The sequence below is a fragment of the Oryzias latipes genome, chromosome 18, assembly GCF_053564925.1.
Source record: "Oryzias latipes strain Hd-rR chromosome 18, Olatipes_Hd-rR_3.1".
Classification (NCBI taxonomy): Eukaryota; Metazoa; Chordata; class Actinopteri; order Beloniformes; family Adrianichthyidae; genus Oryzias; species Oryzias latipes.
This window is the reverse complement of record NC_136254.1, coordinates 1507334-1651512: the sequence shown is the minus strand read 5'-3', so window position 1 is coordinate 1651512 and position 144179 is coordinate 1507334. Positions and strand designations below refer to the sequence as shown.

General features: G+C 42.1%; 5 protein-coding genes across 10 annotated transcripts; 1 reads left to right on the top strand and 4 right to left on the bottom strand.

The window, feature by feature from the left end:
* Positions 1-26799: 26799 nt before the first annotated feature.
* LOC110016811 (NACHT, LRR and PYD domains-containing protein 12-like) lies at positions 26800-63309 on the bottom strand. 3 transcript variants are annotated; one of them, XM_078936587.1, is made up of 15 exons: positions 63187-63309; positions 59921-60051; positions 59758-59844; positions 54789-54872; positions 54086-54190; positions 45049-45127; positions 44689-44887; positions 42770-44561; positions 42501-42674; positions 41359-41526; positions 40086-40259; positions 37811-37984; positions 35535-35711; positions 28745-28918; positions 26800-28428 (listed from the first exon to the last, which is right to left on the bottom strand). In XM_078936587.1, exons 2-15 carry the CDS (start codon positions 60004-60006, stop codon positions 28404-28406), a joined length of 3498 nt encoding a protein of 1165 aa, XP_078792713.1. In that variant the 5' UTR covers positions 60007-60051; positions 63187-63309; the 3' UTR covers positions 26800-28403. The 3 variants fall into 3 exon arrangements, with proteins under 3 accessions (XP_078792713.1, XP_078792715.1, XP_078792716.1); XM_078936589.1 differs by having other exon boundaries at positions 54789-54915; positions 63187-63209; XM_078936590.1 differs by lacking the exon at positions 37811-37984.
* A 15644-nt stretch (positions 63310-78953) lies between these two features.
* On the top strand, positions 78954-102076 carry slc1a1 (solute carrier family 1 member 1). Its single transcript, XM_004080071.5, has 12 exons — positions 78954-79184; positions 86273-86413; positions 89226-89318; positions 89544-89658; positions 91350-91392; positions 91496-91591; positions 92011-92195; positions 93588-93695; positions 96154-96276; positions 96353-96547; positions 99345-99479; positions 99632-102076. Exons 1-12 carry the CDS (start codon positions 79082-79084, stop codon positions 99870-99872), a joined length of 1578 nt encoding a protein of 525 aa, XP_004080119.2. The 5' UTR covers positions 78954-79081; the 3' UTR covers positions 99873-102076.
* A 4249-nt stretch (positions 102077-106325) lies between these two features.
* spata6l (spermatogenesis associated 6-like) lies at positions 106326-112503 on the bottom strand. Of its 3 annotated transcripts, XM_078936585.1 has the most exons (12): positions 112299-112503; positions 111941-112078; positions 111673-111721; positions 111128-111169; positions 110865-110962; positions 110730-110805; positions 110559-110629; positions 110282-110374; positions 109999-110184; positions 107365-107477; positions 107195-107288; positions 106326-106553 (listed from the first exon to the last, which is right to left on the bottom strand). In XM_078936585.1, exons 1-12 carry the CDS (start codon positions 112353-112355, stop codon positions 106488-106490), a joined length of 1083 nt encoding a protein of 360 aa, XP_078792711.1. In that variant the 5' UTR covers positions 112356-112503; the 3' UTR covers positions 106326-106487. The 3 variants fall into 3 exon arrangements, with proteins under 3 accessions (XP_078792711.1, XP_004080145.1, XP_020567503.1); XM_004080097.4 differs by lacking the exons at positions 110730-110805; positions 110865-110962 and having other exon boundaries at positions 110559-110683; XM_020711844.2 differs by lacking the exons at positions 110730-110805; positions 110865-110962.
* Positions 112504-114272: 1769 nt separating this feature from the next.
* On the bottom strand, positions 114273-120128 carry trmt10a (tRNA methyltransferase 10A). The gene is made up of 7 exons (XM_011487797.4): positions 119554-120128; positions 117084-117252; positions 116938-117009; positions 116794-116868; positions 114967-115116; positions 114794-114899; positions 114273-114726 (listed from the first exon to the last, which is right to left on the bottom strand). The coding sequence occupies exons 1-7, from the start codon at positions 119694-119696 to the stop codon at positions 114533-114535; spliced, it is 909 nt and encodes a 302-aa protein (XP_011486099.1). The 5' UTR covers positions 119697-120128; the 3' UTR covers positions 114273-114532.
* A 3245-nt stretch (positions 120129-123373) lies between these two features.
* Positions 123374-142475, bottom strand: c18h4orf54 (chromosome 18 C4orf54 homolog). Of its 2 annotated transcripts, none has more exons than XM_004080099.5 (2): positions 136172-142475; positions 123374-125139 (listed from the first exon to the last, which is right to left on the bottom strand). In XM_004080099.5, exon 1 carries the CDS (start codon positions 140530-140532, stop codon positions 136192-136194), a length of 4341 nt encoding a protein of 1446 aa, XP_004080147.2. In that variant the 5' UTR covers positions 140533-142475; the 3' UTR covers positions 123374-125139; positions 136172-136191. The 2 variants fall into 2 exon arrangements, with proteins under 2 accessions (XP_004080147.2, XP_020567501.1); XM_020711842.3 differs by lacking the exon at positions 123374-125139 and adding an exon at positions 134648-135244.
* Positions 142476-144179: the final 1704 nt, after the last annotated feature.

The window sequence follows — 144179 nt, the reverse complement described above, 5'->3', positions numbered from 1 at the left end:
CACACCAAACCTGCCCATCACCTCCTCATCACCTCTGTTGCCCTCACCAACATGCCCATTAAAGTCTGCTCCAATAACAACTCTCTCTCCTCTGGGAAAACTCTCTATGACCTCATCCAACTCACTCCAGAATCTCTCCTTCACTTCTAACTCACAGCCAACCTGTGGCGCATACCCACTGACTACATTCACCATCACCCCTTCAATTTCTAACTTTAGGCTCATCATCCTGTCTGAGACTCTTTTCACCTCTAGAACACTGTTCACAAACTCCCCCTTCAGAATCACTCCTACCCCGTTTCTCTTCCTATCAACACCATGATAGAACAGTTTGTATCCTCCTCCAATACTACGTGCCTTGCTGCCCTTCCACCTTGTCTCCTGCACACACAGTACATCTACCTTCCTTCTCTCCATCATGTCTGCCAGCTCTCTGCCTTTCCCTGTCATTGTGCCAACGTTAAGAGTCCCTATTCTCAAACCTATGTTCCTGCCTTTCCCCTTCTCTCTCTGGCCACGGACCCTTCTGCCTCCCCTCTTTCTTCCACCAACAGTAGTCAAATTTCCACCGACACCCTGTAGGTTAACAGCATCGGTGGCGGTCGTTGTTAACCCGGGCCTCGACCGATCCGGTATGTCTAAAGTGTTGTGGATGATTCGCATGGTTATTTTGGCAATTTTTACGCCGGATGCCCTTCCTGACGCAACCCTCTCTATTTATCCGGGCTTGGGACCGGCACAGAAGTTACTGGCTTGCAACCCCTGTGGCTAGATTACACATTTTGTCTTATAACAATCATATTTATGCACCTAGACCGTGACCATGTAAACAAAAATTGTAAAAAACTGTAAAACCTGAACACAAACGTAAATTGTGACTTCCACATGGAGAAAAGATGATCCATCTCTCCTCTCTCGTCCCCGTTGGTGGGTGGGCAGGATGTCCTCATTCCAGATGGGGGCCTGCCTCTAGACATAAGTCTAGCTTTGTCCAACGTTCCTTCCTCCTCAGTCTGTGAGCTCCGTCTCGGCCTTTTTTGTTTAATTCGGCTCCATTTACGGATTCCCTGTGGTTATTTCCTCTGGTATTCCTGGAGCCTCTCTTGTGCACGCCGCGCTGTCCCTCCGACGCGCTGCCATCCCTCTGCTGCTTGGGTCCGGTCCGGTCCCCTGCTGCTTTCGCTGCTTGGAGTGTTGACATTAATCCCTCTCTTCTTAATGTCTTCTGCCGCTTCCATCGCGCTGTTGTAGCTTTGTACGCCTTCCTTCCAATGAATCCTCAGCCTTGTGTATGGGGTTTGAAAACGGATTCCCCGCTCCTTCAGAACTTTTTTAATGTCCGAGTATGAGCGCCTTTGTTGTACAATTTCTGCTGGATAGTCGTGGTCAAACTGGATGAGCTGATCTTTCACTTTTATTTTCTTTTGCCATGCTTTCTTCAGGATCGTGTCTTTCGTTGCAAAACTTAAGAAATTGACCACGACATGCCTCGGGCGCTGGCCTGCTTTGGGTTTCATCAGGGGGGTTCTGTGTGCATGTTGCATCTGAAGATCAAAGTCCGTCGGAATGAGAAGCTCTTTTTTAAACAAATCGTTTAGATAAGTTATAACTGAGCCCCCTTCAACTTCTTCTGGTAGCCCGAAGATTCTGATGTTATTTCTCCGGGCTCTGGCTTCAGATTCCGTAACCTTGTCCCGCAGAAGTCGCATCTGTTTTTGCATTGTTTTCAGCTCACCGTTCGCCTCCATGTTGCTCTCCTCCAAAGTTGCGATGCGAGTCTGGGCTTCGGCTAGGTCTGCTTTTTGAATTTCCAGCGAGTTGTGGTGCTCCTTGAACTGTCTGTCCATATCTTGCCTGAGGGAAGATATTTCCTGTTTCAGTTCGTTTTTTGTCCCTCGCAGCTCTGTGTCCAAGTCATGGATCTGAGCGCTAATTTTTGCTAGCCCGTCTAGCATTAGCTTTGTGTCGCTGGGGCTTCGCTGGTTTTCGTTGTCCGAGTTAGCTTCGCTGGCCGCTTCTTCCATCTCGTGCTCGATATTTTCTGGTTCGGTCAGCTCGTTCACTTCTTTTTTTTTTCTTTGGCTTTTCCGCAGCGTGTTTCCTCCACTCATATCTTCTTTTCTGTTGTTTTTTTTTCGAGTTTGTGGAGTTTTTAGTGAACCGAGTGTGGGAGCCTCAGACTGAGCGTGTCTCCTCTATGCCGGCATTCCGGAAGTCCGATCTGAAGTTCAGCTTTAACAACTTTCAGAAAGTTTGTTAGTCCTTTCTTCACTCATTCTGTCACGGTGCCTCTGTCAGCTACCTTCCCCCTCCCCTCTCTGCCCTGATCGCGACCAGCTGGTTCCACTCACCTCATCAACCTGCAGCATTCTTAAGGAGCCCTCGGATCATCATTCGACGCCAGTTCGTTGTTCCTCTGCGGTGCTTAGTCTGGTCGACTCATGTTCTTGCTCTTGTCTGCCTTCGCCTCGCTAATTGCTTCTGTGCTGCTCACCCACAGGAAAAAAAACTCCACGGGTGCTCCTCTGCTCGCAGTCCGCTGTTCATGCTCCTCGTCTGTTCCTGGGATCCAGCTTCATCCAAGCTCACTGGTTTCTGCCTCAAGACCCTCCAGCCTGCTGCGCCTACTCATCAAGATCCTTCTTACCTCAAGTCTGCTCATTCACTGGCTGTGAATTAAATTCCTCATACTTACCTGACGATTCTTTGAGTTTTCTTCCGGGTTTTCAGCATTTGGGTCTGCCAAGTCTCACGAGATCATGACACATTCACTTCATCTAGACTCCTTAACTCCACATGGGTCAAAGTTGAGGCCCGCGGGCCACATCCGACCCGTCATGTAATTATATCCGGCCCCAAGATAATATACTCTTGGTATTAGTTGCCTGGAGACTGGAGAAGGCGAGTCAAAGCCCAGACCAAAATCCTATAGATAGATAGACTTTGAAACGGGTGTTCATGCCCAGAATCCACACAATCTGACTGAACTTTAGCAGTTTAGCAAAAACGAATGGAGCAAAATTCAAGTGTGCACATGTACAAGACTGAGAATTATCCACAGACTCTGTGCTGTGATTGCAGCCAAAGGTGCATCTACTAAACACTGACAAAAGGGGGAAAAATTCTGCAAACAATTATGTTTCATGTCATGTTTTTGTTTCATTGACATTACTTTGTAGAAATCTGGTATTACATTAAAGTTTTTTTTTCTAGTTCATCTTGGTGAGGAAAGACACATTTTATTGACCATGATGGTTTATGAAAGCAACACTGTAACAACACTGGTACTGTAACTAGCAGATTATCCATAGTTACATTAAAACCATTATATTTTAACCCTTTCATGCTGCGTGTCACTAATTCACTAACTACCCTGAAATCCAGGACTCCACTTCATTTAGCATTACCTTGAGCGGAAAAAAACACTAACGATATTTTCATATAATTAAAAATAATGTCAGGCATGAAATGATTAACTGTTGAATTCACTTTCAGAAATGTTATTTTATAATTTGTTTAGTTAACCATAAGAATGAGGTTTTTCCAAAGCAGACTAAATCTAGATTTCAGAAATGTTAGAGTGTGAAGCATATTAACTGTCATGGTGCCTCTGCCAGTTACTCTCCCCCTCCCCTGCCTGCTCTGTTTTGGATGCGACCAGCTGGCCTCACTTACCTCATTATCGCCGCCGCCTTCTTAAGGAGTGCATGGATCATCATTCAACGCCAGTTCGTTGTTCTTCCCACGGAAGAATCTCCTCTGGTACTCACCTGGTCGCTGTCCTCTTGTCTCCCGAGTCTCCCTCCTGGATTTCCTCTGCCGTCCTCCTCCAGCCAGCTGCCGCGCCTCCTCTTAGAAGAAACCATTACTCACCTTCTGTAATATCAAACCATCTAAACTTACCTCGCTCTCCGAGTCTCCTTCCAGGTTCCAGCATTTGGGTCACTCTGAACTTACGTAATATCATTTCACTAACACTTGATCTAATTCATGGAGATCAACACAGTTTAGCTCAGGGGCGTCAAACATGCGGCCCGCGGGCCGTATCTTGCTCGCCAGGTGGTTAAGTCCGGCCCACGCATGAAGAGTAAAAATCATAAAAATGTTTAAAAAGGAAAGCACGTTTCTAGTCCATTCCTGTGGCGAGTTATGATTTTTTAAAGAAACAACCGAAATGCGCAATTCCGCCAATAGGGGGAGCAAAGGAAAAGCAAAACAGGTGAAACAGCATATCTCTGCACCTGTCAAAAGCGAAACCTAACAGCTCTGTGTCTGGGTAAGATTCACTTTGGTGTCCTATGGGCCTTACCACTGTTATCTTGCTATAAGGATGATCAGTAGCGACACCCTAAAGACCAAAATGTTGTCAAAAAGTGAAGTGGAGGGAAGAGCTTTCCAGGGAAAATGGACAGAGTTTTTTTCTTCACAAAGCTGAATGCAAAACCTGCATGTTTGGTATGTCATCAACAGGTTGCAGTGTTCAAAGAATACAACATTCAGCACCACTATGAGACTCACCATAAAGAAAAGTTTAACCATTTGCAGTTAAGAAAAGAGAAGAATTACCAACAATTAAGAGAACTGAAAAAATAACCGTCTGCATTTACTGCAGCCGTGACGTCAGTGATGGAGCAGTGACAGACACCTGATTGTAAACAAGTTGGTGCAAACATCCAAACCATTTTCAGAGGTGAACTTGTGCCCCAAAAAGCAGTTAGCCTTTGCCAACATGAGTTTGTCAAGGATTACGATTACAGATACAACATCTCTGAGGAGACTTGGATGCCAAACGAAGGAATCCAGTCATTTACTGCATTTTCGGTTGCTATTTATGAAAACACCATGTGGTGGACCGAGCAGTAGAAGGCAAGGACAGCAAACAATTTAATCAAAAATCTTCTTTCTCTTTCGGCTTTTCCCATCAGGGGTCGCCACAGCGAATCATCCTTTTCCACCTCACTCTATCATGATAATAAATAATACATAATAATAAATAATTAAATAAAAAATAAATAATAAATAATAATAATAAATAAACAATTTAATCAAAAATATTGAAATGTATTTTTCAAAAAGTGTAAATGGGCAAAAATGGGCCCTTAAAAGAGGTCAAACCAACAAAGTTAACTCAAGCTTTTAAATGTAACAGAGGACAACCGAACAGACAAACCAACATGATTAAACTGATCTCCTTAATTGCAAACACAAGGGAACTTATATAGTGGCTGATCACCAACTAGACACACAAGGGGGAACTTAAAAAGACTAAGACAAAATACAGAGAACAAACTAAACTAATGTCCAACATGTGATAAATTAACATACACTATGAATGAAACTAAGGGCCATCAAAATGGAAACGAAAGTAAAGAAACACAAAAAGAGTTCCTTGTCCACTGGGTGATGGTTCAGTCCAATTAGTTGCCTGCTGAATATAAGGCCTCTGCTGACTGACATGCATTCTTGTGTCAGGCCTGACTTGATTGTTCCAGCAGCAGATGGCAGCAGCAGCAACAATGGTTCCTTTTAGCACTGGTAACTCAAAGCATAACAAAAAATTATAATAAAGTAAACTGAAACATGTTAATAAATTTTATGATAAAATGTGTGTTATTTTTGAAAAAGAAATCTAAAAGTATATACAAACGGACTTCCGGAAATGGCTGGTAACTAGAAAGTCACGCTCGACTCTGCTCTCTAACAAACACTGAACTATCCGTCAAACAGACAATTTGAATTGCTCCAAACAGCAAGATAGATCTGTGAAAATGCCCACCACAGGCAAAGGAGGTAAAGACAAGCCAAAGTCATCCGCACAATCTAAATTGACGGACTTCGGGTCGCCAATGACGGAAAAGCTAACCGCTAATGCTAGCACAACAGCTAACGCTGTTAGAAAAGAGGAAATACTTATGGAAATCCGGGGATTAAGGTCCGAATTTTCCGGAAGGTTTGACGGTGTTATGAAAGCCATTGAAGACACACAAAGGCAAGTGACTGAATGCACGGGGCGGATGGATGAAGCAGAGGTGCGTCTCTCTTCTGTGGAGGATATACAAACAGGCATGAATGCTGAAGTTGTGAAGCTGGTGAAAAACAACAAGTATTTGGAGGAGAAAATAATTGATTTGGAAACAAGATCGCGGATGAATAATCTCCGTCTTGTTAATCTGCCTGAAGGTGCAGAAGGCTCCAACATATGTGGATTTTTGGAAAGCTGGCTGCCTGAAGCCCTGGATATTGCTCAACTGCGACAGCCTCTAACCATAGAAAGAGCACATCGGGTTGGGCCGAAAAGGAGTTCAGATGCACCCCCAAGAACGCTGATTATGAGGTTTCTAAACTTCAGTCATAAGGAATTGGTGTCCAAAGTTCCAAATTCACCAACGCAGAGGAGGCCCAGAGCTTCATATCCAAGATCCAAGAAGACAAAGGGGTAAAATAAAGAACTACTAAATGGAAATTTTGCCTCACAAAGTAAATATATGGTAACGGTTTAATACATAGGATAAGTTCATTTTTACTACTACCACTCTTAACTAAAGTGTAAAGGAGACAGCTGGTTGCAGTAATAATAAATACAGTTTGACCTTAAGTATTAAGAGCGTGGACTTGGGTTTGAGGTTTATTTTACCATGTTTGCAAGTACAGGGAAAGATATTACTATGCAGGAAAAGTTATTTTATGTCAAAACATTTGTCAACACTATCCTAAAAACATTTACAAAACTATAATATATATGTATGTATATACAATAATACTAACAATATACTTCACACAAAATTGTTAAAGGAGCAGTTGATTGCGTTTCTAAAGGATAGAATTTGCTCATAAAACTAGCAGAGGAGGGTGGGGTTAGGGGTTTGTTTCTACAAACAAATAAGTTTGTAATGGACTGTGGCTGGAAGCAGAATGTATCGGGGGGGTGCCCAGTTAGCTGGGAAAAAAGGGGTTTTGTTCTTTATGTTGTTCATCTCCTAGGAGATATTGTCCATGTGTTTTTTTTACCTCTCAGACCTGTTAATAAATGCAGCAAAGTTTATCTAACAGCGCTTAAGTGACACACAACTTTGAAATTAAATGCACATCTTGGAACTGCAGAGGCTTGGACAAAACAAAAAAAAATAAACAGGTTATGAATAGGATAAAAGATATTGGGTCCAAAATTGTTTTCCTCCAGGAGACTCACACTCTGGAAGAGGATAATGTCAAAATAAGCAGAAGATGGCAGGGGTCTTTATATTCAGCGTCTCGTATCTGAAGAGCACGTGGTGTTATCACACTAATTCATAAATCTGTTCCTTTTCAAGTCCTAAATGTTATTAAGGACACACTTGGCAGATATCTGATTCTTCAGGGTTCCATCCTAAAAGAGACTATCAATCTGGTGAATGTGTATGGGCCTAACACAGATGATGACAAATTTTTTACAAACCTTTTTTTAAACATTTCTTCACTCCCAGGAAATAATATCATAGGAGGAGATTGGAATTGTGTCTTGGATCCCTCTTTGGATAGATCATCTGGATGTGACCAAACTCACCAAAGAAGTAGGAATATTATCCAGAATTTTATGAAGGAATTAAAAATTGTAGACATCTGGCGCCACACAAGACCCAAAGATATTGAGTATTCCTGTTATTCTAAAACTCACAACACATACTCTCGCATAGATTACTTTCTAATCTCAGCAGAATTATTATCCAATATAAAACAATGTTTTTTTGATAGTATAACAATATCAGACCATGCCCCATGTAACATTTTATACTCTCATAATAACCTTAAAATGGATCCACCCAGGTGGTGTCTGCACATAAAATGGCTTAAAGATGAAACTTTTGTTGAATTTATAGGTAATAAAATCGATGAATATTTTACTATAAACACTACTCAAACTTCAGCCAGTGTAAGATGGGAGGCATTTAAAGCTTTTCTAAGAGGGCATATAATTTCCTTTACTTCATCAAAATCAAGAGAATTGCGCAAAAAAAGAATACAATTGGAAGAAAAAATAAAAGCAACTGAGGAGAAAGTTTATAAAGAAAAAGATCAGCAAGCTGAAAAAGAATTAGAAATTTTGAGAGCTGAGTACAATAAAGAATCAATAGATCGTGCAGCCTCAGATATCTTGAGGTTAAACCAAACTTTCTATGAACAGGGAGACAAACCTGGAAAGATCTTAGCCTGGCAAATTAAACAATTGGAGGCCCAAAAAAACATAACGTCAATAATTAACAAAAGTGGCATGACCATAGTGGACCCAAAGGAAATAAATACAGAATTTAAAAACTTTTTCTGCAATCTTTATAACTCTTCTGATAAAGTAAACCATGAAGCTCAAAATGCATTTCTTGATAGACTACCTATTCCGGTAATTCCAGGGGATTTCAAACAGCAGCTAGAAGATAATATAACTGTAGAGGAAATTAAAAAGGCCATAGAAAAAACGTGCTCTGGAAAGAAGGCTGGACCGGACGGGTTTCCAATAGACTTTTATAAAACATTTCAACATAAAATCCTAAAGCCAATGTTAGACATGCTTCAAGAATCATTTAATAACGGAGCCCTTCCTAAATCTATGACCTGTGCTCTAATCATCCTACTACCTAAGCCAGGAAAGCCAAGTAATAAATGTGAAAACATGAGACCTATAAGTTTACTAAACTCTGATTTAAAAATAATCTGTAAAATTTTGGCTATGCGTCTGCAGAATACTCTCCCTCATGTTGTTCATAGGGATCAGAATGGTTTCATTTTAGGACGCCAGGGCTTGCACAATGTTCGTAGAGTGTTAAATATCATCCATGGGTTGGAAGACACTGCAGACCAGGCCCTGCTCTCTTTTGATGCAGAGAAGGCCTTTGATAAGGTAGAATGGCCTTTTCTTTTTAATGTGTTGGCAAAACTCGGCTTCGGTGAAACATTCCGCAAATGGATTCAACTACTTTATACAAATCCAACTGCTGAAATTTTAACAAATAAAAATATCTCTGCTCCTATTGAAATTAAACGTGGGTGTCGGCAGGGATGCCCTTTGTCACCTTTGCTGTTTACCCTCGCAATAGAGCCACTCGCCATAGCAGTGCGTGCTCATCCAATCATCTCTGGTATTAAGATTAATCACGTGGAACATAAATTGTCACTGTACGCAGATGATATAATTCTATATCTCTCAAACTTAGACTCATCTATGCCTGCTCTACTGCAATTAATTGAAGAGTATGGTCACATATCTGGCTACACCATAAATAAAACTAAATCGTCCATTTTACTGCTGAACGAGAATCAAAGAGAAGGGCCACCAACAGTAATAACGCATTTCAACTCAGTCCAATCGTTTACATATTTAGGTATAAACATTTTTCCAAATATAGCACAAATAGTTCAAAATAATTATGATTCCATAACAAAAGAAATAAACGACAGTATTAATAGATGGATGCAACTTCCTACGTCACTAATCGGTCGAATTAATGTCTACAAAATGAACATTTTACCAAAACTACTGTATGTTTTCCAAAATATCCCTCTGCCACCTCCTGACAGTTGGTTCAAAATTACAAAACAAATGATTCTGTGTTTTATATGGAAAAACAAAAAACCTAGGATACGGTTATCACTCCTCCATCTGCCTTACAGTGAAGGAGGACTACAATGCCCTAATATAATGTGGTATTACTGGGCAGCACAGCTTAGGTCAATAAGATACTATTTTACAAAAAAATATGCCCCACAATGGACAGAAATGGAAAACCAAACTTTAACCCCACCTTTGCCTCTTTTTATATTTTCAGACTTGGAAGCTAACTTGAACAAGAAAACTAATAATCCAATGGTTAAAAACATGATCAATGTTTGGTATAGTGTAAAAAAAGCAATAAAAGAACAAAATACGCTATCACAGCTTAGTCCTATTTGGGCAAACCAGCAATTTGCAGCGGGCAAAACAGATGCGGTGTTCAAACAATGGGCAATGAAGGGTTTGGAAAAAATACAAGGTCTGTATCCAGATAGCTCCTCAGACATGATGTCATTTGAAATGCTACAATCAAAATATTACATTAATAGAAAACACTTTTACAAATACCTACAATTAAGAAACTTTATTAGAACAGAACAAAGAACCCTTTTAAAACCACAAAAATCTCAACTAGAAGAATTGGTTACCAAGGACAATAAGAGAGGAGCTATTTCAGAATTTTATAATTTAATACTTACAAACTCAAAAGAAAATGCAAAAATGAAACTTGATGCATGGAGAAAAGACCTAGGAACAGATGTATCAGAAGAACAATGGCAAATAGCCTGCACAAAGGCACAAAAGCAAACATTTAACTCAAGATTGAGGCTATTACAGTACAAGTGGCTGATGTGAGTTTATATTACGCCTGTTAAATTAAATAAATTCAATGCCAACATACCAGACTCCTGTTCAAGATGCAATGAGGAAAAAGGTACACTTTTTCACTGTATATGGGACTGTAGAATAATAAAGAAGTTTTGGTCTGTAATCAGAGAAACCATTAAACAAATAATCTCAAAAGAAATATCATTGGAACCAGCCTTTTATATTTTGGGAATCTATCCCAAAGACAATAGATATTCCAGATCAGAAAAATCACTTATAGACATGTGTTTACTGCAGGCTAAAAGATCAATAGCAATTAACTGGAAAAACTGCTCAGGACCAACACTAAAACAATGGATTAAACTGATGTTAACCGTACTGCCGATGGAACGCATAACATTTTTCATAAAAGGAAAAAAGAACTCGTTTGAAGCAGTTTGGAGACCATTTATTACATTTGTTGAGGGGACTGATCTGTCAGACAGTGATGTTTGAAACTTTAGCATGTACCCTGTACTGTGAACTATAAGCTGAATTACTGTTTTATTACTGTTTTACTCTTTTTTTTCTGGGAAAGTCTCTGCAGGAAACATATCAAGGTTTCGTGTTTAAGTATTCAAACTCATATTGAATATGTGATAAGACAAACAGCCTACGGTGTCTGAGAGGAAAATATTTATTTCTTTTGTCTTTATATATTTTTATTTTTGTCTTTAATTTTGTGCTAGTTTGTGTTTGTGTGTGTTGGAATGTAAAAAAAAAAAATAAAAAAGTATATACAAACAAATAAAGTGAACAGATATATGTAGGGTGTGGTGCAGGAGGTTACTGCCCTGATGGTGTGGCAGCGTAGGCAGCCATCACACACCAACATCACAGATATATACAGCTGTGCATATTTATTAGAGATGTTAAAGAGACGTCACAACTGAGTTTCTTGAGTTGATGGACACAACAACAGCTGATTACAATCATCTCTCTAGGTACTGTGCTGGACGATGTTGAAGGGAACTGGTCACGTGAAGTCAGTTTGGTCACGGATGACGCGCCATCAAATGTCAGGAAGAAGGCAGGTGTTGCCACAAAATTCAGGCAGAAACCAGGAAAAGATTCTTGGACAATTCATTGTGTTTTGCACATTTGAATAACAATAAATGTGTTGCTGCACAGGATTTGAATCCTGATATTGACGGTCGGGTGACGTTTAAGGAGAGAAGGGGAGTTAAATGTTTATTTTCACAAATGTTAGCAGGTTTAATTTTGTTTAATTTTTAATGGTTTGGACATTTACATTTTAGGCACGGTGTTTCGTTTTTTTCTGGACCCTCTTTTGAGTTTATTATCAGGATTGCTTCAGTGTCAGATGTCAAATATTCAGTCTGTATAAATTAAATAGGCCAACTTTTTTTTAAGTTAAATTCATTTTATTTCAGATCCATTGGCCCCAAGTGATTAGGCTACTATGTTGGTTGAGGCATTTTTTCCAACTGAGTAAAAAAACCAAAACAAAGCTTTTATTTTGGTTTTATGTTTCTGGTCCAGCCCACTTGAGATCAGACGGGCTGAATGTGGCCCCAGAGCCAAAATTAGTTTGACACCCCTGGTTTAGCTGATGGAGCACAGCAGCTTCATTTCATGATGATGTTTTTCACAGAGAGGATGTCAGTTTATAGAAAAAAGAGAAAATCTAATCTTCAAGCATTTCTGGAATGAGAATCTGTTCATCTGAATCTTCTCCAGAAAAAGACCATCCTGATTGACTGGAGAAGAAACAAGTGGATTTGTCAGACTTGGAGAAATCGCCGCAATATAAAAGCAAAGTCAGACATTTTCAACAAGAAAATCTAGCGAATCCAAAGAAAACTGGAACTTTTGTCCTGATTTGGTTGGAATCAGACTGGAGCTGCCGTCAGTCAGAGTCAGCAGTCAACATGTTTTCTTCTCCAACATCTCTGCTCTCAGAGACTCTCAGAAGACTCAACTGAAAAGATCTCATCACACACATGATGCTCCAAGTGAGTCTGACCAGAGAGATCCAGAACTGAACCAGACCTCAAGTCCTTCATCTGAAAACTACAGATCATCTGGACTAGAATCCAACCTCCTTTAACTCTGACAAACACTCACTGTTCCAGTCCTGAATGGATGTCTTTGAAGTCTGGATCAAAAATCTTTGACACGCCACTCCTAAAAGACGCAGCTGGATCCAGATGAAGTTTGCTGTAGATTCCTGATGGAAAAAACTTAGATCATGAACAGAGCAAACGTTTTTTATTATATACATACATTGTATTTGTGATATTTCTAAGTTGTTACAGTTTGTTTTATTTGCAGATGATATTAACATTTTCTGTTCTGGGGATTATCTGAAAACTTTAGCTAAAACAGAGCAAAATGTTGGGGAAGTATTCAATATTGACCAGTAAGAACCGTTTATGTTATTGGTGACTCAATCCAGACGACAATATTGGAAACAAAGCAGCAAAGTCTGTGGGTGACCTACTGGACGCTCATGTTGTGGGCGTGGTCAAGTTTGTAAGTCTTTGTTTTCATTTATTTTTATAATTTTCTATAATCTTTTTTTATTTTTGTTATATTTTTTTGCTAAACTTTTCCAGATTTTCACTCTTATTTCTCGGAATTATCTATAAAATTATATTATAACAAAATTCCAGCATTTAAAGTTAATAAAGCCAATTTTTTGTCATATTTTGATCTTTTCTTGTGCCACAATATCACAAATGTAAATAAAAATACCTTTTTACAACAATTAAAAACTTAAACTCTGACAAACACTTACTGTTCCTCTCCTGAACTGATGTCTTTGACGTCAGGATTATCACCCTCTGACTCATCAGGTCCAGGTCCAGGTCCAGGTCCAGGTCCAGGTTGGTTCCTGTGAAGAATGAAGGTTGCTGGTGTGAGTCCTGAGCTCTGACATGGAGATCATGAACAGACTGAAACACAGCTAAATGTTGGGGAAGTATTCAATAGTGACCAGTAAGAAGTGTTTATTTTGTCTCTATTAACTTTAGGACAAAGACGGCTGCCACTGCTTTTCTCAGTCTAAAGGACTGATTCAATCCATCAAAAATCGCTAAAATATGGTGACATCCATCAAAAGTCAAGATATTGGTGTTTGTGTTTCATGTATCCACTTTATTCTACTGGATGTTGCTTTCTGACTCTCGCCGAGGACAGACGTGTTTTCCTCTCGCTCCTCCTGTGTCAGCCCTTCCCCAAGGCTTTTTTGTCCTGTCTGCCCGAGAGGTGCATTTCTCACCCTTCTGAAGCCGCTGCTTTTCTGCACTCTGAAAATGGATCTGATCAGCTGGTCTCTAAATTCGATCGACAACGTTTTTTCCACACTAAGGAACGGGAAAGCGGACCCTTTCTGCCTGGACGGTACCCACGCGGCTGGATACACCATCGATCCATGGGGCAAGTGGAGGCTGGTGTGCCTGGCCCAGCTGTCTGTGAAGGATGTCGTACCTATTCGGATTTCTGATAATTGGATTCCTCCTAATTGGGATCAGAGGATTTCTAATTTATCAGGCGGTCTGGGAGCAGAAGATGGAGAGAGGCAATCAATCAAAGCTCCTGGGAAAGATTTTTCGGGGAGGAGAGACTCAGAATGAGAAACTTTCACAAGCGGATCAAAAGCTCTGTGCTTGTCTTGCCCACTTGAGCAGATTGCTTGAGACCCCTGAACTTGTGTGGAAGATGGAAGCCACCTTGGAGCAAGTTTCTGCCTGGATTTGAGGGAAGACTGGGCTAAATTCACCCACTTCTCATTCGGATTAAACTCTGCCTCACACAAAGCGAAGAGCCAGGCAAGAACTTTGTCAGCAGAACAAACAATCCTGCTGGCGCCCAAAAGTGTTTTATCTAATCAGACTCCCCGAAGGAGCTGTGGACAACTGTCCTTGGCTCCACCAAAACAAAGCCGCTTCTACAGAGTGGACTACAGCAGGTGTTCTTGGGGTTGATAACTGCAACTCACCCCCTCTCTGCTTGTCCTTGGCTTCCCAACCCCCTCCCTCCCTCCTCTGTGTGCTGCCCGGAAGATGTGCCTGGCTCACGGAGCTGCACCTGATGGACAGACTCATGCCTGTGGTAGCAGTGAGACAGTGAAAGATCTGGATCAGAACAAATGAAAAACTCTAAAGTTCTATTTTTGTTTAGACTCTGTTGACAGAACCAGACTGTGGACTGTTCAACAAAATGGCAAAACAAAATGGCTGGAGAGATAAATACCATCTGGTGATTCTAGCATTAGTGTCTTTCATCCTATGAATCCACTGCAAAGCACGATGGTCAGTCTCAAGAAAAAACTGTTTACCGATGAGGTAATATTTTAAAGAGTCAAGAGCCCATTTAATGGCTAATGCTTCTTTCTCAATGGTTGAATACCTCATCTCTCTCGGAAATAGCTTCCTGCTGATATACTGCACCGGAAATCGACGCCCCTCTGGCCCTTGCAGCAACACAGCACCCAATCCTACTCCAGATGCATCTGTCTGAACTGTAAATGGAAGAGTGAAATCCGCACATTGCAAAACGGGATCTTGACATAGACAGGTCTTTAAGTCATTGAATGCTTTCTCAGACTCAGGGTTCCATCTGACTTTCACTGGGCTGGATTTGCGAGTCATGTCAGTGAGAATGGCTGATCTAGATGAAAAGTCTGGAATAAGTCGGCGGTACTGTAGGAAATAATCTGTCGCTTTGAGATTACTTTCCTTGTTGCATGTTCAAAAAAGTCGAGAAGAAGAAAACCACGGGATTCGGCCGGATTAAGTTTAACAAATTTATTCCCTAACAATATTTCTAAAAAGTAAAAGATAATAAAACAGAATAAAACAGATCGATCTGGGTGTCCAAAACCAAGGCCTGCAATATGCAAGAGGTTGCATTCCGAAATCACATGCAGCTTGTCTGGAGACACAGGAAAGTTCCTTGAGTTCAGACTTTTAAGCATGTGGTCAGAACATCCTCCCCCGGGAGCAAGATGGCCGCTGAATCTCCGCCTCTGGTCGCTAGAGTTTGGCTGACAGAGGAGCCCGCCTACTTCCTTCAGCCCATCCTTAGAATCACAGCATCTGGTCTCTGGGGGGAAACCTCACAGATGGACACGGTACGGAATCCCCATGGGTGGCAGGAACTGTCACCGCAGGAAGTCGATCCTAGAGCTTTGTTCTTCACACCTGAAAGGACGCCTGGAGTGGTTCCCACAGCTACAGTACCAGAGATAGTTAATTTATGGCCCATGTCAGACCTACAACCAAATGGCCTTAGAAGATCAAAGACTGTTTTCTCCTGAAGGGGGGGTTGAGATTGGAGCTGCATTCCTGAAACCTCTCACATATGCAACTTTAGGAAGCAACTTCAGAGTTGAAAGGATGTTAAAGCACACACTTCAGCAAATGACTTATCTTCAATGTAATAAAAATTTAAGACTGACAACCCTAATGAAATTACCAACAAAATATAAATTCCTTCAGTACCAACCCACTAATCCCAAAAACGATCTAAGCCTCCTCTTTCTGTTAGGTAGAGGTGCAGCTAAAACTGCATCTACTTTACCCATCTGAGGGCGAATCTTACCCCCTCCTATTACATAGCCCAAGTACTCAACCTGAGTTTTTGCCATTTGACATTTTCTTGCATTTATTACCAGCCCTGCATTCTGAATCCGTTGGAATATGTCTGATAAGTGCTGGACGTGTTCATCCCAAGACCGGCTGAAGACAACAATGTCATCAATGTAGGCCGCTGCATAGTCCTTTGCTCCTCTCAACACTTCATCCACCAACCTCTGGAATGTTGCAGGCTCTCCGTGCAGACCAAATGGCATTACTCTGAACCTGAAGAGACCAGTAGGAACTCTGAATGTGGTCAGATCTTTTGAGTCTTCTGTTAGTGGGACTTGCCAGTACCCTTTACAAAGGTCCAAGGTTGTGAGAAATGTGGCATTTCCCAGGCGCTCAATCAGTTCATCCACCCTAGGCATAGGATAGGAGTCAAAAGCAGAAACAGCGTTCAACTTTGAGAAGTTAACACAAAACCTGAGGTTTGGATCATCCTTCTTGGGTACCAGGACCGCAGGACTGCACCATTCACTGCGAGAGGGTTCAATTATGCCATTTGCGAGCATCTCTTGTACATCTTCCTTTAGCTGGGGAACCAGACGAGCAGGGATGCGACAGGAAGTGTCTCTCACTGGCTTTTGAACAGTTGTTTTAAGGTGAATATGATGTTCAATCAGATGCGTACAGCCTGGTTTTGAACTGAAAACCCCTCTTGGAATGCACTTTTCAAGTTGCTGGCGTTTCTCCGCTGGAAGATGACTTAAATCAGGAAACAGAATCTCATTTGATGTTGGGAGGTACTGCTCCACAACCTCTTCTTCATCTTGCACAGCACGTGCCCACAAAGCTGTAGAATGTTCCTCTTCAGACCACTTTTTCAGCAGGTTCACATGAAACACTTGATGTTGTTTCCGACGTTCTGGAAGGAAGAGTTCATAGGTTACAGGGCACGTTTTCTTTGTTACCGTGTAGGGACCTTGCCACTTTGCCAGAAGGCTGCTTTAAGATGTCGGCAACAGCAACAGAACCTTTTGGCCTTCCTGGAAAACTCTCCTCCTGGAAACTTTGTCATAGTGATGTTTCTGCTTTTGTTGAACTTGGGTCATATGGGCAGTTGCTAATACTTGAAAGTTTTCAAGTTTGTCTCTCATTTTCAGAACATAAGACAGCTCACCACACTTTTGCTGTGGGGCAGGACCCTCCCAGGTTTCCTTCAGAACATCCAAGGGTTTCGCACCGGGTTTCCATACATCAGTTGGAAGGGCGAAAAACCTGTGGAAGCCTGAAGAACCTCTCTGTAGGCAAATATCAAAAATGGAAGCCATTGATCCCAGTCCGAGCCAGGGTCATTGACAAACTTTCTCAACATAGACTTCAAAGTCTTATTGAACCGCTCCACAAGGCCGTCCGTCTGGGGATGGTAAGGACTGGTCTTCACTCCTTGAATTCCAAGCAGCCTGTAGACATCCTTTAACAGATTTGAGGTGAAGTTGGTGCCCTGATCTGTAATGATCTCATGTGGAATTCCAACTCTGGAAAACAGCTGGATGAGGCAGTTGACTATTTGGCAGGCTTTGATCCTTTTCAAAGGGAAAGCTTCTGGGTACCTTGTGGTATAGTCACACACTACTAGGATGTATTTATGACCTGCACTACTTCGTTCTAGTGGGCCTACAATGTCCATAGCAATGCGAGAAAAAGGTACATCTATGATGGGCATAGGAACAAGTAGAGCTCTTTCTCCCTTTCCAACAGGTGCTGTCAACGTGCATTCAGGACAAGACTGACACATCTTCACTGTATCTGCATACTGATTTGGCCAGTAAAAACGTGGAACCATACGTGAGAACATTTTCATTTGTCCCAAATGTCCTGCCCAGGGAATCGAATGACTTAGTTTAAGGATTGTAGGCCTCAAACTCTGCGGAACAACCAACTGGTCTCCGATTCGACTACGGCGATAGAGCAGATCACCTTTAACAACAAATACCTCCTGTCGAGGGCCAGATACTTGAGTTGAGTCAGGGACGCACGCAGCAAACAAATGCTTAAGTGAAGGGTCTTCTTTCTGCATCTTTGAGACATTACTTGGAAGAGTAAGAGTGTCAATTTCTGCTGGACCAGGAAGTGCATTAGTGAGTGTGGTACCCCTAACCTTGTCCTGTCTTCGCTGTGATCTAGTTTTTCGTTCCTTAGACTTAGAACAAGTCTCGAACCCGGATGCATCTTCATGAGCAAATGGCAACTCTCTCCATGCACTTGATGACATATCCTGTTCTTTCTTAGTTCTAGATCTAGTAACTGCCAGAAAACCTTTTTCACAGTTCAGAGCTTCCTGTGATTGCTTAGCTATCAGTTCAGCGAGAATACAGAGATCACCACCTAATACCACCGGGTAAGGCAGTTTGTCCAACACACCAACTCTTAAAGAAAATGGCTTCCCTTCCACCTGAAGTTCTATTTCAGCAATAGGGTATTGAACTCTGTCACCATGAATACAATAAATGTCAATTGTACCCCCAGAAAACATAACACCTCCTGGAAGACTATCTTGTCGAACCAGGGTGCGGTTACTTCCTGAATCAAGAAGGGCGCCATAGTGTTTGTCTTCAATTTTTACACCAACTGTAAGTTTTTCCAACCCAGTGTTTGTAACATGGTTCTCTAATTTATTTACAGATAACATTGAAGCACAACACATATAGTTTTTAGCATGTAAAGTTGGACATTCATTTTTAAAATGACCCAGCTGACCACAAACATGACATGCTAATTTAGCCTCGTCTTTTGCTTCCCATTTATACATTCTCGGTGGAACAGACATAGGTTTCATAAGTCTGGTTGTGAAGTCTTTCTGACCCGCAGGCTTACCCCAAGAAGTGTGTGGGTGAGGGGGAGTTTGGCTAGTCTCTTTCAACTGACGACGAGCAGCCAGGAAGGATTCAGCCAGGTCCGGTGCTTCCTTTGATGTCTTTGGGTTCCGCTCCTTTATCCACATACGCAGTTCTGGGCTCACCACCTTCAGAAACTGCTCCATGATGGTGTCTCCAATTTGCTCCTTCGTCTTTCCACTAGGACTCACCCATTTCACATACAGGTCTTTTAGACGAACCTGTAGCTCTCTTGGAGTTTCTCCTACACCCAGGGCACTGGAACGAAACCTCATCCGATATGTCTCTGAATTGATCTCAAACTTCTTTAACAGAGCATACTTGACACAAGCATAGTCCATTGTGTCATCAGCATCCATTGCAACATATGCTGAGAGTGCTTTACCAGTCAATAATAGAGCAAGGTGTAAGGCCCACTCATCTTGAGACCACCGGCAGGCCTGAGCGATTCTTTCAAAGGTGATCAAATAATGTTCAATGTCCTCACCATCATTGTAGGGCTGCATTGTGGGGCTTTTCCAACCTGGATACCTCTCAAAACTGGAGTGCCGATGTCCCGCTGACCTGTCTTGAGACGGTGAACCACTCTCCGCTGCTTGAAGAATGGGGGATGTGGAGCCAGCCTGTACCTCTGTCCGCTCCTGACGGTCCTTCTGAACCTCCTGCTGGAGTTGAACAAACTGGTGCTGGATTCTTCTCCACCGGTCCTCCTGACGCCTGATCTCCTGCTCAGCCTGGGCATCTGGCTCTGCTTGCTGTTGCAGCAGGCCACGAAGGAGACTATTAAGTTCAGCCACACTGCCGGCATCTTCAGATTGGCCACCTGCTGCACCCGGCTGGTCACCAACATCCGGGGAGACTTCTGGGCGGCTCTCATTTGGAGGTTTCTTTTGCCTGGTTGTCATCTTTGTGCTGCCTCCTACAGGCTTTCAATCCCACTTCTGACACCAAAATGTCACAATGTGACGTGACAAGAGTGGCCTGGTGTACATAGGAGGCAGATGACTCTTAAGTTCAGGAACAGGTTTTATTCTCCAGTCTCACACTTTGGCTGCACAGCTCACACATGCTCTCTCCCTTCACTTCTTCTTCTTCTTCTTCTTCTTGTGATTTTATTGGCGGGAGGCACTAACGTGAAGGTGCATTACCGCCACCTACTGTGTTGGAGTGTGGGTCAGAGTGGGGATTACCTAACCAAATGTAACTTTAAAAAAAAAAACTAAATTCTCCTCAATAACCTAGTTCTTTTCAAAAAAACTATAATTGCACCATTTAAATTCTCCTCCCCTCCCAAAAGCTTCTTTAAAGTCATTTGCTCACCCTCTATCATCCGTACCCTACTTTCCAGTTGTCGTCTTTCCTCCCTATACAGTTCACACTGACATAGAACATGCTCCACCGACTCTTCCCCTCTCCCGCACTCACACAAACCAGTTGGATGTTTCCCTATCAGATGCAATGTATTATTTAAACCAGTGTGTCCCATCCTCAACCGTGATGTAATGCAGCTATCTCTGGTGTTTACTCTGACATTCATACCTCTCCCTACTCTGTCCTGAATACTAAATAGATGTCTTCCTTTCCTCTCCCTTTCCCATTGTGTCTGCCATTCTTCCATAATACGCCTCCTAATAATTGCCCTAAATTCTGTCCTACCTAATGGAATTTCCATCTCTATTCCCCGTTTCAATGCCCTTTTTGCCAGGAAGTCAGCCATTTCATTTCCCTCCACCCCCCTATGTGCTGGTACCCACATGAATCTAATGTTTACTTTCAAGTTTGCCAACCTGATCAAACTCTCATAAATTTCATATAATATATCTGATCTGCTCTCAGAATAGTATGACTTCAGAGACATCAAAGTTGACAATGAGTCTGAACAAATTATACCATCCCCAATTCTGTTCTGTTCTAGCCAGTGTAAACTATATGATATTGCCAACATTTAAACTGTAAAAACTGAAAGATCCTTTGACGTCTTAACTCCAACAGATTTGTCCAATGTAGGGATACAGAAAGAAAAACCAGTTCGCATTGTTGCTGGGTCCTTAGATCCATCTGTATATATGGGTATAAATGAAGCATGGACTGTGTCTAATCTGTCTGCTGTTATCTCATCCCAGTTTCCCTTCCCTTTTCTATCCTCCATTGTTCTATGGAGATACAAATCCACTTGTGCAGTTAGAAAAATCCAGAAAGGAGTGGTCGGGTACAGAAACGTCTTAACTAGGGTTTTGCCATGAATATTTGCTTTTCTCGCTAACCTAGCTAATTTCCAAGCGGCACTTTCATTTGTCCCATTATCACTTTCCCAACAAGGATCAATAGCCCTCCTAACCATGTTCTCTACACCTACACAACCCTGTATTTTCACCCAATAGTTAAGCATCAGCTGTTTAATTCTTAGTTTCAATGGTAGCTCCCCCATTTCAACTTGTAATGACACAGCAGGAGTTGACCTCATAGCCCCAGTGCAAATTTTCAATGCCTGATTTTGGATGACTTCTATTTTATGTAATAATGTTTTGCACGCTGTATTGTAAACAATAATTCCATAATCTGTGACTGACCTAATCATTGTAATATATATTTGTTTTAAAGCCTGTGAACTAGCTCCCCACCCAGTACCTTTCAAACATCTCATTATATTAATGACTTTCTTACATCTCCCTACTATACTATCAATGTTCTCTCTCCATTTCAATTTTGTATCCAATATAACACCCAGGTACCTAAAACTATGTACTTGCTCAATTGCTTCTCCATATAACCTTAAGTTCAAAACAGTTCCACGTTTCCTAGTAAAAACCATGCATTTTGTTTTAGTTACTGAAAATTTGAATCCCCCGTCATAAGACCAGTTTTCCACCTCCGTAATCGCATCTTGTATTTTTCTCTCCACATAATGAATATTTCTTCCCCTCTTCCACAAGGCTCCATCATCTGCAAATAATGCTTTCCCAAATTCACATCCAATTGAATTAAATATATCATTAATCATAATTGAAAACAGCACAGGGCTAATCACACTACCTTGTGGGGTTCCATTATCCACTACGTACCTATTAGAAAAGGACTTTCCTATCCTAACTTGAACATATCTATCAAACAAAAACCCCTTAATCCAATTATAGATTCTTCCATTAAGTCCTAACGTACCTAATTTTATCAATAAACCCTCTTTCCAGACCATATCATAAGCCCTTTCAATATCAAAGAATACCGCCACCAACTATTCCTTATTTACTTGGGCTTTCCTAACGTCTGCTTCTAGACAGATTACAGGATCCATTGTCCCTCGACCTTTCCTAAAGCCATTCTGATATGGGGACAGCAGATTTTTACTTTCCAGGTAATACTGCAATCTCTCATTTATCATTCTTTCCATCACTTTACCAACATGTGATGTGAGTGCTATGGGCCTGTAATTTTCTGGGCTGCTCGGATCTTTCCCAGGTTTTAATATAGGAATAACCACAGCCTCTTTCCAATTGGTCGGCAATTTACCTTCACACCAGACCCTATTATACATGTCCAATAATTTCAATTTCATTTTCCTACCTAAATGTTTTAACATAACATAACTTATACCATCCCTACCGGGTAATGTAATTTTAGATTTATGTTGTGCTAAATCCAATTCAAAGCAGGTAAACGGAGCATCCATAGTTGTCAAATAAGTGTTATCATCAAATTCCTTGTAGTGCCGTTCCCTAATTTCATCTCTCCTCCCTTTCCTATACCCTGACAAATTCTCATTACTTTGACTTCTCACAAAAGTTTTAGCCAACATTTCTGCTTTATCCGTATCCGATATCGCCAGGTCATCACCTATTTTCAATACTGGATATTGTAACTCCCTCCTTATACCCTTCATTTTTCTAATCATTCCCCAAACCGTATTAAATGGAGTTTTTCGACCAATTTCATCACAAAAAGCCCTCCAGTACTCCCTTTTCTCCTTTTTAATAATCCTTCTTGCCTGTGCACAAAGTCTCTTATAATTCAACAGATTTTCATATGTGTGAGTCTGTTTTAAGTGTTTCAAACCCTTATTCCTATTCTTAACTGCTATCTTGCAGTCTTCAGTACAGCATGGAACATTTTTCCTCGTCATAGTTGCTTTACTACTCGGAATTGTTTTTTGCGCCGCTGAAATTATTAAATTTCGAATTTTCTTTTCCGTTTCTTCAGCCGTACTCTCCATACTAATGTTTGAACATTCCTCCTCACACATAAAAGTAAATTCATCCCATTTTGCTTTATGAAAAAGCCATCTTCCTTCCTTTCTATTACTTGGCGGTTCTCTATCACCACCAACCCTAGAGAACACAGGATAATGGTCACTCCCCATTGTGCTGTTGTGTACATTCCACTTACTACCCCCTGCCAAAACATTTGAAACAAAAGTAAGATCTAGTGCTGACATATTCCCTGTTCGAACATCAATTCTTGTTCCTCTCCCATCATTGAGACACACCAAGTGTAATTCATCCATCAAATCCTCCAATACCTCACCATTAACATCTGTCACCTCCCCCCCCCATAATGTGCTATGTGCATTAAAATCCCCACAAACAATGACATGCCCATTGTCTAGATGAATAATTAATTTAAGAAGACTGAGATCTAACTTTTTGCATAGATTATAGTAATTAACAACGTTTATTCTCCCCAGACCAATATAAATTTCAATGCCAATAAATTCTTCTTGTGTTCCTATTTTAATCACCCTGTAATTGAAATTATTTTTTATAAAGGTGGCACAACCACCCCCACCTCCCTCTGCTCTATCACACCGGATTCCCGTATATTGGGAAATTCTAAAATCCAAATTTGGCCTTAACCACGTCTCTTGAATACATATAATATCCGGTTTTTGATCCAAGTCATCTATACACTTTTTCAATTCCTGTCCATTTGCCAATAAGCTCCTTGCATTCCATTGAAGTATAAGAACCATTTACTATCCCACACTTCCCACCTCCTGACTAGACTGGGCACTAAGGTTGTTCCGAACCTCTTCCCATGTCAACTCATTGATGTCCAAATGGTTTGCTGCTGCTTTTACAATGATTTGTATTCTTTCTGTTTTTGATTTAGTTTCCATCGTTGCATTTATAACTCCAGCTACAAACGTGACCTGTTTCTTCAAATCTATCAAAACTCTCCCCTCAACATTCCTGTCCTGTATACTGTTTGGCACCTCGTGTATGACTCCTGCCTGTCTATCAGAACTTTTACCAACCATTTTAACTGCATCTGCATATGAGATTCTATGTAGTACTCTGGTTTTTTGAATATGGACTTCTCTTTTCATGACCTGACAGCCTGCATACGCAGCACTATGATCCCCCCCACAGTTACAACACTTTGGTTTCATCTTGTTTCTACAGGACTCATAGCCATGATCTTCTCCACACCTGGGACACCTCTGCTTGCCTTTATATACAGCAGCAGTGTGTCCAAATCTCTGGCAGTGAAAACATCTAATGGGTTTAGGAACATATTCCCTCACAGTATAAAACATGTATCCCGGCATCTCCCCACTCCTTCCCAGTCACAACACAGCTGTGCCTACCCGCCACCGCCTTAGCGTCCATCCTCGATTTAGCCATGTTTTCCGTCAAACCACCAACCGAACCAGCCAAACCCCGTCCAACTCGGGATCTTCAGGATGCGCTTTTTCGATCCCCCCTTTCAAACGTCTCTCTCCCTTCACACTGAGCTCCTTCTCTTTTATGGGCTCCAGTTAATTGACTGGCCACGCCCAGGAAGGAAGCCACATTTAAACAAACATTTCAAATAATTACAACAAAAGATAGAAATGTATTGTAAATAATACAGTTAAAGTCCTGCAAATAAAGACATACATAAATAAACAAACACTGAAATCATTACAACAAAATGTATATACAAAGAAATCCAAATTCTTTCCACTTCCTGTGCCCAACTATTAAACAGGAAGTAAAGGCCTTGGCCACCATTTTGTTCCTTGGGCAACAGGAAGAGAAGGTGATAAAACATTACAAAAATCAAAGAAGTCTTAAACATTTGGTGATGAGTTATGACAGACCGGTGACAAGTAGATAAACTACTTTGTCACAACACGGATGAAAGAAACAAGCTGCTGTAGTTCTTCTTCCAACGTTCAATAAAAGAAAAAAATTCAGTCTCTCTCTCCAAGTGCCGTGATTCTCTGACCGGAATCCTAGTCCATAATCTGCCGCCTCAACCAGAAATCCTTCCACGAGGCTCGACCCCCTTGCACACTTCCATTTGTAAGTTAATGATTGACAGAGGTTTCAGACAGCATGTCACTTCTCCCACAACAGAGAGGGGGAAACAATTATAGATCATGTTTAGGTCAAGAGTAGAAAACACTTTGAAGTGTTCTCTCACCTGATGGCAAACTTCACATACATGTGAATTTGGGGAGCACTATTTTAAGACATGCTTGGTTAAAATTCCCACCAATAATCAAGAGTCCATCAGGGTGGGCGAGCTGTTGCTTGTTGATGATAGTTAGCAGGAGGTTGAGAGCTGTGATAGTGTCAGCATCTGGTGGTATGTAAACAGTGTTGGAAATAATAATCTGTCGCTTTGAGATTACTTTCCTTGTTGCATGTTCAAAAAAGTCGAGAAGGAGAAACCACGGGACTCGGCCGGATTAAGTTTAACAAATTTATTCCCTAACAATATTTCTAAAAACAGAGTAAAACAAAATAAAACAGATCATCTGGGTTCCCAAAGTTTCAGAGCTTGCACAGCGCCAAATTACAAACGTCTTAACGTGTCAGCCTGTTGGGAACAGCGAAAGTTCCTCCGTCCAGCTGTTTTAACATCTCGGTTTCAGCCTCCTCCTTCGTAACACAGCATGGTGTCCAGACTCCTCCTCTGGACGCTCGGATTGGCTGGCAGGGAGCCTGCCTACTTCTGTCAGTCCATGTTAGGAGTCAGCATCTGTTTCCCGCGTCTGAAGTCACCTCCCATACTGACATGGTCCCGCAACCAAATGGCTCCCTAGGTGGTCCCCCACATGTGGCCGGATTTACCTAGCATCCAGTAGACAATACACCTTTGTTCCCCACACGGGAGCAGATGCCTGTGGTGATTCCCAGGGATGGAAGCAGTCTCAGAGATGATTGATTTATGATCCAAGTCAGACCTACAACCAAATGGCCTCAGAAGATCAAAGACCGTTTTCTCCTGAAGGGGATGAGTTCGAAGCTCAAGCATCACAACCTCTTTACATATGCAATGTTCAGGAAGCCCCTTTGAAATTCAAAGTATGGGAACCTCACACAGTAAACCTGTAAGAAAACCTTCAATGAAATAAAGATAAGATAAAAACCTAGGAGAAATGAGGACCACAAAAAAATAAATTCCTTCAACAGCTAACACTAGAACATCTGCCATCAAGTTACGATGTTTCTAGTGTTCTCACTGGTCTGATGTGTCAGCAGATCCAGTTTGTGTAAATGTGATTTTAGGCCCAGCAGCAGTGTCCCATTGTCTGCTGTCTGTTGGTCACTTTTCTTGGTTTTGTTCATTTATGGACATTTTTTGTGTTCTGGTTCTGCTTAGCATTTATTCTTGTTGTTCCTTTTTAGCTCACAGTCTCAGTCACTAAGTTTTAGTGGCCACTCACCACACAGCTGTTGGGGTTGGTTGTGACACAGAGGTAGAGCGGTCACCCTGTGATTGTAAAACTGAGGGTTTGATTCCCATGTGTCAAAGCTCCCTTTGGTTAGACTCTAAACCTCTTGATGCTCCTGGTGTTCTAGCTTGCACCATTGTGTGAATGGGACTTGTGTCTCTGTATTAGTGTACATAAACTGTCATTATTCCTTCAGTGTATTTCTGTTCAGCAGTGTTTCCAGTGGGGGTGTGCATCTCTGCTATGCCCACACTAGGCTCTGTCATGCAGTCGATAACGATTTTTAGAGAAAAAACAACAAATAACTGGAGATAAAGAATAACTTGAATTTATTACTTGAGCATCTGAAATTCAGGGAGAGTAAAAGGCTAACACAACAAACAGAACACACCTCTAGTAAATGTAGAAAACAAACTTCCCTCAGATCCTACAAAATAAAAGTCACAAACCTACATGCTGACTGTCTGGCTACTAAAAGCAAAAAGCAAAAAATATATATATAAGAAAATGGCAGCTCTTCCCTCCAATAAAGATGACAGTTTCACTCTCACATGAGTCCAGCCTGACTGGGCTGATAGCTGCAGACTGGGGCAGATATGCTGGTCCAAGTCTTCTTTTATCTGATCCCCTCTCATCAATACAACCACTGACACGCTGTCAGGGGGGGGGGGGGGGGGGGGTGTTCAACCTCAGAGGTAACAATACATGACAATCCCCTTCATGTTGTAGCAGTGTTTACAGCTAGAGCCCACATCCACATCAGTTAAGAGAAACCAGTTCAGGTTTACTTTGAACCAAGAGGAAACTGGCTTTAAACAAATTCATATCAGTGTTTATTTGAATAAAATTTCCAAAGTTCACAACAGAGATAAAAACTGAATTGAAAAATGGTATATTGTATTTAAAACATAAATCAAGTGGTCCAGAGTTCTGGTTCTAATGTCTTTCTCTGTTCCAGAGACAGAACGAGGATCCAACCCTGACTGTGTTTTTCCCTGATCCACATGTAGATCTATGTCATTCAGAAAGGTTCTGTCTGATCAATAATCCCTCAATTCTTGATTGGTTCATCACAAACTCTTATCTATTCATCAAATGTAAATCAAAGAAGAAAGTGATGATCTAGAACAGAATTTGTTTGTCTGCAGGTCTTTTTTTTCTCCAGATCCTGGAGCTGCTGAACATCTGAATCCAACTGATCTACATGGTCAAATTAGGATTATCATAAAGTGAATGAAAAAAACAGATTATAAATTTGAAAACTGGTTGTGGTAAGTTAAGGACTTTTCTGCTCTGGAACAATGTCTATAGATGTCCCAGACTTTGGGGGAGCATTATCACCAATGTAAAGTGTGAAAATGTTTATGTCTGAGAAAAGTGTAGAAAATCTGTAGTAAGACATCTCCTCTTTCACCAGATAGAAATCTGTCCTGGTAGCCAATGAGCTCAAATCTCCACCTCCACATGAAAAAACAAAGAGAGAGAACTTAAAAAAGTTGTAAATTCATAAATATGATTTTTATTATTTCGTGAAAGTCTATGGTTTAAATGCTTCTTTTTATATTTTACTTTTTTTAATGCTCTCAAGTTTAATATTTTTATTTCAACATTTCCATAATTCTTTTCAAGCTGATCCTAACTTGACCCCATAGTGACGTTTTAGATCAACACCAAGTTCAAATGAGAGGAAGTGCAGTTCTCCATCAGTCCACTGGGGGAGCTGCAGCACAATAACTGTCCACTTGATGCTGAGAGAGACAGTGGAACTGATCTCAGATCAGTTCCTGCTGCAGCTCTGACACTCATCTCCACTTCCTCTGATTCCTCCATCACTCTGCTCTCCACCTCCCAGGAACACCGTCCAGTCACCACATCTCTGCAGACCAGCTGCTGCTCCTCCAGGAGGAACATCAGTCTGACTTATTAGTCTCCCACCTGCAGAGAGAAAGTGTAGAGACAGAGATGAAGGAGTGTCTCCTGATCCTGGTCTGTCAGTCAGTGATGCAGTACAGCAGCAGAAAGAGCAGCAGGAGCTTCAGTCCTGTTCAGAGCAGCAGCTTCCTGTCATCTTCACCTGTTGGAGCTTCTGCTGCTCTGATTGGCTGACTGTTGTCCTGAAGCCTGTCATCATTCTCCTCAGAGCTTCACTGAGAAGCTGCAGCTTCACAGGAAACTCTGCATCTTTGCTCTCAGACTAACTTCAGGACCAAACATCTGGAAGCAGCTGGAATGACTCCAACCCTCTACTGACCTCAGAGTCTGCAGTTTGGAGTTTGGACTCTTCACCAGATTCTGGAGTTGCTGAACATCTGAAGAACGAAGGCTGTTGTCTCTCAGGTCCAGTTCTGTCAGGTGGGACGGGTTGGACTTCAGAGCTGAGACCAGAGCAGCACAGCTGGTCTTTGACAACCTGCAGCTCTTTAACCTGAATCCAGAAGAAAGAGTTGAGTTTAAAGACAAAGTTCATGTTCTTCATCCTTTACAAGAAGATCAGAATGTATAGAAAAAGTGAAGCATCAGCAGCAGATCAGAAGAGTCCAGCAGAGGCAGCATGATGCTGGAAAGTCTTCCTCCCAGTTTTCAGGAGATGATCTTCCAGTCCTTCTCTGCTGCAGCCATTCAAGCAGAGACTTTGAGCTCCAACAGATCAAAGCAGAGAGAAGAAGGAAGTGATGAGGAAGAGTCAGCAGCAAATGCTGGACATTGATCCCTGATCCATGACTTCAGAGTCAGAAGCTGCTGGGAGCTTTGATGGATGATGTGATGTTGTTTGTGGATGAAAAGGTGAGGATGTTTGTGGAGGATGTGTCTGTCAGAGCAGCATCCAGCTGCAGCAGGACTCTGTCACCCTAACCCAGTGCTTCTCAAATAGTGGGGGGCGCGCCCCCCAGGGGGGGTGCGGTGCGATGCCAGGGGGCGCGCACAGTAGCAGCGGTCTTAGGCACAGTTGCGCAAATTTAACGGGGGTCTGCGGTGACAGCGGCTCAATGCTTGGTAAAAATCTGCGCCACTGTTTTCTTATTATCTCTTATATCACAGAGTTTGTAACAGGCTGAAACAGTGAACTTCCGTCCCTGCAGCTGCTCCCGCCTCCTGTCACACGCGGCTCGCGTGTGTGAGAGAGAATGAAAGGGGGGGGGGGGGGGGGGCTCTGTTTGAGAGTAGGAACGCGCACGCGGAGAGCTATGAGGTGCCGTGTAGGACATTATTCAGAATTAGCATTCATAAACACATATGAAATCTCTCACACACACTAGTGAAATGCTTGTATACATACAACTGAAAATATATTCATTCACACACACTACCAAAATCCTCTCACACATACTACTGAAAATTTCGATAGAAACGGAAGGCATTTCAGTAGAAACGGAAGTTGGCTGATTATCGCGAGATTTAACGGCAGTCAAAAGCGTTGCTATGGTGATGTGTATCGGCAGCCTGCACTAGAAATTTCCCAGAAGTCTCTACGAAAAACCAGTGTGGATCGATGTAGAGGGATGCATACCTCAGGGAACGTCTCACAGATTTAACATCAACAAAGGTATAAAACAAGGTTGCCCAATTTCACCCCTTCTTTTTATTGCAGCAGCAGAAATGCTGTCTTTGCTCATCAAACATACTGACTTTGGTAAGCTGACAGTTGCAAATGCTGAATTTTCAATAAGCCAACTAGCCGATGATACAACAATTTTCCTTAATAATCTTCATGACATCCCCAAGATTCTTAAAACTATTGACATCTTTTCAAAAGCTTCAGGCCTCAAATTGAACCTAAACAAATGTGAGATCTTACCCATTAAACCATGTACATTATTGAATGCTTATAATATCCCTATTAAATCCACAGTTAAATACCTCGGAATGCATATAACTAAAAACAAAACAGACTTGGAAAAACTGAATGTTTGGGACAAACTAGAGAAATGTTCGACTCTGCTGAATAACTGGGCACAGAGAGATCTTTCTATTTTTGGTAGAATTCTCCTCACCAAAATTGAAAGCATATCAAGATTCATATATCCCACCTATTCTATAGGTGTCCCTAAACAAGCCATCAAATCTATTAATCAAGTCAATTTTAACTTCATATGGAAAAGGAAAACACACTATGTTAAACAAGGTACGCTGACTAAAAAATATGAAGATGGAGGTCTTCAAGCCATAGACTTTAACAGCCTTAATGGCACCTTAAAAATAAACTGGTTAAAATCATTTATTAGGAATCAAAATAGTATTTGGTTCATTGTTCCTAATAAAATATTTTCCCGCCTAGGAGGGATCCAATTTTTACTCAGTTGTGATTTTGACAATAAGAAACTTCCCATTCAACTTTCGTCTTTTCATCAGCAGGTTCTCATGTATTGGAAGCTCATTTATAAACACAATTACAGTCCACACAACACTCCCATATGGAACTGCAGATACATCACTATCAGAAACAAGTCTATCTTTGTTCCAACATGGTTTGAAAATGGAATTTGGTCTTTAATGCATCTTCTTAATGACAATGCCACTCTCATGTCTTTTGATGATTTCACAGCTAAATATGGTTCACTAACGAATAGAAAAGATTTTGAAAAAATTATTAAGGCCATTCCTCAAAATGTTGTGAGCTCAGTTTCTGATTTGTTTCATAATGACATCTACAGACATCCTACTGTCCCCAAGCTTCTGATTAATGGACACAACATAGCAACTGCCAAACTCCCAAACCTTCAAATCAGAGAATATTTTAATGTAACGTCCTTTCCCTACGTCTCAAATCCAAATTATATAACCCAATATTTTAATAATTCAAAAAAGAAACAAATACGAACTAAATATTTAAAACTCCCCATTCCTCCTAAAGCCAAGGAAGTTCACTTTAACACCTTTTCAGGTATTTACCCTTCCAAGGAATTATTAAGAAAACGGTTTGGAATTCCTGAAAATTGTTGTTCTTTTTGTCATGTGGAGATTGAAACAACTGAGCATCTTTTCTTTGAATGTTTTTATTCTGATGTCTTTTGGAATAGCTTACATTATTGGCTTTTCCCCAAGATTCCACTTTTAGCAGACTTTTCTATTAAGGATATCATTTTTGGGTTTATTTTAGAAAACAAGAACACAGAACTTATTCTGAATGTTGTTATTATTTTGGGTAAATTCTATATACATAAATGCCGTTTCCTTAAAATCAAACCATTTTTTTCTACATTTCATAAAGAACTCTGCTCTTTTTTTTCATCTGTAAACTTCATGGAAAACAAACTTGCTATGGAACTTCAAAGTATCATATGTAAATTACAGCTTCTTGATAGCCCCCTAAGTTAAGATTAATTGCAATGTCTATGTAAACCCCCCCCCCCCTTTTTTTATTTATTTTTTATTTTATTTTAATGTCTTGTATTTATTTTATTTTATTTTTCTGTATTATTGGTAAAAAAAAAAAAAATTATATTGTCTTTATTCTGCATTGGCTGTTTGTACATGTCCAGTACCTTTTTTCGATGTTTTTGCACTTTGCATAATTGTATACAATTGTCTCAAACTGTTAACCTCAACTGTCTTTTTCAATTAAAAAAAAAAAAAAAAAAAAAAAAAAATGTAGAGGGATGCATTGGGATTGCCAAAATCTCGCGTGATTGGGCGGTTTGAATTGTGCTGCGGGCGGGAGTGGGTGGCAGAAAAAAAAACCCGCGGGAATCATCATGAATCATGAATATATATTAGCGGACTACGTTAGGCTGTGCGGCTGTTGGAGTCTTATGTACCGAACTCCGTGAAGGCACCAGGTAGAGACGCCTAATGGCCACTGTCATCTAACCTGTTGTTGGGGGTGTGCAGCGCCCCGCCCTGCCTCTTAGAAATTGTGTTCTTTAAAGCCTGATACCGCGGTCGCGTGTGGGCGGAGCTACCAGCTAGAGGTTATGGTCTGATCGCTGCATGGAGCGATGTGTTTGTCAATGCATGGTAGACACTGAGAATGTGGAGAGATCAGGTTTATTATTTTTGAAGAGTTCTACTTGGTAATCATGTTTCCATGTTTGAGTTCATACAATCATCCCAGGGAAAGTCTCTGCTTCAACTCCCGCAGGGAAAGCTGCGTCTGAATCTGACGCCGTGTTTGCATCTCTCTGACAGAGTTTGAAACCAAAGCCCCTCCCCCGCCTCTTTACCTGCTTCTCCTCTCTACCTGTTCACCTGTTCACATCCTCTGCAGCTGAGAGTTGTTTTCCCCGCGCTCCCAGTGTATTCTACAGAGAGCACGCACGATAGTTGGGGCAGCAGAAGGATGAAAGAGCTGTGACTCTATCTGGCAACACTGCGCTGGATGAGGAAGGAAGGAGCAGGTTTCCTGGCAGGGACATGATGTCAATTGATAAAGCAGAAAAGAAGCTCAAACGAGCTTCATCGTGAGACAAGCATGGTGTTCAGATCTGCGTGCCGATGCCCAACTGAGGCCAGAACAGCAAAAACGGGAAATGGCTGAAGCTAAAAAAAAAAGTATTTTTCCATCAGGAAAAAATTAATTATAGATTTTCAGCTCTGTCGAACCATTACAATGTTTTTTTTTTACTTTGACCTGCATCTTTACCAGCTGGTTTAGCGCGATTCAGGCCGTCTGTCTGCGCGCGGACACACGCACACTTTTAACCGAACAGGATTTGTGAAAATATATTTAATAATGAAGTTGCACATTACACAAAGGAGGAATGCATGAAAAGATGAGGCTGGAGGAGGACATGAATCTCTTTTATAATATTAATACCAATACCTGTTTTTTTTCCTGCGGGGCGGGGGACAATACAAAATGATCTCACGAAAAATGGTTGAATTATTGCCATGAACACGGACAGATTCATATTCAAAGCCATTTTTAGTAAGGTGTGAGAAAACTACAGGAGAAAATGCCTCCTCGCAAGAGCCGGTTAATCGTTCAGCGGCACAAAAACAAAAAATAAATATTGCCATGAATAAATAACTTGGGGGTTTATTTATGAACAAATACATTAAATCAACACCAAAGTGTTTGTAATTTAATTATTTATAAATCAGCCACGTTTTCCATGATCAGAACAGAGCAGTCTTTGTAAAATGTCCATATTTATTGTGTTTTTACTCTGACAAATAGGTGTCATTCTCTGCGTTAAATAGGAGTAGTTCGCCTCCAGACCAGGTGGTGGCGGTAATGCGCCAATTTGTTTTCGTGTCAAGCACCTTATGAACAACACCCGAAAGAAAAAAGTAGTGAGCATGGGTGTCCAAATTGCTTTTAAAATTCAGAGAACTATATGGAGATCTATATAGTGCTGCACTATATAGGGTTTTAGTAATTAGGGATTAGGGCAGGAATTCGGACACAGGTTCGTTTCCACTGAAATGCCTTCCGTCGACCAACTTCGTTTCTAACAAAAAAGTTTAAAAAAAAACTGTCTCTACTGAAATGCCTTCCGTCGTTTCTATTGAAAATTTCAGTAGTATGTGTGTGAGTATTTTGGTAGTGTGTGTGAGAACATTTTCACATGTGTGTGTGAGAGATTTCACACGTTTATGTGAATGACTATATTTTCAGTTGTATGTATACAAGCATTTCACTAGTGTGTGTGAGAGATTTCATATGTGTTTATGAATGCTAATTCTGAATAATGTCCTACACGGCACCTCATAGAGAGCTGCCCAGATCAGGATAATCACGTGCCTTTAGATTCCTCAGCTCATGCTAATAATGTTGTTTTTTATGAACTATTGTAGACATTCTGATGACGTGTCTTTATTTTCCATCCATGTTTTCTTTGTCTGCCTGTTGTTTAGTTGGTAACAGTATTTTACATAAAGACAGCAGTAATGCAGGAAAACAGCTGCACTTTATGAGATCAAAAATAAACAATTGTAACCAACTTCTTGGATCTTTTATTTTGGGAGAGGTGTGTCCCTCCCGGGTTACCCTAAAGACCAGGGGGCGTGGCAAGATCAGAGAGTATTGTGAATTTTGGAGTTGAAGAAGAAGAATAAAGGAGTGGTGAGCAGATTCACTAAATGGCGGACTTGTCCCGTGTTGTTTGTGACTCCAGAGTGACTGATTATTGAACTTCCCCCATCGCTCGGTTACACAATCATCATTTAGAAAATAAATCAGAACAATGTTTTTATCTAGTTCTTCAGACTGAAAAACATTAAATATATTGGTGTTGCTGTGTTATTGTTTCAAATAAAATTTACATTTAATATTATTTATTGATTGAATTGTTTTCTCAGCATCAAATGGTTCGGTTGGTCAAAACGTTTTTTTGTTTAAATAAGGAATGACAGATTTTTTATTTTCAGCTTTTATTCTGTTTTAAACTAGAACAGGGTTTCTGTGTGGCAAAGTAATTTTATATTTGTTGAAAGTGGATTTATATTTCTTTTTTTTATTGTTAAAAGATACAATTTCATGTCTAATTACTCAATTTTTATAGATACTAACCTAATATATAGTAGCGGACTGAGTATGACTGGGTGACTGTTGGTCGTTCCTAAGTTCGAGAGTTACTTGAACGCATCATGCAGAGAGGGGTTGGCTCTGGGTAGTTCGTTCATTCAGCGGGTGTGGGAGAAAGTTCTAGAGATTGAGAGTTGCTGCATGTTCTACGGCGTTGGTTACGGCCTACAGTAGCCGAAATAAAAACCATAAAAAGGATTTTGTCCCCGTGCCTCAGTGACTCGGGAAAAGGGGACGCCACAATATTGTCTCCGTGGCGAGTGTGTGGGTGTGTGTGTGGGGGGGGGGGTAGGGGGCGCAAAACATTTTCTTTTTTCTAGGGTGGGCCTTGCAAAAAATAATTGAGAAGCACTGCCCTAACCCTTTGGACTCTCAGCTCCATCTGCTGAAACACAGCAGGATTCAGAGTGCATGTGAGCGTGCACGGCTGCTGCTTCTGGACTTGCTTTAAAAGAATCTCTGGGACCAAAGGAAAGACAGAAAGCAGAGCTGATATGCCTCATGTCTGCAGTTCAGTCCTAACACAACTTTGTCATCATATTGATGTGAACACAACTGAAACATGGAGTCTGACCTCAGAGTCTGCAGTCTGCAGTCTGGACTCTTCAGAAAACCACACAGAGGAGAAACTCCTGGATCCTGCAGTTTCTGGTTCACGCTCAAGTCCAGTTCTGTCAGATTGGACGGGTTTTCCTTCAGAGCTGAGACCAGAACTTCACAGCTGATCTTTGACAAACTGCAGTTCTCCAACCTGCAATGACACAGACAAGTGTGTTCAGGAGCAGTGATGCAGCTGATGACATTTTCAGGTGAAACTTTGGGCTGAAAGAGCGTAAAGACCCGTAAATAAAATGCATTATTGGGGGGGTCAAAATCCAATTTCTTTTGGATTTTGACCCAAAGACATGAAATTGAATGAAAATGTGATGGATTTGAAATGACTTCAAAATGAAAGGGAACTGACAAAATTGTCAAATGAATTTTCATCTGAATTATGGAACCAAAAACCACATTAGTTTAAAATCTCATAGATTTTTATTTGATTTAAAGCTTTAATTTCAAATATGTTAGATTAAATTGTATTTTTTCATCTTAAATCCCAAATTGTGAAACCTGATGACATCATTACATTGTTAAGTGAATTGTTCAATTATTGACGTTTACTTTGAATTATGGGTAAAAACAATCTTCAATAGGAAAATCTCGTAGTGGATCCATCAAAAACAAATGAACAAAGAATGTTTGTATCCCATGCAGATATTTTACAAAGGATGAAGATTCATGTAAACAAAATTGCTGATTCAGGAAAACAAAGTTGCTGATTCATGAAAATAAAGTTGCTGATTCATGTAAACAAAGTTGCTGATTCATGAAAACAAAGTTGCTGATTCATGTAAACTTGTCAAAGAGACATTGTAGAATTTTCCAACAGCAAAGCTAAATGAACAGAACCCTGTTCAGAACCTTTAGAACAGAAAATCCTCCTCTGTGTTCCAGAGAAACACACAATGAGTCCAGATTTAAAAAAGAACTGGGATTACCAGTTTGTCCCTGAAGTACTCATGACTAGGACTGCTGCTGAACTAGTTCAGATAGTTAACGGCACATTTGATGGAGAGAAATTACAGAGAAACACAATACTGGAGTGTGTCTGAAGGTCACACACACAACAAGCTCTGTTGTTCTGAGTAAAGCCAGCCTGTCCACCTCTCACAATGAGCAGACATGAAAACAACAGCTAGCAAGGAACACAAGAACAAACGATACAAAAATGAATCACTTGGAGGCAGAACTAGGAAAAAAGTGTATTTTCTGTCAGAGCAGAAGATCCAGAAAGCAGAAGAGTTGAAGAAGAATCAGACACTTTAGCAGACGCTTTTCAGCTGTGCAGAATCCTAAAGTGAAGCTGCTGTGAAAGTTTGATGGTTGCAGAGGAGGTGGAGGTGCTTGATGTCTGATGTCCACATAGAAAGCAGATGCTGACAAACAGAAACCTGCAGGAATACGGTTCTGGTGGAGTTTGTGAAATGACGGCTGGTTTAAGAACACAGTAGAGTGAAAGAAGCAAAGACTTTACTGCAGACTCTGTGGCTGTGGATGAAAGTCCTGACATGACTGATACTGCTCAGATGGACGTCTGCATCCAGGGAGTAGACTCAAGTTTTACCCTTATAGAGGAAATTATGGACATTAAATTGATGCATAGGACAAAGATATCTTTGAAAATATAGGCCAATGTGGAATCGCCATGAAACAAACTGGTTGGAGCAGCAGCTATGAGTGGTGAAAAAGGTGGACTAGTAGGAAGGATGTGAGTAAAGATGCAGCAGGAGAAGTGTAGTGGTGAGTTCACAGCAGATCACTGCATCATCCACCAGAGCACTATGTGACAAAGTCCTGAAGATGGACAATGGAATGAGCTCTGGAACACAATCTGTAAACTTGTTCTGAGCTAAAGGTTTGAATCTCCTGCAGTTTCAGTCCTTTATGCAGGAGACAGATTCAGAGTTCACTGACATTCCTGGTCTGACACAGATGAGTTGTAGAAATGTGACGTTCAGGAACTAATCAAATCTTTTGAACGGATCATCAACATGAATGATGGGAATCGAGTGGCCATTGGCTAAGAAACCATTTCTCTGTTTTTTTTACATGCCCCTGAGTTTCACTCATGAATGCTCAGACAAGCTCCTCCTCCTCATTTCCAATTTAAATATCATGAGTTATGCACACCTGATATACGGGAGTAACTCTGTAAAAAAAATTAAAAAAGGAGCCTCAGAGTCTCAGCAAGTCCGTCATCTGTACTCATCATATTGATGTGAACACAACTGAAACATGGAATCTGACCTCAGAGTCTGCAGTCTGCATTCTGGACTCTCCAGAAAACCACACAGATGACGAACTCCTGAATCCTGCAGGTTGTTCTCGCTCAGGTCCAGTTCTGTCAGATTGGACGGGTTTTTCTTCAGAGCTGAGACCAGAACTTTACAGCTGATCTCTGACAATCTGCAGTCCTTCAACCTGCAATCAGACAGAAAAGTGTGTTCAGGAGCAGTGATGCAGCTGGAGGTCCAGGAACTTGGTCCATTCAGTCAGGTGGGACCCGCCCTGATGAGACACTGACAGATGACATTTTCAGGAGAAACTTTGGGATGAAAAAGCGTAAAAACCTGTAAATGACAATGCATTATTTGGGGGGGCTGTTTAGCAATTTCTGTTGGATTTTTACCCAAAAACATGAAATTGAATGAAAATGTGATAGATACGAAATGACTTTAACATGAAATGGAACTGACAATTGTAGAATAAATTACAAGAAACCACATTAGTTTAAAATCTAATAGAATTTTATTTGATTTAAAGCTTTAATTTCAAATATGTCAGATTAAATTGTATTTCTTCATCTTGAATCCTAAAGTGTAAAATGCATTTTCAAATGACATCATCACATTGTAAACTAAATTGTTTGAGAATTCATGATCACTTTGAATCATGGCTAAAATAAATCTTCAATAGGAAAATCTTGTTGTAGTGGATCCAACAAAAACAAATGAACAAAGAAAGTTTGCAGATATTTTACAGAGGAGGAAGATTCAAGAAAACAAAGTTGCTGATTCATGAAAACAAAGTTGCTGATTCATGTAAACTTGTCAAAGAGACATTGTAGAATTTTCCAACAGCAAAGCTAAATGAACAGAACCCTGTTCAGAACCTTTAGAACAGAAAATCCTCCTCTGTGTTCCAGAGAAACACACAATGAGTCCAGATCTAAAGAAGAACTGGGATTACCAGTTTGTCCCTGAAGTACTCATGACCAGGACTGCTGCTGAACTAGTTCAGATAGTTAACGACACATTTGATGAAGAGAAATTACAGAGAAACACAATACTGGAGTGTGTCTGAAGGTCACACACACAACAAGCTCTGAAGAATTCAACTTCTGTTGTTCTGAGTAAAGCCAGCCTGTCCACCTCTCACAATGAGCAGACATGAAAACAACAGCTAGCAAGGAACACAAGAACAAACGATACAAAAATGAATCACTTGGAGGCAGAACTAGGAAAAAAGTGTATTTTCTGTCAGAGCAGAAGATCCAGAAAGCAGAAGAGTTGAAGAAGAATCAGACACTTTAGCAGACGCTTTTCAGCTGTGCAGAATCCTAAAGTGAAGCTGCTGTGAAAGTTTGATGGTTGCAGAGGAGATGGAGGTGCTTGATGTCTGATGTCCACACAGAAAGCAGATGCTGGCAAACAGAAACCTGCAGAAATACGGTTCTGGTGGAGTTTGTGAAATGACGGCTGGTTTAAGAACACAGTTGAGTGAAAGAAGCAAAGACTTTACTGCAGACTCTGTGGCTGTGGATGAAAGTCCTGACATGACTGATACTGCACAGATGGGTATCTGCATCCAGGGAGTGCACTCCAGTTTTCACTTAATATAGGAAAGTAGGGACATTAAATTGATGCATAGGACAAAGATATCTTTGAAAATATAGGCCAATGTGGAATCGCCATGAAACAAACTGGTTGGAGCAGCAGCTATGAGTGGTGAAAAAGGTGGACTAGTAGGAAGGATGTGAGTAAAGATGCAGCAGGATAAATGTACTGATGAGTTCACAGCTGATCACTGCATCATCCACCAGAGCACTATGTGGCAAAGTCCTGAAGATGGACAATGGAATGAGCTCTGGAACACAATCTGTAAACTTGTTCTGAGCTAAAGGTTTGAATCCCCGGAAGTGTCAGTCCTTTATGCAGGAGACAGATTCAGAGTTCACTGACATTCCTGATCTGACACAGATGAGTTGTAGAAATGTGACGTTCAGGAACTAATCAAATCTTTTGAACGGATCATCAACATGAATGATGGGAATCGAGTGGCCATTGGCTAAGAAACCATTTCTCTGTTCTTTTTTCCTTCTCCTGAGTTTCACTCATTCAGACAAATCCTCAGACAAGCTCCCCCTCCTCCTCATTTTCAATTTAAATATCACGAGTTATGCACACTTGATATATGTAAGTGCCTCTGTAAAAAAATTAAAAAAGGAGCCTCAGAGTCTCAGCAAGTCAGTCATCTGTACTCATCATATTAATGTGAACACAACTGAAACATGGAGTCTGACCTCAGAGTCTGCAGTCTGCAGTCTGGACTCTCCAGAAAACCACACAGATCAAGAACTCCTGAATCCCGCAGGTCATTTTCACTCAGGTCCAGTTCTGCCAGATTGGACGGGTTTTTCTTCAGAGCTAAGACCAGAACTTCACTGCTGCTCTGTAACAAACTGCAGTTCTTCAACCTGCAATGAGACAGAAAAGTGTGTTCAGGAGCAGTGATGCAGCTGGAGGTAAAAAATGTTTCACTTGGAGGCAGAACTAGGAAAAAAGTGTATTTTCTGTCAGAGCAGAAGATCCAGAAAGCAGAAGAGTTGAAGAAGAATCAGACACTTTAGCAGACGCTTTTCAGCTGTGCAGAATCCTAAAGTGAAGCTGCTGTGAAAGTTTGATGGTTGCAGAGGGCATCACCGCTTCAGCCGGACCATTTACATCTAAAACTTCTGAAGAGCTTTATTATTTTTGACCAGGATTTATCATTTAAGGCTCACATATCTAAGGCATATAGAACTGCCTTTTTTCACCTGTGCGGAATATTGCTAAGATCAGAAATCTACTTTCTAAGAGTGATGCTGAAAAACTCATCCATGCATTTGTTACGTCGAGGCTGGATTACTGTAACTCCTTGTTAGCAGCGTGTCCTAAGAGTTCCTTAAGAAGTCTCCAGCTTGTTCAGAACGCAGCAGCTAGATTGTTAGCAGGAACTAGCAGAAGAGATCACATCACTCCTGTGTTAGTTTCACTTCACTGGATCCCAGTTGATTCTAGAATTAAGTTCAAGATCCTCCTGTTAACCTATAAGGCCTTACATGGACTGGCCCCGTCCTATATTAAGGACCTCATAGTCCCTTACCAACCAATGAGAACACTTCGCTCACTAAATGCAGGACTGCTTGTGGTTCCTAGAATTAGTAAAAGTACGGTTGGAGGTAGAGCGTTTAGCCACCAAGCCCCTGTTTTATGGAATAAACTCCCAGCTCATGTAAGAGAGGCCGACTCAGTTTCTACATTCAAAGTTAGACTGAAAACTTTCCTATTTGGACAGGCTTATTGTCAGACTAGTTAGTATTCAGAGATTATTTAACTCAATACTCCCCCTACCTCACCTACTGTAATGAAGTTTGTGGGAATTAAGTTCAAAAGAAGAAATATCATGAGGTATGCACAGCTGATATACGTGAGTACCTTTGTTAAAAAAAGAAAAAAAAGGAGCCTCAGAGTGTCAGCAAGTCAGTCATCTGTACTCATCATTGATGTGAACACAACTGAAACATGGAGTCTGACCTCAGAGTCTGCAGTCTGCAGTCTGGACTCTCCAGAAAACCACACAGAGGAGAAACTCCTGGATCCTGCAGGTCATTATCACTCAGGTCCAGTTCTGTCAGGTTGGTTTTCTTCAGAGCTGAGCCCAGATCTTTACAACTGATCTCTGACAAACTGCAGTCCTTCAACCTGCAATCAGACAGAAAAGTGTGTTCAGGAGCAGTGATGCAGCTGGAGGTCCAGGAACTTGGTCCGTTCTTGGTACATGCGGCGGTGGTGTAAGATTGCAGGTTTGATTCCCGCCTTGCACGCCCATGTGTCGCAGTGTCCTTGGGCAAGACACTGAACCCCACCTTGCCTCTGGTGGAAGGTTGGCACCAGTGTTTAGCAGTGGTGCCGCCACCAGTGTGTGAATGTGACTGTAAAGCGCCTTAGGCTTTTGAGGAAGGTAGAAAAGCGTGATATAAGTATACACCATTTACATTCAGTCAGGTAAGACCTGGCTTAATGAGACACTGACAGATGACATTTTCAGGTGAGATTTTGGGCTGAAAATGCATAAAGGTCTGTAAGTGAAAATGGATTATTCATTGAACAAAGTGCTTTACAGTCCCATTCAGACTGATTTCGGCTCCGCTGCCCAACACTGGCACCAACCTTCGACCAGAGGCAAGGTGGGGTTTATTGTCTACAATTAAATATAATACTGTAAATAAAACTCAGAAAAAAAAAAACAAATGTGTGTGTATGTCATGAAGTGGAACTCACAATTCATGCATGAGAGTAAATATTAAATGCAGCTGCATTCATGACTAGGCTTTAGCTACCATTACAGAAACGTTCACGCCCGTATGTGACACATCAGAACGCCGTTTTGGTCGTGCGGTTTGGGATTGATTCATGTTTTCTTTCAAAGAACACAGAACATGAAATTCTCCCAGAAATCAACACCTGGATGGATTTAGGTTCTCCTGATTAGACGGGTGTGTAAAAACATGCAAGAAAAAAAGGTCGTCAGATGAGACCCGCCTGGGGTTTAGAATTGAACTGATGTTCTTATTCTACCTACTGCTGTTTCTCTGTCAGTGACGTTTATCTGACACTTTCTCCTAAATCAGAGAGAACCAGACAGAACTAGAATCAACATTCAAATGAAAGCTGACCTGAGAGTCTCCAGTTTACAGTCTGGACTCTCCAGTCCGGCTGACAGTAGCTTCACTCCTGAATCCTGCAGGTTGTTGAAACTCAGGTCCAGAACTCTGAGTCTGGAGGACTGGGAGCTGAGAACTGAGGACAGAGCTTCAAAGCTTTTCTCTGACAGATTACAGCGTCTCAGCCTGAAGAAAACAAAGACAGACAGCAGTTATTGAATCTTTCATGTTTCCATCAGATTCATTTGTTCACTGAAGGTGATTTTCCTGAGAGTTCTTACAGAGCTTTGTTGGAGGCTTTGACCACTGGCAGCAGCCTCAGAAAACCCTCCTCTGAATGAGAGTATTTCTGCAGGTTAAACTCTTCCAGATCTTCTTCTGATGACAGTAAGATGAAGACCAGAGCAGACCACTGAGCAGGAGACAGTTTATGTGTGGAGAGACGTCCTGACTTCAGGAACTGTTGGATCTCCTTCACTAGAGATCCATCATTCAGTTCATTCAGACAGTGGAACAGGTTGATGCTTTTCTCTGTAGGCAGATCCTCACTGATCTTCTTCTTGATGAACTGAACTGTTTCCTGATTGGTCTGTGAGCTACTTCCTGTCTGAGTCAGCAGACCTCGTAGGAGACTCTGATTGGTCTGCAGTGAAAGACCCAGGAGGAAGCGGAGGAACAAGTCCAGGTGTCCGTTTGGACTCTGTAAGGCCTTCTTCACAGCACTCTGGTAGAACTGGACTGGACTGCTCTGTTCAGGCTGAGAGATCTGGGATTGTTCTTCCTCCATGAGGTTGAGTTTGGAGGTGATGAAGGTCAGGTGGACATGAAGAGCAGCCAGAAACTCCTGAACACTCAGATGGATGAAGCAGAAGACCTTGTCCTGGTACAGGCCTCTCTCCTCTCTAAAGACCTGTGTGAACACTCCTGAGTACACTGAGGCTGCTCTGATATCGATGCCACACTCTGTCAGGTCGGATTCATAGAAGATCAGGTTTCCTTTCTGCAGCTGCTCAAAAGCCAGTTTTCCCAGAGACTCCATCATCGTCCTGCTCTCTGGACTCCAGGGAGGATCTGTCTCAGCTCCTCCATCATACTTGACCTTCTGGACTTTGGCCTGAACCACCAGGAAGTGGATGTACATCTCAGTCAGGCTCTTGGGCAGCTCTCCTCTTCCTCTGCTCTTCAGCAGATCCTCCAGAACTGTAGCAGTGATCCAGCAGAAGACTGGGATGTGGCACATGATGTGGAGGCTTCTGGATCTCTGGATGTGGGAGATGATCCTGCTGGCCTGCTCTTCATCTCTGAACCTCTTCCTGAAGTACTCCTCCTTCTGTGGATCATTGAACCCTCTGACCTCTGTCACCATGTCAACACATCCTGGAGGGATCTGATTGGCTGCTGCAGGTCGTGTGGTTATCCAGAGGAGAGCAGAGGGAAGCAGGTTCCCCCTGATGAGGTTTGTCAACAGATCAGCCACTGAGGTGGACTTTCTAGGGTCCTTCAGGATCCGAGTCTTGTGGAAGTCCAGAGGAAGTCGACTCTCATCCAGACCATCAAAGATGAAGAGGACCTGGAAGTCTTCAAAGCTGCAGATTCCTGCTTGTTTGGTTTCAGGGAAGAAGTAATGAACAAGTTCCACCAAGCTGAACTTCTCCTCTTTCAGCACATTCAGCTCTCTGAAAGTGAATGGAAATGTGAAGTGGAGGTTCTGGTGGGCTTTGCCTTCAGCCCAGTCCAGAGTGAACTTCTGTGTTAAGACTGTTTTCCCGATGCCAGCCACTCCCTTAGTCATCACGGTTCTGATTGGTTCTGGTCTTCCAGCTGGGAGTTGGAAGAGCTCTTCTTGTTTGATGCTTGTTTCTGCTCTGTCTGCTTTCCTGAATGCTGCTTCAATCTGTCTGACCTCATGTTCTTCATTCAGCTCTCCTCTTCCTCCCTCTGTGATGAAGAGCTCTGTGTAGATCTCCTTCAGAAGGGTTGGGCTTCCTGCTTTAGCCATCCCCTCAAACACACACTGGAACTTCTTCTTCAGACCAGATTGGACTTCATGTCGACAAACTGCAGGAGCAGATCCTGAATGAAGACAACAGACAGTAAATCAAGTCTCTGCAGCCCTGAATGATGAGGGTTTGAATCCCTGTTGAGACATCAGGAAATCTTCATTTCTCAGCAGCTGAAACCTTCAGAGAAATCCTCTTACTGCTCTGCAGTCCATCAGCCAGCTCCTCCTGCTTCATTCTCCTCAGGAAGTTCACTGTGATCTTCATCACTGACTGTCTGCTGCTCCTCTGCTCTTCATCTTCAGCCTCCAGCTCCTCCTCTTCCTCCCTGTGACTCAGAAGCTTCTGGATCTTCTTCAGCTCCTTCTTGACAAAAGTGACAATGTTGTCCTCCAGCAGCTGCAACAGAATTCCAGATGAATGAGCCAATCAGAGTGAAGTCATGGAGCCAAACATCAGCTCCATGTTGGACACTCTGACAGTCCACTGGTCTGCAAAGTGCAGCATGGAGACGACTGTGGACAGAATGATGGGAAAGTAGTTGTTGTTCATGTACAGACCAGAAAGATGGAGTCCAGCTGTGTTTGATGCTGCTGGACAGACGGACCACTGGGAGTCTCTGAGCTCTGCTGGTCCAGTCTGTGGAGAATCAGCAGCAATCAGCTCCATTCTGTCTGTACTGGTATGTTTTTTTACCAAACTAACTTGAGTCATGTCACAGCTAGAATGTTCTACTAACAAGTCAGTTTCCATTCACTCCAATGGAAAATGCTCCAATTGAACAACACATATCAGCATATTTACAGTACTTTTTCCTGTGTGGTTACATTTCTCATTCAAAAAGTTACTTTGGGAGTTTAAAAAAAATCTCATTAGTTTATATTTTATATCATCTAAATATATAAAATAATGAAATTCCAAATTGTCATTTGATTCTCATGTCACAGTTCAGATGTAGAACAGCAAACCAATGGATCATGTCAACACACAGTCACAGAGTCACCATGTCTGGATTCTGAGCAGTTTTCCTAAAGAGGCAGTCCATCCACAGAGGACTCTGTGACCACAGCCCTCCATGATGCTCTGTCCCACCTGGAGCTAGAGGAGAGCTAACAGGGATGCTCTTTGTGGACTGTAGCTCAGCGTTTAACACCATCCTCCTTGTGGACTTTTGGTTACTCAAGTCACAGCGAGCTGCCTGAGTATAGAGAATTCTCTTCCAGGAGAACAGAAGAGCAGAGGAGCAGCTGCGGAGGAATCTTTTGAATGTGGAAATAACATTTGGAGCAGTCCTGTGAATCCGTGAAAACAAGTATGTGAATTTGTATTATCACCCTCCTATCCCCCCCTCTCTAACATCCCTCTCTCTTCTTCCCTCCTTAAAATAAAAAAAACAAAACCAAAAAAAACAAAAAAAAGCATGTGAATTCGAAAAAACAATGATGTCCAGAAAAAAAGGCAGCCAAATGATCATTAATGTCTTTGAAGACAATCTTTTATTTAGAAAATTATGTACAAAATATAACGTAAAAAAAACCCAATGAGAATTGTCATAATAAAAGCAAATTCAGAAAATCCTCTCTCTAAATGATACCAGCAGCCTTTTTCATTTAATATTTTATGTTCATTTTAAAATAGACAAAATCAGACAAGCAAAACAAACAGTTCAGGTTCTCTTTTGACCATTATAAAACAGAATGAAAAAATACAAGTAAATAAATAATTCCAGTTACATTCTATTCAATATTTATTTACAGGCCGTCCAAATAGGGCATAAAGAGAAGCAAGAAAAATGAAGTCTCAGTACAGAGCTTAATAATTTTAACTTTCTGAAAGTGATTTATAAATAGTGTTCAGAGTTTATTGTGAACCTTTACTGACATGGTGGAATTTTTCCATGTGGATGAGAGATAGCATGTCAGTGAGCCATAATGTAAAGTAGGGAGAAGTCGTAGATTTCCATTCTCGCAAAACTTGTCTTTTTGCAGTCATGAACTCAAGTTCAGCTGCTGCATTACAGTCGGGATAGTTCTGGTACGTGTGCAGCCAAAAATGGCGAGCTCTGCATCGGGTAGAATTGAGCAATCATAGGCTTTGTAATACCATTCAAATATTCTGTTCCAGACACCAGCCAATGAGGGACAAGACCAAAAAGCATGAGCCAATGTGCCTTCAGATATTTTACATGTATCACACATGGGAGTAACTGAAGGATATATTTTATGCAACCGTACTTTGGAGTAGTGGAGCCGATGGATGATTATAAATTGCATGAGTTTGTGTCTGCTGTTAACAGAACCAGAGGGAATCTTGGATAAACACTTTTCCACATGGATTCTGATATTTCTATGCCCAACTCCTCGCTCCAAGCATCTTTCATTTTTGTCGATTTCACCCTGGTGCTGTCATCAAATAAATGCACTATTCTAGAAACCAAATGTCTAGAGCCAGAGGGACTTTTGAAAATGTCATAAAGATCATGTTCAGCTGGAAGATCTTGAAATTGTTTTATTTTGGACTGCAAGTAATGTCTAATTCGTAAATACCTATAGAAGTGTGAATTCGTAAAGTTAACGTTTTGTTTAAGTTGATCAAATGATACAAATTACCTATCTATGTATACATCTTCAAGCTTTGTCAAACCCCTCTTATTCCACTCCTGATACAATTCATCATCCCAAGGAGGCAGAAAAGAGTGATTATGGCATATTGGTGACTGAACAGAAATGTCCGGCAAAGAGAGAAAGCTTCTAACTTGATTTAGGATGCACACTGATTGTTTTAGGACAAAACCCAGTTTTCAGGGAGACTCCGCCCTCTCCAGTTTGGAGAAGAGCAAAGCCTGTAAACATGAGAAATCTCCCACTCCGCCAGCCTCCATCTTAACCCATAGCGGAGTGGTGGGACCAATGGTGTCTGGTGATCCCTGCTGCCAGAACATCAATGCTCTGATATTAGCAGCCCAGTAATAGTTTTTGAATTCCGGTAGGCCAAGACCTCCTTCCAACTTGGATTTTTGTAAATGTGACTTTGAGATTCGAGCATTTTTGTTAGTCCAGATATAAGAGGTGATTATTGAGTCTAACTCCTTAAAGAAAGAGGCTGTGAGGTAAACAGGGAGATTCTGGCATAGATACAAGAATTTAGGAAGAGAAACCATTTTTATAGAGTTTATTCGGCCGATCATGGATAAGGGAAGAGTCTTCCAAGACTCAATATTCTGCTTTAATTTTGTTAAATTTGTGTCAAATTTTAAGGTAAAGACTAATTTCGGGTCTTTGGTAATAGTCAGGCCCCAGGTAAGTGAAATGGTCATAAGCTATTTTAAAAAGGAACATTTTGAGGAGAATTTGGCGGATGAGTTTTAGATGAAGGCATTAATTCGCTTTTAGTCCAACTTATTGTGTACCTTGAAATTTTGCCGAAAGATGTAATCAAATCAATAAGGAGGGGCACAGACTCCCCAGCATTCCACAAGTAAAGCAATACATCGTCTGCATACAAGCTAATAACAGTTTCTGTTCCTCCAACCAGAAGGCCCTGGATGTGTGGATGTGCTCTTATTTTAACAGCAAGAGGTTCCAAAGCTAAGGCAGGAGAAAGAGGACAGCCCTGCTGGACAGAACGCTGTAACGGAAATGGCGTTGATCTCTCCCCATTAGTCAGAATTGAACACAACGGACCTGAATATATTAGTTTCACCCAAGATATAAATGTTTCACCAAACCCAAACCCTCGCAGCGATTCAAACAGGTAAAGCCATTCAACCTGGTCGAAGGCTTTATGTGCATCAAGACTCAAAACCCCAGATCTATCAGAGCCATTGTGATCAGCATAGACGGTGTTCAGAAGACGCCTAACATTGGAAAAGGAAAGTCTGCCTGGGATGAATCCTGTCTGGTCAGGGTGGATAATAGAAGTCAAATACGTGTTTAATCTGATTGCTAACATTTTGGTTATTGCCTTCCGATCAAAGTTTTGGAGAGCAATGTTTCTGTAATTCGCTGGATCGGCCTCGTCTCTGCCTTTCTTCAAGATTAAGGAGATGTTGGCCTCATACAGAGTTGTGGGTAATTTACCTCTGCGTTTGGAGTCGCATATCATCCTAAGCATGAGAGGAGCAAGATCATCACAGAAATTTTTGTAAAACTCTGAGCCAAAGCCATCAGGGCCTGAAGCCTTGCCTGATGGAAATGACTTGATGGCTGCAATCATTTCTTGCAGTGTGAAGTCGGAGTCAAGATGACACCTTGCAGCATCAGTTAACCTGGGCAAAGGAAGAGAGCCAAAGAAGTTATCTATGTCAGGCTGTGATAAGTTCTGACCAGAAGAGAGAGAGAAGTGATAAAACTCTTTGAAACGATTCTTAATTTCTACTGGGTTTGTTAGAAGAGAGACATTTTTAGTTTTTATTTTATGAATGGCTCTAGAAGCCTGCATTCCTTTAAGTTGCTGTGCTAGGAGCTTATTGGGTTCATGTCCCATCTCAAAATGTTTTTGCCTCAGTTTGAATAAAACATTATTCTGATCACTCGTGATTACATTGTATTCATATTTCTCTGTAGTCAGAGGGGGATTTAGAAGTTCGATATGTCATTTCTAGAATAGAAACGGCAATTTTAATTTCAGAAAGCCTTTTATTTTTTTCCTTTTTGAAAGCTGAGCTATAAGAAATAATTTCCCCATGTAGAACACCTCCCCATTGTCCTTCATTTCAATAAATTCTTTGAGTTTCAAAGCAATGTGTTTAATAAAGTGATCATAGCTGAGAAGAGTGGGGTTGAAGCTCCAGGAATAGTTTGTTTAGGTAGATTTAGGGACAGTGATATAAACACAGAGCTGTGATCTGATATCAAAATGTTTTGGTATTTAGAATTTGTGATTTGTGAAATAAGGTTAGACCTAGTTAAAAAATAATCTATTCGTCTATAAGATTTGTCCACACTGGAAAAAAAAGAGTGATCTTTATCTGTGGGATGTTGAATTCTCCAAATCTCTACTAAATTTCTATTGTTCATGAGATTGTGTAAAACCCGCAGAGATACACTCTCTGGAGGGCATGAGGATAGTCTGTCAAGGAAAGGATCTAAGAAGCAGTTCCAATCTCCTGAGATTATTATGTTTGAGATATTTTCATCTGGCAACATGTCAAATACTTTCCTGAAAAACGTTGAGTCATCTGTGTTCGGGCCGTACACATTTAGGAAAGTTAAAGGAAATGAATCTATAAGGCCTGAGACCACCACAAATCTGCCCTGTGGATCAGTTTTCACAGATGTTAATTGAAAAGGGAAAATATTACTAAATAATATGGCTACCCCCCCCCCCCCCCGGGCATGTGATGTAAAAGATGACTGGTGTACCTGAGACACCCAGTGACACTTCAAAATATGCTGCATTTCACCTTTAATATGGGTTTCCTGAAGAAAAATTACATTCGCATGAAAAGATTTCAAATGTTTGAATACTTTCCCCCTTTTCACTATTGGACCTCTAACATTCCAGGACTCCATCTGTAATTCTATGTTTCCTACGTGTTACTTTGTGATCTATGTGGTCTTTGCGATCTATCTAAATAGTAAGAGAGTTAAACACCCACCACCATGGAATTATATTAAAATAAAATGAGTTACACACCACCAACATAGGATAAATATCAGCATCAATTGTCGATCAATTTTACACCAGCCAGACTACAGAGTCTGACATGTCAGTGCACATTTAGAAAGTAACTCCACAAACTTGTTGGTTCAAACTGTGGAGCAAAGGTGAGACCTCACTCTCTCACTGGAGACTTGCGTTGCTTTACACAGCGCGCTGCCTCCTGTTGAAGATAGAGGGCGCTTGTCCATCATGCCAGTACACATTGAGCTTTGCAGGATAACCCAACACGTGTTTGATCCCATCACTGTGCAGGGCTCGCATCACATCTCCAAAAGTGCAGCGTTGATCCATAACTTTGCTGGTGTAATCAGGATAGATGTGAATCTTGCTCCCTTTGTACTCAAAGCCTCTTTGGATCCTGCACCAACTCAGGATCTTCTCTTTCTCCTGAAAGTGATGAACTCGGGCCAGGATGGTGAGTGGTTTAGCTCCTGCAGAAGGTTTTGGTTGCAAAGAGTGATGTGCGCGGTCCATCCTTACTGGATGTAGGAAAATATCTTTTAGTTCTGGGATGAACCTGGAAAAAACTCTGTAATCTTGCCTTCTTCCGCACCTTCCGGTATGCGGACAATTTTAATGTTGTTCCTGGTTGAACGTGCTTCCAGGGCGTGAAGTTTGGTTTAAAGCTGATGTGAGTCCTCCATTAAACCCGGACACTTGGCTTCAAATGCTTCAGTCTCTCATCCAACGCACTGGTCGCATGCTACTGGTTTTCCAGGCGAGCTTTTATGTCCTCCTGTTCCAAGTGAATGGACTGAAACCTGGACTCCAGAGCATCAAACCGCTCATCAATTTACTACAACTTCTACGACCTTTGAATATGCAGTGATAATTGTGTCACCACATTGAGAACAAAAGTCACAGTTTAGAGATAAAAATGTCCTAAATTCTAATCAAAATTTTCAGTTTTCAAAGCAAAACTTTCTAAGTTGCAAATGGAAATATTAAATATTTGTTTTCAAAATCCTTTTCTTTGTTTTCAAGATACATTTTTGCGTTTGCGACCCAATTTCTTTCTAATACGTTGTCTCACATCCCACTTTCTCCCTATCTTTGATTTTATGTTCACATCTCAGAGTTTAGCGTGATGTTTGTGCCACTAAACGGCCAATCACAGTCAAGAGGGTTCATGCTGATTGTTCTAGACCAGGGGTCGGGAACCTTTTTGGCCAAGAGAGCCATAAATGCCACATATTTTGAAATGTAATTTCGAAAGAGCCATACAATAATGTAGTGTCCCTTCCCCACACTGAGGCACGGAGACTTAACCTCTTTTAAAGTTCTTTATTCCGATTACTGCAGACCGCAACAAACGCCGTTCAATTAATTCAGCAACTCCTGAATCTCTCCCGCCGACAGGAGAGCGCTTCTCCCAACTTTATATTCCCCTGCTCCCGCTGCAGCCCTCCCATTTCCCTTATTCGGCCCATAGCTGAACCCCATTGGTCTAAACTACCTAACAACAGGCTGAGCGACAGAACTGAGAGCCAATCAGATCTCTGCTTGACGCGTTCAATGAACTCCAGAACTTTTAACGCGGCCCAACAGCCACCCAGTCCAAGTCAGTATGCAACGATATGTTTAAAACTAAATATACAAGTGAATGAGTGCATTTGATTTAATTTCAACATTTTTAAAGTACAATAAGTCTGTGGATTCTTTTTAATATTGTTATGCTGTTGCTAATAAATGATGAGTATTTCTCATGGTAGTTTTGCTGATGGTCTAGTCTGGTTGATACGTGGTGAGTTTCTGCTTCGTTCAGGCGTTGAGACTTTAAACGTGATCGTAGCTCTGAATGTTCTGTAGATGTGACAAAGACTGCTCACATGCAGACGGGGAGCCAAACACATACTCACACGCTGCAGTGAGTGACGGGCAGCGGGTTTTACGTTTTTACAATCCCTGCGCGATTCACCTGCTGTCCCCACAACACCTCAGCCCCCCCCCTTGCTTTCTCCCTCACACATCCCGTCTCCGCATCTGCGCGCTCTTTCTCAGAGACGGGAGCGCGTAGTTTTAGGCACGTCAATTCACAGGTTTCCGGCTGGTACAAACTCTGTGAAATAATAGATAATAGTAACTGATAGCGCTGGCGCAGATTTTTCTCTCTAAGCACCGCTACTACTGCGCGCCTCTGGCATCGCATCGCGCCCGAGAAGGACTGGTCTAATGAAAAAAAAGAAGTATAATTAAAGATTTGTCTGCGAGCCACATGTGACCATCAAAAGAGCCATATATGGCTCGCGAACCATAGGTTCCCGACCCCTGCTCTAGACTCTATCCGATCAAGTCGTCACATTTATCAAACATGGAGTTTTCTATCAAGACTCAGAAGGTGAACAGGTTCTGTTATCCTCAATTTTCTTTCTCCGGCTGAAGAAAAAGACAAAGTTTTGTTTTCAAAATTGCACATTTTGATTGTGATTTAGGAAAATCACGGTGGGACATGTGGCTCCTGGGGGCGGGACATTGACTGGATTGATGGATGCAGACAGAAACATTTAGGGCAGGAAACCTGACACCCCTCTCCATTTAACATGGGAGCAGATGGAGGTTACGGTGCATGATGCATTCTGATTGTAGCATACTCTCACATAGATCTGCTCTGATTCAGATTGAATGCACACGTGCATGCGTGCTGAGGTTCAGCCTCAGCCAGACTCTGCCTTCAGGTAAACTGAATTTGAGACTCCTGATCTACAAACCCACACACCAGAACAACACTGTTACATTTACAGATGACATTGCAGTGGTGGGGGCTGATTCCCTCTGGGATGAGATGGTTTACAGCAGGTCTTTAAACCATTAAATGATAGAGGTCCAGTTAGAAAAACTGTCTTGAATTTAAAGTCCAGAAAAAGGATGATGTCTGAAAATTCAGTGTAAAATATTTTTAAGTAGTTGATGATTGGTGGTTCATCTGCATGTCATTAATATCTAACTCTCCTGCCAAACAAATTCTGTACAATTGAAGACTTTTTGACAGTAACATAACGCAAAACACGTGAAACTGTGCACTACACACACACACACAGCATCACAGTCACACACACACACACACACACACACAATGTGATCTGCAGCTCAGCTTTAACAACTTTCAGAAAGTTTGTTAGTCCCTTCTTCACTAATTCACTTCATCAAGACTCCTTTACTCCACATGGGTCAAAGTAGAGGCCCGTGGGCCACATCTGACCCGTCATGTAATCATATCCAGCTCCCAAGACCATTTTATACTCTTGGTATTAGTTGTCTGGAGACTAGAGTGGCCGAATCAAAGCCCAGACCTAAATCCTATAGATAGACTTGGCTGTTCATGGGCGGCATCCACACAACCTGACTGAACTTTAGCAGGAAGACACAGTTTATTGACCATGAGTGGTTTATGAAAGCAACACTGTAACAACACTGGCACTGTAACTAGCAGATCATCAATAATTACATTAAAACCACCATCATTTAACCCTTTCACGCTGCATGTCACTAATTCACTAATAACCCGAAAATCCACCAATCCACAATCACTTTAAATAAAAACAACACTTAAGAAAATGTTAACATAGTTATAAATAATGTCAGGCATGAAAGGATTAAATGTTGAATTCAATTTCAGAAATGTTATTTTATAATTTGTTTAGTTAATCATAAGAATAAGGTTTTTCCAAAGCAGAATAAATCTAGATTCCAGAAACATTAGATTCAGTCTGAAGCATTTTAACACTTGATCTAATTCATGGAGATCAACACAGTTTAGCTGATGGAGCACAGCAGCTACATCTATGATGATGTTTTTCTACAGAGAGGATGGCCTGGTGTTTATGAGTCTGACCACAGAGATCCAGAACTGAACCAGACCTCAAGTCCTTCATCTGAAAACTACAGATCATCTGGACTAGAATCCAGCCTCCTTTAACTCTGACAAACACTTACTGTTCCAGTCCTGAATGGATGTCTTTGAAGTCTGGATTACTACCCTTTGACACGTCACTCCTGAAGGACCCACAGCTGGATCCAGATGCAGTTTTCTGTAGATTCCTGATGGAAAAAACGTAGATCATGAACAGAGAAAACTTTTTATTATATACATAAATGACATTTGTGATATTTCTGAGTTGTTACAGTTTGTTTTATTTGCAGATGATATAACTTTTTCTGTTCAGGGGATTATCTGAAAACTTTAGCTAAAACAGAGCTAAACGTTGGGGAAGTATTCAATATTGATCAGTAAGAACCGTTTATGTTATTGGAGACTCAATCCAGACGACAATATTGAGAACAAAGCAGTAAAGTCTGCAGGTGACCTGCTGGATGCTCATGTTGTGGGTGTGGTCAACTTTGTCAGACTTTGCTTTATTTTTTTCATAATTTTCTATAATCTTTTAAAAAAAATTGTTATAATATTTTTTTCCTATGTTTTTTCTGATTCGCACTATAATTTGTTTGAATTATCTATAAAATTAAATGCTCGAAGTCTGTTATAATAAAAAGTTTAGTCACTTTTTTGTCATATTTTGATCTTTTCTTGTGCCACAATATCACAAATGTAAATGAAAATACCTTTTTACAACAAATCGTAGGTTTGATTAAAAATCTGAACTATAATCAGGCGTCTTTAACTCGGACAAACACTTACTGTTTCTCTCCTGAACTGATGTCTTTGTCGTCAGGATCACCACCCTCTGACTCACCAGATCCAGATTCAGGTCCAGGTCGGTTCCTGTGAAGAATGAAGGTTGCTGGTGTGAGTCCTGAGCTCTGACCTGGAGAAGATCATGAACAGACTGAAACAGAGCTAAATGTTGGGAAAGTATTCAATATTGACCAGTAAGAAGCTTTTTTTTTTCCTAATTAACTTTAGCACAAAGATGGCTGCCACTGCTTTTCTCAGCCTAAAGGTCTGATTAAATCCATCAAAAATCGCTAAAATATGGTGACATCCATCAAAAGACAAGATATTGGTGTCTGTGCTACATGTATACACTTTATTCTACTGGATAATTTTGACAATTAGCAGTTATTGTGTCCAGAAAGAAGAGAACTAGCGTGCAGCGCATGTCATCCAATGCTGGGACTCGGAGCAAGATGTCCAGTAATACCAAGCTAGCTGCTGAAATTGCAGATATGAAGGAATCTCTGAACTTCATGTCAAGGGACGTCAGTGAAGTGGTAAAAAATCAGAAAACACTGACAGGTCTCATGGAAAAAGAGATCCAGGAGCTAAAGGCTGTCATCAAACAAAAGGATCTAAGGACTGAAATCCTGGAGCAAAAGGTGGATGACTTGGAGCAGAATTCCAGAGCAGATGACCTTCAGCTCACAGAGCTAGAGACCAGACATCAGAGTTATTCCCGGGCTGCTTCCCAAGAAGTGATCAAGAAGGTGAAGATGCTCCATCTGAGGAGCAGCACACCCTGGAGCAACAAGTGATCCACTATATGAGAAGTAAAGACATTCATCTGGACAGTCGACACATCTCAGCATGCCACACTCTGCCAAGTAAGGAGAAAAAGAAGAAGAGGTCTGCAATCATTAGAAGATTTTTGAACAGAAAGCACAAGGTGGAAATCCTAAAGGAGGCAAAGAAACTTAAAGCCACTGGAGTTTATTTAAATGAGCACTTGACCAAGAAAAACTCAGAAATAGCTTGGACATGTCGTATCCTGAAACAGCAACATAAAATACAAGAAAATACTGGACCAGGAATGGAAACGTGTTCATAAAACTAAATGGATCACCAGAAGCTAAAGTGGTGGCAGTGAGACAAATGAAAGACCTGGATCAGAACAAATGACAAACTCTAAAGTTCTGTTTTTGTTTAGACTCTACTGACAGAATCAGACTGAGGACTATTCTGTAGAAAGCAGGACTTTATTTTCAGCACAAATGACAAAAAACACATCTAAGTTTGATTATACAGAACATGGACTTTATGATTTTGATAATGATGTGGATCCGGAGACTCATTTGTTTAATAAGTTCAAGGATATCTGCAGATATTACTGTGAGGAACAACTCAGTGAAGTTAAAACTGAGGAATATTTTCTGTTATTCATTTCAGAATTCTGCCAAGAAATTTTAATAAAATTCAATATTTGTTGGACACATTTAAAGGAAAATGTAAAGTAATTGCTCTGTCAGAGACATGGATAAATAAAGGGAAGGAAAACAATTTGAAAGTAGAAGTTTATGATTTGTATTTTAATAGCAGAACAAATAGGAGTGGGGGGGGGGTCACCCTTTATATTGACAACAGTTTAAAGTAGAAACCTGTAAAATGAATGACTTCTGCTATGGATGATTTAATGGAAAGTGTTGCTGTGGAAATAGAGTTACAAAAAACAAAAATATGACTGTTGGACGTGTAGATAGGAAACCAGGATCAAAAAATGGAAACTTTTAAGGACAATTTAGAAGATATGTTAAATAATCTAAACCAACGTAAACAATTAAATCTGTGGAGACTTCAATATAGATCTCATCAAGCTTGATTCACATTTACAAACATCTGATTTTTTTATTTCATTAAAGGACTGTATCCTTTGATTACAAAGCCTAGCAGAATAACTACAACTAGTGCAACTGTAATAGACAATATGTTTACCAATATTATGGAAAGATTGTTGGTTAGTAATTAATGACATAAGTGATCACTTGCCTATATTTGCTATATTTGACTTTAAATTGCCACAAAAGTCAGCAGAAATCCACCAAATCTATCAAAGAATAAGGAATGATGAAACTGTGAACGCTTTCAGAAACGATTTCATGAATCAGGAATGGAATGTACAGTGATCCCTTGCTATAACACGGTTTACTTTTCACGGTTTCGCTACTTCACGGATTTGCATCGTGCATTGTGTTCTGCATTCTGATTGGCTAAAAAGTCACTCTGCTTCTTCTCTACCTGTGCGTCAATAACGTTGCAGTTTAATTATTAAATGTACACGTACGTAAAACAGCTTGTCAAATTTATATTGTGTACGTGCAAATTCTCTTGATGGTGGCATGTCGGTGTATAAGGATGTTTTTTCAAAGAAGAAAAAAGAGCAACAACAACAACTGCCTATCACCATGTTCTTCTCCCTAACAAACACAGCTGCACCGCGGGATTCAAAAGAAGAAAACACTGCAGAGCGGAGTCAGGATGCAGCGGCTCAGTCTGAAGAGCAGTGAAATACACCTGAGTCACTATTTGTCCCACTGTACTTTGTATTTTTTTTATCATTTAAAATTTCGTCCCGTTTAATCCAATTACTCGGGTCGCGGTGGGCGGGGCTAATCTCCGCGATTTGAAGCCTTCTGTTCACATTGATGATTAAAATTAATGTTTGACAGTACAGTACAGAAGTTATTTGTTGAAAAAAAACGTTTTAAAGTACTTTAATTAGTGAAACAAATGCTTGAGCCTGTAAAATGGTTTGTTCTTTCTTTTCAATATGTAATACAGTATTTAATTGTATAATAATTGTAAAAAAAAAAATAAAGGTTTCTACTTCAGGATTTTGGCTATCACGGGCTCTTTTTGGAACGTAACCCCCGCGATAAACAAGGGTTTACTGTATACAGATGATGTAAATTATGCATATGAGGCTTTTCTAAATCATTATTTAGATCTTTACAGTAGACACTGTCCAGAAGTTCTAAGTAAACCTAAATCTAAAAATAACAGAAACAAAAAACAAGTTAACAAATGTATTGAGACAAGCTGAGAAGAAATATTATCATAGGATTCTGTATGAAAATAAACATAACATAAAGGCTACGTGGAATATTCTGAATAAGGTCATAGGAAATAAGTCAGGATCAATGGAACGACCTCACTTCTTTCTTAAAGACAATGTGGTCATTAAAAAGCAAGAAGACATGACAAATGAATTCAATTCATTTGTTGTAAATATAGGACCCAACTCAGCAGAAAATATTACATGCAATATACAATCAAAAGATGGTAGTAAAAATATAAAGTGGATTTCCAAATCTATGTATTTATCTGATGTGACTGAAAATGACATTCTGACTACAGTACAAACTAAAAAACAAGACCTCAAATGACAGTGATGGGATTGACATAAAATTAATAAAAATGACAATAGATTGTATTGTTAAACCACTGCATCATATCTTTAATCTTTCACTGAAATTGAGAGGATGAAAATAGCTAAAGTTATTCCTTTTTTTTTAAATGGAGACAGACATACTTTTAATAATTACAGACCAGTATCATTACTGGTCTGTAATTATTTACTACTTACAAGTTTTAGAAAAGTTGTTTGTTAACAAACTAGACAGCTTTCATAAAAAACATAAATTAAGTGAGATTCAGTTTGGGTTTGGTTCTAACAGGTCTACAGATTTGGCTATAATGAAAATATTGATTCAATGAAGTTCATTGTGTCTGTAAGTTCTATTAAGCACTTAAATTATAATATAATAAAATGTTTTAAAGGGAGCAGACAATTCTAAGAATTGTATTCTTCAATTCTGCTCCCTTCCAATCATGAAAATTATCAATAATGTTCCACAAACATGTAAACTTATTGGACAATCAATAATTTTCATGAAAGGAACAAATACATTCATGAAATTAAATTTCATTTGTGACGACAATATTGAGAACAAAGCAGTAAAGTCTGTGGGTGACCTGCTGGACGCTCATGTTGTGGATGTGATCAACTTTTTCAGACTTGGAGAAATCCCCACACTATGAAACCATTTTCAACAACAACATCTACCAAATCCAGAGAAAACGTTTTTTTTTATTAATTTCTTCTGCTCTGGAGGTTCATCAGATTCTCTTCCATATTAAACTATTGAACTCAGATCATGAACAGACTGATCTGCAGTCAGAAAGTCTGTTCATGATCAAAGACAAATGACCAGTTTCTGTTCATGACAGTCAGTGTCACACAGTCTGATAACTGTGTGACACTGACTGCAGCTATTGTCACTGGAATCATTTATTTGTTTGTGGACAAAAATACATTCATTCATTCATCTTCTTAACCGTTTATTCCTTTTCGGGGTCACGGGGTTGCCGGAGCCTATCCCGGCCACTTGGGCGTATGGCATGGCGTGGACAAAAACACAAATCTGAAAAATCAATTTAGTTTTCAGATGATACTGTTTTATTTTGAAAAACTGGATTGTTTTCAACGGCATCAGGCTAAACCCCTAAACATTTAAAAAATATGACATTTCTACAGGGGTGTGTCTTGGTGAGAGTCTGGCAAGTCTGGTATCCTGATACATGTCCTATGATACGATACACATCGCAATATTGTATGACTTCTACCTGAATATTAATACGCCTTTAATTGTAATAAAATGGTGACATTCATTTTTTTCATTCATATGTTTGTTCTAATTTTTTTCCTACATTTTTTTCTGATTCTCACTATAGTTTGTCTGAATTAGCTATAAAGTAAAATGTTGGAAGTCTGTTATAATAAAAAGTGTATAAAGCCAATTCTTTGTCGTATTTTGATCTTTTCTTGTGTCACAATATCACAAACGTAAATGAAAATACATTTTTACAACAAAAAGCAAGTTCAATTAAAAATCTGAACTATAATCCGGCCATTTTAACTCTGACAAACACTTACTGTTTCTCTCCTGAACAGATGTCTTTGCCATCAGGATTAGCACCCTTTAACTCATCTTCCCCTTTGGATCCACGTCCAGGTTTGTTCCTGTGAAGAATGCAGGTTGCTGGTGTGAGTCCTGAGCTCTGACCTGGAGAAGATCATGAACAGATGTTCATCTCACCTCTGAGCTTTGCTCTTGTTGTCATGGTTACCATCTCTGCTTTTAGAGGGAGGGGCTCCCTTCTGTGGTTTTTCACACTTATCCATGCTGCCGGATTCACTGGATCCACATCAGCTCACACACACCTTCACCTGCAGAGGAAACCCTCATCATCAGAGGAAGCTGCCATCAGCTGCTGCACTTCTGTTCTGGCTCCACCAGGTAGAGACATGGAGCTGCAGCAGCAACATTTCCATTCAGTCACTTTGACACAGAAACAACAAACTTCCTGTTTCTACACGTCAGGAAACATGAAGCATCAAGAAAAACAGACAGAAATCACAGAAGGAGGAGAAAAGAAAAAAGACATGAATTCTTCGTCTCAAAGCTCCAACAGAGACTTTGATTCCACTGTTGAACCTCTGAACTGGAAAGCATTGGTTACTTGTTCAAAAGTAATCTATTACCTTACAGGATTACTCTCTGAAAACTGTAACATGAGTCCTGGGTTACTTTTTAGTTTCTTTAGAACAGCTGCAGAAGAAAAACTTCTGACGAGAAACATGTTCCACAAAGTTTTTCTCATTTCTATGGGAAGATTTGGTTTCATGAAGATTTCTAACAATAAAGTTTATTTATGGGAAAGTGAAAACAATGGAAACACAATCAGAGGATCAAAATTCAGCTTCGGTGAGTTTAGTCCGAACAAACAAAACTTCAGACTGGACACATTTGGTTTAAAGTGAACCAGAGTCCGTTTCCCCGATAATCTGGAATGGATTTTCAGTCTGAATACATCCAAGTGGATCCTGGTCTGGGACCAGGAACCGCTCTCTGACCCGTCTTTGGAGGTGGTCTCGGTTCATTTCTGATTGGACTGAGCTTTGGTTCTGTCTGAGTCTCAGTCTGAAAACTATCCATCCTCAGAGAAAACAACTGGACCAAAACGGCCACCATAGCCGACGCTCACATGATCTAACAGATTAGGAATGAAGGAACCGATGAGGACAAATGTGAAGCAACGATTGTTATTGTATCAGACAGAAAAAAAGACTCCAGCTGTTCATTTGTTACGTTGATTCAACACAACAGAAACATCTTCCAACAGACTTTTCCAGACTGAAAACACCCTGAGAAAAAGAACAAACAGAGAACTCCAGGCCTGTGAGCCTCAGGAAAAACAGCTGCTTCACTAAAACTGGTTCTACCACGGAGTACTAGGACCGCCTTAACAACAAAACATTTTCAAGAATAAAGTTATACATTTTTAAAATAAAGTGGTATAAATATGAGAAAAAGTCATAATTTATCAAAGAGCCATGTTTTTCAAAAATAGAGTTGATGGTGTAACTCTACCTTAACGCCTTTGGACCTCTGCAGCTACAGACGGCATAAACGGTTCTGCCTGAAATCCACTTCCTGTGGGTCAAGAATCTCCTGAAGCAGTCCAGTGTCCTGAAATTCTCTACAATGTCCTTAAACGTATAATAAAACAATGTGGACTCACTATTTCTGAATGAAATACGATGTTCTCTATGTCTCTCACCATCCTGGCTCCTTTTTGTTATCTAGACTTTTCTCAGGAAGTAGATTATTGTTTTATAAATGTAAGACTTTGATTCTCAACTCATTACTTATGAATTTATAACTTTATCATCGTATAATATTGACTCTTTTACACATAATCCTACGAGTTCATTCTCATAAAATTATAACTTTTTCCTCATCATTTTACTACTTTATTCTGGTTGATGTATTTATTTTATTATTTTGATGGTGGCTCCAATACTCTTTTTAACTTTGTCTATTGAACATTCTACATATTAGCAGTCATAAAGAGTGTATAATCAGATGTCAGGGCGAGGACAGTGCTGTGTAGAAGTAAACCACATATTCATTCAGAACTACAAACAACATTTTTCTTTTAATGTAATATTATTTTAATAATGAAATGAATGAGGTAAGCGGGGTAACGGTCTTAACTCTTTGTCACACCGGCGCTCAGTCAGCCTCCAGATTGTGAGGAAATGTCATAGAGTCCATGTATTGCAGAAAAGAGCCCCAGGTCTCATGAAACCTACTAAGTGAACCTTGAAGTGAGTTTCTTAGCTTCTCTAGTTTGAGATTATGAAGCACCTCAAAGACCCAGTGGACATGCGAAGGAGGACGGAGGAGCTTCCAGTCCAGCAGGATCAGCCTGCGTGCTGATAGGGTGGAGAATGCAGTGAACCCTTCAGTTAGCGTGTCAGGAGTTGTGGGAATACCAAATATTTCAGACATGAGATTTGGTTTGATGGAATATCTATACGCTCTTGATAATGTGTCTAATATTTCTGACCAAAGTGATACGAGCACTGGACAGGACCAAAACATATAGGCCTGGTTAGCAGGAGAGAGGTGACATCTGCTGCAAGCATCACTAACAGAAGGATGTATTTTGGCCATTCTGGCATTGATATAGTGGACCCTGGACAAATGGACAAGAGACAATGCTGACTTCCATAGTTTTTCCCTCATGTGGAGGTTAAGACTGTGTTCCCATACAGTTTTGACAGTGTTAGACAACCTTGTGGATGAAAACCAAATAGACTTGGCCTGAAATGCAGCCGTTAAAGAGGCTCTAATAGTCTGTCATAACGTTCAAATGACTGAACTAGAAAAACTAGACAGACAACTCAAGACACACCAAAGAGGAACGCAACAACTAAAGTTTAGGGTCAACAAAGACTAACAGCAGATTGAACACAATCATTAAGATGAGATGAAAGAATAGAATTTATAGTTGGAGAAGAAAAGCAGAAAAATATTTGTTTTCATCCACTAAGGCCTCATGGTCGCTCTGCTACAAACATTTCTATTCTAGGTTGTTGGTCTGATGGAATCTGAGAGTTCATAAACCTGGAATGAGGAAATATGACTGTGTTCCAGCACACAGTTACCTGGAACTGTAATCTATTACTTTAGTAATAAGTTCCTCCCAACACTGTTCTCACACAGACTTGGATGGAGGAGAACAGGAAGGTTTGGAGTCAGAAATAAAACCTTTAAGAGTTTAGTAAAACAACAATCATCAGCTGATTGTTGTTGAGGTGATGAAGAAGAGTCCTCCATTGTTGATCCAACAATGATGAAGGTTTGGAAACAGCAGAAGGATGAGAGTTTGCAGAGAAAGAAGAAGATCTTCTCCAAACATTCAGAATCAAACAGTCAAGTTAGGGAAGAGTTCCAGAAACAAACTCCCTTCAGTTTCTGCAAAGAGATGAAGAGGAAGAAGAGTCTCCACTCACCGTGTCAACGCAGCTGCAGCACTGATCAGTGACTCACAACCAGGAAGAGTCCACCTGTGATGGAGGTGGGGCAGCACAGGTGGGCGGGTCATCAGGTGGAGCAGCCTTCCTGGAATCAAACCCTCAACCTGGCTGCTGTCTACCAAGTGAACACCCACTGCTCCACAGTCAGAAGACCAGGATCTGATCAGGTTTATTTCTGACGCTCATCAACACGGTGGACGTGAAAAAGGGGGCGGGGCTTCTTGTTGGAGGTGCATCAGAGACATCAAGACCTGGATGACAATTAATTACCTCCTCTTGAACCCAGAAAAAACTGAGGTCATTATACTTGGTCCTAAAAACCTCAGAGATGCTCTGTCTGCTCAGATAGTCTCCCTGGATGGTATAAGTATAGCCCCTAATTCCACAGTTAGAAACCTTGGGGTTTTATTTGACCAGGATTTATCATTTAAGGCTCACATATCTCAGGCGTGTAGAACTGCCTTTTTTCCACCTGCGGAATATTGCTAAGATCAGAAATATACTTTCTAAGAGTGATGCTGAAAAACTCATCCATGCATTTGTTACGTCGAGGCTGGATTACTGTAACTCCTTGTTAGCAGCGTGTCCTAAGAGTTCCTTAAGAAGTCTCCAGCTTGTTCAGAACGCAGCTGCTAGATTGTTAGCAGGAACTAGCAGAAGAGATCACATCACTCCTGTGTTAGTTTCACTTCACTGGATCCCAGTTGATTCTAGAATCAAGTTCAAGATCCTCCTGTTAACCTATAAGGCCTTACATGGAATGGCCCCGTCCTATATTAAGGACCTCATAGTCCCTTACCATCCAATCAGAACACTTCACTCACTAAATGCAGGACTGCTTGTGGTTCCTAGAATTAGTAAAAGTACGGTTGGAGGTAGAGCGTTTAGCCACCAAGCCCCTGTTTTATGGAATAAACTCCCAGCTCATGGAAGAGAGGCCGACACAGTTTCTACATTCAAAGTTAGACTGAAAACATTCCTCTTTGGACAGGCTTATTGTCAGACTAGTTAGTATTCAGAGATTATTTAACTTAATGTTAATTTGTTTAAATTAAACTTAATAATAACTATTTATTTTAAAAGGCTGCTAGAAGTTGAAGCTGGGGTAACTATGGTGCACTGGGGTTCTGTCCTCTTTCCTTTTTTACTTCTACCCTCCTTCTCTTCTCTATTCTTGATTATTATTCATCATTTAGTTCTCCATGCCTCTGTTTGGTACAGTGCGATTCATGTATTGTCCCTCTTTCCCCTCCTGGGGAGTGGGAGTGCTTCCAGACTCCAGTTGGCCCTCCCGTGCTCCAGTACCTGACCGAGTACCTCGTCTCTGCTCCTGCTCCTACACCTGGCTGTGGATCCTGTCTCCGGCTCGACTCGCGCCTTTGACTGTCCCCACAACCACGGCTGGATGAAGCTCGTCTGCTGGACTTTATATATGTAGTTGTAGATTTAGATAAGTTAATTCTTCTCTCAGAGTTCTGGTAAATCGCCTGTCCGTCCTGGGGGAGGATCCCTCCTTCATGTGGGCACCCCTGAGGTTTCTTCGTTTTTTCCGTAATCCCGTTTTTTTGGGAGTTTTTCCTTACCGCGAAGGGGGGTCTAAGGGCAGGGATGCCAGTATAGCTTAGTCAGTTTGTTAGTTCATTTTAGTATTTTTCTATTGAACTCTTTGCATTCGTGATCCTTTTGATTTCATGTTTCACTTTTTCAATTACCGAGACGAAGCCTATCGAGACGACTATTGTTGAGAATTTGGGCTATACAAATAAAATTGAATTAAATTGAATTGAATTGAAATTAGTGTCAGGAGCTGTAGGATGTTTGAAAACTGACCTGAGAATTTGATGAAGATGAAGATGGAGGAAGAAACATCACATGAACACAGCAGGAAGTTCAGAGAAACTAAAGAGAGAACAAGTTCAACAAGAAACCTGATAGTCAGTGGGAGGAGGGGCGGAGCTTCAAGCTGATTGACAGATTGTTGACCTCAGTGAAGGTCATGTGACCTTCTGCTTTCTGTTTTCCTCCTTCCAGGCGTGACATGAACTCCCCTCATCTGTCATCTACTGTCATGAAGCAGAAACTCCTCCTTGACCCAAATAGACCCAGAACCTTCTGCTACAGTAACACATTTCATTGACCGTAAGAATCCAAAGTTCACTTCCAAAATGTACAAATGTATCTAACATAAAAGACACGATTAACCTACCCAAGGCTAAATGAGCTATCATTGAATTCTAGTGATCAATTTCGGCTACAGATCTGTTTGAATGCCTTTAATATGACCAAAAGTCCTAATCTACAATTTATTCAGTACAAGATTCTCCCCAGAATTCACTACCAGGACAGAGATTATTTAAAATGGGTCTCAATCAGTCTGCTGTATGCACACAGTACACAGATAACAACATAGACGACTATTTAAACGCCCTGTGGTTCTGTTCACCTGTCCAATCATTCTGGAGTAAGGTCAGTGAGGATTTATCAATCTGGTTTAAATATAAGGTCCCTATATGTCCCAAACTCTGCTTAGGTGACCTAAGTAACAACATAGAATCCAACAAGGCTTATATGGTTCTCACCATCTGATTTCTTCCTAAACTGGAAATCTAAAACCATCTTAGCATCAACCACTACAGAAACCTCATGTCAGAGCATATTAGTTTAGAGATAATGTCCTCCACACATATTCTGTCAGCTTCAGACTCTCCCTGGTCCCAGTTGATTAGTCACATCACCTAGTATGGGTCTGATGGTGTTGAGCCAGATCCTGGCTGGTTCAGTGGGCTGGGGTGGGTTTGGGGGGTGGGATCTGCCGGGCCCGCTGAACCAGCTCCTTCTGATCAGTCAAACTTAGAGGAACAGAGAGTTTGTTCACATGCAGCTCAGGAAAATGTCTGACCGTGAAGCTGAGAAGCTTTTTCTTTCCAGCTCCGTTAGAATCACAACTTTTCAAATCCACAAGATCCTAAATGGATTTGATGATGTAGAGTTATTAGTTTAATTATAGATTGTATTGGATTTTTAGATAAATATTGTCAGATTTTTTTTTAAGGTGTAAATGTTTTTAGGATTAAGATGATCGTTCTCCACTGCTAAAGCTCAGAACTGAACAGATTGAAGTCTGAATGTGAACAAGTCAGAAAAGAATCAGAATCAGAATCAGAAATACTTTAGTGATCCCACACGTGGGAAATTTGTTCGTTAACATAACAGCCGTTGGAGGCAGAGATTTGATCACAAAGAAAACATCAAACTGAAAGAATGTGGATCTTCCAGATCTGTCAGAGATACCAGGAAGAACTCTGACAGATTCCAGCGGTAAGAAAGATGTGAGGAGCAGAAAAACACTTTAGTTTGACACTTTGATTGATACAGGACGTTTAGAAGCTGATCTTGCTGTTCAAACTGATCTTTCCAAACATCTAAATCTCTGTTTTCCCTCAAAGGATCAGGATCTTCAGGTGTTTCATTTCTCCACCTCATATGTGTCGGCAACAACACCTCCATTACAATGAACACAGGGGTCCCCCAAGGATGTGTGCTGAGCCCCCTTTTCTTCCCTCTGCTGACTCACGACTGCACCCCAACATCAAGCTCCAACCTCTTCATCAAGTTTGAGGATGACACAACAGTGGTGGGTCTCATCAACAACAACGATGAGACCACCTACAGAAGTGAGGTGAGCAGGCTGCTCTGTGGTGCAAAGACAATCTCCACCTGAATGTGGAAAAGACAAAGGAGATGGTTGTTCCATTCCACTTTTACTGACATAGACACATCTAGAGTCTTGTGGGGGTGGTCTGGTGGAGGGGGCACGGTGAAGCATCTGGGCTCATCTCTCACTGGTCCATGCCCCAATTTTCACTTTCAGGCACCACACACTGCATGTTGGCACCACACACACAACACATACACACTACATTCAGAGACTCCTCCGGGCCATAACCCTTCCAGTCAACGAGGGGTTGCAGGCCACGACCCCGTCGTTGGACATCCAGAAGGCGGCGAACAGGAAACGCCGGATGATCATCCACAACCAAGGCAGGAGGAGGGGGCTCGGCTGGGGGGCTGAGAACACTGCAGGAGACAGGTTTCAGGAGACACACATGGAAGGACGGGTGGATGCAGGGGGGCTGGCACTTCAGACGGACCATCGAGGGGTTGATGACCCGGTTGATCTAAAAAAAAGTGCCAATGAACGTCGGAGTCAATTTCCTGGACTCACACTGCAGGGGAATGTCACGTGTGGAAAGCCAAACCTTCTGTCCCGGTCTGTAGTCCGGGGCTGGGACCCTGTGGCGGTCCGCCAGAGCGCGGTTCCTAGACGACGTGCAGGAGAGGACTGCCCGGACCTCGTGCCAAACATGACGGGCCCTCTGGAGATGGTCCTGGACGGAAGGCACAGCCACTGCTCTCTCCTGAGAGGGGAAGGGGGGAGGCTGATAGCCATTGGATGCTATGAATGGAGACAGACCTGTGGCAGAGAAGAACAAGGAATTATATGAGTACTCAACCCAGGGAAGATGAGTTGACCAGGATGCAGTGTGACTAGCTGCAATCCAGCGCAAAGCTGCCTCCAGGTCCTGGTTAGCCCGCTTAGTCTGGCCTTTGGTTTGGGGTGGTATCCTGATGACAGGCTGGCTGTGGCTCCAATGGCCTGTCATAAGGTGTTCCACATCCTGGATGTGAACTGGGGACCTCGACCTGACACCATGTCCTGAGACAACCCATGTCACCAGAACACATGCTGGACCCGGAGTTGTGACTGTCTTGAATGCAGAAGGGATCTTGGAAAGCGCCACACAATGGACAGACTTGGAAAAATGGTCGACTATGGTTAGGACCATTGTGTTGCCTTCAGAAGGTGGGAGGCCGGTGAGGACATCCACAGCTATGTTGGACCAGGATCGATGAGGAATCAGGAGTGGTTGCAGAAGTCCAGCTGGTGCATGATGGGAAGCCTTGCCACGAGCACAGACAAAGCTGGCCTGGACAAACTCTTGTGTGTCAGCAGACATGGAGGGCCACCAGAAGTGCTGTTTAAGTAAGGTAATGTTCCGGTGCATCCCAGGATGGCAAGCCACTTTGGATTTGTGGCCCCACTGCAGCATGGAGGAACGAGTAGGTGGGGGAACAAACAGGAGACCTGAGGGACATTCAGGAGGAGAGGGAAGGTTTTCCAGAGCCTTTTGAAACTCATGCTCCACCTCCCACATGGCTGCACCGACGACAAGGAATGTGGTAGGATGGTGTCCTGAGGAATGTTGTAGGAAGCTGGAAGCTCAAATTGCCTGGATAGGGCATAAGGCTTCTGGTTGCAAGACCCTGGGCAGCAAGTGAGGGTGAAATTAAAGCGTCTCAGGAAAAGGGACCACAGAGTTTGGCGGGGATTCAGTCTGCGGGCAGAACGGAGGTAAGACAAGTCCTCGTGATCAGTCCATACCAAGAAAGTTTGAGATGTTCTTTTCCAACCAATTCCTTCAAGGCCTTCACGACTGTCAACAACTCATGATTTCCCACGTCGTAATTCCTCTCAGCAGGAGAAAGCTGGTGAGAAAAAGCGCAGGGATGTCTCTTCTGATCAGAGGATGAACGCTGAGAGAGGACCGCCCCAACTCCAGACTCTGAGGCATCCACCTCCACCATGAACTGAGCTGTAGGGTCAGGAAGGGAAAACACAAGAGCAGAACAAAACCGACTCTTTAACTTAGCAAAGGCTGCATCGGCACCTGAGGACCAGGAGAAGTGTTATTTGACAGAAGTCAGCTTGGTCAGGGGAAAGGCCACAGAGCTGTAGTTCCTGATAAACTTCTTATAAAAGTTAGCAAACCTTTCTATTAGTGGGTGTGGGCAAATCTGCTACAGCTTTGATCTTGGCAGGATCTGGTTTGAGTTGGCCATTTTCAATCACAAACTCAAGAAAACTGACAGTATAGGCATGAAAGTCACATTTCTCACTTTTAGCATTGAGTCTGTTTGCTAACAGCCGTTGTAATACAAGCCTGACATGTAGAACATCCTCATCTAGAGTCCGTGAAAAAATCATCAAGATAAACACAAATCTATTCAACATGTCACGCAGAACGTCATTGATGAGACATTGGAAAAGCAGTCGGAGCATTAGCTTTTCCAGCTCTTCCTGGTTCTCTGCTTGACCCGGTCATCGGTGACGTCACGCCCCTAAGGACCCTTCTTAAAAGTGATGATGTGCACCTGATTCGGTTTCTGCTGTAGCTCTGCATAGTCCGGTTGTCGTTTTACTGATTGTGGGGTCTTTTGTGTGGTTATGAAGGCTGGCGGTCCTCGTTTGGACGGGTTTCTCATGCTGGCTGTATTTGTTGTGGCTTTTGGCGTATTTCTGTTATTGTGTTTTCTATGAGCCAGATGTGAATCTTGGCTTTTTATGGTGGCTCTCTGTTTTTGTTCCATTTCTGTGAAAGTTACTGTGTACATTCAATATTTTAACCAGTGTTTGGATTGGTCCTTCGTTGGACCTGTCTCTCATCTGTGGACATTTGACTTGTCATTGGTCTCTTTTATTCAGCATCTGTGGTTCCTTTTCTCATTTTAATTCGCTTGGTCCGTAAACAGCGATCCTCATGTCGTCACCACCGCATGCTCAGATGTCTGGTTCTGCTTCACCCTTCCTCACTTGGGGCCAGCTGGTGTGTGGACGGCCACCCCTCTCTGTGTTCCCCAGAGAGTCCAGCCTTAGCCTTCAGGGAACTAACATCTGCCCCATTATGAATGTGTCAGTTTTGTACACGGCCCTGTTTCTCAGGTATTTTGTTAGTTTTGTTCTCTCTCTCTGGTTGGTTTGAGGGTTTCTGGCTGGTTTGTGGGGGCTTTATGATGGGCTCTTTCCAGGGCCCCATTTTCTGATTTTGAATCATCCCCTCAGGGTGGCCACTCATCCATTCTAGGCATCAGCAGCCTGATTCCTCGTGATCCTTGCGGTTTTGTTTGTTTTTGTTTTATTTATTTATATTTTTTGCACTTCGGCTGACCATGCCATGATCCATTATTAATTCCACTGGACGCAGTGGAAGGCAGATATTCCTGATGTTCTCACTGTTCTGCCTCTCCATCCCTCCCAGTGGCGTCTTCTTGACGTTAGGTGGCGCTCAAAGTGTTTATCAGTTTTGCCTTTCGGCTGTCGTAACAATCCTCATGTTTTTAACTACATTTGTGAGAAGCCCTGTGCTGGACTTTGTGTAATCCTATGGGCTCCCCTCCGTTTTGCATCTTGATGTTTTCTCGGCGGTCTATTTTCCTCGTCACCGGTCTTTGCATCTCTGTGATCGCGACTTGTTTTCGAATCTGGGTTTCCACTTTATCTAGGTAAGACGTATGGTCCTCCGCCCATCTGGATTTATTTTCTGCCATGGATCTCTGGGTCATTGATGCAAGCCTCTCTGCCCACTATGCCATCCCTCGCATTAGTGCAGCGCATCAGGGTTTTTTTTAATCTTGGATGTATAAATGGGATTTTGTCATTGTTGGGCCACCTGTATTTTGTAATGTGCATTTTCCCCTATGGTCTTCCTTCATCTTGTTTTCTCTTTTAGATAGTTCGGTCCCCGTGTTCCTGTTGTTCTGGATGTTTCTGTCTTGCTTTCTGGTCTCTCCTTCTCGATACTTGGAGTGGTTTTGTTATGACGATGACAGTCTTTGGTCTCCCTCCACTTGTTTTCTGAGGCTGCGCCCTCCATTGGTTTTGGGGGGAATTTTATGAAGACTGGTTTATGAACGGTGTTGAACCCAAATCTAAAGCTCTAATGGTCCATTCACGGATCATGTGGTTCTGAGAGAATTCAGCCGTGGAAATTATTACAACGGTTGTTTCGAGAAGTGCGATGATAAATAGTTTAATACGTCATCAATTGACATGGTTTAGTGTTTAAATAACTTTACATTACGAGCAAATGTATCCTGGCCGTAGTAACAATATCACTGAGGCTCTCTGGTTTCAGTTTCAAGAGTTAAAATTTATGTCTGTAAGCCAATCCTCAGTCTGACTGAAGAACAAATGGATTTGATGATGTAGAGTTATTAGTTTAATTATAGATTGTATTGGATTTTTACAGGAATATTGTCAGATTTTTTTTAAGATGTAAATGTTTTTAGGATTTAGATGATCGTTCTCCTCTGCAGAGGCTCAGAACTGAGCAGATTGAAGTCTGAATGTGAATAAGTCAGAACAGCCGTTGGAGGCAGAGATTTGATCACAAAGAAAACATCAAACTGAAAGAATGTGGATCTTCCAGATCTGTCAGAGATACCAGGGAAGAACTCTGAAAGATTCCAACGCTGAAAAAGATGTGAGAAGCAGAAAAACACTTTAGTTTGACACTTTGATCAATGCAGGACGTTTAGAAAAAGTCCAGAAAAAGAGTCAAACTGATCTTTCCAAACACCAAATCTCTGTTTTCCCTCAAAGGATCAGGATCTTCAGGTCTTTCACTTCTCCACCTCATATCTGCTGATCTGTTTTCTGTTCCTGTCGTCTTTCAGCTCTCTGCAGGGACTTTCCTTCTCATCCGTCTTCCTCGTCCATTCCTTTGCTATTAGATCAACTGTCAGGTTGTTGCATCACAACCAACATGTTGGAGTTAGCAGCAGGAGCTCTGATGCCTTCAGGGTCGTCTGTTCAAAGCAGAACTGTTCCTTTGAGCTCAAACACGCCATCAGCTTTTAGGAATTGATCTGCAGACATCAACATTGTTCTGATTTTATGGAACATTCCAAGTTTCTTTGTGAATTTTTCCATCTTTTCTGATCACTTCATTTACAGAAAGCTCTGCTCTGACCTCTGACCTCTTTACTGCGGACAAAAACAAGATTCAGACTGTCATCACATCATGTCCACCCCACCCCCCCACTCTGGACCCCTACCAGTTTGCATATTGGTCTAATCGAGCGACTGATGATGCCATCTTCACAACTCTCCATTCAGCCTCACACCCCTGGAAACAAAAGACTCTCATGTCAGAATGCTATTCATTGACTTAAGCTCCGCCTTCAACACTTTCATCCCCCTGCAGCTCATCCACCAACTGGACCATCTAGGACTCATCACCTCCCCGTGTATCTGGCTGCTGGACTTTCTGACAGGGAGACCACAGGCAGTTCGTGTCGTCAGCAACCCCTCCAGCACCATTACAATGAACACAGGGGTCCCCCAAGGATGTGTGCTGAGCCCTCTTTTCTTCCCTCTGCTGACTCACGACTGCACCCCAACATCAAGCTCCAACCTCTTCATCAAGTTTGAGGATGACACAACAGTGGTGGGTCTCATCAACAACAACGATGAGACCCCCTCCAGGAGTGAGGTGAACAGGCTGCTCTGTGGTGCAAAGACAACCATCTCCACCTGAATGTGGAGAAGACAAAGGAGATGGTTGTGGACTTCAGGAGAAATCACACCCAGCACTCCACTGATCATCAATGGTGCTGCTGTGGAAAGGGTGAGCTGCACCAAGTTCCTGGGTGGGCACATCTCCGACGTCCTGTCTTGGAACCACAACACTGCATCACTGGCCAAGAGTGCCCAACGACGCCTATACTTCCTCCGCAAACTGAAGAGGGCCAGAGCTCCTCCCCCCATCATGCAGACCTTCTACAGGGGGGCCATTGAGAGCATCCTGACCAGCTGCATCACCGTGTGGTACGGAGCCTGCAACGCGTCCTGCCGGAAGACTCTGCAGGACATTGGAGAAACAGCTGAGAAGATCGTTGGTGTCCCTCTTACTGGCCTCTGGGACATTTATCACTCCCGCCTCACCCGCAAAGCCATCAGGATTGCAGGGGACCCCTCACACCCATCCCAGAGACACTTCAACCTGCTGCCATCAGGGAGGAGACTGCAAAGTCTCCAAGGCAGAACCAGCAGACTCAAGAACAGTTTCCTCCATCAGGCGATAAGGAAACTCAACTCCCTCCCTGCCCTCCCCCCTCAGCCCCCTCCCCTCACAGCTACAAACTTAAACTGAAAACGTTCCCACCTGCATCAGAATATCTTCACCAAAGACTGCCATCAACCATTCGTCACTTTAAACCATCTCGTTGCTCTTTTAGCACTATTTGAATTATTGTTATTATTATTATTGTTATTGTATATTATTGCACAGTGGGTTGAGGGGAAATAAAATTTCATCTGTGCTGTATATCATGTGTATGCAGCATACTTGACAACTAAAGCTGACTTTGACGTTGGAACAAGAGTCTGAACCTGAGAGCAGCTCTGACTGAAAGAATGAGGATCTTCTGGATGATCTTTGGGACTTTTGCTGTGCTATAGTTTGGAAGAATGTTCTGCAGCAGACATATTCCTGAAGGACGTATTTGTTCCTCAGTAACAGGGCGTGTTTGAACGGCAGCAAATTCCTCAGAACATCGAGGTTTCCTGCTGGATTGAAGAAGTGCTGCCCCCTGGTGGACAGGAACTCAGCAGTGCAACTTCAAAACGTACCAGGGTCTTAAATCAGAGATTTCAGCTCAATCATCTCCGGTTCTCTCGCTGCCTCATCAGTGACAAGCGGGGATCTCAGGCAGTCAGTCTCTGCATTAAAGGATCCATGAGAAAAGTGATCTGCGGTCGTTCCTGCTGCAGGCCCTCAAACCCCAAAGTCAAGTTTCCGTCCAGCAGCAGCATCACGTTCTGCTTTATTCATTTGGATTACAGCCTTCTGCTGTAAGCTCCACAAAGAAGGAAAGTAGGATGGTTGCCATTTTGACTGTGCACTTTAAAAAACTTCAAGTTGTTCATAAAGGAGACAATTTGTGTCAGATCAGGAAGAGTTTTTAATTTTCCCCGAGATACATTTTGTTCTTTTCTGCCATGAACAATTTTACTGCTTCCAAAAGCTCATAATAATAACTGGTGACTTGCCATTCTGTTCAGTAAAAAAGTAAGCATCTTCCCGTTCTTCCAGGAACGTCCTGTGTTTATCTGTATACTCCTAATTTCGCCATTTTGACCATGAGTGTAACAGTCTGCACGCACATCAAATGTTTACTTATTTTTTCCGGCATTGGGCGTAACCCGCGCAAATGATTGGCGGTCACCTATGTGTCGGGAGCAAACACACACACTGAAAAATTACTATTATTTATTTTTAATACTCTCTGATGGATTTGAGTGTGGTTTAAGAGGGAAAAACTATGAAATGAAGCACAGTATATAGAAAATATAATGAGACGCAAAAAGCTGCATGCTTATTGGCCGAGACCCCCTTGGGGCTCGAGAGCTGCGTGTTCGCCACCCCTGGACCAGATCAACCTTCTGCTCTCTGCTAAAGAGGCCGTTTCATCAGCTGGGAGTCTGTTGGAGATTCTAGGATCACCACACAGGTTCTGCAGCAGCTTCTCCTCCAGATGAGCAGAGAAGACTTTCTCCACCCATCTGTTCACAGTCACCATGAAACCATGAAGAAGAAGAAGATCCTCCTGAGATGTTAGCAAACCTGGAAGATGACGAGAAGAAACGTTTGATCTGTGAGAGTTTGAGCTCCAAGACAGAGTTTGTTTGTGAAGAGGACACATGTCATCTGTCCTCTCAGAGTCTCATTTTTTCACACTCCTGAACGTCTTCATTCCAACACCAAGTCTCCTGATCTTTTCTGTATTTTCATCTCATTCAAGATTAAAGACCGAGGACCTTCTCCTAGTCTCCATGATGACTTTAGCTGCAGCTGTCCAGTCATCTGGAAGAACCTCCTGATCCTCTGTCATACGTCAACACATTATCAAGATATTTTGGTGTTTTAGCTGAAGATGGCAAAGAGTCGTCAGCATAGAGGAGAACTTTCAGCTCTAAATGGGTTTCAATGAACACCGTCTTACAATAGATAAGCCTCTTGAAGAACAGAGAAGTTCCCAGATTTACTGGAGGAAGAAGAAGAAGCTGAGATGGATAAACAGGGAGGAGTGAAAAGCAGAACCAACTCTGGAGCTTTTAGCTCTGATTGGACCAAAAACATGGAGATTTTCAAGGCTTTAGTCCAACAAAGAACAGTGACATCTGGGGGAGAAAAGTACCCGTCACAGTTTTGGAGGATTCCGCTAATTCAGCCATTTTGCTGGTTTGGATTTCTTAAGGAAATGGAAATCTTCCCTCCTCCTCTTAGTCTACAATCCAACAGGCACAGAACTCCATTCCTATTCACTGGTTTCCACCTGGACAATGAAATTAACTATCCTCCATTCTGGGTGACATGGTCCTTCCAGGTTGCTAGCTTACTGTTACCTTTCATTCAGCTAACATGACATTTTTCCTGTTTTTCAATATGTTTTTCATATTTTTCTTTTTATGTAATTTAAAAAAAATTTTTTTTTGCTATTTCTTTACGATCGTTTTCTGATTTTCGTTAGTTTGGATTGTCTTGACACAGCTGTGAGAAACTCTTGACGTTTCTGCCATCTAGTGGTGTATTGAGGAACGTGTTGACTCTTCCCTGGAAAGGAGCTGGGGCCTCATTTCTAAAACTTTGCGTAGGATTTGCGTCAGAAGTGGCGTACGGATGAAACATAGGACGTGCGTACGCACAGAAATATTCAGATTTATAAAACCGTGCGCACGCACATCCTACGCATCTTTCCCTTAATAAATCACAACCAATTCTAAATGCTGCGCAGCTTTTGCGGCCTCATGACACGCCCATAGTTGCCCATAAATAGTCTGTGAAACGCCCACAAATGAATATTCATTGATTGCGAAACCATGGCAAACACAGAGAGAAAATGAAAAAAACGTAACTTCATTCAATGTGAGGTAGAAGTTATCGTTGGCGAGGTGGAAAAGAGGAGAAAAGTGTTGTTTGGAGGGCACAGTGTGGGCATTACTAACGCCAAAAAGGCACGTGAGCGGCAAACGGCGGCAGACGCCTTAAATGCTGCAGCCTCACAACCTCGGACCATTGTTAAATAAAAAAGAAATGGTCTGACATCAAAGTCAAGGCAAAAAAACGTCTAGCGCTGACCCCCCCCCCCCCCCCCCCCCCCCCCGTGTCTGCCACGGGTGTGGGGGGGGGGGGAGACACCGGAGCTGACCCCTCCTGATGAGAGATTGGCGGCAATAATTGGGGAAACCCTTTTAAGTGGAGTGGTGACTGAGGCGCAGGGGGACACCGACGCGCCAGATGCACCGGGTGACACCCCCCCAAAAGCCCGCAGAGGAAGTGGGAACCGGCTCATAAGCCACTCGTCCTCGTTTGCCAGCAAGTCTTCTTGCTGTCTAAAGATGCGTTCACTCTGAATTCTTCCATTTGCCACATCTTCTAAGGGCACAAGATCAGCCATTGTGCGTCATTACGCATTGTGATGGGGCATTTTATTTCCCTCCATTTAATTACATCTGACAAGCTACAGATGTCGGTAATAATCCACGTGGAAATGGGAAATTGTTCAGCGCAAATGTCATTTCTTGTTGCTTTCTGAATGGTTGAGACATACGCCATACATTGTTTTATCAAAAATAAAACAAACTAAAGGCATATGCATGAATACCATAATTCTGTAGCTTATGAAGAAATGTTTTACTATGAAAACAACTTTCCCCAGTGGACTATTAATGCATCTCTCTATCTATCCATCTGTCTGTCTAATTGCACCTATATCTGATCCGCCAGACGGACACATTGACGGGAATATCAGTTTTTACATTATTTCGTTCTGTTAACTATATTATTGATGAGGATGAATTGCTCAACATGCCAATATTGCAGAACATATTTCACTTTTCTTTCTGCAAATATGTGTTCATTTGAATTTCTGTTGTAATTCTCGTTTGATTGTTTTGTTTGTTTCACTGCTGATCGATCAAACGGGTGTTCGTGTAGCTGTTAATTGTCAGACTTGCTTTGTGAAGTCTTCATGTTATTTCTGAGAGGCAGGATTGTCATTTTCACTTTCACGTGTTTCTTCCATCTGCCGACGGTGTCGCCGTTTCTCATTTCACCCGTTTTTGTGCGTACGCCTGGGTCAGAGCGTGAAGGACCGCACATTTTCCCGTCAAGTTTGCTTTTTATAAATCTCAACTATTGCGTAGAGAGTGGCGTACGCCTTCTTTTGTGCGTACGCAACCTTTAGGAATGAGGCCCCTGGTCTCCTGAAGAATCCAGGGGTTTAAAAAATAATTCATGAAAACCATAACTAGGCAGAAAACTCCCATAGACTTCTCTAGAGAAATAAACATCTGTTACTCAGTCATTCTTGCTCTGATACCTTTTTTGTTACATGTTCTTGATGATCCTCATTTTTTATGATATTTTCCATAATTCAAGTTCTTCAAGTTATAAACTGACCAACCAGATGCCTCAGTAAAAGTATGTTTTTTATTAGCACTTCAAGCAACAATTTCCAACATCAATAAAAATCAAAAGGAAGAAAAAATACCTCAAGTATTCAAATACTAGGGGAACTTCGAAATCAAAAGTGGAAATTGTTCTTGGGTTTTCTACTTTTCATGACTAAGTGAGGTAAAACATAAGCAGACCTCCTTCTGAAACAAACTAAAAAGTGGTTGGATTTTTTAAAATGACTTCACGTGAAGATAGCATTTTTCAAGTGTTAATAAAACATGTAGAACTAAATGAAATAAAGTATCACCAATGATCACTCCAAAGACTTTTTACACACATGCATTCATCAATCCAATGATCTATGGTTTCTTCATGAAAGTCTCATTAGTTGTGACAAACCTCGATGTATGAAATTTGTTCTCCCTGGGGGAGGGGAGATGCAGATGCAGCCAATCTCAGGAACCATTTGGTGGTTTAACCCCCAAATCCAACCCCTTAATGCTGAGTGTCAATTACTGGAAGCTGGAATACACTTCCACAAAAAAAAGGTTGTAGTAGTCACGGTTCACCGGCAGGGGGAGCTAGAGCGATGTATTTAATCTGGTGTCATCACAAAAACACAACAGGAAAAAAATATGTACTCAAAAATACAATCACTTGATAACCATCTCCACAGTCAGTTCCTGTAAAAATCATTTCAAGCAAAGGTATTGCATAAAATAACCAAAACATGCGACAAAATTTTCAGTATAAGTGTCACAAAACAGCCTCTTGAGTGTGTGTCCATGCATTAGGTCAAATATTTGTGCTCAGTTGAAAAAATATCAATTCATTACACTTGTGAGAGCAAACAGTCGTCTACATAGAAACCTTTTTTAATGCATCAACGTTAATAATCTCTTTAGCGGTGGCTACTACTACTACTACTACTACTACTACTACTACTACTACTACTACTACTACTACTACTACTACTACTACTACTACTACTAAGAAGAAGAAGAAGAACACCAAGGTTAAGATTTAGCGAAGTATTGATTACGCTCAATCATTCTTCATTCTCTTTTTTATGGTTAGAAGTGAGTCAGTCAGCAGAAAATCATTTGGTTTGTCAGATTACACATTAAACTATGACTGAAGTCTAATCTGACAAACTCATCCAGAGTTACACATTAAAAAATCACATTCAGAGTAAAAGAGGTGGAATTTACCAACACTGCTGCTGCTGCTGCTTCTGTTTCTCTGCTGCTGCTGCTGCTGCAGGAAGACACAAACAAACACTAAATGTGTTTTGGTAAATTATTACAAATTAAATGAAAAACATTTAAGAAATATTGATACTTTTATTGATCAGACCTGCTGCAACCCTTTAATTATTGCTTTGCTTATTTTGGCTTGCCATAAAAAAGAGTCAGGGCGCGCGCACACTCCCTCCTCCCACGCGCTGCCTCCTTCATCCTCCTCCTCCTCCTTCATCCTTCATCCTCCTCCTTCATCCTCCTCCTCCTCCTCCTCCGCAGGAGCCCTTGTTCCGTCCTCTCGTCGGCATTTGACGCCGCATCCAGCGCAGCATGATGAAGATGATGGGGAGCAGAGAGCGCAGAGGCGGGAATCTGAGGCGTTTGCTGAGGAAGAACTGGCTGCTCATCGCCACGGTGGTGTCGGTGCTGCTCGGTACGTGGAAGCCCGCCGCGCGCGCTCTTAACGGCTCGCTGTCGGCTCCATAGATGCGTCTCCTCCGCTCGGCTTGGTTCTGGTTTGTCCCGCTGCTCTGTCTGGGTCGGACGGAACATTATTTATGTCACGTGCGCCAGCTGTTAACAGCTGTTCTCCTGCGTCCTTCACCTGCTGTCGAAAGGGGGGTGTCGGGGCTGACAGGGGGGGCACTCATGTCTCTGCGTCCTTCCTGCGTCTCAGCCAAACGTGACCAGACTGAGGTGATGCGTCTGAGAGGACTCGGCTCCTCTGTGGCCCTGTTGCCCCAGCCTGGGGGGGCATCAGCTGGCTCCAGTCTGCACTGATGAGGACACCCACCCCCACCGCTTTGTTAGCAGAGGAAAACAGCCTCAGAGTTTTCTTGAGATCATCTTTGAAATCAGTGTTTCGTTTTGGATAACATTATTGATTCTGACATTTGCTTCTAATGGAATTCACAAATGGGATTGGGGGGGGGGGGGGGGGATTCTGACTGCAATAACAACAGTCTGACTGTCTGACAACCAGTTTATTAGCAGATCAAGGACACTATCAGGCCCAGGCTTGGGACAAGCCCTGTTTTGTCTGCAGCGTTTGTGAGGAAAAGTCCAGATTTGAGCTTCAGAGCTTTAGTTAGTTAGACATTCAGCTCACTCCTGCTTTCTAAAGACACGTGTCCCGTGTTTTTCCAAAGCTCGTCCTCCTGCTGCAGACATTTCTCCAGAGTTGATGTTTCTGCTGGTTTGAATGTCCTGCAGCTTTTGAAGGTGGATCCTGCAATAACAAATCACACGACAATCTTTAACTTGGATGGTCTCAAGTTCATCGGGCCCCTGTCTGGAGGCCCTCTCTGTATTTTAATGACTAAACACTTTTACTGCTTCTGTTACTTCCTGATGTGTTGTGCTGTAGATTGGAATCCTTTATTTGAAATGCATAGATCCTCTTTTTCCATAAGTCAATTTAGTCAAAACGTCTCATTAAGCTGCAAGTCTGCTACAATAATCTCTATAAATGACATAAAGAATGCTTCATGCAAACCATATTTTACACAAACGTGAACATTTATGATGAAAACGTTGCTAATGGTGTGATTTGAGAATTCTGGCTCATAACGGGACTTTCTTGCTCCCAACGTCTCCTAAATTAACATATTCCACTATAGACATGAAGTTTTAGTAATTAAATGTATGGTTGGTAAAAAAAAAACTCACAGTGGAGACCCACCAGAAGATCCAGTCTCACAACAGCAGAAGCTGAAACACAAGATTGGCTGCTGGACCAAAAACACTTTATTTGGGCTCCTACTGTCCTTAAAAAGACTGGCAGGACAAAACACACTCAGTGATCCAAATGACAGACTGGTGAATGTAGGTTACCAATGTAATTAGGATGAGGAGCATTTTTATGAAAGGACCCTGAACTCTAACCATGGGTGTCAAACTTAAATTCCCAGTGGGCCAGAATGAAGCCGTAAAGTAAAGTCACAGGCCAAACTCCATATTTATTAAAACATTAACTGATATGTAATGTTGAAACGTTTCATTTTGGAAACAAACTTTAATAAGGAAACAAAATCTGGAACAGCCAAAGCTTGATATTACAATCATGAGAAATTAAATTAGAAATAAAAGACACATCCGTGGTTTTCTTTTCTTATTTAAATAAAGAAAGAAAGTATGTCTCTCTCCGTATCCTTTCAAGTCCTTTCAAAATAAATATTTTTTTAAACCAACAACAACAGAACATAAAAATGTCATGAAAGATTATCTCTGCACATTGGTGTAAGCCAGATTCCTGGCATCTTTTCTTAGATGTTCATCAAAGTCTGGGGTCGGGTTCTGAGTCGAGGAAAACCTGGTATTCTAGCAGGCCTGTCTTCAAAGCTCCTGTTTCCTGTTGTCCGTCTTTTGTTTGGTCATTTTGGTTGTGAAATGAATGTGTCCGATGTGACTGGAGCACGGTCCTCAGTGACTGTTAACAGAAAAATGGAGCGCTATCCGGTTTTGACTGCCCACCAACGTACTAGCAAAGCATTGTGGGATTTGTAGGATTGGAAGCATCATTTATACCACCGGCCAACTCCAGTGCACATTTGTTAGGATCTCGGGGGCCAATTATAGTTACACTGCGGGCCAAATTTGGCCCCCGGGCCTGAGTCTGACACATGTGCTCTAACCTGTCATGATCAGAAAGTCATCAGTGTGCAGACATTTGTAAATCAGTCAGTTTGTGTTTTCTGTCCCACTTTAGGACCCATTTTAACCCTAAAAACAGTCCAGCTGTGGATTCCATCTGCTCATTTTCACTTCAGTTTGGAGGCTGCAGTCTGAGGCATCACTACGGGACGCCTTAGTGTTTACGAGGAAATCAAGGATTTCTCTGTGGATTTGTGGAAACAGCTTTCAGTTGAAAACACCAACACTTGTTTTCCATCCATTGATACTAAAGAGGCTTTGAAAACTCATCATAAGTGGATCAAACAGTCAGTTTGCTGCTCATATCACATGTTTTTGTTGTTTAATGGCCACCATGATGATCATTTTTCATCTGGTTCTACAGAACCACAGCCAGAGTATCAGCGCTGCACCGTTGATCACATGTGTCTGAACATCATCATGGGTTTCTGGTTTTGTTCTATGTGTCACAACAGTTCAGTGGTAACAGGCTGAAGCAAAGAAACTGATCCTGAAAACACACGTATGACCCTGGATTTAACAGAATTCAGAAAGGCGGTGCCTCAGTGGAGGTGGAGGAAATAAAACCCACAGATTATTGTGATTAGGTCACGTAATCATTTAACAACTCAGCAGGTTTGTTACAGCCTTCAATCGTTCACAGAGATCATATTTTTCCGTAAAAAAAGATAAAAGTCAAACATGAGGAGCAAATATAGTTTGTGGGTTTAACACAATGGCAAAACGTCAGTGTCTTAAATATCATTGATGCCACTTGATTGATGGAAGGAACGGCTTTAATTGGTTATACACCATAAAGTATTCAACCATTGTTTTCCTGTTTCTCTTTCTTTATTCAGCATCTTCCTCCATTTTTGCTGCTTAACTCCTTCTACAATTTTTCATCTATTTTAACCATTCAACTATTCAAATGTTCAGCTCTTTCAGCTTTTTCCAGCTGGGACTTTTGGTCCTTTAAATCCTTGAACTTTTCCAGATATTCCAGGATTTTTGCCAATACAGCTATCTTGTGAAATTACAGGTGGAGTTGTTGTTGTTTTGTTGTAGTTGCACCAAAAACTGTAGAAAACTTTGGTGATCACTGTCTGGTGTGCATGAGTGTTCTAATGTGTGCGTGGGTGTGGTGTGACTTTTTGTGTCGTGTGTGTTCCTTGTGTCCTGGTTTGACTGTATGTGTCTCTCTGACCGCTCAGCAACTCTTCCAATATTCATGTTTCTGAGTGAAACCATGGCGATGCATAACTTCAGGGACAGTTCTTCCTCATCAGATGGTTTTTCTGATGAGGATCTAGATTTTCCCCAGTTGATTGATTACAAACACCAAAACAGGATGAATGACAAAGATCCAGATAGTCACATTTTGAAAAACAGCAATAAATGTGCAAATATTACTGACATTTAAAGAAACAATATCATTGGATGACAAGTTATCTATAATTCACTTTAACAGTATGTAGCTCCTCGTCTTACTTGTCTCATTGTGAGACATCATTCAGCATAGTGTCTGTCAGAAACATGGATAAATGAAGATAAATGTGCTGATTTTCAAATGAAATGTTTTTTAATAGTAGACAATGTAAGAAAGGAAGTGGGGTGGCCTTATATGTTGATAATAACATGGATAGTGAACTTATAGAAAATATGTCTTTTACTGTGGAGGAAATATTTGAATGCATTACAGTTGAAATTGTGTTTCAGAAAAGGATAAATATTCTTGTAAGCTGAGTTTACAGAGAACCAGGTTCAGACATGAAGTTATTCAATGAATGGATGGAAAAGTTATTTACTATTAAAAAAATGAAAGACATTATATCATGTGGTGATTACAATATAGACTCATTAAATCCAAATAAACATAAAAATACAGGAGATTTCATGGATATTATGTATAGCATTAATTTGCTTCCTGTCATTACAATACCAACCAGGATAACATCATACAGTGCTACTTTAATTGATAATTTTTTTCTTATATTTTTAATAATAAATGGTTAGTGGTGTATTACTAAATGACATTAGTGATCATCTTCCCATCTTTATGGTTTGTGATGTCAGACATAAGTTAAGCAATCAAAATGATGTCACACATTGTTTGATTGAATCTGAGCAGTCTCTAAAAAATGTAAGGAGGGATCTATGCTAACTGGGATTCTATTTATGAGTCAGATGTAAACATAGCTTACAACTCATTCATGGAAGTTTTCAGTTTATATTATGACACAAATTGTCCAATGAGAAAATGCAAAAAGAACAAACATTCAAAAACTCCATGGTTAACAGACTATTAAATAAATGCAAAAAGTAAATTATCGAAATAAATAATTTTTGAAATAAGGACCACTGAGGCTCAACTGAAGTATAAAAAATACAAAAATAAATTAATACATATTTTGAGAGAAAGTAAAAAAGATTATTACTCTAAATTACTAGACAGTTACAAAGTCAACATCCAGGGAATTTGGAAGACATTGAACAAAATAATTGGGAGTAGAATAAACACTTCATTGTATCTTCAGTATTTTGTGGAAGACGGCCTGTTATTAGTGATAAAGAAGAAATTGCAGATAGATTTAACAGTTTTTTTGTGATTATTGGACCTGAATTAGCCAGACAAATTGAAACTGGTGATGAATCACCGTGTAATTTAATTCAAATACAATGTTTCTCCCACCTACTAATGAGAAAGAAAGTATTGGAGACCGTCATGACATGTAGAAATAAAAAATTCCAGGAAGCGGATGGCGTTGATATGAAAACAATTAAGATGTTGCTGAAGCTATTAGCAAACAACTCACATATATTTTCAATTTGTCATTTAAATGTGGACAGTTTCCCACCAAAATGAAAACTGCCAAAGTAATTATTTTATTTAAATCAGGAGATAAGCATAGTTTTACCAATTACCGTCCAATTTCCCTTTTGCCTCAGCTTTCTAAAATATTAGAGAAACTATTTAATTCAAGATTATTAAATTCTACAGAGAAACATAATTTGCTATTTAACAGTCAGTATGGATTTCGACAAGGAAGATCTATTGAAAAAAATAAACTCATTATTGGAATTTTTATAGATCTACAGAAAGCCTTCGATACGACTGACCATCATATTCTACTGAATAAATTGGTAAAGTATGGAATCAGAGGAGTAACAAAAAACTGGTAAAAGAGTTATCTGGAAGATAGACAACAGTTTGTACAAATAGGTAAATATAAATCAAAAAATAGGAAAATCATATGCGGTGTACCTCAAGGTTCAATTCTTGGGCCAACTCTGTTTTTACTTTATATTAATGATATTTGTAAATGACCAGAAATTATGAAATTCATACTTTTTGCAGATGACACCAACATTCTATGTTCAGGGAAGAATATAGAGAAACTTCTAAGTCACATAACTCAAGAAATTTACAAGTTAAAATATTGGTTTAATAGGAATAAGCTATCTTTGAATCTAAAAAAGACTAAATTTATGTTATTTAGGAGACAGAGTAAGGAAGTGCCAGTGCAAATTATTATCAATGATACAGCTATTGAGAAAGTGCCAAAACATGTGTTTTTAGGTGTAATTATTGATGATAAGCTTTGTTAAAAACCTCACAAACAGTATTTGCATTCAAAATGTGTTGGAGTGATGAAAAGATGTAGCTCGATGCTTCATCAATACGCCTTATTTATTTTGTATCACTCCTTCATAATGGCATATTTAAATTACTGTATTGAAGTTTGGGGAAATTGTTACAAAACAATTCTTTAATTATACTCCAAAAGGGAGCCAACAGATTAGTTCACAAAGTTAAATATAATGAACACACCAATTCACTTTTTCTTAACACATTTAATTTAAAATTACAGGATTTGGTTGACTTTAAAACTTCTTAAATCATGTCTAAAGTATCAATAAATTCTCTGCCATCTAATATTCCAACTTTGTATCAAAGCAGAGATGCAGTAAATAAATACAACCTGAGAGGAACCAACAGATTTTATCAAGCTAAAGTAAGGACAACCCTAAAATCCATGTGCATCTCAGTGAAGGGCGTCACACTATGGAACGATCTGCCGGAGGATATGAAAACTTGTAAAAGTTCAAATGTTTCTTTAAAAGACACATAATGAATAAGTACCAGAGAACAATGCAACAGTGATGAACAGGCTAAGGAATACAGTGGGGCTTTGGTAGACATGTTTTACATGCATGTTTTACATCATAAGTATGTGGGTTTTTTATTTATTTATTTTTCTGTTGAATCTCCATAAGCAATGGGAGAGGGAAAAGAAGAAAAAGAAAAGAGATAAATAAAGGAGGAAGAAAGAGAAAGGGAGGGAAAAAACAAAAAAACTATAAAGAGGAAGGAAAGGGGGGTATGATGAAGGAAAATACAAAAGATAATGTGTGTCTATGCTGACTCATGTTGTTGGTTTGTTTCGGTTTGTTCTTGGGTCTTTTTCAGCTGAGCTGTTCTGTTTCTTTCTTCCTTTTTTTCTTTTTTTTTCTCTTTTACGGGGGTGTGGTCGCAGTGTTTGGGCGTGTTCATCTGTCTTTGTCTTCTGTTTGTCGTGTGTTAACGTTATAATGTCAAAGGTTTAATTTTGTTGTCTGTCATGAGTGGTGTTGAGTGGGGATTGGATTCCTCTAAGCTTAAGATTCTTCCAATCCCCTTTCAAATCTAATCTTCAAAGTCTTGCATTAAATAATTTTATTTTATTTAATTGTTGTTTTGATTTGAAATAAAACATTTTCTAATTGAAATAAAACAAAATATGTCATTGAACTTACTCTGATTCTGGTGCATAGAGCTCAGAGCTTCTTCCAGACATCAACAGCTTTGTTTTATTTCTAAACTGTTGGAATAAACTTCTGTTTTTTCAGGAATCGGTTTGGGCGTCGTGGTCAGAGAGTTTGCACCGCTTTCCCACCTGGATAAGCAATACTTTGGCTTCCCTGGAGAGCTCCTGATGCGGATGCTGAAGATGGTTATACTTCCACTCATCATCTCAAGCATGATAACAGGTAAACCAGTCATACATTACAGCTTCACGTATAATAGTAAGTAGATTTTAAAAATATTTTTCTGCCTCCCTGGGAGAGTCTATGCCAGGGTGCTGGAGAGGAGAGTCCTTCCGATAGTTGAACCTCGGATTCAGGAACAACAGTTTGGTTTCCGTCCTGGTCGTGGAACAGTGGACCAGCTCTGCACCCTCTTTAGGGTGGTGGAGGGTTCGTGGGAGTTCGCTCATCCAGTTCATATGTGTTTCATGTGTGTAACTGCTGTTGCAGTTACATTCGGATGTCTTGGGAAGCAGGAACCGTCTTTACGCGTGCTTCAGAAAAGAGGGTCGTCGTTCTTCCTTTTCATGGCATTTATATTCTTGAACGGTAAAAATATAAAGTACAAACCACAAAAATACTCAAAAGCATGAATACTTCCTTACTGTAAAAATAACATGTTCTAAACACAGTTTAAGCACGGTCTAAGATTAATGTGCTGCCGTGTGTCACGAACTGGTGGTGGAGGACCCAAATGCAGGAGACCAAGCTTGGTGACAGGAACTAAAACATTTAATTAGCAAACTGAAACATGACAAAACTATGAGGGGAAACAAAGCTGCGACAAAACAGAGCAGATGACCTGACAAGGATGAACAGAAAACAAGACACTTAAATAGGCTGAGGGTAATTAACTGAACTGAAGACAGCTGTGGATCATGAACCAGAAACTGGTGTGACTGACAAGGAAACCAAAAACATGACAAAGAAAACCAAACCACTGAATCCTTACACCGTGCTTCCCAAGTTCAAATCCAAAGGCCTATCCAAAAGCCCATAAAAGACACGGCGGCTCCCAAAATGCACCTAACCAATAGGAAGCCGGAACAGCTGCATGGCCAAAGAATGACAGGCACATGCATGCATTAAATCTAATAGATAACCGAAATTCAGCCAAATGGCTCCAACAATGTGTTTGACTGCGTCCCCCATGGTGTCCTGTGGAGGGTGCTCTGGGAGACTCACTGAGGGCTGTCCGGTCTCTGCTTAACTGGAGCAGGACCTTTGGTCCCATAGCCGGCAATAAGTCAGACCTGATCATGGTGCATGTTGTAAACCAGCCGGGCTGCCCTTTATCACCGGCTCTGTTCATAGTTTTTATGGACAGAATTTCTAGGCGCAACCAGAGGCCAAAGGGGGTCTGGTTTGGGGACCACCGGTCCTGTTGGCTTTATCGAGCTGGGACCTCCAGCGTGCATTGGGGCAGTTTGTGTCAGAGTGTGAAGCAGCTGGAATGAGGGTCAGCACCGCTAAATCTGAGGCCATGGTTCTCGACAGGAGAAAGGTAGTTTGCTGTCTCTCAGTGGGTGAAGTCCTGTACCGGTCCGTTGTGGTGAAGAAGGAGCTGGATCAAAAAGCAAAGCTCTCAATTTACCGGTTTCACCTTTTCTCCAATACTCACCTACGGTCATGAGCTCTGGGTCATGACCGAAGGAACCAGGTCCAGAATACAAAAGGCTGAAATGAGCTTCCTCTGTGGGGGGGCTGGGCGCTCCCTTTGAGATAAGGGGAGAAGCTTGATCACCCGCGGAGAGCTCGGAGTAGAACCGCTTCTCTTCCACATCGAAAGGAGCCAGTTGAGGGGGCTTGGGCATCTAGTCTGGATGCCTGCTGGACGCCTCCCTGGGAAGGTGTTCCTGGCATGTCCCACTGGGCGGAGGCCCTGGGGAAGACCCAGGACACGCTGGAGAGACTACGTCTCTCGGCTGGCCTGGGAACGCCTCGGGGTCCCGAGCAGGGAAGAAGATGAAGACGGTTTGAGAGGAGGATCAGTGTTGATGATGAAGGTGAAAGGATGCTGAGGTTGGACCAGGAAAGAGGAGGAAGACCAAAGAGGAGGTTCATGGATGAAGAAGAGAAGGACATGAAGAGGAGAGAAGGTTAGGGGTTTAGCTTTAGCTTTAACCTCAGAAGACCTGAGCTAATATTTGAGTTAACGCTCTAAACATTTAGTCCCAGTTCAGCAGAGCGAGCTGCTGTGGTAACGAGCTGCTGTGGTAACAGAACCCAAAATGTGACGTCCACGCCTGAGGACGCCGGGTCTGAAGAGGCTACAGGTAACAATGACAGCCAAGGAAGAAAAGATAGGATACCGTGGGATGTGCTTTTAGCATATGCTACATGGTTACCGTCTGCACATGGATGTCCGTCATTGATATTTGTCTGGAGTTTGCATTTAATGCCTGAAATGAGTTTTGAGTTAAGTAAACTATAGATGAAAAGTTATTTGATTTGGAGGATCAGACTCAGATTAAAAACTTAAAAATTCAGTGGTGAAAATGTGATTCAGGTTGTTTGGATCCTCTGCTGGTTTTAACAGAAGGTCCAGTCTGAACGAGCTCATTGAAACGTTTTTCCACAGTTCAGGACTTATTCTGAGGTAAAGTGACATTTGTAATATTCTGATAGTTTAGGCTTTTATGTTGATGTTTTCCTGCGTTTGTTGAATTCAATAGAAAGCTCATATTGTAAGTTTGCTTTGACTAAATTTAAAGTGTTCTGAGCCTCACCATAACCCAGAGAGTCCATAAAATGCTTTTTTACATTTAATTTTTGGCATGGCTAACTTAAAAGTCGTGATCTTGCCTGAGAAACTCCCAAAACAGTCACTGACTGACTTTTATTATTTTTTTGGACCCATTTCTGTTGAGCCAATAATGTTTTGTCAGAATAGCGTTGTTCTGAACACAGCAGCGTTCTGGATTTCCTCACCTGTAACTCGACTGCTGAGTGGACGGTTTGATCTGGTTCTAATGATGGAACCTTCTGATCACAGGTGTTGCAGCTTTGGACTCAGAAGTTTCTGGAAAAATTGGTCTCCGGGCTGTTACCTATTATTTGTCTACTACGATCATTGCTGTTATTCTTGGTGAGTGGGTATTTTTTTGTCTTCCAAAAATACTTTAGGAGTCATAAAAAGAGTTTAACAAATTGTCTTTGTAGATGAGTCAAGAGCCTTAATCTGTAAATTGTTCTCAACTCTTTTCCTTTAGTCGTCTGGTGACTGAAGGAAATAATAACTGTTAAATTCTCATTAGTACAAAACTGGCGAGTCCTCATCTTTTTGATGATGAGAGTCATTTTTGTTTTGCAGGGATCATTTTGGTGATGACCATCAAACCCGGAGTTTCTCAAGAACCTGAGGAAATTGACAGAAGTGGAACCACTCCCAATGTCACAACAGCTGACACACTCTTGGACCTCCTCAGGTGAACGGCGGATGTTTGGTGATCGGTTCTGAGCTCTCTGCTGGTCTGAAATGAAGACGTTTAGAGAAAGAGAAGGAGTTTTATGCGTCTGAGGACACGACAGAGACCACAAAACAATCCAGTCAGCTTTGATGAATGCAGAAAAAGAAAAAAACACAACAAAAGGCTTGTTTGCTACATTTGTGGAAAAACGGGAAATTCATCAAAATTCACACTTTGAGACCAAATGGTCCTGTGGCCATCCCATAATATGATCGAAACTTATGTTGGGTATCCCAGACACGTGGCTTTTGGTTTTGTTTGTGTAATTCAAAATGTTTTTTTCCGCCTGCATAAGCGACTTTCGGCCAACGAATTGTTTCGCTCCCCATGATGTCATCATCTTGAGGGGGGGGGGGGTTCGTTCACTATGCCCAAAATTCATTTTCACAAGGCCCTAGGTGTGTGCAAATTTTGGTAAGACGCATAGAAATTTTTTCAACTGCAAAAACAATCTGGTCTTTGCAGTCATTGGCTGCCGCCGCCGCTGCCAGGGGTAAATGTAGTTATTTAAGGGGTATTTTAAGGTGTAATTGTAAAAACAGAAATGGTTACCAAGTGGCACAGCGAATATTTCGAATATTATTTAAGCCACGGATTTTTAAGTTTTCCAAATAAGTGCGGCCTAGAAAGAGTTCAAACACTTGTCGCACACATTTTAGAAATTACATCTGAATAGTTACTTTCTGATATTTTTTAATGGTTTCCTATTCATTTTATTCTTTTTATTTAACCTTTATTTTCCCGCAGATCAGATATGGTGATTAGCAAAAGCAAAGGGGAGCAACATTAGAAAATATTGTATTAGAAATGCGTTTTATTTTAATGTCAGACTGGCTGGAATTGTCTCACTTTTGCTCCGTTGCTCCTCATAAATGGGCAGAAAGAATCTTTTTTGACCTCAAATCCTTTGCAGAAAACGATCGTTAGCATAAATTAGAAGACTAAAAATGGACTCACCTTCATAACTAAATAAGTAGCATTCAATGATGTACTTGTGACCTGTGTGCAACTTTGACCGGGTTGTATGACAAGAGTGATCCATGACTCGTTTAATATCGTCTAGTATTCTGCTGGCAGGATGGAGCCGGTTTAGCTCGTGCTGGTTTGCGGCGCCTTCCGTCCGTGAAACCAGGGTTCGACTCCGGGCTGCTCCCTGTTCCCTTCTCTACCCCTGTGCCGGTTCCAAGCCCGGTTTGAGAAGGTTGCGTCAGGAAGGGCATCCGGCGTAAAACATTGCCAAGTTTACCATGCGACTTGTTCGCTGTGGCGACCCCTGATGGGAGAAGCCGAAAGAGGAAGAAGGATTCTGCTGGCAGGATAACTTTAATTTGTATTTTGATTTGTGAACAAACTAAGAGAGGAGAAACAAGACAGTTAGGTAGGACATTTATAAAGAAAGCATGGAAACAATTCTTATTACGACTGATTACCTTTTATTATTGATGTGGACTTGTGTTGAGCTGCATTCAGCATTCAGTCTGTACCCGTAAACCAGACGTAACATTCCACAGCCGTGGAGATGTCGGCGTTTTGTCTGACATCGCCGTGAAAAAGGGTCTATCGTGACCTGTAGCATCGTTCATTGAACTTTTCTTTTTGGGAGAGGACTGAAAGAACCCCTGTCCTGTCCTGTCTGTGACTCTCAACAGAAACATGTTCCCAGAAAACCTGGTGCAGGCGTGTTTCCAGCAGGTAAGATGTTTTTTTCCACTTTCCGCGTTGTCCAAAGCTCTGAAAAGAAAACGTCATGAAAATCTATGACTGGCAGTTAAGGTCATGCCCGTTTTCCCTCCAGTATAAAACCAAGCGACAGGAAATCGAACCTGTGAAAGGTCCAGATAACATGACCACAGCTGCACCTCTGACAACCACCATCATGGCTGTAGTAAAGGTAAGAGTTCTGGGTTTTTTCATCTATTCTGACCCAACAGATGAGAAACACGCAGCTTTAGGAAACAAAAGTTATTCCCTTTTTATATAAAGATAAACAACAACTTTAATTTCTAGGTTTTATTGCCTTATTGGTTTCAAAGATCACAATGATCCAGTCCACATCAAGTTCATGTCTTAATCTGCGGTTACGACATCTTTATGGTTCCATAAAAGCTTTTGGCTACAATTTTCTATGTTTTGATGCGACTTCTGCTGGTCAAACATCTACTGCACTTTAGTTTCATGTTAACAACTGTCTGATTTGGATTTAACCGATAATGTGACTTTGAGTGACGGATCTGTGACTCAGCAGAAAGCTTCAAAAATCTAAAAGCCTGTTTTTTGCTAGCCGGTGCAAACATTTGGATTCTTTGGCAGAACATCACCAAGGAGTACCAGATAACTGGGTCGTACTCGGACGGCATCAACGTGTTGGGCTTGATCGTCTTCTGTGTTGCTTTCGGCCTGGTCATCGGAAAGATGGGAGAAAAAGGTCGAATCCTTCTGGAATTCTTTGATGCTCTGAATGAAGCCACCATGAAGTTGGTCCAGATCATCATGTGGTTTGTATAAACGACTCACCAACAGCTAACAGCACTGAAAGAAAGTTGTCATTGAAATGTGTTTTACGGAAGAAGGAACCCACTCTCTGTTCATAAACGTGTACCAAGCTGACTGCAATTTACTAGATTCAAAAATTTATTTTCAATAATTTTTAAAGTCACAATGAGCATTATTTTAGCCTTCACAATAGTGTATCTTTTGTCATAAATTAAGGCTGTTAAAAGGTCTTTCTTTGGCTCCATCAATTCAAACTGCAAAAGCTTCTGAAGGGCTTTGAATGTGGCCCATTAGTTCATCAAAATACTGCCATAGTTTTATTTAAACTTGTCCCATCCAACATCTGAGCAGACAGAAGAGAGCTGAAGGCCTCTTGTGTGGGACAGATTTTACTGTGACAACAGGGGTTATTAATCTTTTGACACACTAGATGTATATTTGAATAAACCCCTTTTGTAATTTAGGCTAAACTTTATTTATATTGATTATATTTGTAGCCGAATTATAAAAAGAATCGTTTTTCAAAAGAAGAGAGAGAGAGGGATTTGGAGGGGGGGGAGGGTAACATAAAGGGGGGGGGGGGGTTAAGGAAATAGAACGATCATTATAGAAAGGGGGGGGGGGGGGGTAGAATCATAAAGCAAGAAGTTGCTGGACATTTATAATGATCATTGTCAGGTGTAAATGTCAGTCTAAAAGGGGGCGGGGCCTGCCCACACTCAGATGTTATAAACATTGGATCCAAAAATCTTCACATACAAACTTGTACATATGTTAAATCTATTAATCAATCTGAATCTATCCAAGCTTAATAAATCAATAATAGATCCAAAAAAGTAAAGATCGATCTTTTATGGTTTTTCTTTTCTAGTGATGTAACACAGAACAGCAGTAAAACCAAAGTCTGCTAGCTTGATGCTAACATATAATGGAATTTCCCATAGGACGGCTAATGCTAATGGTTGGTCAACCTAAACACACATTGCTGACTAAATGAACAGCTTTATAGACTCACAGGCAGGAATTTTCCACTCTTTTGAGGAAACTTGTTTTAGAGTAACTATTTGTGGTGTAGAGCGCCGTTTTCTGCTCAAATCTTCTGGAATAAAGTGTTAATGATCTCTAAACTACAGTTATAAAAACATAATTCCTGAATGCAACCCATTTGTCTTTTAATGGAAATGTTTTTAAGGTCGCATACACTATGTTGTTTCATTTTCTTGCAAATATCCCATGCGTGGGATCAAAATAGTACTTCTGACTCTAAATAAGTCAACCGTTACCTTTTACAGATTACATTGTGCTTGAACCTTTTTCACAAACAATTACAAAAAAAATCTTAAATGCTAGAACTGAAGAACTTGTTCATGGACATTCATTCTTTTTTCTTCCAGCTACATGCCGGTGGGGATCCTGTTCCTAATTGCTGCAAAGATCATCGAGGTGGAGGATTGGGAGATCTTTAAAAAGATGGGTCTTTACATGGTGACTGTGCTGAGTGGGTGAGCGGCCGCATTACTCTGTATCCACCTGCTGAGATTTATGGCCGACATTTGGGCTTCTAGCTCCAGTGATACAGCAAAAGCTGAGCTATGGCTCGGTGCTGATAAGAGCCAAGGACATTTAAAAGTGCTCAACCTGCAAATGCAGTAATGAAAGCTTCACTCCCACCTCTAAATCTGTGTTGGAGACTGCTCCGTAAATCCCCCTGTGCTTGGCTTAAAGGGGGAGTTTAAGGGTTTCAAACACTTTGACAACTTCAGCCTCTTTAAAGCAACCTTCACACTCCAGTTATGTTCCTCTGGAGCCTTTTTCTTTTTGCCGTGCTGCATCTTTTACTGTTCATTCATCATCTTTGACGCAGACGATCAGACATTTCACTACAGGATGGAGAATTAGGGTTAAGCAAAACATCTCAGCATAGCCTCAAAATGGTCAATTCTGTGTCTAAATATCAATAAATACATTTGTCTGAGATTGTAAAGAAAAGATAGATATTGAGTATGTGATGGGTGTATAGAAATGAGCAGCAGCTACGTTGGATTGAGTGGACAAACAAAGGTCCGGGGGGCCATATGCAGCCCGTCAAGCTGTTTAATAGGAATATTAAACTGGAATAAATGATACTGATAATCCTTATCAGTGTTTTATTTTCCCTGTAATTACCATTACAGGGAATTGGTAATTCTGTCTACCCATTATTGGTGGGCTGCAAAAAATAATTGACCTTTGTGTTGGTGCAGAAAGATATTCTGCATTCATGTGGTGTTGGAAGATTTGTTCTTTATGCTCAAGGGCGTATTCCCACTTGGACAATCATGTTTTGATCATTCCAACACCACATGAACGCAGCGCTTCTCTAAGTTTGCATTTTGTCCTGACAGACAGACCTATCAGTGCAATTACCAATAAAAAAAATCCAAAGCCAAAGTTTGCCCCCCCTGATCTATGCTGAAATAGATATTTAGGTTTGAAAGCAACACCTGCTTCCTTCCAGCCATCGTTTAGGAGAAGGCCGAGATGCTGCGTTCACGCTGCATCGCGGTCCACGCGGTCAGGGGCGTCGAGTTTCAGTGCTGAGTCAATGTGCAGCCGCCATCTGAGGTCCTGTTCTTTGAACCTTGGCGAGGTCAACCAATACTCAGCCTTGGGCCCGTGACATTTCCAGTGACTCGATCAGCGGTTTAAGTAAAAATTCAATATGGAGAATTGATGCGAGCGTTCTCGTCCCGAACCCCCATCCATTTTCATAACCTGCTGTTGCCGAAGCCCGTCCCTGCTGTTGGGCAAAGGCGGGGTACACCCTGGACAGGTTATAGCAACCACACCCGCTATGCGGGCCCCAGGGCAGCGGACCCTGCTGGCTCAGTACCCAGTGGGGAGGCAGCCTGTTCAGGTCTCCAGGACTTTATATTTTTCTCAGTTTCATCAAGGCAAAAATAAAAAGATCCCCTAATTTTTTTTCTTATTTACCCCGTCTCGGGCTAAAGCGGGAATGACAACCGGAAAGCGGTTGTCATTCGAACACAGCTCCCTCAGCAGGAGTGAAGCTCCTGCATCAGGAGACTCTCAGAATGACAACGTGATTACTGTTATGATGAATGGGGGCTGTACCCAGAAGCAGGACAGAAAATGAAGGGGGATGTAATAATAGTGCTTACTGAGTCCCAGTTGTGGTGGAGGGTTCTGGCTTGAAAGGCACGTGGCTTGGATGGATGACGGAAAAGATGAGCTGCTGGTCTGGAGGGAGCTGTGAAGACTGTAGAGTGGAGTCTTGGTTGGTGTCCTGTTGGATGACAGTGGTGGAGATGAAGCTGGTAGTTATTCCTGAAGGAGCGAAACATAGAGTGGGTCAGCATGCAGGTAAAGGCGCGGCACTCGGCATAAAACTCGACATATGGCTGGGCTTGAGAGCTTGGCATGAGTCAGTTTACTGCAAGAAGCAGAAGGAATGACGTCGGCTGAAGGGTGAGGAATCCAGATAAAGGCTGCTGGCTGATGAGTTGATGGGTAGCAGATCATCCCCGGTAGGTGTGGGAGGAGACCAGGATCCTAACAGGTTACCAATGCTTTCATAGAGCTCTTCAAAAATAAACCTAACTTCTCTTCACCCCCCATGTCTTAGGGGAGAGAAACACAGACACCGGTCCATGTGGCGATCAGGCGCTAAGCATTTGGCGGTAGCTCCTCCCACACGCATCTGGAGCGTCAAGCTTCTGAACACATTTTCGGACAGGCATCAAAAGGAAATTGAATGACAATTTGAGGCGTGAATTACGTTCATTTTGATCACAAACTGTGAACATTCATGTAGAAAGCAAAGAAGATCCAGTCCAGTTCTTGCCAAGAGGGAGACAATGTTCTTTAGTCTCCCTTTCAAAATCAGTTTTTTCTCTAACATCATCATTAAAAACACCTATATGTATCCCTGTTTCATTACACTTCTGCTGTTTCTTTTAGTCTACTTATCCACGCAACAGTCTGCCTTCCTCTCATCTACTTCATCATCGTGAGGAAGAATCCGTACACCTTTACCCTGGGAATGGCTCAGGCTATGGTGACGGCTCTGATGATCTCCTCCAGGTCAGCGGGATGGGTGTTTTTTTTAAATTTCCTGCTATAAAACGGCATCAGCATGAAATGTTTTTACCTCCCACAGCTCGGCCACGCTGCCCATCACCTTCCGATGTGCCGAGGAAAACAACCGCATCGACAAGAGGATCACCCGCTTCGTCCTGCCCGTCGGCGCCACCATCAACATGGACGGCACGGCGCTCTATGAGGCGGTGGCGGCCATCTTCATCGCTCAGATCAATAACTACAGTCTGGACGTGGGGCACATTGTTACCATAAGGTATGTCAGATGTGACTATGTTGCCATGACAACATTTTTTAGACAAAAATCTAGAAAGGTTATTGGTCCCAAGACAAAGAAGTGAAAGAATGCTGTCCAATAATTTACAAATGTAAAGAGCAGGTTAGTGTCAAATAAAAATGATGTTTTTGGTGTTTTTAACGTGTTCTTATGGCATTTTTCTCATGATGGAGGACATTTGTGAGGAAGGTGAAGATCAAAATTGCATTTCTGTATGATCTATTAATCTTGGAGATGTTTTTGATTGGACATCAGTAGCTGAGCATTGAGGCCTCAACCTATGACACTATGACATTGAAAACTGCTGTTGTGTGTTTTTTGATGAATCGCTTCATTTATTTGCAGAAAACACAAAAGACTGATAGTCTAGTCACAACAAATACAGGATTAGCCTTGTATACTAATACAGCCCTAAAATTGTGACGGTAACAGTTGATTTTTAACAGTCTTGGACCTTAAGGCAGACCTCATGAGATCCTCTGGATTGTAGTTTCTTGCAAAGGGGGATAGGCAAGGGTCAAAAGGTGAAGCCTGTGCAATTCAGGGGTTATCCAAATGATCAGACTCTATTAACTACCTATTCTTGGTTATCTGTTGAGAAAATATTGTGTTACTTGAGAGTCTTTTTGTTCCTGTCCAACACATCACTGCTGACAGTTTCATGTACGGCTGTTGATTTGGTCAAAGTTTGGTCAAATTTTCTCCACAAAAATAGCTGCATCTCAGGTTTTGAATAAACTGGACCCAAAAGCAGACGGGGAATAGGTTAGAAGTGGTGCTGTTTATTGAACGTAGAAATGTGGATGGCATTTTTCCAAAAGAAATCTAATGACCTTTGAATCACTACATGAAAAATACAATATTCCCAGATCCCACTTTTTCAGATTCCTTCAACTCAGAAGTTTTGTTAATAAATATTTTGATCCCTCAGAAGCTTGCCACACTGACACCATGGACGACTTACTTGCTTTAATTCCTCATACAAAGGGCAACATATCTAAAATTTACAACAAGATCCAGGGTATTAAACCACTTTCATGGACCAAGACCAGGCTGGCATGGGAAAAAGATCTTAAGGTTACATTTTCAGAAACATCCTGGCAACTCTGCTTGGAACGGTTTTACACCTGCTCTATTTGTATTAGACACTGTCTTCTTCAATTCAGAGTGTTACAACGTCTTCAATATTCAAATGAAAGACTTTCTAGGATCTACCCTAATGCCAGTCCTTCATGTCTAAGGTGTAAACAAAGTTCAGCCTCTCTAGGACATATGTTCTGGAACTGTATCTCTAAATTCAAAGGGAGGGCAGTTGCCTTTGCAACAACAATAGCCCGTAAGTCTATCCTCCTCCAGTGGAAATCAGATAAACCTCCTTCGTTTAATGGCTGGATTAGAGAAATGCTCTCTGTGTTGCAACTGGAAAAACTGAACTACAGCAGGGAGAACAGCTGTGAAAAGTTTATGGAAATTTGGACACCCTTTACAACTTATGTTAAAAATGTGAGTCTAAGCTGAAGCCTCTTTGCATGTTTTAGCCTAATAACCTAAACGTGAAGATGTATGGGTACATAAGTGTGTGTATCTGTATGTGTCTATAAGTGTTTGAATATGCACATGTACTTTGTTTCTACAGATAGGAGAAATGGAGAAAAACATTAAAAAATTTCTGTCATGGATGTACACTTTTCTTTCCCTTTTGTTTTTTTTCCTTCTAAATTTATTCATTATTACTATTTTATTCATTATTATGTTTTAGGGTGGGGTGGGAGGGTTACTGTGAAGGTACATATGTTTGAGTTTGTATCATAAAATTTCTGAAAATAAAGTTTAAAAAAAAATGTGGATGGCAGATCCGGTGAAGAGGCAACTGGTTGATGGGCAGAAGGTCCAGAGTAGTTCTTTGATGGTGTAGAGGGGAAGAATCCAGAAGGATCTGATGTGGCTTGGCTTTAAGTGACTTGGCTTGATGGGGTTTGGCGTAAAAGAGCTTAGCTTGGCTTGGCTTATTGGACCTGGCTTGGCTTAATGGGGCTTGGCTTGGTGGGACTTGGCTTGGCCTGGCTTGGCTTAATGGGGCTTGGTTTGGCTTGGCTTGATGGTGCTTTGCTTTGCTTGGCTTGATGGGGCTTGGCTTGGCTTGGTTTGGCTTGGTTTGATGGGGCTTGGCTTGGCTTGGTTTGGCTTGGCTTGATGGGGCTTGGCATGGCATGGCTTGATCTGGCCTGATCTTCCATAGAGAAGCAGACAAATTGACAATGGCTGGAGGGCTTGATGTGGCTTGGCTTAATTTGGCCTGGTTTGGCTTGGCTTAATTTGGGCTGGTTGGCTTGGCTCGATGGGGCTTGACTTTGCTTGGCTTGAACCGGCAGAGATCGGTGTAATCTTCCATAGAGAAGCAGACAAACTGACAATGGTTGGAGGACTTGATGGAGTGATAAAGGCTGTCTGATTAGATGTAGAACAGGTGTGTGTGACCCCACCCTCAGGAAGGTGTGCAAGGGTAACCCCCACACCTGACATTGAAGCAACCGCCCACATGGCTTTGACCCAGAGACCCGGCTGAGGTAAAAGCCACCCAAGTGCGTTTTTCTGTTACACTAAAAAAAATCTCACATTAAGGTAAAACTGTTGGTCAAAAATCTTAAAAAGTTCGGAGTTCAACTCTTCAGTCAGCCTGTCTATTTTAGCTGACTGCTGCAATGTTATTCCTTTACAGTTTAACCGTCTCGCCTGGTTAATCTGTCTCTCTCTTTTTTTTTTTTTGACATTTTAGCATAACAGCAACAGTTGCCAGTATCGGAGCAGCAGGAGTCCCTAACGCTGGGCTGGTCACCATGGTGATAGTTTTAACAGCTGTCGGATTACCTGCCGGCGACGTCACTCTGATCGTGGCTGTAGACTGGCTGCTGTGAGTTGCTTTTCAGTTCCTAAACAGGCGTGTTTGTCTCCGAGTACCTGAATTTATTCTACTATTTCATGTTTCAGATGTATCTATCAGATGTATCTGTCTGCAGAACACAAGAGTAGCCGTTCCAACAGAGTCTAAATGGTTTGTTTCAGGGATCGCTTCAGGACGATGGTCAACGTTCTTGGAGATGCTTACGGAGCCGGTATTGTTCAGAAACTGTCCAAGCTGGAACTGGAGAGGATGGATCTGATATCAGATGTGGATGTTGCCAACCCTTTTGCCATGGAAGCAACTCTGGATGATGAAGAGTGTGAGAAGAAATCCTACGTCAACGGAGGCTTCACTGTTGACAAGACAGACGCCATCTCCTTTACAGAGACCTCCCAGTTTTAGCTTCTGCCCTGTTCTGAGGGCAGCATAAAGTGCCACACGGCGCCCGCTGCACCATGGAGAATCCTTCATCCTGTGTGTCAGCACCAGAACCAGCCTGGAGATCTGCTCAACCGAGCCCAGACGTCAGCAACTGTAGCGTTGATTCACCTTAGTCCACATTGCTGCTCCCCATTTTTGATATTGATATAACCACTAGATTCAAGTGCTTCCTTATCACTGTTGACATGTGCCAAGGTGAAGAAAGTTCTGTTTTTTTAGAAAGACTGAGTTGTTTTTCAGAGATACACTAACAGGATTGGTTGTGTGTGTGCATTTAAGGGAAAGCCAGTTGATCCGCTCTTTAGGGTTTCAGCTGTGGTGAGTTTGACTTCACATACTGTAGTCTATCCAATAAACCCTAACCCTACTGTTTAAATTAGGATGTACTGTGATACATAATATATATATATAGTAATAAACTGTTCTCCACAGCACTGAATTAAATGGCCTTCTGTCCACGCCACAGCCCACATTTCTATGTGTTTTGTATCATTCTGGTTTTCCTGCGGTGCGTGTAGGATGGAGACAATGTTTACCAGGTTGTCTGAAGAACTTTGAACGCTCTTCTTTAGTGATTGGCTGCTTTTTTGCTCATTTTCAGGCCAACTCCAACCTAAAGTCCATGTCCCACAGCCACTACGTATGTTTAGTGCATATTACACGGATGTAAACTGGTCATACGTGAATCCACGTGGAAAAAGTTAAATGTTCACAGGTGTATCAGGAATAAACTGCGTTAAAACCACAGAAGAAGTAGGAATAAACACGCTAAAATCACGTAAACCAACATAGAACATGAACCGTGTGATTATTGTGATTTTTATCTGTAATTCATCAGTGATTCATGCATCAATGATGTAATTTAAATATAATGTACATGCGTGAAAAGTCTGTTAGACATACGTGGAACGGTAGTGAAAAGACACAAATTTGTGTATGTATCTCATAAAAATCACACACAATTGTGTAAGATTTACGAAATAATCGTGTATAAACTACATAAAATGTGTGAATTGTGTAATTCTCAACCGACCATAAATTCTGAACGTCTCTAAACTGAATTCCCGTAAAGACCCGTCGGCTGAAACCGTCAACAGACATCTGAGCACAGCGACAAACACAATAAACACGTATGGATGACGTAGATCAGGCATGGATCACAGAAGACCAAACAAAATTGGATAAACGTGCGGAGTGGCTGTGTGACACGACCTTAATAAGAAAAGTGAGTTAACTGTTTTGCACAGCACTGTACATCACTTAGAAAGACTAAGACTTTTATTTCAGACGTTGCAGCTTTGTTTGTCCTTGAATGCACTGCTTGGATGCTAATATTCTATAATTATATGCATAATTAAATTGTGCCAAACACTTTGCATTTTTTCTCAAAGTTGCATGAAGCAATACGTCACAGGAGTCAAACTCATGGCCTCCAGGGCGTGTTCCACATGTTTCCTTAAACAACCTGACGTTGAACCTTCCTGCTAGCAAAGCCCGCCTGATTCAGGCGACCATCAGCAGGACGGGGGCCCTCCAGGCCTGGAGTCTGACACCCCAAGAGTGAAAGAAAAGCTTACGGCATTTTCTATCAGGACTTCTAAGCATCATTTCAGAATGATGGAATGAAAGAACACTGTGAAATTCATGATGTCCTGTAAAACGGAAGAATCATTGTCTTTATTTTTAACAGCACAGGTGTTTATTGCTGTGTTTGCTTTGAAATCTGAACAAACTCATGGAAATTTTCACTATGATGAAGCATTGTTGTGTAACTTCTGGAAGTAATCCAGGAACAGATTTTGTCTTCACTGATTGACCTGTTCTTGCTTAAAGACCTGCTGTAGCATAAAGACGTCACCTCTGTCTGTTCACACTCATGATCAATGTTAATTCCAAGATGAAAAATTTCATTAAAGTTAAAGACGGATGAGCATAAACTAACATAAGACTTGACTGGTTTAGTCACAATATTGTGAATTACTTGCATTGCTTTTTGACAAATAACCTAAATTTAACGGACAGACGAGGTTCTAAAATGCCTTTTATTTACATCCTTTTGTTCTGGATAAAGAAGGAAAGACCTGAATGATTCAAGGATGTGATGTTAACTGTAGATTGTTGCCACACATATATGCTTTACTCTTACATAAAATGATTGTTTCATATCTGTGTTTTTCTGGCCTAAATGATCAGATCCATCTATCATGTGTAAATCTTTAGGGGTCTCCAGAAAGTTGCAGTCTGTGTTTGGGTGGAGGCGTGGTTCACCCCAAACTGATGATCAGGGGGTCACAAGCAGACACAGGGAGAGCATCTGAACCGGACCCAAAGGACCCGGACGGTCTGGCTGTGAGGGTCAGTGGCTAACCACAACGTAAACATGCGGCCCGTAGAGCGGATGCATTCAAAAACCCGTTATTGTGTCTGTTAGGGATGGAGGTCAGCAGTGCTGCAAAAACTCACTGATACGGTACATACACTATTTATTCATTCTATTCTGTTATACCAGTGACACGAAAAAACAAAGTCCAGCCTTTTATAATGACAGAAATGTTACAGATGTCATTCATATGTTTTTAACCCAAAAGCTGACATGCTTACAGGAAAGTAAAAATAGACTGTGTCCGAATTCCCGCCCTAACCCCTAAATACTAAAAAACTATACAGTGCAGCACTATGTAGAGCCCTGAATTTTAAAAGCAATTCAGACACCACACGCACTATCTTTTTTCTAAAATGGCGGATACGACATGAAGTTTAAATTCCAAGTAATATGAGCGTTTTGGGACAATTATTAATGAATCCACTTCCTTCTGAAGATAAAAACGTTGATGGTTTATGAAAAGATACATTTAAATAAATTATTTTTGCATTGTGGTCTATATTCACTGATCCAGTCAGCATTGATGCACACTGGTTTTTCGCAGAGACTTCTGGGCACTGGATTTTGGAATTGTAGATTGGGACAGCACTACAAAATGATGAATGCCTTATATAGTACTATATTGTGTACTATATAGTACACAGTACACTACAGTACACTATATAGTGCACTATATAGTGAGTAGGGGAGGAATTAGTGTGTTTTAGCAGCAGCAGCTTCTGCTATCTGTGGCATTGGACCAGGATTAAGCAAAAGACGGAACAGTAATGCTGACAGGAGGTGGGTGTCCTGTGTCTGCATGCGCCATTTAATCCTTTATTTGAAAAGCTTCCATCTAAAATATGTTCGTATTTTGTCATTTATTCTTTGTTAATTACAGAATAACGCACTAAAAGAATCACTTGAAGAAGTGGAATGAAGCAAAACCTGGAGAAAACGGTTTATGGCAGTGAGTGTTGGGAATAAACCCTGATGATTCTCAACCAAAGACTCAAACGAGAGTTCTTTGTTCCAGCACTGCTTCCCAGCGATGGTTATTGGTGAACTCTGGGGTTTTTTACGCCTGCCCCTCAGTAAGCATGACCAGGCTGCAGCAGAGCTGAATCAGGGCTGTTTTAACCCTGGTGCTATCCTATGGGGTCCAGATGACCCCCCCCCTTCCATTGACGTGTTCCCCCTACCATGACAAAGGTGGATAAAGGTGGAAAGATTTCATGTAATCCATGGACACCAGTGAAGATCACAAATCATTGAAGAAAAAAGGTTCAGAGCACTGTCTAGTGGGTCTAGATGACCCAACTCCCAACGTTAAAGTGCCTAGGATAGCACAAGGGTTAACCCATTCTCTGAAGGTTGGATAACATCCTGCACATTCTAGACCGCTTCATTGTTTAGAACTGTGACGGATAACTTTCTGGGAACTCTGGAACACCAGCAGCTACTTTTTTCAGACATTGCAAAGAAACAGTGTGATGGATTAGCACAGAACTGAAATCTACTGTGATGCAGCTCATTGAGGCCCTGAAAGTCTGTGTTCAGCCACTCAAGCCCTGGACCATCCAGCAGGTTAGAAATCCAACGCACAGCAGCAAAGACGGCGGGAAAAATTCCTCCAAAGTAATGAACCATGATGGCTCAAGAAGTCTTGGTGATAAACTAAAAAGTATGTGAAATAAACAGAAATCTGTCTTGATTGTCAAATGAATCATTGACTGGAGTTATACACTCACCAGCCACTATATCAGGTACATCTGCCCAAATGCTTGTTAACACAAGTCTCTAATCATCCAATCACATGGCAGCAACTCAATTCATGTAGACATGGTCCAGATGATCTGCTGCAGTTCAAACCAGCATCAGAACAAAGAAGAAAGGTGACTGACGTGACTTTGAATGTGGTTGTTGGTGCCAGATGAGCTGGTTTGAGGATTTCAGAGACTGATGATCTACTGGGATTTTCACCCACAACCATCTCTAGAGTTTACAGAGAATGGTCCAAAAAAGAGAAAATATCCAGAGAGCAGCAGTTCTGTGGATGGAAAAGTCTTGTTGATGCCAGAGGTCAGACTGGTTCCAGCTGAAATACAACAGGAACTCAGAGAACCACTGGTTCCAACCAAGGTCTGCAGAAGAGCATCTCTGAAAGAACAACACGTCCAACCTGGAGGCAGATGGATGACAGCAGCAGAAGACCACAGCGGGTACCACTGCTGTCAGCTAAGAACAGGAAACTGAGGCTACAATTCACTCAGACTCACCAAAACTGGACCATAGAAGATGGAAAAACGTTTTCTGGTCTGATGAGTCTCCATTTCTGCTGCCACATTCAGATGGTAGGGTCAGAATTTGGCCTCAACTACATGAAAGCATGGATCCATCCTGCCTTGTGTCAACGGTTCAGGCTGGTGGTGGTGGTGTCATGGTGTGGGGATATTCTCTTGGCACACTTTGGTCCCCTTATTACCAGTTGAGTATGGTTCCAACGCCACAGTCTACCTGAGTATTGTTGCTGACCATGTCCATCCCTTTCTGACCACAGTGGACCATCTTCTGATGCTACTTCCAGCAGGATAAGGCTCCATGTCATCCAGCTGGAATCATCTCAGACTGGTTTCTAGAACATGACAAAGAGTTCTCTGGACTCAAACGGCCTCCACAGTCACCAGAACCCAATAGATAACCTTTGGGATGTGGTGGAAAGAGCAGAGACACATTGAAAGATGTAACAGTTTACTAATTATACTTTATTTGTATTGATTTTTGCTTTTCCATCTTTGTACGCTATGTGTCACCATGCAGATTAGTCCTCATTACCTCGACTGATCAGTCAGAACAGTGTTGAGGTTCTGTCAGTATTCATCTGTGTAGAATATCATGAACTAGAATCTGTTTCCAGCCTCCATAGATCCCAAAGCTCCAGATACAATCAGGCTTTTTATCCCTCTCAGGCATCGACCCTTTCTTTGAAATACAGCAGTGGTGCAGCATTGCACTGCTTCTCTTTTATTGCCCCGATGATTTAGCCAAGAACTTGACAAAGTCATCTTGTTACAAGTTGACCATAAAGCCATAATTCCTTCTTATGTTCAATCTAAAAACATAACAGATATTCAGCCTCAGCACATTTGATTAAAACAGAACCAAACTTCCCGTTCAGTACATTAAACACTCCACACACCGCTGAACAGTCGGATAAATCCATTGGAGCTCTGAAGTCAGTTTAACGTGACATAAAAACCAAAGCTGGGATCTACTGCCTCATGTCAAACACTTTGCTCCTTTCAAGGTCCGGTAAAGAACATAACACAGCATAACGGGTTCTAGAGTGGCTCCACAGAAGCAACCCAGAAGAATCCTGCATTGTTTTGAACAAACGTTCTGGTTTTCTTAAATAAAACTGTTTCATTTGAGTGGCTGAATAGCTCGGTTGGTAAGGTGAGCGGCTACCATGCAGGAATCCAGGGTTCGATTCCCGGGGGGAAGAAACAATGGCACTGGGGACAATTATCATATCAATGACGAGCAGTTAACATCACTTAGTGAGGGTCCTTAGGCAAGGCCTCCCAAGCGCAGTTCAGTTGCAGCTCACCACTCCCCCAGGGGATGGGTCAAATGCAGAGAAGAATTTCCCCATTGAGGGATAAATAAAGTATATGAAAATAAAATAAAATAAAATAAAAACTGTTACCGTTGTTCAAGTTAGAAGAAAGACTTCAGAAGGCGGCTGCATTGATCCTGGAAGTGAAACACAAATAACAATCCTGCAAAAGTGTTTAAGTCAAGAACTCAGAACTTTCAGTCAAAGAATGTGAGGATTTTCAGATGCATGTTTTGGTTTTTGCTGCACCACAGATGTTTGCAGCTTTTTGTGAGTTTTCCTGCAGAAGGTCAGGCTTGACTGAGCGGTTAGGGAAATGTGGATTATTCGGAACAATACAACAGAGCAAAATGTCATAAAGAAAATTTAGAAAAAGATGGAAAATGCCTTCCTATGTGGAAAAAAGATGTTTCCAACAAAAAAGTTCTTCAAGTTTGGCATATTGGACTATAGTTTTTATTTTCTTTAATGAGCAGATTGAGCAGAAAAAGGCCACATGAGGAATTGGTGCAGAGGTAACATTTATGTACCGAATCTTTTACTGTCACTTCTAAAGCATCAGCCTGAGTCCAAACAGGCAAAGCTGCAGAGGACGTTACTGTAGATCTGGAGACACGGATCTCCTGGCCAGAACCTCGTCAACCTCTGAGACTGACGCTCCCTAAAAACAACAACAGTGTCAGTTAAACGTTCACTGCTAAAACGTTACATAGAGACAATTTATCAAACATTGTAATCCAGTGTTTTCCTGTTTCTCTTTCTTTATTCTAGTATCTTCCATCATTTTTTCCCGTTTACCTCCTACAATTTTTCATCTATTTTAACCATTCAACTATTCAAATGTTCAGCTCTTTCAGCTTTTTGCAGCTTTGACTTTTGGTCATTCAAATCCTTCAACTTTTCCAAATATTCCAGGATTTCTGCTTCCATTGAAATCCATAGGGAATCTTTGGTGCAGAAGCTCGCTGGTTCGATACCCGGCTCTGGCATTTTTCACAAACATATCTTTTATGTTATTGTGCTTTTTTCACTTTATTATTTACCAATTATTATGCTTTAAGTTTCATTTTCATTCAGCAATAAAGCATCAACCCTGCAGTTTCTTCTGGAACTGCGGCTCCTTCTAGTTTAACTCGTCTTGATAACACATCAGAGGTCATCTGACCCAGCATGCATTTTCTGTGACCTGATCTCACATGTAAACACAGGCAGAACAGCTTTCGTCTCAACATGTAACCGGGTCATAAGTTCAGTATGAGAAGCCGCTGAGAGCCACGTGTGCATCTCTGTCATAGTTCTTACGTAGATCAGTCGGCGCACAGCTCTTGGCGTGGTGAGGAGCCCCCGAACACGCTCGTGAACCTCCTCCCAGACTCTGTGAGATCTGGACTCAGATCTAGACAATCAAACAGACGATGAAGAACGAGGTTTTCACGAGGCGAACCAGTGAAGATTCAAACCTGCCAGCCTACCCAGGGGGTTTTCTGTTGGGCCACAACAGCGCCGAAGGGTCGGGACTGTACTCTGTCCCCGCAGACCCGAACCGTCCCAAAGAGCCAGAATCCTCCTGTGGAATTTGTCCTGCCTAGCAAAACAAGCAGGAAGAGAGTTTATTTACCTCCTCTGAGTCCACGCATGACACTGATGAACACGTAAACGTGAGGACAAATGTCCTGATCAATGATCTAAATGCATTGAAAGAGTGAAAACAGCTGCAGAGACTGTTACAGACAAAATACTAACACTGAAGGCACATCATAAAAGTCTAGAAACATCTAACCTGCATTTCATAAAATGAATCCTTCTGTGATTAGATTGGATCTAATCTCTCTGTAATGTGTGCGTCAGGTCCACTATTGACAGTGCAGACATGGAGGATTTTCAGTTGAAGATTAAAACAAGATAAAGAAATATAACGAGATAAGAAACTCAGAAATCTGATCATTAATCTTTATGACGGTTAGTTCCAGAGCACTAAATGCATGGTGTTGTTTTCTGTTAGAGAGTTCTGGGTCAGGCAGGCAGAGCTATATAACCATAAATGTCCGATCCAACGAGGAAACAGCATTTCTGAAAACACATTTCTGAGCTTTGAAAGGTGAGGGGGGGCTGGAAACTCCATTCACCTGAGTCTTGAACATTATATCTCGTCACATCTCTGAAATTTGACGTCCGTTAAACGAATGTCCATCAGACAGCAGAGTTTTTGGAAAGTCAACTGGAATGTGGGCAGATTCGCTGACTGGAAGCTGATCTTACAGCTCTTCTCTGCCCCCTGCTGGCTTAAAAGACAGGCAACCATGTGTACATAGTGGGGCAACAAGGGTATTTGTCAGACACCGTTTATGCATATTACTCCACTTAAAAAGATGACTTTGGTCTTTGGCTGCTCATCTTAGAGTCAGCTGTGAGTCAGAATGAAAATGAGGTTTTGGGGCTGTTGTTGGGCAGCACTCCACAGATCATCTACTGGATTGAGGTCCAGAGATTGGCTAAACCCCCCCAGAACCCTGACATGCTTTTTGTGTCGTCCAAGCGATGAGTTTGGGATCGTCATCCTGCTGGAAGATCTAGACGTGTTTCATCATCAAGGTTCTCACTGATGGAAGGTCTTTATCCAAAATATCACCACTCATGGATCCATTCCTCCTGTCCTTTACACAGATCAGTCGCCCTGACCCCTTTTGCAGAAAAGCAGCCATACCATGATGCTTCCACCCCCATGCTTCACAGTAGGTATGCTGTAATTGGAATATAACTCACATGACCATCTACCAGTTCCTCCTCTGGATCATCCAGATGGTCTCTGGAGAACTTCAGACGGGTCCGGACATCTGCTGGCTTAAACAGGGTGACCTCTGGAGCTCAGCAGGACTTGAGTCCATGACGACCCGGTGTGTTGCTATGGTAACCTTTGTGGTCATTGACCAGTTCCTCCTGTGTGTCTCTGGTTAGAGTTGGGGCTCTGGTCTGGTTCTGGTCTCTTTTCTTACCGTTCTCCAAATCATTTGTTCTCCACCAGGTGAAGGGAGATAAACTGTGATCCGGTTTTACTTCCATTTTCTAATATTTGCTCCAACAGCTGATCTCTGCTCTCCAAGCTTCTGCTTAATGCCGATAGGTTCATCTCAGTCTGATTCAGGTCTGAAATCTTGTCTCTGGTGTCCTTGGACAGTTCAAATGTTCTTCTCCCCCTCCGTGGTGGTTTCTCCTCCAAGCTCGGGTCCTCTACCAGAGGCCTGGGAGCTTGAGGGTCCTGCGCAGTACCTTAGCTGTTCCTGTTCTTTTCTGGACTGAGAGGTCTGAGGTCTTTCCAGGTATCTGTTGTAGCCACTCCTCCAGCTTGGGGGTTACTGACCCGAGTGCTCCAATTACCACAGGCACCACTGTCACCTTCACTTTCCAGGCTTTCTCCAGTTCTTCTCTGAGTCCCTGGTATTTCTCCAGTTTCTCATGTCCCTTCTTTCCTGATGTTCCCATCGCTTGGCACTGCCACATCCATCACAACGGCTTTCCTCTGTTCTTTATCCACCACTACAATGTCTGGTTGGTTCTCCATCACCATCCTGTCCGTCAGATCAGATTCTGCTGCCGGAGGCATAAAAACACCTGTATGATTCATGTTTGCTCAGAAACATGTGTTCGCCTGCATCGACATGGTTGAACATTTTGAAATATCTGCAGTCAATCTGTATTATTTCAAAAAGAGGAGGAGGCAGAGCAAAGATGCAGGTGAGCACGCCTGAAGTGAAAACATGAGACATGAAGCTGAAGAAAAACACGGAGACAAACTCCACAACGTGACCCGACTGCCTTCATGTCTGTCCGCTGTACCCTCTTGTCTTTTTCCAGAGTCTTTGCTGTGTTTGATGATGGACAAATAGTCTCCAACGTCTTTGTTCACAGCTCATAAAATGTATTTTATGTTTACTTCAGAAAACAACCGAAAGCTTCAAATGGATATTTGCTGTTCTGATAATGTATTTGTTTGTAAAAAAAAAAAACTCCCCTGCTGTTTTTTAAGTGTTAATCACATGTTGGCGTTCAAACTGTGATAAAGTCAACCATTTCCATGTAAACAGAGCTGAGTCTGTAGTGGGACTCACAGGCTGAGAGGTGTTGGTTTTCCAACCGGTTCTCCGTCTCAGAGGGGACAGGGACTGGCGCCTGGCAGTGCTGTGTGGGTCGGCGCTGCCGGCTCGCCTCCCTCGGTGAGTCTGGGGGGGTTTCCCTTCTGGAGAAGCCATCCTTCGCCTCCTGGAGGGACAGCGTTTCCTGTGTGTCTCTGGCCTCTTCAAACACAGAGCAGAAAAGTCGTCCTGCATCTGGTTCTTTAGAACGGGTCGGCTTTCATTCGGACCACTGCCAGCTTGAACTGAGTTGTGTTACCATGAGCACATTGGGGTAAATGCTGGTTTCTGAGTCAGGTAAACACTGGGTGATGCTGGTTTTGGTAGAAAACTCCAGCCGTGGAGCGATGCCCTAAAGAAAACACAAAAAGGGACTTTCAGAAAATTAGCAGAAGATACAAGTGAGAACTTTTTTGCTAACTTACAGAATTGAAATGTGTTTGATGAACTAAATGAGATTCCAAGTTTGGAAAAGACTCATTTCTACAAAGTACTAAAAGTGAACGTGCTTGATGAGACCCAAATTTAGGACCTACTGGGAAGTACGGTGCTCGCACCATCAGAGCCTCTCGGTCCAGTCCAGAAAAGGGGGGAACCAGTTTGGGTTCTGGGAATAAAAAATTTCTGGTGTTTTCTTCAAAGCTGGCCAGAAGGTGTCCCGCTGAAAGAAAGACTGTGTCATTTTATTTCACTGAACCCTAACCCACTTGAAAATCTGAGAAACCCAGGAAGTACAGGCTGTTCCAGAAGGTCCTCCATAAACCGGCACTCACCAGAGCTAAGCTAAAAACACAAAAGCCAGTCTAGTGTTCCCAACATCACAAAAGGCTCTGCAAACGAACCACTCCACCCGTTCCAGCCTGCCTGCAGACGCCTCTTCCTACACTCTCTGGTTCTGGCCTGTTGACCCTAAACCTCCTCTGTAACCTCACCGTTCCTCCTGAAAATGCAGCATCAGATACTCAGTGCTAGTCTGCTGCCTTTGAGCAATGCTCACTTTACTAAGAATACGGTCATTTATCATGATACACAATTGGGTTTGTGTTTGCTATTGTGATGAAACTGTGATGCTACAACGCTAACAGATGTTAGACTCATAGCTCACCTGGAGGGATCAGCTGGACCAGTTCTACTCTGACGGTTTCATCTGTGGAGAGATTAGAAGTGTTGTTGGATCTCAGGACCAAGGATGACAAATTCATGTTGTGTTCACAAAAACAGAGTCATTACAGAAAGAAGCCTTTTCCCTTATCTGAAACTCATGAATAAAAACGAGGGATGGAGAAGAATTGGATCGTCAAAAAACAGATCATTACCATCAGATGCCTGCATCAACGTCATGGTTGATTCACAACACCCTCCTCTAGCCCTTGTGCTATCTTATGGGGTCAAAATGACCCCACCCTTGCATTGAGGTGTTCTCCCTACCATGACAAAGGTGGATAAAGGTGGAAAGATTTCATGTAATCCATGGACACCAGTGAAGATCACAAATCATTGAAGAAAAAAGGTTCAGAGCTCTGTCTAGTGGGTCTAGATGACCCCACTCCCAATGGTAAAGTGCCTAGGATAGACCAAGGGTTACGGTAGTCTGACTGCTCAGAGATAGAGCAGCGATGCATTTAAAGAAGAGGATGGAAAGTGACTTACGCTCCAGCATCACAGCCACATCTCCAGGATCAAAGGCATACCTGAAAATCTGTGTTTTTTAAAGAAAGCAGAGTTTAAAATTCCAGTTTCATGCGTCTTCTTTCTGACACTCATCAGATGAACGCTGTATTCGTTTGTAAAATGTCTCTTTCTATAGTTAAACACTGAAGGTGTGATGGTCGGCAGGCTGGGTGGATTTGGAAGAGTCTGACCATCAAGTTGTGTGAGTCTCTCAGTGTTGAGTTCAGGGACAAACTGGACTTCCTACCTTCTCAAAGGTCATCTTCTCCTGGAACAGCAGCGGGAAGACAGCAGGGAGGCATTCGGACTGGTGGTACTGACCCGTGACAAACACGCTCAGATAAACGTCTTCTTTGGCGGGAAGATGGACTCCAGGACATGAGACCTGGACATGAACAAGGAGCACGCATGTTCAAACCCTCTTCCTTGTGCATGAGATTAAACACTGCAGATGTGCTCCAGCTGTGTGCAGGACAGCAAACACATCCTGGTCAGATCAGGTCTGAATCATAGATGAGGTCACGTGACCCTCGAATGATCAGTTTGAAAGCTGAAGTTTGGCACAAAAAAAACTTTTTTTTTTTAAAGAAGAAGAGCTTTCTTACCGCTCTGAACTTGATTTCAACGCGCACTTTAAAGGCTCTTTGAAGCCCTGGGATCATGGTGCAGAAAGCCGACTGAGAACCGCGCTGTTGGGCGTCTTCCCGTTACCACGGTAACGTCCACTTCCGGTTTCCAGTGCCGCGAGATAACCTGGAAAAGGATAAAAGTTACGTCCTTTCTTTTTCTAGCTAAAGGAAAACAGGCTTTGTTCGGAAGGAAAAAACTGATTTGAGCAGCTTTTCAGTCTCCAACAGTTTATTTCAAAGCAAATGTTGCTCCATCAATTTTTTATTTGTTTTTTTTTGTTACTGAACGGTTTTTAGAATTATCTATGTAATAAATATGATAATATTTATCGGAAGAGAGCTGTTGAAAATTTTTTTACTGTGCACAGCATAATGACAATAAAAGATTCTGATTCTGATCTATAGACTTCCGGTTTGGACCTGCGCCAAAATTGAAGTAAATACAGTACAAAACACAATAAAATATATAGATAAAAAATAGTACAAAACACTGTTTTACTAAATTAAATTTAATATGCCAGCAGAGCAAACATAGAACATGTATACACAGAAACATTGAATATAGACGTACAGCTGTCTGATTAAGGCTTTTAGAGATAGTACTGAAATGCATTTCAATTTGATTGATTAATATGGAGAAGAATATAGGAGATGATAAGAATTTGTGTTTATGGATATAAAATTTGCCAAGTATAAGATTAATTATGAGTTTTTCTTTGAGTCCATATTTCTTCTCTGAAAGCCAAAAATTATATGTTCACATTTCAGAGTGAAGTTGGGGTGAAGATGTTCTTTGCTGAATTGTAAACACTTTCCAAAAAAAAAAAAATTACTTTCAGTACAAAAAAGATGGTTGACTGGTACAGTTAGGGTGAATTGTTTTCATGTATTTTAGGATGAATTGATTGGTGGAGTACATTTGGTGCATTGTTCAAAAATAAACTTCTTTCATCTTAATCATAAATGTTTGGCTCACACTCAGCCTTTCCTCCAAATCCTGTCGGGAACAAACCGTCTCCAGCAGTTTTTGGTGTTTGATGCAGAAATGACATCCTGTGAAACACGGAACGTCTTTCAGCAGCCAAAAGCTCCAGATTCTTCTGGACACGTTTGCTCTTTAATATTCATTGTAATACTTGCATCAACCAAAAGATCACGTGGTTTGATCTCATCTGAGTGTCTGTGGTAAAAGAAACTACATACAAAAACTGTTTATTAAAAAAAAGAAAAGAATTACTAAAAAAAATAGAAATGATAACCTCTAAAGGTTTGAGCATTTGTTTTGGAATAGGAAAGGATAGAAAATGAGGAAAAATGTGACACAATGAAAAAAAAAGGACAAACAGAAAAAGTTTAAATACATTAGAAAATGAGAGGCTTAATGGGACAATGAACACTTGAAAAAAAGTTTGAGCTTTTTTTCTAGATTTTGTTTAGGTGAATATGTTTATTGTGTCAAAATGTGAGCATAAAATAGTTGGATTATGGGTGAGAGTTAAGATTTTTCCTTCTTTTCCAAGATATTCATCACTTTCTGTTTATCACGTTTATTTAACTATTCTAATTAAAAATAAATCTGTACTAAAGGATGAATCCCTCAATAATGAGCATCTTCTTCCAGGTTGACCTCTGACCTTGATGCTTGTTCTGATGTTGACAGATTTCTGCAGAAGAAAAGCATTGAGCTTCATTTAGAGGCACAATCTTTTTACTCTAAACATCCCTCACCTCTACACAGTTCAAACAGGATTTTATAAATCTGTTCAATCTGCTGAATGCACCGTTTTAATCCCTATTCAAAAAATTATTTCAGTTGTTTTTAACTGGAAGAGAACATTTCTGATCCTTTCAGGTGTTTTTGTCTGAACGGTTTCTAAAACGACTGATTCTTTCCTTTGTGCTTCCATTTGATATTCAGAATAAATAAAAGAATTCCACCGTTAACCAGTATTTAGGATGAAGCTGTGTCTTTATTGAGCCGTCATTACTTCTGTTCACACGCCAACCGTCGGCAGACTCGCCTCTCAGGGTCAAATTAATCAGATTTTGGTGAAAAGATGCTTAAAAAAATTAAAATCATTACTGAAACAAAGAGACTTTCATCTATTCCAATAAATAACTAAAAAAACAAAACAAGACCAGCAAATCAAATCTGGTTTAGAACAGTCTTCACAAAACCTTTGACTCTGTTTTAGGTGTGGGTTTTTTTTTCAGGAGACGTTTTCTGAGCTTTCAAGTGATTTAGTGTCGGGTTCAGAGTCTGAACTGAATTCCTGATCTTTGTCCTGATTCTTCTCGTCTCCGGCCGGGTTCAAGGCCACGGCTCCTTTCCTCTGAGGTAGGACGGTGAAGAAGGCGTCCTGCCAGCTGCTCTTCTCCAGGAACGCCAGGATGATCTCAAAGACTGCAGGCAGACGAGAGCCAGCTTCAGAAACACAGTCCTTCTAGAACCAGTCACAACAGAGTCGTACCGTGGTTGACAGCCAGAACCTTGCGGCTGTTCATCCTGACAAAGGCGCTGAGAGGCAGCTGGGCGTGTTCGATCCCCAGCTCCTTGGCTTTCTCAAAGGTGATTCCCTGCAGAAACACCACGTCACGTTAGACGGCGTCCGTGAGAACGGCGGGCTGTGGCGGTCCGGCGGACCTTGTGGTGGTTGTGGTCCACCAGGCCTCCGATCACGTAGGCCTTGTTGTGGTCCAGCTCCTTCAGGACGTTGGGAGAGTCCGAGGTGAGGTACACCAGGTCCTCTTTGCCGATCACTTCACTGTAATGTTCCGTCTGAATCCTGATGTCCTGCACACAAACGGGACAAACGCACAATGACGGCGCACAGATTCTGATGTGTGGACAGAGAAACTTTCAGTAGATGTTTCAATCATTCAGATGATTCTTCAATGCAGTTGAACTTTAAGCTTTTATTTGCTTAAAAAATGACTTCAGCAGTCCCACCTCCACCTCTTTCCTAGACTTTCTGTTGTTCAGGACTGTTGATCCAAAGTCCTCCACCTTCTGCTCCCTGTAAGCCCACCTTCCTCTTCAGTCCCTCTCATTCACACACAGATGCTCTGTTCTGCTGCAGCTGACCTTCATTCCTGATCAAACCTCCACCTCTCTAGATGTTCCTCCACCTGCTTCCTGCTCTCACTACAGATCACACCATCATCTGCAAACATCATGATCCACAGAGATTTCTGTCTAACCTCTTCTGTCAGTCTGTCCATCATCATAGTAACTAGATAACAGTCCCACCTCCTCCTTCAACTCCTCTTCATCATCTACAAACATCTCACTTCTGTCTTCCAGCTCTGAACAACTCCAAACTTCTTCTCTGTCACTCCAGACCTCCTCCTCCTCCTGACCTTCTCCAGAAACCTCCTCAAAGCAAACATCTGTGCTTCTCTGCAGGAAACCAAACTGTTGATCCTCTGACTTCAATCTGGCATCCACTCCTCTTTCCCATAATTCATTGCGGCTCATCTGTAGTTTCTCTGCTCGTTTCCCTTCTTCTTCTTCAAAATGGAGTCAGAACATTTCTCCTCCATTCCTCCTCCTCTTCTTGTTCTTGTTCAGCAGTCAGAAACTCTTCTTCCTCCTCTCCTAAACTCTTCCAGACCTCCAACTGTCTTTCTACTCTTCATCCTCGCTGATCTTTGCTCCTTCCAGCTCCACAGTCATCTCTTCTCCTCTGTTCTCCATCGTGTTCCTGATTCATCAGATCTTCAAAGTTCTGCTCTGTCTTTCCATCACACCAGTAGAACCTGTCAACAAACCTCTGTCCTTCATCATCCTCACCTGCTGATCATCCTTCCATCTCTGCTTCTCTGTCTCACCTGTACAGATCCACCTCTTCCTCCTTTCTTTGACCTTTGCCTCCTCCACCTTCTCCCTCTTCTCCTGTGCTCCACTTTTTCTCATCAACCTTTTGCTCTGAACAAACTCCTGAACTTCTTCCTTTCAGATGAAACACCAAGTTCCTTCCTCCCAGTCTTCATCATCACTTTGGTAGACGTCCAGTCATCTGGAAGAACATTCTGATCTCCTAAAGTGTTTCTGCTCCTCCCTAACCGACACACAGCGCTCTTCCTTTGTCATCTTCCACCTCTTGGTCCTCTGCTCTGACCGTGTCCAGAGGAATGTGGTGATTCTCAGTTTGTCAGGATGATTCTAGTAGAATTTGATAGATTTAAATGAAGCTTCTGCTGTTAAAGATTAAAAAAAAAAAAACAGAAAAATAAAATAAAATATTAAAAAAAAAAAAAAAGTAAAACATTTATAAATTGTTTAAAAGATAAAAATAACTTAAATAACTAAAATAATAAATTTTTAAATATAAAAAAGTTTTAAATACCAAAAATTAGGCATTAAAACATGGCATCTAAATGTGTCTGTGTAGGTTCTCCAGAGGACAGACCCAGAGGTTCTACACATGTTCTCTAGGTCATACGTGTGTCTCCTGTCATGTGACGTTACCTTCCAGTTCACCCATCCTCCGTCCTTCTCATCCATGCTCTGCTGCAGCTGTCCTCCCATGCTGGTCAGATAAAACTAAGAAGAGCAGCTTTTCACGTCAGACTGAAACCGGATTTCAAACCAGGATAACGCGACGCCACCGACCTGCACGGGATGAGCCGCTCGCCTGTTCTCAGCGTAGCACCGCTGGATTTGTTTGTGGAGCTTTTGAACGTCCTGGTGGGGCGACCACACGAGACAACGTGAGTGCTGGCGCCGCCGCGCGCCCACAGCAGCTCCACGGCCGTTACCTTGGCGAGCATGAGGCTGTCGAAGCTGCAGTCCACCACCAGCCTCAGCGAGCTGGGCGTGGCCTCTCGGCGAAAGCGCTTCCTGGCGTGGTGATGGTCGGCTTGGTCCTCGTCCTGCAGATGCTGCCTCTCCTGCCGACGCAGCTGCTTCCTCTCCTTCCTCCTCTGTCTGCAACAGCAGGAAACCACAGCGCCTTCAGGTTGGTGGCAGACAGTCAGGAGTTCAGGTGAACTCGTCACCTAGGCCGCATTTCCACTGCATGGTTCAAGTGACCCAATTCTGATTTTTTCCTCTCATTTGGCACAGATCGGATATGACCGGTGAACGTGTAAGCAGGACAAAAGCGCATGGATTCCGATTTTCTCAGATCGGATACAGGCCACTCTCATATGTGGAAATAAATCGGAAACAAATCGGATATGTGCATTTGGGTGTGCCATGTAAGCAGACAAATCGGATATTCCCAAGTAGATGCGAGTCGTGCGTCAGTGACGTCAATTCAGGACACCACCAACTGAGATCACATGACTTATTAAGGTGCTTTTGTGCTGATTTTGCTGTCAGCGTGTTACCTTTCAGCCTCAGGCTTCAGACCGTAGTTGGAAACCGCTGTTATGTCCGGTCCGGACGCAAACGGTAACTAATGAAGCGGGACACCGTTGCTATGGAACAGGCTAGAAGCCGTTTATTTCTTTGGGGGGCATGTATGTGTGTGAACGCGCGTGCTTGCGTGTGTGTGTAAGGAGAGAGAGGGGGGGGTGTAAGCGCGGAGTGGGGGAGTGTCGGAGAACCGTAAATTAAAAAGAAGGTGTCTCCCCCAAAAGTTTTGGAGTCTTTCTTAACCCACTCTGGAGGCTGAGGGTTCAGAACGGAAAAGTGAACCCCGAGGAAATCTCCCGTGTGTTTCTGACTACGGTCGGAAAAGAGAAGTCATTGCGCAGGAAAGGTTCAACACTTGGATCAAACTGTTAGTACAGCAAAACGTCTGCAAACACTTCCTCATTCAAAACTCAGAGAGAGCCGAGCAGCCCTCCTTTTTAATCCCCTTTGCATCCCCTCTGGAGCGCCCAAGGCAACGCCTCCTTCGTCGCCGCATTGCCTCAATGACAACCGCAGTCACAAAAGTCCGAAGGAGGTCCGCGGAATGCGGAAATACTGCTACGTAGTCCTCAGAACGTCTACGTTTGATAGTTTCAGCATTGTACACTGTAAATGCAAAAATCAGATACGGGTCACTTAAAAGATGATGTAAGCGGGTCGTCAAAAAAATCGGATATAGTCAGAAAATCGGATATGGGCATCTAGACCTGCAGTGTAAAGGCGGCCCAAGTGTCTTCAGCAGACTTGGATCCAGACCCAGAACTACTGTCAGAGTTTGGGACAGACCCAGGAGAGGAGCCCCCCTACACAGACAGACCACCACCATGACCAGAACCTATGACCTCTGACCTGATTTAGCTAACACCACACAGTTGCAGCTGCACACAGCTCGGGTTTCCAGACTAACCATTCAGAACCGACTGCCCCCCTTTGACTGGAATGACAGACGACCGCTGCAGGTGACTCCACCCACACCAAGACACCGCCGTGAACATCTGCAGTACAGACCATGCGACCTGGATGATGCAGCAACCGTCTAATGTCCTGTTCACTGATGATGAGGGTCACCGTGCAGAAATGATGGGGGTCAGCGTAGATGGAGGAGGCGGGGTGAGCGATATGCAGAGGTCAACATGGTCTCCGGGGTTCTGTGGTGGAGGAGGAGGAGCAACAGTCTGGACCGCCATCACCAGTCAGAGCAGAACCCGTTTGGTTCTTGTAGACAGTCCGGTCCCTGCAGGTTCTGATCTCAGAGACATCATAGAAGTCCACCAGAAAACCCCCAGCTTCCTGTTCATGGATGATGATGCTCCACCACGTGGCTGGACTTCAGGAAGTGGGCGTGGCCTCGTAAGGTTTGGTCAGCAATGACCCCTGACCTGAACCAGAACCCCATATAGAACTTGTGGGAGAGTGGAACGCCTATTGCATTAACATTCAAGCCAAATAGTAAAAGCACTCATGTAATAATTAATATCTCTATCTTATTGTGAGTAGTTTATTCTAAAGAGACATTATCAAAAAGCATCTTAGCTGTTTATCAGAGGTCTTTGGGGTTTAGTTTCACCTGAGCAGTTCGTGAATAAACAGTTAGTTCCGGTTTTCTCCACAGCTGTCAGTCTGAGCATAAATTAACCTGATGTCCTCAAACATCACACGACCTGCAGGTTTTTCTCACACAGAATGAAAACGTGAATGAAAACAGCTGAGGACAGCCACAGAGCGGCGCATGCGCAGCAAGTGCCTCCATCCCTGACTAATGGTTTTTTGTTCATTCTCCTGGCGAACTGCACAGTGTGGAGTTTTGTGTTTGGCGTTTTGTATGTTCAGTATTTGTTAATAAAGTTTATTACAAAAAAGGCTACGTACTTCCGCAGGTCCCGCTCCTCCTCCCACTTCTGCTGCTTCAGCAGCTTCTTCTGCTGCCTCTTGGACAGGCTCGGGCTCGGAGCGGCGTGTCCGTCCTCCGGGCTCGGCGCTCGAACCTCCGTCGTCTTCCCGGCGGCAGCCATCGTCGCAGATCGTTCATCAGTCGGGGAGCGGGTGCAGACTCCGCTGGTGACCGGACGAACCCCGCCGCTCGTGATGCTAAGACCGAGCGCGGGAAAGCCTAAACCCGTCCCCACGGACGAACCGAGTAAAGTGGCGTTGATACCGGAGCAACCGCACGCTTCCACCACGGTTCCGGTCTTCTTTGATGAGTTCGAGTTTAGAGATGATCTTTGCTGAAGGCTGCCCCCTACCGGAGCGGCGGGTATCAGCAGGATCAGAAGATCTCACTGTGGTTTTCTTTCAACAAACTTTATTGAACACAACGATCCCATACAAAACACACAGATCACGTGTTTTAATGGCTTTCTTACTGTCAGAATGTTTGACCTCACTGACAAAGAGGGAGAAATGAGGGCTATGAGTTGAAAATGTGGATTTATGAATGTTCCATTTACATAAAAAACAATGAGATTAATGATGTATAATTGTTATTTTTTTATGGGATGGGGGAGGCCAAACGGTACATGTTCACAGGTGGCAGTCTGAGTGGAAATGAAGTTAAAAACTTTAGACCAGAGTTCAGTGGAAAAAGACAAAATGAATGAAAAGCATCTTCAGGGAGTTCTTGAAGGACAAGATCTCACTTCCTTACAGAGTCGCTCCGGTACAAATCCTGCTTTGGAGTGTTCCTACCATTCTATTGTGACACCTTTCTCACCATGGAGGACATTTAGAGAGAAGTTTAAGCTTAAAATTGCGTTTGACAGAAATTATTTATTCAAATTGTGAATCAGTAACACAAAAAAAATAACAATTGAAAGATTTTGTACTTGTTACACAAAAACCACAATTGTTTAGCCACAGGATGCCTCCCTGCTCCATCCACCTGCAGACAATCAGATCCATGCATGTGTTTGGGGTGGGGTGGGGGTACTCAGAGCTCCTGGGTGGTGCTGGGCTGCTTGTCTCAGGCTAGGGGGAGGCCCTCTGGTGGGTGTTTTCCCTTCATCTGCTGTCCCACACTGGTGTCTGGGGACCTTCCTGCCTCCATACAAGAAAGCTTCGGCTCCTCTTTGTTTGCTCAGCTGCTGGACAGTAAGTTAGAGGGAAAAAAGAGACTTTGTCCTAGAAAACGACACAGGTTTTTGTATAATCATCATTCAAAGAGCACTGGGATCACTTTTATGGTTAATTAAAGAAATGCCTAACAAATAGTGTTTGTGATTGTGAGGTGCTAAAAATACTACGACTGACGTCTCTTTGGATCCTGGATTTATGAAAACTGCTGGTAGAAAAACATCATTAACACTTTTGGTTGAAGTCACACTATTCATACAGTCTGTAAAGTAAATGAATTCACTAAAATATGCATAGAACAGAAATAAAGTTTAACTTAGAATTTGGTGAATTCTGATTAGATGATGTCTTTCCTGGATTTAGTTTCTATTTCTAGTCTCAATAATCTGCAACTTCAAAACTGCTTTTGGATTAAAAGTTTGTTCCATAATCTTTCAAATTGTTTAAAACAAAAACCTAAACAGTATGTAATCTCCTTTTATTTTACCTCTAAATTAATTAAAATATTTGTGCAATCAAAAATAATAAAAAAAGTCCCATAGTGATAAATCTTAAAGTTGTACCAGCAGAACTCTATGGAGTCTTGAAAAACAAAATTCAAATGTGTGCAGAAGATCATTAACTTGTGTGTGCATGATAATATGTTGCACACAAAAAGAATAGAACTCATACTAATAAGAAGAGCAGAATAATCAAAGTATTTTTAAAAAAGCTTGTTTCTTTACTTAATCAATGGTGAATTGCTCTTGTCTGCAAGCATCTCAGAGCCCCCTGCAGGCCGTTACAGGAATTACAGCACAGCTGCAGTATCTTGCAGGTGTAAATGTATGGAGCCCCAAGTTGTTCATAATTTAAAAAAAAAAGACCTAATGCAATCACACAATCAACCAATAAATCTATCATAAATGTATACAAAGATCATGAAACTGTGAAGAACCTGCACACAGATTTTAAATTAGCCATTATATTATTAAATTTATTTCATTTTGCTTTAAAACAGTATTTTAAAATATTCATTTTTAATCACGTTGAATAATATTATAATTCTATGGCTTTTTCTAGAAACTAGAATTTCAAAATCAATATTTTCCAAAGTGGCTTTGTTTTATTTGTTTCTGAAAAAAGCCATAGAATTACAATAATATTCAACATGATTAAAAATGAATATTTTGAAATACTGTTTTAAAATACTGAGCGAGTTTTTAAAGGAATTTCATGATCTTTTTATACATTTATGAGAGATTTAAGGGTTGATTGCAAAAGGACATACAGTATTTTTAATTATGAGCAATCTGGGGCTCCATATAAACACATTACTCAAAAATCTATTTCCCTTTTTTGTTTTCCAGTGAGAAATCCTAGATGTTATGGATTCAACATAAATCTAACATTTTGGGCGCGTCAACGCATGAATTCACACAGCAGCGATGAAGGTGTAAAGGGAAACTGCACGCATCTCTGGGCGTCACGGAATGCATCGTCAACAAACAGGAACCGAGTGCCCGTTTAGAAATACGGTTCAGGTTCTGCAACCCGATCCAGAACCTGAGAGCCCCATCAGCGCCTCCTAACTCAGAGACGGTGTGGGCTGTCAGCCAGCAGAGAAACCTTTAACACCCCCCAACTGCTTATTTAGCACACATTCCAGAATACGCCGTGCTAAGCCAGTTTAACTCTGTCTCTGGGACGTCCAGGCAGGAGGGGGGAGAGGCAGAGCTCAGAGTGACCCCAAATATCCTCAAATTAACACAATGTGCATGAAATAAAGCAGTAACTGTGCCAAGATGATGCTGCTTGGAGGGCTTCATTGTCTTTATGGTAAAAAAAGAATCAAATGGCAAAAAGACTAAACTACAGGATAAAATAACTTTTATTTGTAGGATAATTTACAGCATTTTAGGGATAATCTTTGACGTTTTGTAGAGAACGAACTGTGTTTTGTTCATTTCCCCTAAAAGTTCTTAAACTGAGAAGTAAATCCTTCCAGAAATCATTTCTTTATTCCAGTTTTCATTTATTTCTCTCACTAAACTCCCATCTTCATGCATTCAATTTAACAGTTTGTTTTACTTTTATGGCTGAACGTACAGAAATGAGGAACGTATGAACACATGAGGACTTTAAATCAGACTGAACATCATCCTATAGCTGGACGTGATACCACAGGCGTCTTTATTTTGTCTTCAGAGTGACCATCATCTCCAGCAACAGCATCAACTTTTCCAACACTTGTAAACAGCTGACACTTTGAAAAACACACAATTTCATGATTTACTGTCACATGAAGCATTCAAAACATTTCCAAAAATCCATATATACTTTAGACATAATGTTGTAAGTAGTGTTTCCCGTCCTGACGGGGAAGAATTGGTGTTGGTCTTGTCTTTGCGTCTGAATTTGTTTGGTTTTACTTGAACTATAGCATCAACTCCTCGTTTTGTTACACTATCCTCACTCTGTCAGGTAAAGTAAATAAGAAAATGGTGACATAAGCTTTGTAATATAGAGACAAAAATCTGGATCACAATGCTTGTTTTTTACCGTAACATTGGAACACAGTTTTTCCTTTTTTTTGGTAATTTCTTTTTTATTGGGTTTTCAAGAAACGTTGGAGATGTGAGACAGTTTTCCATCAGTTTATTGATCCAAATAAAATCCCAGCTCTCTTTCCACAGAGCACTCACTTTCTCTCCATCAATGAAAAAGTCCTTTTTTGTCATCAGGCAGCCCTACGTGCGTTTCCCCCCCACAGAAAGAAAATCAGACAACCATCTGGTGACGTGGCCTCACTGCGCAACAGCTCTTCTCAGACGGTTCACATCACTGCACAGACGAACAAATCCTCATGCCCTTCAGACAAAGACCCAACGGCTCCAAGCAGGACGTGGAAACTGAGACGCCTGCAGCCGCACTGCTGAATGAATCATGTGACGTCTCTGTGACTCATGCTAACTGTAATACAGTAAAAGGTACGGGGGCTGAGAGGTGCCAAACACATTTACATTTAACGTACAACAACAAAAAATGCACAAATACTGAAACACAAAAGCAAATCTGGGTTTACGTACGTTAAAAACCACTCATGTGTGAGTTTTTTAAAGTTATTTATTATGTTTTATCTATGTGGACATTATTAATACATGAATCAGTCCAAAAGCATTTTTTAATTGTATTACTACAATAAAAATTACAAAAATGTTTAGCAAGGTAAAGTTTTTGCGTCACTTCCGGTATTAAGGGTTTTCCCTTTCCGTCCAGCAGCAAAACACGACAGCAGAAGATGGAGAACAAATGAAGCAAAGCGAGCAGCTTTTCTACACGATTGGTTTTATACGACCTTCCTTTCTGGTAGAAGCCGTGGCTCCACTTCCGTTGTTGTGTTTCTGGATTTGTAGCGGGATTTGTTGTATCTTAAATGCAAACGTGTCTTGCACCTCTCGGCCACCGTAAACCGATACAGCAGACAAAAAAACTATGTTGGAAACTGTCAGTATGATTGCATTTTTATTAAATATATGTGGAATTTTAGTGCATCTCATTCAAATCAGTTTGTCCAAATTCTGAAGAATGATTTTGGACAAACAGCTGATCTGAGTTTACTGTGAGTCAGACACCGACACAGGCACGGTTTGAACGCTGTGATCATTGCACACACACACACTAAATAAACAGGACACAAAACTGTTCAAGACCACAACAGTCTTGTCGTGGCTCAACTTCAACATCTGCAAAAACATTTTCCTGAACACAGTTATACAAAAAAAAAAGAAAATCCTGTTCCAGCGTACAGAGACGCTGATCAGGTTTGTTCTTTGGCTAAAAAAGAAAGGATGGACTGTCCAGCAGATCCCGTGTTTTCAACACAAACACAACTCTTGTTTGGTTTCAACCAAAGATTATAACGCAAAAGGGACATGGGGTACACAACACACATCTGAGTCTCAAATCAGCAAAGCCTCATTTAGAGGATGTGACGGCGAGGAGCAGACAGGAAGTCATTAAGTCATTGTACAGTTTCAGACTCTTTTAAAACACAAACAAATTCAAACGCAAACAAGAAACGTCTCACTTCAGTAATGTTCATCAAGCTACTGCAGTCAAATGAAAGGCAACTCGTCAGTTTGAAGGAAAACTTTCCTTTTCTTACAATCACGTCAACGCTCGAGCTCCTCAGCCAATCAGAGGCGGAGGAGACGTTTGACCGACCGCTGCCTGTTGGCGAGGCAGCAGGATGTGCGGCGCCGTGAAAAGAGCCAAAACTCTGGTAGAAACATGTGGAGCCAGACGAGTCCAAACCCAGACGAGTCTCCCAGACGAGTCCAAACCCAGACGAGTCTCCCAGACGAGTCCAAATCCAGACGAGTCCAGGTTTTTCTAAATTCTGTTCTGTTGGAGATAAAAACAGCAAAACAAATGTTTTGTCTCTTTAATCACAGCATCAACAAGTAAAAACCAGCAGTGATGTGACCCTTAAGCGCTGAACCTGCCGAGCATGTTACAAAGTCCTGATCATCTCACTGAAGGAAGGCCTTTCTGGGCCTAAAGGTCGTGTCACGCTGCCAATGTTTACATTTGTGCATTTCCACGTATGTAATTTCAGTCTTCTGTGATACAAACGACGCACGAATCACTAATGAATTGCATATAATTAATAAACCACGCTCTACGTTGGTTTATGTGTTCTTTGCGTGGTTTATTCGTACTTATTCTGTGGTTTTGATGTAGTTCATTTGGGAAAATTTCACAACTTTTCTCACTTTTTCCACGTTTGACCAGTTTTCATCCAAATGTACGTAGTAGCTGTGGGACACGGCCTTTAGCTTGATTATTGACCATTTTCATCATTACAATCTGACACAGTTATAAATATGCTTGCAGCAGGCTGCCCCCTCTGTCTTACTAGTTAATGTTTTTGGTTTTAGCAACACTAGATTATTGCAAAGCTTTCCAGCTGAAACAAAATGTTGCCGCTGAAGTTGTGAGTCGATCCTCGGTCTCCCAGCTTCCCTTCAGCTGCAGAAATACCTCCAGAAAAAGCTTTGAAAGATCGTCCCATCTGAGGACACGTCAGAGAGTTTAGACGTGCAGAATGCCGGGGCTTAGCGTGTCAAAAGCCGCAGAGAGGTCCCGTTAAAGGAGGACTAATGGCTGTGCTTTAGCTCCAGCTGCTCCTGGAACCCATTGACAGAATACATCACTGCACTGAGTGGCCCCTCCCCCCTGGCGTCCCAAACAGGAAGTACCAGCTGGCTCCAAGAAGCCAAAATCCCAAAGACTTCTATGGTGACGTCAAACCCACTTCATCCAGTGATACGTGTCCATGCGGGAACCTCGATAACGGACAGAAACATCTCATTGCAAGACAGATTTTAAGCCAAAGAAGTCACTCTGTCAAAACAAGCTAAGAAGAGTTGTCTGTTAATCTACGGAGACAACCGTTCACATCACTGATGGATAGGATCCGGTGGACCTGCAAAGGCCGCTCCTGATTGCAGGTGTTGGAAACATGAGGAAAATGGTGCACAAACTGTTGCGGACAAGTCTTAACAACATCAACGCCTGATTTGGTTACCAGCAGTGGTCAACGCTAGACTGTCTGGAGAACATGCAAACCAAGGAGCTCCTCTTGAGACTTCCGGTTATGGCGGCCATGTGAAAAGTCGTGTTTTCTGCCGCTCTGCAGCTCGTGCTATACCAAGAACTTTACTTGCTGCTATCCAAAACTAAATTACAAGAGGAATGAAGGAATAATGCCTAAAAAACCTAAAACTGGAAAAGAAACAACTGAAAATTCTAAGCAACCCAAGTTAACGGAGTTTCGTCTTCGAGGGGAAGCGCAGAAGGCTAACGCTGCCACTGTCCAAATGGCGGAGACGCGCGAGGAGGAAAGCAGCAAGGTGGATAAAATACTGTCTGTTGTGACCTCCATGAAGACAGACTTTTCTACAAGATTTGACAAACTTTTATTGGCAGTCGAAGACATAAAACGGGAACTGAATGATTGCGCTGAACGAGTGACACAAACGGAGGTGCGCATTTCCAACACGGAGGACGACATCAGCGTTTTGCAGGCCAAGGTGAGCGCACTGGAAGCAAAAGGAAAAGTTCTGGAGGACAAAGTCTTAGATTTGGAATCAAGATCAAGGCGGAACAATTTAAGACTTGTCAATTTGCCAGAAGGAGCTGAAGGACAAGACCCGTGCCTGTTCTTGGAAAAGTGGCTTCCAGAGGCGCTCGGCACCGAAATGCTTCAGACTCCGCTGACCATAGAAAGAGCGCACCGAATCGGACCGCGGAGAGACGGCAACGCTCCACCTCGCACTCTCATCATGAGATTCCTTAACTATAAGGATAAGCTGGCTGTTGTCTCTGCGGCGCGGGCCAAAAAGGAGCTTCGCTACAAGGAGCAGCGGATCCGATTCTACCCGGACCTCGCAGCGGGAGTGCACCAGCTTCAGAAACAGTTCGACTCGGTTCGAGAGGATCTGCGCAGATTGGGGATAAAGCACGGAGTGATTCACCCAGCAAAGTTACTGGTGACCTACGAGGGGAAGACGCACGCCTTTAAAACACCGACAGAGGCTCGAGAGTTTCTCAAGAAGATCCAGAAGAACTCCGAGTGAAAGTGATTCTGATCTGACTCACTATTCTCTCAACAGTTGTGAGAAACAGGTAACGGGACGGTAAAATTGGCATTCCAATATGGAAACATCTGAGTGACTTTTTTTTTTTCTTCTTCCTTTATTTTTCTTTTTCTTAATTAATAATATTTTTTTGAAACAAGTTCTACAACTGTATACATTATGTGAAAATTAGCAGCGTAGAAAAATTATTTTTGGTCAAGGCACGACCAGCAGTGGCGTTAATGTTCGATTTGAGTGACATGGGCAGACTGCTCCTCCCAGAGAGAGGATCAGGCACGTGCCATGGCGGGAGACACAATGTGGGGGGAGGGAAACCCATTCAGTTGGGTAAATGGGGTAACGGGTGTTCAAGTTTGGTGTTTTGGATATGTTCTCTTATATCCAGGTTAGTTAGGCTTCTCTTTAAAAAAATGTTCATTGTATTATGTGAAAGTTTCACAGCAGCTGAAAAGAAATACAGATCTCTTTTTTTTCAAGAGACAATTTACTCTAAATGCAAATAAATACTTTGATCTGTCTAAATTAATGCAAGGAGTAGATCTAAACTTTGTAACATGGAATTGCAGGGGATTGCAACGTTTCAAAAAGGTCAAAAAAGTAATAAACAAAATAAAAGATATGGGGTCCAAAATAGTCTTTCTTCAGGAGACCCATCTTCTAGAGGAAGACGAAAAAAGAATTAGAAGAAGGTGGCGAGGGAGCGTATTTGCTTCAGCATTTTCTTCCAGAGCAAGAGGAGTGATGACTCTTATTCATGAATCTGTACCATTCCATGTCAGTAATGTGATTAAAGACAAGAGGGGTAGATATTTAATAATACAAGGATCATTATTGTTGGAAACATTAAATTTGGTTAATATTTACGGTCCTAATTCTGATGATTTTAAGTTTTATGAAGACCTGTTCCTTACACTTTCAGCGCTGCCCGGGCAATTTATAATAGCTGGGGACTTTAACTGTACCTTAAATCCAAGCCTGGATAGATCCACAGGAACCGACCAAACTCATAACAACTGTAGACTGAGTATTCTGAGATCAATGAAAGAACTAAAACTACTAGATATTTGGAGGGAATTAAATCAGCAAACCAAGGCCTATTCATGCTATTCTGCAACATTTCAAACCTACTCACGTATAGATTATTTCCTAATTTCTTCTGAATTGATGTCCAAAATCCAAAAATGTACATATGACAATATTGTAATTTCGGACCATGCTCCATGTTGCCTAGTATACAGGGATGAAAAAATATCCGGCGACCCTCCTAGATGGCGATTCCAACACAAATGGCTGCAGGACGGAGAGTTTGTTAAATACATAGGAAAACAAATAGATGACTTTTTCTACTTCAACACAGATCAAACTTCAGCCTGCATTAGATGGGATGCCTTTAAGGCATTTCTTAGAGGAAAAATAATTAGTTACACAAGCTATAAAAATAAGAAAGACAAACAAAATTTTGCACAACTAGAGAACAAAATAAAACACACACAACAAAAAATTTATGAAAATGGGGATCTGGAAGCAAAAAAAGAGTTATTACTCCTAAGAGCAGAATATGACAAACAGTCCAGTAACAGGGCTGCATCAAGCCTTTTAAGGTTAAAACAAACATTTTATGAACAAGGTGACAAGGCTGGAAAATTATTGGCATGGCAAATAAAACAACTGGAAACTAAAACCTCTATCACATGTATCACAAAAAATGAACAAAACTTAGTCAATCCAAAAGATATCAACAATGCCTTTAGAGAGTATTACCAGAAACTGTATGACGCTCAAGGGAACTGCAATCCTACTGACATTAATAGTTTCCTAAATAGGCTGAATATTCCAGTTATCTCAAATGAGAATAAGATCAATTTGAATTTAAAGTTTAATAACATAGAAGTCGCACAAACTATTGAAAACATGAAATCAGGAAAAAGTCCAGGTCCAGATGGTATTCCGATTGAAATATATAAAAAATTTAAGGATAAATTGCTAACACCCCTACTGGAAATGTTTACTGAGGCATTTGAAAAAGAATGTCTTCCACTCTCCATGAATCAAGCCCTTATCACATTACTGCCAAAACCAGGTAAACCACCTAACAAATGCGAGAATATGAGGCCTATTAGTTTACTGAATTCTGATCTTAAAATTATTTGCAAATTGTTAGCAAGGCGTCTCCAAAACGTTCTGCCACATATAATAAATAGAGATCAGAATGGCTTTGTTGCTGGAAGACTAGGATCTCATAATGTGAGAAGAGTTTTAAATATCATTCATCATAAAAAAGAAAACAGAGATACTGCTCTCCTGTCATTAGATGCAGAAAAAGCATTTGATAGGGTTGAGTGGCCCTATCTTTTCAGTATCTTGGAAAGATTTGGATGTGGATCCAACTTTATAAAATGGATCAAGATTTTGTATAAAGACCCGACAGCGGAAGTTTTAACAAATAGAAATTTCTCTAAGCCAATTAAAATTAAGAGAGGATGTCGGCAAGGACGTCCTCTCTCTCCTTTGCTTTTTACTTTAGCAATAGAACCATTTGCAGCAGCGATTCGTGCACATACACAGATAACTGGAATCACAATAGGACCCACTGAACACAAAATTTCTTTGTTTGCAGACGATGTCATTTTATATTTGAGTAACCTTACTTCATCAATCCCAGCAGTGCTGGAAGTGATTCAAATATTTGGAAGTATTTCAGGATATAAAGTGAATAATGCAAAATCCTCAATTTTAATGCTAAATTCTATGGAAAGGCAAAACCCCACTTCCAAAACATCTCACTTTAAAGTAGTTGAACATTTTGAATACTTAGGAGTGGTAATTGTACCAAAGCTGGATCAAGTTGTCCAACGTAACTATGATTACTTAAAAGAAAAAATCAAAGATTCAATAGACAGATGGATGAAGCTGCCCATAACTATAATGGGAAGAATAAATATCCTAAAAATGAACGTATTGCCAAAACTGCTATACTTGTTCCAAAATATCCCTCTGGCACCCCCTCTAGAATTATTTGCTTGGTTAAAGAAAATCACAGTAGCCTTTATATGGAACAACAGAAAACCTAAACTCCGTCTTACTTTACTATACTTACCATTTGATGGAGGGGGGCTAAAATGCCCTAATTTTAAGCATTACTTCTGGGCTACACATCTGCGCTCCATTATGTTTTACTTCTCTAATGAGAATAATCCACATTGGGTGGAAATGGAGTCCCACAATTTAAAAATACCTTTACCGTCGTTCTTATACTCCGATAAAATAAGAAAGTTACAAAGACAAATCAAAAATCCTTTCTTGAAACACATGATAAAGGTCTGGTTTGAGGTCAAAAACTATTTAAAAGAAGTAAATTCTTTATCACAATTCAGCCCAATCTGGGGTCACCAGTGTTTTGTACCAGGAAGAATGGATACAACGTTTAAAACGTGGGCATCCAAAGGACTTAGAACAATTAGAGATTTGTACCCCCCACAGTCTGATACCTTTATGTCCTTTGAGGAGCTAAAATCTATGTACGACCTGGATAAAAAACACTACTTTAAATATCTTCAGCTAAGAAGCTTTGTGAATGCAAACCAAAAGAGTCTTAACAAAATTCCTTTTTCACAGCTGGAAACCCAGATGATGAAAAACAAATTAAGAAAAGGCATAATTTCGGACCTCTATAACTTATTGACATCTAATACATCAGAGAACTCAAATGGTAAATTAAAATCATGGAATGATGACTTATCACTCAATATTAATGAAAATGATTGGACAAGGGCATGTTGTAAGATTCATTCTATGTCTATTAACAGTCGACTGAGAATACTACAATTTAAATGGTTAATGCGTTTATATACGACACCAGTGCAACTAAATAAATATAATAAGAACATACCAGATGTTTGTGCAAAATGTGGATTTAAAGGCACATTGAAGCATTGCATGTGGGAATGTCACCAAATACAAATCTTTTTGGAAGAAGTTAAAATTACAATAGAAAAAATAATCTCAAAACAACTTACATTGAGCCCTACCCTATTTCTTTTGACTATATATCCAGTGAAACATAATTTTAGTAATACAGAGAGTACATTTATTGATATCAGTTTCTTAACGGCTAAAAGGTGTATTGCACAGGCTTGGAAAAACATGAACAGACCTAGCATAAATCAGTGGCTAAAACAAATGTTGTATTGCCTTCCTTTGGAAAGAATAATGTATATCCATAAAAGCAAACAACACCTATTTGAGGAAATTTGGGGACCCTTTATTAATTATATTCAAAAATTAGAACAAATAGATGATTCAACAGATTTTTGATCTCAACCGCACGGAATTTTGCAACCTCAGTTTAAAAGCTTTTGAAAAGGAGAGCTGTGATGGTATCATGTAAGAGAAGCAATGTTCGTTGTTAAGTTTTGTTTTATGTAATTATAATTTTTATTTGTTTGAGTGTAGATATTTGTTTTGAGTGAAATGTCATACAATACAGTTTTTTTTTTTTTTTTTTTTTTTTTTTTTTAATTATTTTATTTCCTTTTTGCTTTTTGTCTTTTTATAAGGAAAACGTAACTGGTATTATTGAAGTTGCTGTGTTGTCATGACTAATTCTTTAAATAAAAAGTTGTGGAAAAAAAAAAGGAGCTCCTCTTTGAGGTCAGCTGTGCTGCAAAGCACTGATTTCCTTCACTGACAGGTACAGGAAGATGACATCATCTCTTTTGATTTCTGTGGATTTTAGTTTTTCTCCATTGGTTTGGCTCATTTTCTTGAAACAGAAATTACATTCTGAAAATTCTAAGATCATTTGGTAAAACAGTCTTACAGTTCAGCACATCACTTGCAAAATCTAATATATCTCCCAAAACTGTTCACTCGTGCTTCAAAACTAAATTCCTTTCCCATGTAAAGAGTCAGTGCCACCAAAATGGCAAAGATCCTTCTCAATTGCTTTGGCCAATTTCTTGAAGCAGACCGGACGTTCTCGACACTCTTGGTGCTTTTGCCCAAATAATGTGGATGGTTCGGCACAACACCATGGTTCACCTGCAAAAGCTCATATCTCCCCCAAAACAATTCACTCAGGCGTCAAAACTAATTGTCCTTTTCATTTAAACAGTCAGTGCTCCCAAAATCCTTCATCCATTTGGCATTGTGTAGGCACTGCAGGTCAGAATGATTAGATGTTTTGTCACTATAGCAGAGGACCATTGAAATATCCCTCATGTCCATCCATCCATCCACCCACAATAACAAACACATTGACACCTATGGGGAAATGTAAGCCTCGTTTCAACTGAGCGGTACGGCACGGTTTAGAACGGTCCAGGCGATTTAGGTGAGCGACCTACAACAAACAGGGCCTTAAAATGGTACAGTCTGGCCTAACGGGTCCACAATGGAAATGCTCAACATACTGGACTGGTATTGACCGGACTGCTCAATGGAGAGGAGTCTTTGGAGTCATCAGTGAAGCCTGTTGGGAGGAAGCCGGTCACCCACAGGGAGAACATGCAAACTCCACAGAGATGACACAGCCGGGATTCAAACCAGGGCCTCCCTGCTGTGAGCTCAGAGTGCTAACCACTACACCACCATGCCGTCCCTGAGTAACATACTGTAGTTTTAAATGTTATTGTTGGCTGTTTATATATTAAATGTTGAGGTTAGAGACATGTTGGTGTTTTGCACCAGGACTTTTATCCTAATTTGTTCTCAGACGGATCCAACCATCAACATCTGCATCACTGCAGCCTGATGGGAACCTTCCTTTGGCATCCAAACCCGTTTCCTGCTTCAGAAAGTCCTGCAGAACCAAGATTTCAAATGGAAAGCAGAGAAGGGGGACGGACAACAGCAGAAACGCAGCAAACGTCCATGATTTCAGCTGAAGGTCGCACACACCTTCACCGCCTGTGGTTATGCATGTTACCATGACAACAAAGGTATTCCCTCTTTTCAGCCACTTCTGTCGGATTTTAACGTTCAGGATTGAAAGGAAAAGATGAAGAAGCTCCTGTAAACTGAAGTTAACTTAGAGTTGAGTTGCCAGCTGGTCTCAGCGGTATGTGGGGACATTCTGAGAGGGGAAACTCCAAAATGTTCACCAAGAGCAGTTGAGGCTCTTCGCTGCTATGCAGCATGTTTTGTTGATGCCATGAAGCCGACTTCTCACCCTCTCCGTCTTGCAACAACTGCTCCTATAAAAAGCTCACTGATACTGCAGCAAGCTGCCAGCCAGAATCTGACATCCTGCAGCAGCTGAAGCTTTTGCACACAGACAACAAACTGCTAGAGTTTGAACTCTCTCTGCTGCACACATGTACACACTGGCACATTGTAACACCTTCCCCATGAACAATCCTCACTCAGGGCCTTATCTGAGGACGCACACGCTAGCAGGCGGGGCCCAACTGTTTAGCTGCAAACTTTACAACCAAATCTTTTGCTCCCGTCATGCCTGTTCAGCACATGAAGCGGCTACAAACTCCAGGACCGGACACATGTCCTGAGGCACGCATGACGGAAAATCAGCGTTGTGTTTTTTGGAAACTGAACATCTCCTTCACACGGTGGGAAATAACTGTGAATGCCCAAAGTGTATGGAAAGCTTTAACAACACTAAACTCCAGCCTCTTTCTTCTGTTTTGAGAACCAGACAGAAATGTTGCTGCCAGCTTTTGTTCAAACTCCAACCCACTTTTCAGTAGAACACAGGAACATGAGTCTGGTTGGTCTTCGTTGTTGTCCTGGTGTCTGTAATCACACAACGGTTAAAGTCCACGCTCAGGGTCACATGCGGGTTTTTGAAACTGCATATTCAGTGAACATGAACCCCAGACAGCAAAAAAGGTTGCAAGAAGGACTGCAGTGGGGCAAATGTGCACAAGAAACCCCTGGGGCACTAAATAAGAGACGCCCAACAGGCAGACCAAGAAAAACAACTCCAGTGGATGATAAGAACATGGTAGGAGCAGTCGAGACATGAATGTGGAACCGGAAACAACCTCTAGGGAGTCAGACTGAATCACAGTCCAGTCAGCAGGACAGAAGGACGGAGCAAAGGCTAAGGCTTGGAGAGTTGAGGATCTGCCTCTGAGCCAAAACTCAGCTTATGAACACAGTGGTGGTGATGCCATGGTTTGGGCTTGCATGTTTTTTTTTTCTTGGTAAAAAGCTAATTTGTTTTTATTGAAAACATCCACAGACAGATCCATAACCATGCAGCAGAATGAGTAGGATCCACTGCACACTGCCAAAGCAGTAAAGGGTTTTATTTCAGTCCAGACGTGGAAGAATTCTAGACGGGCCGGGTCAATCTCCAGTGTAACCCCCACAGAGCGTGCAGAGCAGCGATTTAGAGAACCTATATCATGCACAATAAACTTTCTGAGCTTTTTAGTGTGTCATAATGTTCATTTCTCTCCAGAAACAACAACCCCAAACCGGTATTTTGATCCATTCACAAATATCTGAGGATTCCTCTAAAAACCTGCTCTGAGCACCAGCCCCTCCCAACCCACGAAAACGAGCAGGTCCTCACATTGTGACATCATATCTGAGGAACCCGCCCCTTCCAGGAAGACTCTGCACTGCCAGCCCCGCCCCCAGGGTAACAGACCCCCCACTTCCTTCATGGAGCTAGACGTGATTGGCTAAACACTTTAATTTTCTATGAATTATATGAACGTCCATCTTTGTAAAGTTTGGATGATGTTTGTTTTCATGGGAGAATCTCAGACACGCTGATGAGGCCGACTCCATGATGATGTCATGAAATGGGCGGCACCCACAAGGAGAAGAAGGCGGGGCCTCAGAGATCGAGTCGTCTTACTTCCTGGTAGAAAAATGAGCTGAAAAATAATTTTCATAAAAAAATGGTTCTTTAGTGTCCAAGATCATGTCTGATCACATAGTATCCTTTACTCTGAAAGGCTTAAATACAGCAGCATACAGACTATTTCAACCAGGGCTGCTGATTACGTCCCTTAAAAGGGTTTGTGGGTAGATCATCAAAGATGAACAAACAAAAACATATAAATATGTATTTTAAAAATCCCTCAGCAAATGATCATCTTCAACGTGAAGTACGGTGCTTGATTGACATGCAGAGCGGCTAATCAAACCCTGTCAGACAGACGTCACTTCACGTGTGTTTGAACACGCAGAGCACCCTTGGGCCGGCCCGTTTGCCTAACCGATTCGAAGTGAGACCGAGGCGCCCCGTTCCTGCTGTTCCTCCAGCCGGATTCTGATGTTCGGATCAGAGACGGCTTTAGATCTTCCAGGTGTGTGAACTACAGCTGAGGAGGACATTCTGCCTCAAAGAAAACCATCTGACGACAAGGACTTCACTCACTCATGAGGACCAGAACCTCCAAAAACCTGCCACCAAGCAGGCCTTCTGCCCCAAAAATGGCAGCTGATCAGAACTGCTCCAAACTATTTTTGAAGAACTACATTGAAGTACGTCTGCAGATCCCGTTTAGTCATCTCAGGTTTCACACAGGAATGATGAGTTTGTCAGAAAACAGACGTCTGGACTGAAGAAGAGGAGCTGCTGCAGCACAGTGCCGCTCTAACATGAACATCTAGCTAGTTTTACACGGAGCATCAACCTAGAAAGGATCAACCGAAAACGAGTTTTGGCAGTTTGACCATGACTAACCCGTGTGCTGAGATCCAATGAAAGACCATCATAAGTATCACTGCATCTTCTCTAAACTAGACTCTTAAATGGTTCATTCTTCTTCTCAAAGGAAACCGATTGAATTGTTCACCTGTTCCGGTGAGGCGCCTCTCATCTATGCTCCACCACAAAGCTCATGGTCGTCCCGTCAAACGAGGGCGGGGCGATGATCCTGGGGCCTTGCTGGGAGGTGATGCTTATGATGGGCTGTGAGACGGCGGTCGGGGTTTGCTGAGGCCTGCCGGCTGCGGCGCCCTGCTGCTGACCCCCAGAAGCTGCTTGGTGGTACGTTCCAGTGGACATGTAGAAGGGGCTTTCCATGTACACCCCCTCGTTGTGCTGCGACGGTGCTTTCTCCCCGCACTCTGCCTCCGACGGCAGGGACATCTGCGAGTGCACCAGCGCCCGGGAAGGTATGACTGCCGGCGCCGGCATGAAGCTGGGGTAGATCATGTAGGTCTGCCCGTACGCCCCGGGACTGAGGGCCATTGGTGGGAGGGGCATGGGCAGGGGGGTCATGGGAGGCTGTGGGATCGGCATGTCCACGTAGCGACCCGTCTCCGGGTCAAAGAGACGCTTTGTGGCCGGCTGCACCGGAGTGTCTACCAGATAGTAGTTTCCAGTGGTGGGGTCCAGGAGCATCTTCCTCTGAGTGGCGTGGAAGGGCTCTAGGGTGGGGGCTGGGGTCATTATTGGGGAGAAGCAGTACATCTGTGGCTGGCTGGGGGACATTCCCAGCGGTAGGGAGTGATAAATTGTGGCCGGGGGAATCTCAGGTGAAGGGGTCTGCATCCCGTGGCTGGAGTGCGTCGTCTTTGGCATGTGCTGCTCCTGGCTTCTGGAGCCAGACCACTGGTGGTTTGGTGGGGGGGTCGGCTTTGATTGGTTAGAAAATGAATACCCAGAAGTCTTGTCAGCAGGTGGAGGTTGTTTGCTTTCCTTTGGGTGGGATTTGACAGGAATAGTCAGGTAATTATCAGACAACGCGTTTGACACATGAAACTTTTCCTCATTTCTCCATTCCCCTGCTTCCTTTTTGCGACTAATCTTTACAGAAACGGGGAGCTGGGGGGACTTTGGGGCCACGTTTCTGTCGCTAAAAGGTGTTTGAGTGAAGTTGTTGGACAGGTGGATGCTTGGAGCTGCACAGAACTTGAAGTCGGACGTGTTTCTGTGACTAGTTACGTTTATGGCCTGATGGGACTTGGAAAGCAGCGAGTTGTCGTGGCTGCTGGACGGCTGAGGAGACCCGAACGGGTCGTTTGCTTCCCCACTTCCTGGATCCTCAGAGCCAGGGGAGGCTTCGGTTCTGGGATAGGAGTCTCTTCTGGTTTTGTCCACATCGGAACAGCCGACGTCCTCCTCGTCAGCTCCACCCAGCTCCTCACTGGTGATCAGTGACAGCACGTGGCTGTCCGTCAGAGGCTCCGGCTCGCTCTTTCTCTTCCATTCGTTCTTCTCAAACACATAAAGCTGCTCCATGGTTTTCACAGCAGCCTGAAGCTTTTCCAAAGCCACTTGATTAGCAACCTTAGATTCCGGCTTTTTGTCTGCCAGCTCGGACCCCTTTTCTGCCTTCATCTGTGTCTCTGTTCTGAGTCCAGGGTTCTCCTCTGAGGAGCTGTGAGACGTTGGGCCCCCTGCCCTCAGTGGTGGATCACTTTTAGCGTCCCCCAGAGTCACTTTGTCAGAGTCAAGTGACTCCTGTTCGGCTGGTTCCACATTTCCAGGATGTTTCCCAGGGTAATTGGTGTTTACAGATTGACATTTTATCACTATGGGGGACACAGGGTCTGGATTTCTGGGCTGCATTTGCTTCCTCTGCTCGCTGTGACTGTCAGCACAGGCAGAGCTGGCCTTGTTTTCACTGGTATCCAAAGAAACAAAGTGATAAGAGCTTTTAACCAGCTTACGCACATCTCTCACTTGGTGGATCGGCGTCTGGAGCTTGCCCTTGTTTTCTCGGATGTCTCTTACCATGAAGTGTGGAACTTTGTCTGAGGACTCGCCCTTCAGAGCTGCAGCCAGCGCTTGGCATTTGAAGTCATCTGCTCTGCTGAAGCTCGGCGCCTTGGAGCCTAAAATAGGAGCGCGCCGTTTGGAGACACCAAAAGCTTGGCTTTTATCGTCTCTGACGCTCCTCAGGTTTATTTTGATTTCCGGAGATTTGGAGGCGGACGCGTTCCTGGACTCTGAGAGGTGGAAGGTGCTGTCAGCGCGCAGTTTTGTCCCCGGGTTGTCCCCACTTTCAGAAGGATCTCCGCGCCGCGCTTGTCCGCCTTCATCCTCTTCTTCACCGGACAGCAGCTGGATACTTGGAACAAACAAATGAGACATTTTCGTCAGTTTGCTGCGCGCTGAGCTCAGGTCCCCCTCACCCTCATCCGCTGAAGGCAACCTGTCCTCCAGGGTTTTCGCGTTTTTATGATCCTTTTGAAACTCTAGCTCGCCGTCCTTCCAGCATCTGAAGGCGCTATTTTGGCTGCGAAGCAGCGTGCTTTTGGACGCTCCCAGTGCGCCTTTTTTAGTATCGATTCCAGCTTCATTCTGCGACGCTAAATTGGTTTCTGGGGCGCGCGTGGCCGGATCTTTTCTCCAGGAGTGGGTGCTCCTGGAATCACATGAGCCGCTGTCCACAAAGTCCCCCAACTGTTCCACGCAGACGGGCGCGCAGTCAGAGCTGCTCTCGGAAAGCCTGGAGCTCTGACTGCGCAGATCCCTGCTCCCCAGCTTCCCCCCGTGGCTGTCCAGGCCCCCCTGGTGCGCATGAAGCGGAGAGGGCGCCTGCTGCTGCAGCCGCTGCTGCTGCTGCTGCTGCTGCTGCTCACTGATCTCCCCCCGCTCCATCTTCCGCTCCTGCTCAAACTGAATCTTTTTGGAGAGAACGTTTTTAATCAGGCTGGACGCGAACACGGACTTCTTCTGCATGTCTTCCATGGCATTGAGGGGCGGCTTGCTGGCCCCTCTGTCCTGACTCCTTTGCAAACTGTTGGTAACCTCATCTGTGGAACGTGATCCCGCAGGGGTTTGCGCGGACTTCGTGCGCCTTTCTCCCCCAGACATTCCTGCTTTGACATTGCAGCGGAAATTCAGAGTCTCCGTCAGTCTAATGAGCCCGCTGCTGCTCTGACCAAACTTCCCCATCAGCTGGATTTTCTGTGTGGATGACGAAGCCCCGCGGGGGCTGCCACTTATAGAGAAGATCTTGCTGGTGGGGGGTTTGATGTGCGCCAGAGCCAGACCTTTATAACCCCTATTATCGATACTGTTGGCTATTTCAAACGAGGCTGCTGACTGCTGACAAGACACCACACTTTGGTCGAGTCCCTGAGACACGTTGACGTTTCCATATTTCAGGTCGACAAACGTGGACCACCTGTTGAGGCCCCGGCCGTGCTCTGACGCGGAGGACTCGCTGGAGGTGCTGAAATTAATGGTATCAAAGTAAGGGTAGGCCAGGCTCTTGAAGGCCCTGGCTGTCAGATTGCGCACCTCCTTGTCGGCATCGTCCAGCTCACTGACTGCGCTGGACGTGCCGCTGGAGTCTGTGACCTCCTTCTTCCCCCTCAATTTGCCGCCAAAGTGCATGCGTCCCGGCGCAGCAATGAAGCACTTAGCTCTGTCACACAGCGTCTCTGCCTTCCCATCAACTCCTCTGAACACATAACGGCTCACGTCTCCGGAGCGCCTGGCACGATAAAGAATGTTTTCCTGTTCTTGAATGTTGCCCGGGTCATTTATAGCCCGGGAAGTGGCCCTGATTGACAGGCAGATCTGTCCCCCACCGTCTCCCCTGAACTGCTGCTGCTGCGGCGGCTTCCATGTGTTCTCATCTGAGCTGGGGAACGGATCGCTTTCACGCAGAGTGCTGACTCCTGCTGATGCGCCCTGAGCGCGCGCGGAGCAGAGCCCCGCCGCTCCATGATCGGCGTCAAAACTATAGTCCACAAACGAGTACACCCGCCTGTCATCCTCGATGTCCCAGCTGGTGGAGGAGCCCACGCCGAGGTCGTAGTCGCCTTCGTGGTCGGACAGCTCCGACAGCTCTATCTCGTGCGTGGTGATGTAGTGGGACTCGTCCTCCGTTACGCACTGGCCGGAGTCATCAGACAGCACCAGACTGACAACCTCCTCCTCATCATCCGAGTCACTCCTCCCGCTCAAACTGTTCCCGCCACTCTGTAATCCCGCATCAGGCTGCGCCAGTTTCAAATCATCCCCTTTGGACCGCTGCTTTGTCGTGGCGCACTCCTCTTTGTCTCCAGAGTTGAGGTGATCTTCAGGGTCTTTGACGCACGGCGGGAGATGAGCCCGGGAGGCTTTAAGGACCCCTCCTCTGTATGTTTCTCCTGCTGCCTCCTCTTCAACATCCGCCTCGCTTTTGATCGCCATGCCAGGCTTCCGTTTCGGTGCGCAAAGAGATGCAGGGTTGCTGGGAACGACGACAGACATTTGGTTCGTCAGCCCCGCGCCCCGTGCCGCGGTGTGTTCGCGTTCGCGCTGCTGGCTCGGTGCTGTCGCTCACTCTTCATGTCTGACGCGGCGGGATGGAGTGTCCATGCGTCTGGATCAGAGGTGGAGCCGGTGGCGCAGACTGAGGTGGCGCGCAGAGCTCCTCAGTGGGATGACAGACTCCTATGACACGGAGGCGCACATTCCGGCGGAGCGCCCACCGAGTCTCACGCGGAGAGTCTAAAAAAGACCGGAGACATCAGCGGCGTTCAGGACACGTGACCATCGTCTGACACAAAAAAGACAGAGCGATAATCTAAAGTTCCAGTTCAGTTTAGATCCATTCTCCATTTTTCCTGTCATCAGACACGCAAACACAAACAGAACAGAAACATTTAAACAGATTTCTCCATTTTTTTCTGTCTCACTTGTCAAAGTTTGTTAAAGGATTTTAAATCTTTCGTGAGTTTTCCGCAGCATCTGCAGGATTCAGTGTTTCAAATATTCTCATAAATACGCAGGAAAAACCAGATGACGTTTGTTTTATATGCAGTTCATATCATCAGATGTCTACATTCACAGGTTGAAAAGTTATGACTCCTCCCACTTGTCTTTTTTTAATCCAACTATGTCTTTATGCTGAAAGGAAAATCCAATCATTAAACGTCGATTTAGTCATTTTGACCTTTCCTTACGTTTCCTGAAGCCCAACAGGAACAGCTGCCTGTGGCCCCTTTTCTATTGGATTGAAAGCAAAATCCCCCTTGATGGAGTGAAAGTAAAGCTGGAAGCCTGCGATAATAAAATACTGTTTCTATTTGGATATTTTACAGCGATTTCTCCTAATTGAAATGAAAATACCTTCAAAATGAGGATTTTCAGAACAACTATTAGGTTAAGAATATCTGCAGTTAAAATGGATTAAATAATTGCAGACAAAAACTGAATCATGACATCACTAGAATATAAACGTGCAAAGAAAAGCGTGTAAAGATCATGTTTGTTATGTTATGTAGCATTTACAGCAGGGAGCAGGAAGTGTTCAGTTACAGATGTTGTGGAAGGACTTTTTTCTCATCTATCAGCTGAGGAAGGATCAGAAAAAGCAGATGAGGAGGAGCAAAATACCTCAGGTTCAGAGGAAGAACTCCTCCCAAGGAGAAGTTTTAGAAACGGTTTTCACGCCTTCCCAAGACGCCTTTCTTTGCCGTGATGGTTGCAGGTCTGTGCAGATGTGTTGCTCAGGTGAATTACAGACTGGATGGGCAGACACTGGCCCCGCCTACATGTGCAGAACCTGACCACACCTGTGCTTTTAGGCATCATCCAAACCCGTTCAGCACTAATATCACGGAAATGCACTGAATGAACCGTAGAAGAGTGAACCTGTGACAAACACACCAGTCTGGAAACGAGTTTTCACGTAGATTTCAAAAACAAAATCATCTTTTTGAAAGCGCAGATGCTTCCAGTGAGCAGAAGACAACAAGGTGGAAAAAAGAATCTGCAGGCAGCTCATTTCTGCCAGGCTGCTGGTCACAGAAACAGAAAGGCCTGAGAGTTTCTACTTGATAAGCAGTTTAAGCATTTCTAAGAACCACTTCCTGAAATGTTTCAGCAGCTTTATGACCAGAAGGAAGAACCAAAACGCACCTCCCTGCTGTGGATGTCCCCGCGTCACTGTGGCATGATGAGACCTTTTTATGGATGAGCAGAAGGTCAGAAGTGCTGCTAGACCAGTTTCCTCAGCCTGAATGACGGACATGCAGCTTCAGGCAGCAGGAAACGTGGCGGGCTGTGAGGGGAAATCAGTCCAACACCTGATAGTGAGAGGTCAACAGCAGCATACCAGCTAAAGGACAGACTGACTGACTGACTGATGGGGCTCCCCGGGGGGTCCTGCAGGGACCACCAAGAGCCTCAGAGGAGCCACAGGTCAACAGTTGTTTCATTGGCAGCATTTTGACTGGAGGTTCCCCGTCAGGCTGCCACAGATGTGATTGATAGTCATTAAAACTCAAATGAACAGCAGAACTTCCTAACATTTAGCCGAAGGAATTTCACATTTATACTCAGAAACGTCTCTGATTATTGATGGAGAAAGAACCAGTTTAGTGGACACGGTTCTATGCAGTAAAATCAAATTGTTTCACCTAAAAGCCTGAAACAAAAGTTTCTTTATTTTGTGTAATGAAAATAAAATTGAGATGTTTTTTAGGCTGATAAAAGACAGGAAATAACTTTTTTTACATTTGATGCATATAAAAATGTCCCCCCCCCCCCCCCCCCGTCATCAATTTGGATGTTTCCTTTTGTTCTGCAAAAAAGAAAAACAGTGAATAATCATTCTAACCCATCATCAACAGAGATGATATCCATCCTCCCTCCTACTCATTTAACTGCATTTATTTTTGCATCATCCAAGTCAATTAGCCACCATTTAAAACGAACAACCATTTTTGGTAAATATTGTCGTATTTATGCATGATTGAATGAATAAAAGATTTCACACTAGTTGGTTTAAAGGCATAAGTATGCTTGTGTGAACACTATCTGTTTTGTGTACATGTTGACATGTGGACATTTTTTCAGCTAGCAGGTGTGTTGATGACATTTCAGTGTGTGTGTGAACAGGCCCCGCCCTTTTTGTACTACATTTGAACTGTACCGTAATGATAAACAACCAGTAAACTTCCTCTATGCTGCTTCATGGTCTTACCCCCCCCTCCCACTATCACCCCCCCCCCCCCCCCTCTCTCTTCTTTCCTTTTCCGTCCGGTCCAACACCAAAGATTTTCAGACATGATTGAAATTAATAAAGTTTGGCCTCAATTACAAAAGGGGTTTATTCAGACATACCTTTGGTTTGTCTGAAGATGAATAACCCCTCTTGTTAAAGTAAAATATGTCCAACACAAGAGGCCGTCAACTCTCATCTGTCTGCCCAGCTGTTGGACAGGACAAGTAAAAAAATAAAATAAAATAAAATAAAATACTGTCGTGCTGTGCTTTCCCGGTGATGGCGATTCAGGACGTCCATGGAGGGAAATCACTTTACTCCACAAGCACTCTTTGCTCTGAAACCTTTACTCGTCTTGATCAGGTGAGTACAGGTGAGTACAGGTGAGTACAGGTGAGTACAGGTAAAGGTTTTTTCCCAGTTATAGGTTTGTGATAGTAGCTCCGCCTCAGAACAGCAGCGACACCTCTCCATGCGATGAGCTCCTTCTAGATCTTTTCACTTCACACACAACTTAGTCTGACCTCCCAGCATGGCCTTACTTCCCTTAACCAATAGGAACAGGCTGACAGGAGGTTATCTTATGTTGAAGTAACAATCCTGTGAACATTTTACTCACATTCATGAATAACACTCATCATTATTTTCAGATATTTTAGAAGTTTTCCTCCTGAGCTGATCATTGTGGTTTTCTGAGATGATTGCAATAATCTATTTTTCATGTTCTGAAGGCAAAAACGCACAGGATAGAATCCAAACAGATGAGTTTTCATCCATCAGCTGTTTGATGAACTCAGGTTCTCCTGTAAACTTCAGGTCATTGACAGAATTGTCCTCACAGTTAAATCAGTTTTATCAAAGTTAAAAAACACAATTTGATCTAAAAAAGAGTTTTTAATCAACAGGA

What these genes read in the sequence shown, in the direction of transcription:
- LOC110016811 (XM_078936587.1), bottom strand. Translation starts at nt 60,006, where the DNA reads ATGGATAAGTGTGAAAAACCACAGAAGGGAGCCCCTCCCTCTAAAAGC. An exon ending in ATCAGTTCAGGAGAGAAACA is followed by an intron (nt 54,191 to 54,788) that starts GTAAGTGTTTGT and finishes TTTTTCCATCAG; the next exon opens with GAATCTACAGAAAACTGCAT. An exon ending in TGCAGACTGCAGACTCTGAG is followed by an intron (nt 40,260 to 41,358) that starts GTCAGACTCCAT and finishes GTCTCATTGCAG; the next exon opens with GTTGAAGAACTGCAGTTTGT.
- slc1a1 (XM_004080071.5), top strand. Translation starts at nt 79,082, where the DNA reads ATGATGAAGATGATGGGGAGCAGAGAGCGCAGAGGCGGGAATCTGAGG. An exon ending in CATCTCAAGCATGATAACAG is followed by an intron (nt 86,414 to 89,225) that starts GTAAACCAGTCA and finishes TTCTGATCACAG; the next exon opens with GTGTTGCAGCTTTGGACTCA. An exon ending in TTGGTCCAGATCATCATGTG is followed by an intron (nt 92,196 to 93,587) that starts GTTTGTATAAAC and finishes TTTTTCTTCCAG; the next exon opens with CTACATGCCGGTGGGGATCC.
- spata6l (XM_078936585.1), bottom strand. Translation starts at nt 112,355, where the DNA reads ATGATCCCAGGGCTTCAAAGAGCCTTTAAAGTGCGCGTTGAAATCAAG. An exon ending in TGTGGCTGTGATGCTGGAGC is followed by an intron (nt 111,170 to 111,672) that starts GTAAGTCACTTT and finishes ATCTCTCCACAG; the next exon opens with ATGAAACCGTCAGAGTAGAA. An exon ending in TTTACCCCAATGTGCTCATG is followed by an intron (nt 110,185 to 110,281) that starts GTAACACAACTC and finishes CTGTGTTTGAAG; the next exon opens with AGGCCAGAGACACACAGGAA.
- trmt10a (XM_011487797.4), bottom strand. Translation starts at nt 119,696, where the DNA reads ATGGCTGCCGCCGGGAAGACGACGGAGGTTCGAGCGCCGAGCCCGGAG. An exon ending in GAGGAGCGGGACCTGCGGAA is followed by an intron (nt 117,253 to 119,553) that starts GTACGTAGCCTT and finishes CTGCTGTTGCAG; the next exon opens with ACAGAGGAGGAAGGAGAGGA. An exon ending in GAGCGGCTCATCCCGTGCAG is followed by an intron (nt 116,869 to 116,937) that starts GTCGGTGGCGTC and finishes TGCTCTTCTTAG; the next exon opens with TTTTATCTGACCAGCATGGG.
- c18h4orf54 (XM_004080099.5), bottom strand. Translation starts at nt 140,532, where the DNA reads ATGTCTGTCGTCGTTCCCAGCAACCCTGCATCTCTTTGCGCACCGAAA.